The sequence below is a fragment of the Borostomias antarcticus genome, assembly GCF_949987555.1.
Source record: "Borostomias antarcticus genome assembly, chromosome: 4".
Taxonomy (NCBI): domain Eukaryota; kingdom Metazoa; phylum Chordata; class Actinopteri; order Stomiiformes; family Stomiidae; genus Borostomias; species Borostomias antarcticus.
Window position 1 is genome coordinate 36,400,806 of NC_140237.1, and position 126,417 is coordinate 36,527,222.

Genomic DNA, 126,417 nt, shown 5'->3' on the forward strand with positions numbered 1-126,417 from the left:
TGCTTCAATATTGAGTTCCCTTGATCCACAGTAAGGTGGGAACCTATGTCTCGTTCCCATTGTAGTTTGGTGGGAATTGTGCTGTCAGGGAGGGATAGACTTAGTAGTTTATACATGGCTGAGACACTTCCTTGTCTGGTAACAGCTTTCCTAAGTTTTTCATTCAGGTCACTTTTAAAACCTAATTTAATTCTCTTTTTCATCTCAGCTGTAGATATTGTAGACTGCAGAATCATTAAGTCCAAAGTGCTTTTTTAGTTCTTGAAATGGTATAATGTCACCATCTCTTACAACCTGTCCAATCTTTCAAGTTTTGGTCCTCAAGACCTTCTTCAAGAAAACTTGAAGAAAGTCTTGAGGACTGAAACGTCGTTTTTTGCCTATTTGAGCCAATAAAGTTGTGTTTTTTGCCAGCAAGAACAGTGTGCGGGACCCTTCCTTTTTTGTCATCTTACAAAATGCAATAAAAACTTTAAATAAAAAATACATATTTACTGCAATTAAACATTGGGGTATTTTGAGCTCACGGACTGGGAATGTTCTTCCAGAAGTGAGGGTGAGATGAACATAACAGTTAATATAACCTAGTTTCAAGTTCAAATTTGCCTTAACAATAAAAAAGTCTGTTCTTTAATGTCACGTAAACTATCGGTTTAGGCACCAGTAGTTTAAAAAGTATAGTTTTAGCACAGGTATCGGGGAAAAAAACAAAATGATACCCAACCCTAAGTTTTTTGTTTCAGAAAAACTGTTCTCCAGTCCCTACTGCGATCCTAATCGTTGCTAGCTTGACTATAGACAAACAGCCATTGCTTTGTTTGGTGTGACCATGGATATCATGTCAAAATGCCGTCTCTAGACATTGTCCAACTGTTTATGGCAGTATTTTATTAATATGGGCAATATTTTAATGTACTGTCTTCCTTCTATTCTAATCAGCTTTGATGCTCAGAGACGTGGTTGTGGCCAAAGAACTGTGTGATACAGAACAGTTGAGTATGAGCTGCTGAGCAACGCTGATGTCCTGCCCCCCAGAGATGGTCTTCCTGTGCAAGACACACCCGCACTGGTCATGGCCAGGCAGAAGCCTCGCTCTGAGAAGATCAGAGAATTATGTTCTGATGAGGCACAAGACATCACACACCATCAAACTCCACAGTAGCTCAGAACAAGACTTTGTACTTTGTATTCACTGACTTAATCACACCAGCTGCATTGCACATTACTCTTTACCTAAACATTTACAATTGGCTGTATTATATTAATATTCATACAGGCTTTATTTTCCAATGTATTAATGGAGGTACAGTGCAACAACTGCTAAAAAATGAATGACGTTTGTGTCATCAAAGACAGAAGTTGTTTGCCTCCTATTCCTAGGACTCCTACAGTTTAATTGTCAATAATGAGTGTTGTCAGTTGAAAATACATTATGACAGGCTAGCTGTCATTAAGGAAACGCTGCCTTTAGTAAATTATTACATGTTTTACTTTCTTTGACAAGGTAATGATGCTAGCTATAGCTATCTATCTATAATAAACTTTATTTTTTTATAAAGTATCTATGAACCAGACAAGTGTAAAGGAGTGCTCCATCAGTTCAAACTGTACTTGTAGGTCTACTGTCTCCTGCCCATCTGACCCTGTAACTACCCCACTGACAGCCACAGACAATGGCAGATAGTCTAGTGGGGGAGTGGTTGGGTGCGGGGTTAACCAGCCATTGTTACCACCCCCATTACCTCACTCTGGGTTGGGAAAAGCTCAAGATCGTTGAAGGGGGATTTCTCAGATAGTTGATTTTAGTTATACCCCCATTCAAATAAACATTCTTCTTCAGCTATTGTCAGATTTCAAAGTATGCCACATCACTTGAAAGCTTGTAATCTGTTCTTTCACAATCTGTAAAACACTGAAATTTGACCTTGCTTGCACAAAACACCAGCTCCTGTCATAATGGTCGCACTGCAGCAAGCTCTCTCATGCTCTCTCTCTCTCACCAATGGACTTGGATACTTCATTCAGCTTCTCCTGAGAGCGACTGATGAGCACAATAGCAAAACCCCGGCGAGCGAGCTGTGGAAACAGAAAGACATGTCAAGACACACCTTTAAAATAACTTTTTTGTATATGTGCATGTTGTTTATATGTTTAAGTTTGTGAAGTGTCACTGTTTTTCAATGTGTGTGTGTGTGTGTGTAACAGGGAATCCCCCTCATCACCTCCCTACTCTGATCTCTTTGTGCATACCACTGTCCTGGTGACTCACTATGTCCATGCAGGGCCTGAAATGTCTAAAGATCAGGGGCCTCATAATAGTGCATATGATGTCCCATGCCAGTTCCACGCCAGTTTCCATTATAAATCACAACCCTAACTTTGGCGCACGTGATAGCACGTCTTGTTCTCGCGTCTTGTTCTACCATTTATAACGCCTATAATTGCCTATAAATGGTCAATGAACTGCCCCATTCATCCATTCATGAATAATGACTGCATGATGGCAATGACAGTGATATTCAGTGTCAAGTAGAAGCTCTTGCAGCGGAGGTTGAGGCAAGATTGGTGTAACCGAGTGAAACTGGGTTCTCGTGAGTCCTGAGTAGGTAGCAAGCTGTTGGTTGAACTCACTCCCCAGTATAAATACTGTCCACCCGCGCCAATGAAGAGCTAACTTTTCACTGGCGCAGCTGGTTAAAACAGTGTCTGTCACGCGGGAGACGAGGGTTCGATTCCCACCCAAGGCATGCCGAAACGTATGGGTTACACTGGCATGGTGAAGAAATTACAAGGTATCGGCCTCATAAACCTCAAACTCATTTGGCTAGGCTAAATGATTATCCTGTTTGTTCATTATCAGCCAACATAGCTACCCGTAGGTCTACGTGTGTTGGTGCGGTTTTGTAACCTATTCCTAATTAATTATTAGGATTAATTATTCGATAAATGTTCTAAATCTGTGTGATCATTGACTCACAGACAAACAAACTAATTCCTACATATTGTTTATTATACAACGGGTAGTTCTGACCTCGCAATCTGATTGGTTAAGAGCCATTGTATGTTCCCGATATACCACAGGCAAAGCCTCTTTACCGTTCTATGTGAAATATGATTGCGCCAATTATTACTGCCTGTAAAGACGTTAGTTCCATTGCGTAACCATCTCTTGGTTACATTACGGTTTCTCCTTAAGAAAAATTATAACATTCAATGTCAATTTTGGGTTGTTCTATCCGCCCTGTAGCCTACCACTCTGGATTATCATCACCACTTTTGCAACTCACAATTGCACAGCAAATGTAGGCTACACTTGGTTCATGGCTAGCTAGGTTGGTCAGGAGTATTAGTTTTGGTTGCTAGGGCTCATTGTTCATCGCTTTGAAACTGCATAGCAACGTGATATGTTTTAGGAACCACCTTTCTTGGCGGAGTTCACTAAAATTTATATTAAGACACGGAAATAGTAGCTATTTATTCCATAAAGGTTTCCTGATGATGTAACCATTGTATAAAAGCAATAACTCACTCGAGAGTTGTGGTATATGGCCGTCTAGCCCTAGCCCTTACATGTACATGAAGGCTCCCACATGCCTTGTGTGATTTAAGTTTGTTTGACAATATTCCTTTGTAGAGCTTAAGATGTTTTATTAGAAGATCAAGGCCAAACTGCTAGCTTCTCACTTGACTCAACAAGAACATGACCTTCCCTTGGTGTCTATGGTTGTGAGTTCAAGCTCCGCATGATGCAGAATAAACATGGTAATGCGTACTGTTTGGTACGCATTGTACTGTTTGGATTTCAGATAAGATTTTAAAGTTATTTTTTAATTTAAGATGTTTTATATAATTAGGGTCCGGGCAAAGACCCTCATGTATTTGTCATTTGTCTTCTCCTTCCTCTTCCTCCTCAAAACACCCGGCACTGATCCAGTGCTGCGCAGCAGCTAGAATTTCTTTTTTTTTATAAATTCCAAAGGTTCTGTAGAAAGTATTTTGTGCGTAATATGCACATTTATAAATGAAGCCCCGGAATCTTACCTCCTCCACATAGGCTTTCCCGATTCCATCCGTGGCTCCGGTCACAACTAGTGTGGGGACAGAGGAGGGGAGGTTGCATTACAAACGGGAAATGTATGTGATGAATAAAATAGCATTAAAGCTCCTGAAGACACCCTTTCACAGAGCTCAACACCAATGACTGCCTTTGATACAAGTGCAGAGTAAACATGTTGTCCCCCACCCATGATGTATCGCCCCTGCAAGCTCCAGCTCTAAACTCTTGGATTTGGAAAGTAGAAGGGCCCCTGAGTAGAATGGACTATACTTTAACTGAGAAAAATATTGTTTTTTGTGTACAAAGCAATATGTTAAAAATGAACAGTGGCTAGCACTTTTAGTGGTGGGCTCTAGTACATATCATAGGACAGACTAACGAATGGACCAGCAGCGATTTCATCAGTTGGGGGACAATAAATGGACACTGTGTTGAATTTTAATGATGAAAATGTTTGATAGCCTCCACAGGTTGGAAATACATAGTAGATGGACAATCAGTTTTATCGCAAGTCAGGGCAATCTAGTAGGTACTTTACTTTACTAGAGCTGCAGTTACTAGCATTCAAATAATTGTACACAATCCACTTTTTTTTATTTTATCGTCCCATTAAAAAAAATCACAATTAATATAAAAATTGTTTTTTTCCCCCGGTCCCTACTAAGTATGGCGCCATCGTGCTGCAATTGAGCAATTTTAGGGTTCAGTGTCTTGCTCAAGGACACTTCAGCACAATGCCAGGAGCTGGGATCAAACCGGAGACCTTGCGATCCCCAGCAGGCCGCTCTACCTCCCAAGCTAGTTGGCAGGTAAGCCAGGACCCTGGGCAACACAATGTGCAAACAGTCACTGCAGCCAACAGTGACTATAGCTTGCACATTGTGTTGCCCAGGGTCCAAAGGCACAGTTGGGCAATTATTCTCTGTAGCCTACACAATGGCCTATAGGGCCTACTTATTTCAGTGTGACATGTCAAGAAAACTGAGCTGAGGGTATAGACTATGTCCTATGTCAACACCTAATTTATGAAACTAAAGTAAAATCTAGAGGACAAAACGTTATAACAAACATACAACCAACAAACAGATAGCCTAATTTGTTGCAGAAGCACATCCTCAATTGTTTGGCGAAGTGGTTATCGGGTGTGATTGAAGAATTTTTTAAAAGAAAGAAAAAAAATAAAAAATAAAAAAGCAGTCATTTGTAAAGAGACAGAAACTCATTGTCAAAAGTCATGTTAACTAAAATGGCATTAAAATAGTGCTAGCACATTCATTTGGACCGGAGCAGAGAAATTATAGCGTTGCAATATCATGAATAATGTGGATCGGGTGAAAGAACGCGATGAACATTCAACAGACACATAGAGAGAGAGCAATATGAACAACATCATGCTGCCATTGTGCACAGATGGACCTATGCCTTCTAATTAGACAACGAATTGCCCCTCACCTGCCCATTTCCCGAGTTGAGTAGGTGATACCAGCCGTCCGCTCCCCAGCCCCCAGACCCTGACCCCGCAGAGCCCCCGGTACAGGCAGCTCAGCAGCACCCAGGCCACCGTCCAAGCACCCACCCAGAAGAGAGGCGCTTCCACCGTGCGGAGGAAAACCTCCCAGTTTAACGACATACTGTTTGCAATACACTCAACTGCGAAAATATTTCCTGATATCAAATTGGCGAGAGCAAACTAGCCAAGTGTTGCTCTCTATCGAGATATGCACATCGAGCTCCGTAAATCCCAAACTCGTACTTCCGTGTCTGGCCCTGGCGCGTCGGTCCTCATTGATTGGTGGGTTAGGGTTAGGGTTCAGTGATTGGTGGGTTAGGGTTAGGGTTCAGTGATTGGTGGGTTAGGGTTAGGGTTCAGTGATTGGTGGACATTTCAGTCCGTCAAAAGTCTCCATGTTGGTTGGTTCATTATAGATCGTGCCAGTGAGGTTCCACCAATTAGCATCGCATGTTAATTTCCCATAGGCTTTATTATCCTTATATTTCGAGAATTCAGTCATGAACCCAGATAATAATTCATCAGAGGAATCGTGACCAGACGTCCTTATGGTAGAAGCCAAAGGTCCATAATGATATCAACCTTGTTTTAAGAAAATCACGTTTTATTCGCGGGAGCATTGAGAAATACTACACTACCCACAAGCGGTGTTGTTACCATGGAAATGTGTACCCTGTTGAGGGCTGCGCGCGCTACTGAGCGACTGACGTGTTTCATTCATTCTTGATCTAAGAACGTTAAAGGTATAATATGTAATATGTGGATTAATTTTTTTTTTTTTCAAAAAGAATACATCCATAGGGCTTTGCGAAGGCTGCAGAGAAAAAGTATTGCTTTTCCATAAAAAATTATATTTGTCTGAAATTATTACATAATGAAATTTTGACGGCCGACAATGACACTCTGTTGATATCATACCAGCCAATAGTATTACAGCGTTGGTACTGCGCGCTGGGTTGCCAGGTACTATTCTAGCTTCACCACTGTGAGATGAGCAGTAGCCAGCTAAGGGGGCGATCACACCTGGGAAAGACGCTAGAAACGAGACGCTAGTAAAACCATTGATTTCCTATCATACTCTGACTGACTACATAGTCTGACTGGCGTTCCGGCGTCTTTTTCGACGGGCGTCTTTCAAGCGTCTTTTCTTGCAGACGCGTCAGTTTTGACGCGCGTTTGTAGACGCAGAATTAAAAAAAAAGTTTAACTATTTTCAACTTTTGAGCGTCAGACGCGAGAAGCGCCATTTCGTCATTGTCATATTTGGCCCAGGCGTTTCAAGCGTTCAAGCGTCTGTGAAGCGTCTGTGTTTCTGGCGTCTTTTCCAGGTGTGATCACCCCCTAACATTGTACTTCCATGAATTAGCAGCATTATAGATGTTGGTTAGTGTGTGTGCGACTATAAAACGCCAGCTTTTCCGTACACTTCTGCTCACTGTTTTCAGCTAAACATTTGGTAAAATGGCAGAGTTTCGTCGCCCTGCTTCTCCGCCTGAGCCCCGGCGAACCGTGCTATACGAATCTCAAAAGCTCAGTGACCGAAGGAGGAGCAAAAGTTGGATAGATATCGGGCCAGCCTTTGCTCGTTGGACGGAGTTTATGGAGTTTCATGGGATAAAGTCGCATGGTGACATGGCTACTTTTCTACTAGACCGGTAAGCTAGCTAACTAGCTATCCTTATCTTTCTTGGAATCTGCATAGCCAGACCTAATATTATCTCCACACTACAGGATCTAACGTAACTTATTACATGGCACTCTGAAATACTTGATTGTGAGTACTGATTAGTGTAACGTTATGTTCCTCTCGGAGTGAAGATCTTATCACAGTATGACTGAAACAGTGCATTCTCTGGCATTTTGGCAACCAATACGTTGTGTTGTTGCAGTTCTTATCTTTAGACACTAGATGGGGGAAATAATCCACATATTACATATTATATCTTTAACGAGGGTTCTAGCTAATGTTAGCTGCTCCTATGTAGCTCTGGCAACTCACATAATAGCTATTAGGTGTGTGAATGTACCTGCATCACAAATTCATATTAACTAAATGAGTAATGCCTTATCAATGTGATCCACCGCTTCCTTGCTGACACTTTCTCTGGGAATGGGTAGAACCGGTGGCAACGGCGGTCATCCGAGCGGTGAACGCAGTCAGGAACGAAGTCATGGCACCACCATGTTTCTGACGGCTAACGCATTAGCTAGCAAATGTCACACGCAATATACACACAACACAAACTAAAACACGAATATTAACTCTTAACAATGACAAATATTACATTCATCAAGAAGCAAGTTGGGATTCTGAAGCAAGTTTGAAACTGTTTGAGCGAGACGAGTATCATTAGCAAAGGTTTTTGGGATGCATAGTTTTATTCACCTTTACAATAGGCTACTTATGTAGGCCTACACAACCTTTTTTTGTTTTGCCCCCCAAAATTTGCTCCAATATACATGTTTAAAGGTCACGATTCGTCTGATGAATGATTAGCTGGGTTCTTGACTCAATTCATGAAATATAAGGATTAAAAAATCAAGAAAAACGTATATGGGAATTAACAATGCGATGCTAATGTGGTGGAACAGCTCCCCCCCAAACAAACGGGGGATCACTGACACGGTCTGTACCTCCATGGTTGGTTCATATTTTTGTCAATTACTGTTCCAATACTCAAAATGTATGCTGTTCTGGTATGACAGACAACGACTATGTTAAATTTCTTTAGTGAGTTTAAATTATAATCTGTCTCGCGCCAAATTTCAGAACCGCTAGTCTCATCTGCTCTGCATGTGAAACAAGCTTTATAAAAGATGGAACTAACGATATGAGATCTGGTTGGACAGATCTTTGAAGACAAAGGCATTCACACAATTAGCTCAAAGAACATGTAATGCCAAGAGGGGACACTTTGGTTAATTTTTGGCACCCACCTGAAGAGGGCGGTCCATGGATGTATTAATAGAACTGGATAGGGTCACTCCATTCACTGACTGCTCGAAAAAGTGAAGCCCTATAGGACCGCGCCATCTTTGAATATATGTCAATATCTATATATATATATACATATATATATATATATATTGACATGCGCAGTCAAAAGTATCAGTGACGCGTTCTTGTAGTCCACGAACAGATTGCGTTCATGTGAAATGCAAACGTGCGTTCATGGCTCTCCCCGCTCTGAGTTAGCAATGAAAAGCGGCTTGCTTATTAATCTACTTTCGTCAAATACAGTATATCCGTTGGAAAACATATTTTTTTATCCAGGCATCTTAGTTTTAACAGTATAATTGTGACTGAACATGGTTTGTTTGTAGTAGGTGGTATTCATTCTGTTCACAACAACACGATGGGCAGCCAGGCGAAATAGCTCCAGGGGATCTGCTCCCAGGCGAGTTGAACACCTGTCCACCCAGAGGCGGGATCTCTTGTTGCAGCATGAAGTTCGTGGCTAACCCGCCTGGAGCTATGTTTCCTGGCTGCCCATCGCGTTGTTGTGAACAGAATGAAGTGTATTTTTCGAGGTAGTCTTCTTCAACTGTCATACAACTCCGCATAGCGGACAGCGCCCCATCTGGTCGGAAATCCTCGAAACTACCTCGAAAAATAATGACAATGCCACAAAAACCGGCTAAAAAGATCACTTAATGGTAGCGCCGAGCTTTCAAAACCCATTGTTTGTTAGAATAGGCGTTTCTGCTTTGGTGAGTGGCTTTGAAACATTTTTAAAGACACTTTTAAATATGAGCGCCAAGCGTCACCAACTTGCCGACTATTTAAAAGTCAAAATTGCCTATGTTGGTAGAAAGGACTGTGGTAGCAGATGCTACGTCATCAGCGCACTCACAGTTCCTGAGAAGGGCTAGGGGCAGGGCTGCACGTTAACTTTTTTAGCTCATAGCACTGGTGCTACAGAGGTTGATGGTTTCGTAGCACAGGCCAAAAAGTTGTAGCACAATTATAAAATGTCTGTTACCACCTCAACAATAAGTTGTGCATTCCATCACTTGTACACACTGGCAAAGTATCTTTTGGGCAGCAGTGTCTTAATGGTTGCCTAGAGTTTGCATGTTCTCCCCGTGCTTGTGTGCGTTTCCGCCGGGCGCTCCGGTTTCACCCACCACCAAAGACATGCATGTTAGGATATTCCTGTCAGCGACTGGAAGTTGAGGAGTTGCAACCTACAGCCATAAGATTGCATAGTAAATCATAACCAGTTGAGTTGGGCTTGTCTGCAGACAACTTAAATCATTTTAATGCATACGATGCACACAAAATCAAAACCTTGTTTTCAGACAAAAATATTTATTTCCCTGTCATAAATACAGGTAAGTCAGTGTATTTATATATTACTAAATAAATGTGCAGGGACAAAACTATTAAACACATACAAACTGCTTACGAACATATCTCATACATTTTTAACTCCCGTGTGTGTGTGTGTGTGTGTGTGTGTGTGTGTGTGTGTGTGTGTGTGTGTGTGTGTGTGTGTGTGAAGCATATCACATCTCTAGAATGTTTGCTGGCCACTGCTTGGATAGTGGCCTCCTGGCCCTCTCAGAAGAGGAGAACCAATTTTTATTCTTTCAATAAAATTTGTATTACTGTAATGGCAGATTTCCACAGATATCCACAATATTGATGTAGCCTGCTGTAACTGATCCTGCTGAGTAGAGATTAAAGAAGAAAATCAACGTTACTCCTGGAGTCCGTGTGAGGAGCTACATCATAATTGTGGATAACTGTGCTAGCCTTGGACACGAGTCAGAACTTTTCTACTGCCCGCATTGAGTGGCTTAAGAATTGAAACAGAAATCTGCCATTACATTAAGTCAAAAGCTAGCTAAGCTAGAGAAAATATTGCTAATTGATCAAGAAACTTGCTATCGGAAGAGCTAGTTAAGAATCCCCTCGTCAAAGATGAAAGAAAGAAGCCGCGGTAGCCTCACACCATGTCCTAACTACACGCGACGCAAGCGAGCGTCAGCGACAAAATGCGTTCCATTGCTTTGTTTTCTATTGTTATGTCCTAACTGGACGCGAGCAACGCAGCACGAAGCGGCGCAACGTTTTAACTGCCCTTTTGACGCTCGCCCTGTTCCTATTTCCCTCCTGTCGCTCGCGTTAACAGGCGTTCGTTCTTTAAATGTCTTCAGTTGGGAATATAGACAAATGACGTAACAGAACAGGAAATTTAACGGTTTCAGTTAGGACAGCAAGCATGGGATGTTGCGTTCTACATCGTGGAGCTACGCCCCATAGGGGGGCGCTAGCGCTCCTATTGGTAACCCATGTTGGCATGCCAACAACCAATCTGAAGATAAAAATGTACTCCTTATCGTCCTAACCAATCACAGACCCCCAACTACTATAAAGGTGGCTAAACCCCAGCAATCTCCTCTCCCGTTTTCAGACGAGTCATCAAGCACCTGAAGACCTTTCTGAAGTAAAGAAATATGAAGAGAATGCATAAGAGCGAGAAGAACGGCGGCGGTGACCTACCTCTGAGGGACTCCGACGCTGCTGGATCCCCGATGGACGTCCCCGCCCCTCCTCTCCTGGAAGATGCTCCGCGGGTCGAAGACTGCGGCTGTGGTTCCTTGGACCCGGACGACCGCCACGACTGGTGTGTGGCGTGCCTGGGGAAGAGCCACGCTGAAGAGGGAGTCTCTCCCAACCCGCCGTGCTCCCAGTGCGCGCTGCTGCCCTCTGAATTCAGGCGTGCCCGCCTCGACTTCTGGCGCGCACGGAGCACCGTCCCCTGTCCTCTCCCCTCCTGCGAGTCCGAGCCTACCGACGACGACTCTGGGGATGGAAGTGACTCGGAGGACAGTGGGGAGTTGCCCGCCTCCCAGGGGCCCTCCCCACGCACGGGCTCATCCGTGTCTGGTTCCGAGCCCCCCGCCGGCGGCGAGGGCGGCCCCCCAGACGATGAGCCCCGGGATGCCGGTGGGGCCAAGCCGCTCGTATTCCGGAGGGTGTTCCCCGGTATACTGGAGCGCGCGGCGGTCTCCATAGGAATCCCCCTCCTGTCGGAGCCTGAGGCGAGATGCACCAATCTCTGGGGTATTTCTTGCTTTGAGCTCTCGACGCAGAGAATCAAGCGGCCCCTCCCTGTCATGGAACATATCGACAGGTTTGTCGAGAGTACCTGGGTGGCGCCTCTCGAGCAGGCTAAGGCCCCGGTTCGCGCCTGGACTGACGCCACGCGTGTGTCCGGCTACGAGCGCGACATCTCCGGTGGCATCCCGGCGCTCGAGCCCTCCTTTGCCGCCCACTTCGCTCCTGGCGCGGCTGCGTGGAGCAATACCATGAAGCCTCAGCTTCCCGGGGCGCGAGACCGACAAGCGGCTACCCTCTCCGACCGCATGTATTTCCTCGCTGCCCAGGCCACGGCCGCCGTTTCCTCCATCTCCATCCTGGTCACTACCCTGGCATCGGAGTTGAGCAGCGGCGCCTCGCCATCGCCCAAACGGGTTCCCGACCTCCATGCTGTGGCTGGGCGTCTCCTCTGTGAACGACACAGCTCGCACGGCTCTGCTGAACATCCCATCTACCGGTCCGGGCTGTTCGGCCCTGCCGCCGGCGAAACCCTGGAACGCCTCGGCAAAGTCGAGGAGCAGTCCAAGCTGGTGGCCAGGCATCTCGGGGTCAGGAGGACCCAGTCTGCTGCCTCCCGTGCCCCCGTGAAAGGGAGGAAGAGGAAGGCGAGGTCCGCCCCTCTGAGGGCTGCCCCTGGTCCCCCTCCCACGAACCAGCGATCTGCTCAGGCTTCCCTTGCTCCTTCCACCGCTCGCCAAGGTCCTGCTCCGAAGTGGAAGAGAAAGAAGCCCGGCACTACTGCGTGACAATTAACGTCTACTCAGGCTGCTATTGTTCCCTATGGCCCTCCCCTCACGTTATGGATGGTTGTGGTCCCTGTATTAGGGTTTGTACAATAAAGAGCGTGTTCCTGTGTACACCGGTGGTCACTTGTGTCCTTTCCATGCTTGACAGTCTGATGCTATGGTTAATGTGTCTCTGGGTTCTGGTTCTGAGCTGGTTACGCCTGCCCCTCCACTCTCTGCCGAGAGAATTAAGACTGTGGAGGGTAGCGCTGTTCTGCCCCGTTATCGTGTCTCAAGTACACTACGGGCCAGTTCCTCCACTCAGTTAGCTAGCGCTAGTCTGGCTACTCTTCCTACCCCGGCGGGGATATCGAGGAAGGTTGTCGGGCAGCCTTCCCCCTCCACGGGTCAGCTTTCGGAAGCTAAACTTTCCGTTTCCAAGAGAAATGCTCGCCAGAGAGTTAATCCTGTGTCTCGCTTGGTGTGTAATACTGGGAAGGCGTTCTCGGCTACTTCTACGGTGATCGCAGGTATTCGTGTACCGCACCATCGTGAACGGCTGGGAAATGAAGCCCCTGTGTCTCGTTCGACTAAGCTACTCTCGCACACAGCCCGAGAGACGGTTGATGTCGTTAGGACCATTAAGCGAACTTCATTTGAAGTTGAGCGCTTGCTCTGCTATACTTCAAATTTGAATGATCGTACGTCATTGGTTCCCCCCGTTGCGCTGCATCGGTATGGGTCGTCTGCCTCATTTGCATATGGGAGCAAGATTCCCCGACTTTTTGCGGCAAGTTCAAAGGCGTCTGCCTCCACACAGACTGAGTCTATGTCGGCAGCGGCCTCATTTGCATACAATGACTGGGCTCCGCTACTTCAGTCGACTGCCTCATTTGCATATGAGGACGATGCTCCTTTTCCTTGCATTGTGAGCGATACAAGGGCTACCGCTACACAGGCTAAGTCGGTGGCCTCTTCATGTGCTTACACTGACGCGGCCCCACTGTCTGCAGACATGAAAGTTTCTTTTCACAACAGCTCTCGGGCTACTTACGAGCTTACGTCTCCATGCTCAGGAGGACGTTTACACTGTTCTGACATTGATGTTTCCCCCACTTCAAGTAAGTCGGTGTGTGATGACAGTGTCTGCGGTTTGCCTCCCTTTCATATGCAGCCCCCCTTGGACTGCTGCAGCCCCCACGGGTGGGGAGGTGCCAGCGGTGGCGGTCGGGGCCGTTCTAGAATACGATCGCTTTCTGGCGAACGTCCCGCGCACGGCGGCGGGCCCTCTCTCGCGATGCAGAGTGGCGTGGATGCGGCTGCCATGCCTTCCTCGCTGGCTGTTTCGCATCCTGACATCTGGGTATGCGATTCAGTTTATCGCCCACCCGCCGTCCTTCACCGGAGTGGTGGAGACTGTGGTCTCGGGTCCGCGGCAGGAGAGCGCTCTCCAGTCAGAGATAGCGGAGCTCCTATCCAAGGAGGCGATAGCGGTGGTTCCACCGAGCCGCTCGGGGGCGGGATTTTACTCTCGTTACTTCCTCGTCCCGAAGCGGACAGGGGGGATGCGTCCCATCCTCGACCTGCGCCTTCTGAACAAATGCGTAGCCAAACGGCATTTTCGTATGCTCACAGTGAGGCACCTGTTGGACTCCGTTCTCCAGGGAGACTTCTTCACAAGCATAGATCTAAAGGACGCATACTTTCATGTTCCCATCAGAGAGGGTCACAGAAGGTTTCTGCGTTTTGCCGTCCAGGGTGTGGCTTACGAGTACACCAGGCTCCCGTTCGGTTATGCGCTGGCTCCTCTGGTGTTTTCCAAGTGCCTAGAAACGGCAATTCTACTGCTGAGGCGCGAGGGCATCAGAGTGCTCCTCTACCTGGACGACCTTCTGATCCTCGCCTCGTCAGCCGCTCAGGCCAGGACGCACACCTCCCAACTTGTGACTCATCTCACAGGCTTGGGATTCGCCATCAACTGGGAAAAGAGCACACCGCGCCCGTCTCAGTCTGTCATTTATCTGGGTCTCAACTTGGACTCTGTCTCGATGCGCGCGTCGGGGAGGGAGGGTGGCAACGGCTCTGACGGTGATGCGTTTGCTGGGCTTAATGTCATCGGCCCACGCGGTGGTTCCACTGGGCCTCCTGCACATGCGTGGCTTACAACGTTGGTTCGCACGTCTTCGTCTGAATGTCATCAGGGACAAATTCAAGATGGTGACGTTGCCCGGGTCCCTGGCTGCGGACCTGGCTTTCTGGAGGAACCCGCGCATCATCGCGCGTGGTGTCCCTCTAGGCAGGGTGTCGTTCCGCATACCGATTTTCACGGACGCGTCCCTCTCCGGCTGGGGAGGGACGTGCCTGTCCCAAGCCGTGGGGGGCCGTTGGCCTCCTGGCGAGAACAGGCACATCAATCTCCTAGAGCTGGAGACTGTGTTGCTGGTTCTTCAGCACTTTGCACCTGCGCTGAGGGGGTGCCCTGTGCTAGTGCGCTCAGACAACCGTGCCATGGTAGCTTACATCAACCGTCAGGGTGGTGTCCGCTCAGTGGCTCTTCATCGCACGGCGGTGAGGTTGTGGCTGTGGGCGAGCTCCAATCTGAGCTCCCTCCAGGCTCAGCACATTCCGGGCCACTTGAATGTCGGCGCCGACCTCATGTCGAGAGGCGGGCAGCGCCACGACGAGTGGAGGCTGCATCCTCAGATTGTGTCACATCTTTGGGCGCGCTTCGGTCGTGCGAAAGTGGACCTGTTTGCCACAAGGGAGAATGCTCACTGTCCTCTTTGGTTCTCTCTGAGTCGGACGGACAGCCCCCCGCTGGGAGTGGACGCCTTTGCGCACACCCCTTGGCCGGAGGGCCTGCTCTATGCCTTCCCCCCAGTGGTGATCATTCCTATGCTGTTGACCAGAATACGGTCCGAACGTCGGACAGTGATCCAAGTTGCGCCAGACCATCCCAGTGCGCGATGGTTCGCAGAACTGATGGCTCTGGTTCAGGTTCGCCCTTGGCTCATTCCGTACAGGCGGGATGCCCTGTCCCAGGCGGGCGGGACGATACAGGCCCCCCCGGTTCTGGGTCAGCGCTTGGTGGCCTGGTTACTGAACGGCGCAGGTTAGCTCGGAGGGGTCTCCCTGCGGCTGTGATCAGCACTATTCAGAGAATGCGTGCTGGCTCTACTTCTAAGCTGTACGCTGGGAAGTGGGAGTCTTTCGTGCGTTGGTGTGATGAGGAAGATGTAGACCCGGAGACCTGCTCAGTTGAGTCAGTGCTCTCCTACCTACAACATCTGTTGGACCTGGGGCTTGCTGCCTCCACCATTAGGGTGTATGCGGCTGCTATTTCAGCATGCCATTAGGGGTTTGCTAGGACTACGGCCTTTGTTCACCCTCTGGTCAGGCGTTTTTTGACGGGTGTGGTCCGGCTTAGACCACCTGTCAGAGCCTTGGCCCCCCAGTGGGATCTGTCACTGGTTTTGGACGCACTGTGCAAGGTGCCGTTCGAGCCTTTGGAGCAGGTTGATCTCAGATGGATGTCTATCAAAACGGCATTGCTCCTCGCATTATCCTCGGGTAAGCGAGTGAGTGATCTGTGTGCGCTGTCGACGCAGCCGGGCTGCCTCACCATCACTGGGGACGGCAGTAAGGCCGTTCTGAGGCCCAACCCGGTTTTTCTGCCTAAGGTGGTTAGGCACTCTTATAGTGCTAGGCCTCTGGAGCTGCGCGCCTTTTCTCCTCCTCCGCACTGCTCAGTGGAGGGCGCCCAGTTGCATCTCTTGTGCCCGGTCCGTGCGCTCTCTGTTTACATTAGGCGCACGGCCTCGTTCAGGACCACGTCTCAGCTGCTCGTATGCTACGGTGCGGGCAAGCTGGGCTCCCCCCTTTCCAAGCAGCGCCTCTCTCGCTGGCTTTGTGAGGGCATCTCTGCTGCGTATACCGCGGCAGGCCGCCCTTTGCCTGGCCGGGTGCGCGCGCACTCCACGAGAGGAGTTGCCGCTTCGGTTGCGCTCTTTCAGGGGGTGTGTGTGGAGGATATCTGTGCTGCGGCGTCCTGGGCGTCGCCGTCGCCTTTTATCCGCTACTATCTACTGGATGTGCCATCTGGCTCCCTGGCAGACTCTGTCCTGAGTGTCGCTGCTGGGGCCACGCGCTGAGATGGCGTGGCTGTGTTGGTCGGGACTGTGCTTGGTAACTTCCCGACCAATTTTACTTGCATGTTTATGCAGCTTGACCATTGTTCCGCCCCCTGTGCGGGGTGCGCGGCCTTTGGTTTTTAGCACCTGGTGGACACCAGGGGACCCTTGCGTTCCGTTTGCGGTCCTTTGCCTCGTCCGCCCGTCTTATTGCCTGACCGGCCCTCCGTTGGAGTTCGGGTGGAGGGAGTTGCACTTTAATACTGTGTGGTGCTTGTGTACTCCCTTGCCTCCAGTGGGTTGATGTTTTTATGTCGGCCTGGCCCGCGTACATTGTGGGCATCGCTGGAGCTCCGCCTGTCACCAATAGGAGCGCTAGCGCCCCCCTATGGGGCGTAGCTCCACGATGTAGAACGAAGGTTACGTATTGTAACCCCAGTTCTACGAGTGGAGCGGAGCCCCATAGGGTTTTTTTCCGGGCCCTGCCTCTAGCTTTCTAGCTCGTCTGACTTAGTGTGGGAGAGCAGATTGCTGGGGTTTAGCCACCTTTATAGTAGGTGGGGGGTCTGTGATTGGTTAGGACGATAAGGAGTTCATTTTTATCTTCAGATTGGTTGTTGGCATGCCAACATGGGTTACCAATAGGAGCGCTAGCGCCCCCCTATGGGGCTCCGCTCCACTCGTAGAACTGGGGTTACAATACGTAACCTTCGTTCTGTTGCTCGCGTCGCAAGCAGTTAGGACACGGTGTAATTCTAGAGCGCTTCAATACCAGAGCAACGACACTTCCATTGACTCCCATGGTAAGCATCACGCGCCCCCTAGAGGGAAATTATGGGCATTACCTTTGTGACAAGAAAGCCCATTCACTGCCGTTATGTCTAGCACGCACAAGCTTGAAAGTTGATGAAAACGGGCGTGTTTTTACCTTTAGATGTCTTGGTCATATTAAGTTATGCTTATAATTTGTTTATTTCAAAATATAGAGTAACATTATGGTAGACAACTGTTTTTAGAATCTGACAAGTGATTGGACAAACTAGACATTACTATACTGATGTGCTATTATTGGGATCATAATTCATGCACAACAACTTGCCTATTTACCGTCATAAGCAATTAGGAAGTTATTGACATAATGGCCTACTAGTTGTAGATATGATCATGCGAAGTAAATAAGGCATTAAAAAGTGCTTTATAATGGATAATAAACAGCTAATGCACTAATATTCATGTAATAAGCACTGCAGCAGCTAGTTAGTGTTAATAAGTGTAAGTGAAGTGTTACAGTAAGGGCCAACAACATTATATTACACTCAACCTAATATAATAAGGTACATACAGTAGACTACATAATTATACAATATATACAAATATACAATGTTCCATTGTTTTCAAATAACTTGATAGACCATTTAACACATTTCTACTAATACTTTAGAAAATACTGTACAATTATGAAAAAGAGAAGCTTCTGATCTGTGATTGAAATATTTTATTAATGACTGTTTTCAGTTATTGCATTGTCAAAACACTGAGCTCAATTTGTCAAAACACTGAGCTCTTTGACTACAACATGACTAGAATGGACATATCAAATCATTGTGTTAACATGTTAAGCAGGGGACATAAGCGCTCCTTTTTATTTACATTAATTATCCAAAGAGTCGCTGTCTTGAAAAGAACATGCCGAGCAGCACAATGAGGATCAAAGACAGTTTTGATTCCGTTTCACTATGTATTGTTGGCCATAAATTACACTGACACATTTCAAGCCCTTTGTCAAAGCATGTCTTTGGGTGTAGGGTGCGGCCTAATATAGATTAAATAAGTGACAGATGTTATCTATCACAAGGAAGACAACTCAATCACTCAATCAATCACTCATACAATCATTTGGTCACTCCAACAATACTGGCATGCATGCAGACTGCAGTATGAAAAATGTACAGACTCTTTTCACTTAAAAACCTCCTTTGATGAAGACATCGGGAACACATTAGATATGTCTATATAGAGTACAAGTGTTAGAAAGGGGAATACCCCTCTTTACATTGCAATACTATAGGGATCAGTGCATCAGTAGTACAGTTGTACGTTTGTAACCATAGTGACTGACCTCTCATGGCAGACAGGCCTCAACACTGACTACACTGACCTCCTCTCCCCTGCACCTCTGAGCCCTGAACTCACATCCTGTTATTCTCACAACAACAAGCCCATCTCCTGGAGTGACACAGAGGTGGTCGGAGTCTTTGGAACACTCTGCAGGATCTTGACACTCACACACTTGGTGGCTGATTCTGAAATGAAAAATTAGAATTACAGGGTCAAGTCACACACACACACACACAACCACAGACAAGTAAGGTAGTCAAACACAGTGAGGTCTAATATAGGATACTCCACTCGATACATAACTACAGGACACAGGGTCCCATACTGGCCCTCCTTTTGTGCTATACAGTATTGGTTTACCTTGAGCATGTGGGAACCTTTTCTGGGGCCCAGGCCACAGACATACTGGACCAGAATCTGGGTGTAGGGGTGGAATATGGCTTGGTTCACATCCATACCCACCTCATTGACCCGGTTGATGAACTTCAGGCATGTGTTTGACCATTTGAATGTGAAGTACATTTCAGTCATGAAATAAGTTCCCCTTTAAGCCAGAGAAAATGGATGAAATAAAACAGCAATTTTGCGTTACCTAGTTATTTTTTAATGTGCACATGAGCCAGCAGCCAACTTGTAGTTGATATGAGTCGGTATTATTAGCTATGATATTATTATGGTATTAGAATAAAATCAATGACAATATCCCTGGTCACCACATCACTTCATGCAAGTAACATTAACGGTAATGTTACATAAACAATAAATTAATATTGAGATGAAGGGCCAATAATAAAGAAAACGACAGTTTTCGTGGACAGTTTTCAAAACTTCGTGGAACACAGAAGTTTTGAAATAGCTCGCAAACTTGCGTTAGCCATTGAGAGAGTTGTGGACCAACTTGAAAGTATATCATTATTGAAACATCAGGCATTCATGATACAACAATTAATGACGACTATTATGTTAATATTTACCTGTAAACGGGTCACCGATGCTGGTGAAGCTTTGTGGTTCACTTTGTGGTGGCAATAGAATTATTCCTGGTCGGCTCCAATACAACAATACGAACATGAGTGAATGATTTGTCACAAATGCAATGCCCATATCCCGCCACTAGAGGCGCGATACCAACTTTCCGCTTGACCTATACCTCCATGGGACAGACCATACGGTATGTGTGTCGTTACTCTGGTATTGAAGCGCTCTAGCTAATTCATACCATTTTAAAGCTAGCAGCGAATGATTCTTCTGATCATCATCTGTCTGATCATAAGCTGACGCTAGCATTGAAATGTTATTCACATAACTTATAGGCTACAATAGCCTGCGTCCAAACCTTTGAATCCGCCCACTCCAAACACAATTTAGTCCATAAAACTGCGGTCAGTATTTGTGGCGGCTGCTTTTCTGAGCCTCAACCCAAAGTCCCATGCATATTCTCCTGTGCTCCCTTCGCTGTCTTTGCCTTCCCTTCATCACAAGAAGTAACTGCAGCTAATAGGGCCAGTACCACAACGGCATCGCTCACTGTCAGACATGGCTACTGTAGCTAAGTGCCCGTCAACTGATTTACAGTAACTGCTTTTTGCGGAGCAACTCACCAGCGCGACTCTCAAGTAGTTTTGTCAAACTAGCCTTGTAAATCGTGACATCACAGAGCACCCCTGTGACGTCGTCCACGGGCCCGCGCCGCCGCCCTGAGAGTCATTCGCGTTAAACCATGCCACGCAGACGCAGACGCAGTTCAGGTGCTTCCCGCCCCGTCCGCAGGAGACGCAGGGTGCAGAGGAGCCGAATTAGCAGACGCAGACGCGCTGGCAGGAGACGCTAGAGTAGCAAAGCTCAATAAATAGTTGAGTTTAACAGAAAATTCTCTCTTCAGTCTCTCATTCATAGAACTCTAAGTAAACAGTTAGATATATCTAGATTCCCATAGATAGATAGGCTAGATAGTTAGATAGATTACTTAACTGCCAATTCCCTCTACTAGGCCTACTACTATTTGATGCCTCCCAACTGCGTCATCCGGTAAAAATAGACTTGCTGTCTGTTTCTACCATGGAGGTATAGGGTTTCTACCGGAGCAAGTCTTCTCTCTCTCGCTGCCTCGTTCACACAGCTGTCTGCACCTGGCGCTCCACTGACTCTGGCGCTGATTGCGTCATCTCCTCCAGCCGTGGTCGTTCAGGACTTCGGGAGGGCGCTCGCGCTGACCTGCTTGCTTGCCCTAGTTTGCGCGCTCTCGGGTTGAAGACTAAGAAAACCTTCCTGTGAGATGGGAAACCCTGGCAGAACACACACAACGTATCTGTACTGGTCTAAACATTGATGTATTTAGCCTGCAGGGTACTACTGTAAATTGTAAAGTACAATGCAATACAGCATAATTCACTCAATGTTATGCTTACAAGACAGTGTCTAACAGTCTCCAACCTCCTCTACTGCCTTACTCTTGTAAACTGTACAACAAAATCTAAATAGACATACAGCTAGGTCCATAAATATTTAGACATTGACACAATTTTCATAATTTTGTCTCTCGTCTTATTATGTATTTACATCCAAATCAGGGGAACAGTGTATGAATTATAGTATAACACATTGTATATGTGGTACTCCACTTTTTAAGGTACCAACATTAATTGGGCTAACATAATCATAAATCAAATTGTCACTTTTAATATTTGGTTGCAAATCCTCAATGACGGCCTGTCTGTGTCTGGGACCCATAGACATCACCAGGCGCCGGGTTTGGTCCCTGGTGATGCTCTGCCAGGCCTCTACTGCAACCGTCTTCAGATCAGCATGCTCAATTTCATTCAGGTCAGCTGACTTGGCCGTTGCAGAACATTCCACTCTTTTGCTTTGAAAAACTGATTGCTTTCGCAGTATGCTTCAGGTCATTGTCCATCTGCACGGTGAAGCGCCGTCCATGGGTTCTGAAGCATTTGGCTGAATATGAGCAGATATTATTGCCCAAAACACTTCAGAATTCATCCTGCTGCTTTTGTCAGCGTTCACATCATCAATAAATACAAGGGAACCAGTTCCATTGGCAGCCATACATGCCCATTGCCCACGCCATAACACTACCACCATCATGCTTCACTGGTGAGGTGGTGCTTTGGATCATGAGCAGATCCTTCCCTTCTCCATACTCTTCTCTTCCCATCATTCTGGTACAAGTGCATCTTTGTCTCATCTGTCCATAGGATGTTGTTCCAGAACTACACAGGCTTTTTTAGATGTGTTTTGGCAAACTCTAATCTGGTCTTCCTGTTTTTGAGGCTCACTAATGGTTTCCATTTTGTGGTGAACCCTCTGTATTTACTCTGGTGAAGTCTTGATTGTTGACTTTGACACAGATATGCCTTCCTCCTGGGGAGTGTTCTTGATCTGGCCAACTGTTGTGAAGGGGTCTTTCTTCACCAGGGAAATAATTATTCTGTCATCCACCACAGTTGTTTTCTGTGGTTTTCTGGGTCTTTTAGTGTTGCTGAGCTCACCAGTTCTTTCTTTTGAATCAATCAATCAATCAATCAACCAAATACACATACAAACAACATTTAAAAAGGCAATAAGACCAGTGTTTCAACAGGTGACTGGTCCCGCCCAGTACTGAGCCTGGAATTAGACAGCAGTACTGAGACTAGGATTAGACAGCAGTACTGAGACTAGGATTAGACAGCAGCATCATGATGGAATTATGAAAAACATTCAGTCAGCAGATACATATGTAGGAAGTCAGCAGATCTGTAGAAATCAGATTTGTAAACAGAGCATGGAATGTGTTAAGAATGTATCAAACAGTTGATTTGATTGTTTTTGCTGTCTCTCTGATGGGTTTGTTTTGATTTTCAGCCTAATTATGGCTTGCTTCACTGACAGTGACAGCTCTTTGGATTTTATTTTGAGAGTTGACAGAAACAGATTCCAAATGCATGTACCACACCTGAAATGAACTCTAGACCTTTTATCTGCTCCTTGAAAATGAAATAATGAGGGAATAACACACACTTGGCCATGGAACAGCTGAGCAGCCAATTGTCCAACTACTTTTGGTCCCTTAACCAGGCCAGGCCCAGCCTGGCTTATGTGTGTTGGCTGGCTTGTTTCTGTGAGGGACTGGTAGCCTAATGTTGCTGAGATAAATTGGACGAGGTTGCTAATTGAAACGAGCAGGACAAACAAAGAAATGAGTCACTGTGCATGTCAACTGAATAAAGATAACTATCTGGACTTCTTTATTGAAGTGTATGCCTTAACTTCAAACGGAGGAAGAATATAAATCAAAGAGTTAAACTATCACCGTTCTCAAGTGCTTATATTCTCTCTGCTAAACGACAATGGAAGACGAGAAAGACGGTGAGGGTGCAGTTACCGAGACGCAAGAGGGAGCCAACACCCAAGGGTTTAGAGGAAAAGCTGAACGGTCTTATAAATGCAAGAGGCAAATTGAGACAGTTGACTACAAAATCAAACGAAATTGAACTTCTTGTAAATGAATGGCCTGATGTCAATATTGTGCAAAGCCAAATGAAAGCTTATAAGACAATCTATAATGAGTTTATTGAGCATAACTATTCAGTGCTGTTATATCTCAGTGATGAAGAAAGGGAAGCTGATCAAGATTTCTGGTTTCAGCCAAATGCCATCGATTCATCACTAAAATAGAGGAATGGATTCAGGCTGCACGATACAACGATGAGGTGACAGCAAAGGACAGTGTGTCTAACATATCAAAGGCATCTTCTGCATCCTCGGCACACATGAAAGAAGAAGCCAACAGAGCTGCCTTGATAGCCCAGGCAGCAGCCCTGAAAGAAAGACAGGCATTAGAAAGGAAAGAAGTACAACTTAAAGCTGAACGGGAACAATTGGAGATTGAAACAGCTCTAGCAGTAGCAAATGCTAAAATCAAGGTGTATCAGGAATGTGAAGGACACCAGAGCAAAGTGGGCATGGACAAACCTGTGGTGACAAAGCCTCTTCACGCAAAGTCTGAGCCAGGGGGTGGAAATGGGTATGGCGCTCCACCCACCAAGCCGCAAAGAAAGGCAATGTCCACGTTTCCAGTGAAAAGTAGCCAAGGCATGCCACTCGGAGCTATAACCAAGCAAAAGAGTGCACCTCAGCTGAGACCTGAAAAAGAGCAACATAATGATAGTCAACAAGATGATAGTATGCAACTTGATGACAGCGCAAGAGAAATGTATTGGCTCATGCAGAGACAAACAGACATTGCTGAAATGCTCGCGAAGAACCAGGAGCTGTCTCGCTTACCTCAAAGAGATGTGCCAGTGTTCAGTGGAGAACCACTAGAGTTCAGATCGTTTATGAGAGCCTTCAATCATGCTATTGATGCACGAGCTGACAGTAGTGCTGACAAGTTGTACTTCTTAGAGCAGTACACCAGAGGTGAGCCTCAGGACCTCGTGAAGAGCTGCCAACATATGACAGCAGCGCGCGGGTATGCAGAAGCAGTAAGGCTGCTTCACGACAGGTATGGAGACCCGCTGAAGATCGCCACAGCTTTGATGGACAGGGCTTTCAGGTGGCCAGTGATAAAATCAGAGGATGGAAAATCTTTGACCGCTTTCTCAGTGTTTCTAGTGAGCTGTCGCAATGCTATGGAAGATGTCGATTACTTGGAGGAGATGGACAATCCGACAACCATGAGGGCGATCATTGCGAAATTGCCATTCAAGATGAGAGAGAGATGGAGAGTTCATGCATATGACCCTCAGGAACAGAGACGAGCCAGGTTCACAGAGCTGGTGGGCTTCGTCAATCACCAAGCACGTCTGATACTCTCTTCGGAGACCTCGACTCTGCAACAGCTAATAAGAAAGACACAAAGAAGTCTCAGCAAGGAAAGACAGAAAGAAGAGAAGCAAAAAAAGGAAACAGATTCGCTACCAGTGCTGAGCAAGTTGATAATGAACAAGGCGAGTCATCAAAGTCAAAGAGTGATGCTACATCCTTCAACCGAGCCTTTACAAAGCCATGTGCTTTCTGTGAAAGAAATCACACACTGGAAGAATGCCGCAAGCTGAGAGAAAAACAACATAAGGAAAGAGTGGAGTTTCTGAAGAAGAACGGCTTTTGTTTTGGCTGCCTGGTGAAAGGTCACCTAAGCAAGGAGTGTAAAAAGAAAATGACGTGTGAGCACTGCTCCCTGAAGCATCCCAGCGTGCTTCACTCTGCAAGGGAAGACAAAGGTGCAAAAGAGAAGACAACTGAAGTTTCCACAAAATCCATCTCCCAAGGAAACACAGCCAGTGCAGATGCTCCACAACATCAGGAGACAAGTGCTTGCACTGGGGCCGGAGACGACTGCGTGCTCGCTATAGTGCCTGTCAGAGTGAAGAACAAGAAGAGCAACAAAGCTGTGGAGGTTTATGCTTTCATGGACCTAGGCAGCTCTGCAACGTTTTGTACAGAGGCTCTGGCAGAGCGGTTGAATGTTCAAGGCAGAAAGACAGAGCTTATGCTAAGCACCATCAACTCCAAGAAGCAAGTGGAGAGCTGCATCCTTGCTGACATCAGTGGGTTGGAAGACAACAACTTCATTCAATTGTCCAAGGTGTTCACACAGAGAAGCATCCATGTTTCCACAAAGAATGTTCCACTACAAAAGGATGCCGACAAATGGCCATACCTCAGCGAAGTCAGGTTGCCTCACATCAACGCTGAAGTGGAACTTCTCATTGGAACAAGAGAACACAAGCTCTTAGAGCCGTGGAAAGTGATCCATAGCCAAGCCAACGGACCATATGTGGTCAAGACTGCTCTTGGGTGGATTCTGAACAGTCCGCTGGATGAGCCAACTGACACTACAGCAGACGGCAACGAACAGTCAAGTGCTGCAGTCAACAGAATTGCTGTTGAGAGCATGGAACCGCTGCTCATCCAGCAATATAATCATGACTTTCCGGAACGCAACCATGATGACAAGTCAGAGATATCACAAGAGGACCACCGCTTCATGGACTTTGTGTCAAGCTCTACACGTCATGTGGATGGACATTACTACATAAATCTTCCGCTGAAGAAAGCAAGTGTCCAAATGCCAAACAACCGAAGTGCTGCTGTGCAACGAGCACTAAACCTCAAAACCAAGCTGAAGAGGAATCCTGAGTTCCATGCAGAGTACACGAGCTTCATGAGTGACATGGTGAATGCAGGATATGCAGTGAAAGTACCAACAAGACTGTTGAGTTGCCAAGATGGTAAAGTATGGTACCGCCCCCACCATGGAGTCTTCCATCCGCAGAATGAAAAAAAGCTCTGTGTGGTGTTTGACTGTGCTTCCAGCTACCAAGGAGTCTCATTAAACAGTGAGCTTCTACAAGGACCAGACCTAACGAACACCTTGGTCAGGGTGTTGACTCGCTTTAGACAGGAGCTGATCGCCATGATGGCTGATGTTGAGAAGATGTACCGCGAAGTACGGATTCCTGAAGAAGACACAGATCTCTTGCGCTTCCTGTGGTGGCCTAAGGGAGACCTTACCCAGGACATTGCTGAGTACAAGATGGTTGTGCACCTCTTCGGTTCGACCTCCTCAACCAGCTGTGCCACCTTCGTGCTTCAAAGAACAGCACAAGAGAAACGCAGTAAGTCTTCCCCTGAGGCTGTAGATACAGTTCTCAAGAATTTTTACGTTGACGACTTTAAAGTCAGTCGCAAATGAAACTCAAGCCATCGCCCTGCGAGAAGACCTCACGGCTTTGTGTGTTGATGGAGGTTTTCGTCTGACGAAATGGACAAGCAACAGTCGCAGGCTGCTTGCGTCTGTTCCAGACAATGAGAGAGCAATCGAGTTGAGAGACCTGGATCTGACCCATGATGCTCTCCCTGTGGAAAGGGGTCTTAGGAGTGTTGTGGTGCATTGAGTCCGACTCATTCAAATTCAGGATCAATCTGAAAGACAGACCCATCACAAGACGAGGAATCCTCTCAGTTCAAGTTCTATCTACGATCCACTGGGGTTGCTTGCCCCAGCAATCCTTCCTGCGAAGATGCTCATGCAACGGCTGTGCAAAGAAAGGTTTGCGTGGGATGATGAAATTCTGGAACAGTTAGCCCAAAAATGGACCACGTGCCTGCAAGAGCTTCACCAACTGTCAGATGTGAGTGTGAGCAGATGCGTGAGACCAGTGGACTTCGGGCCTGTCGCAGAAGCACAGCTTCATCACTTTTCTGACGCGTCCGAGAACGGATATGGGACAGTCTCCTACCTCAGGCTGACAAGCGAAGATGGACGGGTTCACTGCGCCTTCATGATGGGAAGATCACCTGTTGCCCCAACAAAGCAGACGACCATTCCTCGAATGTAGTTGACAGCAGCGGTAGTGGCCGTGAACACCGACAAGATGTTGAGAAGAGAGCTCCAGATGGATCTGCGTGATTCGACATTCTGGACTGACAGCACAACCGTGTTGAAATATATAGAGAATGAAACACTCCAATTCAAGACATTCGTTGCCAACCGCGTCGCCACCATCAGAGAGGCAACGAAGCCGCACCAATGGAAGTATGTCAACATTTCACTCAATCCATCCGACTGTGCTTCCAGGGGGCTTACACCTACCAAGTTCATGAAGAGCCCTAGCTGGTTTCATGGTCCAGCTTTCCTGCGAGAACCAGAGTGTCAGTGGCCGGACAGACCTGATGAAGAAGGTGGAAGAAGACGACAGTGAGGTGAAACACGTACATCTTACACACGCAGTCGAAGACACAGATGCTGTGAGCAAGTTGATCAACCACTATTCCAGCTGGTACAGGCTGAAAAGAGCTGTCGCCTGGATTCTCAGCTTGAAGGATATGCTGATCATCAGATTCACTCAAAACCAATGGTTTCATGAAGAAATGTCCATGCTGATGAGAGGCAGCAATGTGAAGAAGAGCAGCCATCTAACAAAGCTTGACCCAGTGATCCAAGATGGAGTCCTGAGAGTTGGAGGATGTCTCTGTGCATCTGTGATGCCGGAGCATGTGAAGCATCCAGTCATCATCCCGAAGGACTCGCATGTCACTACACTGATTCTGAGAAACACTCATGAGAAGATTGGTCACTGTGGAAGAAACTATATGCTCTCACGATTGCGTCAGAGATATTGGATCCCCTCAGCGAACTCAATGGTGAGGAAGTTCTTGTCAAGGTGTGCGATCTGTCGGAAGGTCAAAGTCAAGATCCTTGGACAAAAGATGGCTAACCTACCTCAAGACAGGCTAGAACCTGACAAGCCCCCTTTCACAAATGTAGGGGTGGACTACTACTGGTCCATTTGACGTGAAACAGGGCCGCAGCACGGTGAAGAGATACGGTGTCCTGTTTACCTGTCTCACTACCCGAGCAGTGCACATGGAAGTAGCACACTCACTTGACACTGACTCTTGTGTGAATGCAATCCGTCGTTTCCTATGCAGAAGAGGACAAGTAGCAGTTATGCGCTCAGACAATGGAACTAATTTTGTGGTCGCTGAGCACGAGCTGCGAGAGGCTATTCAGCAGTGGAATCAATCAAAGATTCAAGATGCACTAATGCAGAGAGGAATCCAATGGGTTTTTAACCCACCTGCCAGCTCACACTTTGGAGGAGTATGGGAGAGGCAGATCAGATCTGTGAGGAAAGTATTGAGGTCTGTGCTCAAGGAACAAATCCTCAGTGATGAGTGTCTTCAGACATTACAGTGTGAAGTGGAATCCATACTAAATGACAGACCACTCACTACAACAACAGGCAATCCTTCAGATCTCGAAGCATTGACTCCTAACCACTTACTACTGATGAAGAAACAGCCAGTCATGCCGCCTGGGCTGTCCAGCAAGGAGGACTCATATGCACGCAGAAGGTGGAAGCAGACACAATATCTTGCTGACTTATTCTGGAAGCGATGGGTGCGTGAGTACCTTCCTTTGCTACAAGAGCGTCAAAAGTGGACCCAGATCAAGAAGAATCTGTCCACTGGAGACATTGTCATGATCATGGATGAATCAGCACCGCGAAGCTCATGGTTGTTGGGAAGAGTCGCTCAGATCATTCCTGATGCAAAGGGACTTGTGAGGCGTGTGCTGGTCAAGACAAAGACAAATACACTGGAGAGACCTGTAGACAAGCTGTGTCTCATCTGTGAGACAGACAATTAAAAGACTTTGATCTTCTGTACACGTTCAGTACTTCAATATAGAATTTGCTTAGCATTGATATGATAATGCTTTATGTTTGAAATTGTTTTGGCTCTTGTTTGTTTATTGAGTAATTGTCAGTCTGCATGCCTTCCAATTAGGGGCCGGAAATGTGAGAGCCAAATCCTGGAAAGTTATAATTTGAATAGATTTAGTATTTTGTATAATTTAGTATTTTTGCATAATAGAAAAAGAACAGATAATTGAATTTGTGCTGTATGCTGTAGGCTATGTTGATAATTCAATGTAAATGCATTACTGCGCATGTGCTAGATTTTAGAGTTAGACCGCGAATTGTTCAGTTAATCAGTTGAAAGACAATGCATGTGCAGTTTGGAAGCATACAGCTTTTGACCGTTGTCCATCATCGTCCAACATAAGACATTCTACCTAACCCTGTTAGATTAGCCAGTTATAAATTTGAAATATAGAATGGCGTTGCCTGCTGTAACTGATCCTGCTGAGTAGAGATTAAAGAAGAAAATCAACGTTACTCCTGGAGTCTGAGTAGCTACATCATAATTGTGGATAGCTGTGCTAGCCTTGGACACGAGTCAGAACTTTTCTACTGCCCGCATTGAAATCGAAATGGCTTAAGAATTGAAACAAAAATCTTCCATTACAATAACCTACGACATAAGGATTGTTGTCGCTACTCTTTTTCGAAGCTTCCTGACAATATGAACAAAAGAATAGCTGCTTCGTTTCGTCGAAGATTAGCCAAGGTAAGTCTTTTTACCACTCTGCATTATATTTATACCTTTACGTTTTCTCTTTAGTTTTTTCTTTTTCTTTTCTATCTTCCTCATCTGACAGAGTTAGGATGTCGTTGGGTGTTTCTGTTTCTTGCTGGCGAGCTTGTTTGGGGTTATTGTTGAGTGGCTGGAAATATCTCTTCATTTTTGCGAGAGTGGAGTTTGCGAGCTGTCTAATTGCTAGCCTAGCCAGCTGAAATTGAAGCAACTCAAGAGGCAACCGCACAGAGTTGTGGGAATTGGTGTTGGATGTACAGCGCACTAGGTAGTAGGGGAATGATTGTTAACCACAACGGACTACAACTACCAGATAGGACAGTGAGAGAGAGAAAACAAAACGCACAAAAAGCTGTAGCACCCCGCAAATTAATCATCGCACACACTTTTTTTCGCATAGCACATGCGACATGTTGCACTGTACAGCCCTGTTTAGGTGCAGGTTGTACAATGCCCCACAACACTCCGATCTCTTCACTTCATGGTCATAGCATTGTTGTAGTAGTTGCTCTCTCCTCTTTTTCCAATTATTATGGCATCGACATCGTTTTCCTGAGTCAGTGTTTTAGTTGGTCATCTACGGCTAGTTGCTAGCTTCCCTCAGCGCCTCTCTCAGCCGGAAGTAGGGTGACAAAACAAATGCAATGGCATCACACTTGTTGTCGTGGAAAATCATGGATGTATTAATAGAACGTGGAAAATACGGTGAATAAGCATGGAGAATAACAGCCCATTTACTGCCATTCAGTCTATACAATACATTTCCCCATTCATTCTCTATGGTGGCTGTTTCGAAAACCACATGTCTGCTTCTGGGGGGGTATTAGTGAAGGGGACACAGCTGTGTCATTGCAAGAGCACTTTTTAAAGCTAAATCGTATCTACAGTTAGATCAATAGTTGGTGGTTCAACTGTTCAGCTGTGGTGTGTGGAATGAGTTTAACCTATTCAGCTTGTTACACTCACCCCCCCTAAACTCACTCCACACACCACAGCGACCCCAGCTGGTTGAGCAGAGCCCGACTGTGTAGCTGGAGTTTCGATTGCACATGGTCGCTTAGAAACTATTCCCTGTTTACATTTTTACTGTACATTGGGAGGAGAAACCCGCAGTGCCAGGCATCAAGCGAGCTAAAAATAGCATCACTGGCCATCGACGTACTGCTCCATTACCACACTTCAGCAGTCTTTCCAGTGCAGGGAAATTCCTGCAGGCAACACTGCAACCGTTATTGCGACTGCAACCGTTATTGCGACTGATTTAGATTTGCTTTACCTTTCGACATAGTGGGCATATTTGTGTGCGTGCGTGTGTATTCATATGATTGTGATTCAGAGTGTGTGTGTGTGTGTGTGTGTGTGTGTGTGTGTGTGTGTGTGTTTGCGTGCACATGTGGTTTTGTATTGAGCACAACATTATACATATAGGCTAGATATAGTATGCAGATAAATTAGCTTACATTATATACATTATATATAATTTATTATATAAATATAATAATTGTATTATGTGTTGATAGCCTTTCTCTGTGGCAAAATATTGCATCAGCGGAGCAATAGAACAATTAATGGATTGCAGCAGATGGGCTTCAAAGTGGGAGAATCTTAACCTGACGTCATTACCTAGTCACTGACGCAGTCCTCAGATTTATTTTTTTTCGCACACTAGCCTAGGACTAATTTTTGATCTCTAGACTATGCTTTAATGGATTTAGGACATATACAAAATCATAATAAGAGTCCTCTTATTCTCCTCTTTCTCGTGCTCTGTCCTTTTCAGAGCCTCAGCCTCACGCTCAGCCTTGGACAGGAACTTGGGCTGAAAGGGAGAGATGGAGAGAGGAGTGGCTCAGATGCTCAGATGAGAGAGAGAAAGAGAGAGAGATTAAACGCACAGTACATTGACACCATTGCATTCACAATCTACAATGTATCTTAAAGCAATGCGAACTCTGTGTTCCTAAATGTGCCTTTCATCATTCACTTTACTGAAAGAGAACTGGAGTGCTCTTTCATCCACGCGGGAATGGCCAGTTATTCAGTGTCCAGGGTGAATAGAGTGATCGCGCATGTTCAGAGGACCCTCTGTGGCTTTTCTTTTTTTATCACTGCGCGAGCTAAAAATAGTAACGGGTTGGATCGTGATCCTGAAATAGATAGGGGCATCACTCGTATATAAGACATGCCATTCAACTGTATCTACATGTGCACACGGATTCAGAGCAGTAGTATTGTGCATATTTCTGTCATGTATTTCGAATTTATCTCTCTCTCTCTCTCTTTCACAAGGGCTCCACTAAAGGTGAGTGACGGAAACCCAGTGTATACATAGTTGCTGCTTTGTACCTAGTTGTATAGTTCATTGCATCTCTCTTGTGAAGCTTGATGGACATCAGCTGTCTTTCTTTGCATTTTGGGGAACAGCTAAACTGTTCAACGGCACTGTTGAGCTTTTTCACAAAGCTTAATTTCCCTCTCCGCAAGGATTTACAAACGGAAACCCTCACCTAGGACGTGGGGGACTTAGCATACGTAAATCCCATACGCTTAGCATGGGACACAATTAAAATTGTATGCAGAAGCGGTGTCGAAAATGAGTCGGAGTGGGAGGGGGGCGGCTGCAGAGGAAGTAGGTGGAGCTGTCCATTGCTACTGGTGCTGAAATGTTTGGAACTCTGTTAGGGCTTTGTCACTGTAGGCTGCTTTGTGATCATGTTTGGAGCTCCGTAGGGGCTCAGTCACTGTAGGCTGCTTTATGATCATGTTTGGAGCTCCGTAGGGGCTCAGTCACTGTAGGCTGCCTTGTGATAATGTTTGGAACTCTGTTAGGGCTCACTGTAGGCTGCTTTGTGATCATGTTTGGAACTCCGTTAGGGCTCACTGTAGGCTGCTTTGTGATCATGTTTGGAGCTCCGTAGGGGCTCAGTCACTGTAGGCTGCTTTGTGATAATGTTTGGAACTCTGTTAGGGCTCTGTCACTGTAGGCTACTTTATGATAATGTTTGGAACTCTGTTAGGGCTCTGTCACTGTAGGCTGCCTTGTGATAATTCATATTTCACATGGACATGCCATTCATTTTTAAAGAGTAAAGCCAATCAGCTTTAATGCAAGGATTATAAGCATGTCGCGTTTGGATTTGCAGCTGTTCTCGCGTGGATAGCGCGGTCCATACATCAAGGTCGACCTGTTCTGCTCACTCCTTATTTTCTTAACAGAGCTCCTAGATTCTGTGCACGTGTCCAATCTGTGCGAGCATTGTTGATATAGGACGATAAAATCATTAAAGGCAGCCGACTGTATTTCAGAGGTTGTATTTAGGCCTACATTCACATTTTGTGAACTGCTTCTTTTTTTTTTAATTCTCTTTATTTTTTAGATGGGCAATATCACGATAACTGCCTCCTGCCCCTGCAGCTAAAATGTATTCTAGTGTGCTTTTTTTTACGGAAAAAGCACTGCTTTCTGGAGTCGTGACTGCTAAAGTGAGTAGCCTAAAACAAGTGTGCTGCGTCAGAGGCGGCTGGCTCCGTGCGCTGAGTGGATCGTGACCGACTGGAGATGAAAGCCACAAATGAAAGCCTCGGCCAATGAGAGCTGCGTGAGGGTTGGGCAGTAGACCATGGGAACTTTATTAATGATGAATGATTCCATTACACCATCAATCCAACTAATGCCGTATGCAATGTTAAGCCACATGCTCCGAGTGAAATTAAAGCAACCCAACGTAAGATGTGGTATTTTTGCGATTTGGCGCCACCTCCTACAAAACTAACTAAATTCCACAAAATCTCGTCAAAACTTTGTCAGATCGCAAACTCTTACTCAAAGTTACACTAGCAAGCAGACATCAGCCTAACACAAGATGTCACTGTGCATCCCCAGACATTCACAGCAACACAGCCAAACGTCAAGCAATTCTAACAAAAGAGATAGCTAGCCAACTGACGTTATGAGGCCAGCTAGATAGCATCCCCATACATTCACAGCTAACACAGCCAAACATCAAGTAATTCTAACATAAGAGATAGCTAGCCAGCTAACATAAGGCTAGCTTCATTACAAAAGAGGCCAAGTCGGCGTCAGTTTCATAATTTTTAATATTCTAGCCTTTCATTATGCTGTGTTCACACCGGGCGTGGTGAGAAAATTCGCACCGCCCAGTTTGCCCCAATCTCGCCGCGGGATCCAATGGGTTGCTGCGCGAATCCGCCGCAGAAAGTAAAAAAAAATTGAACTTTTGTAAATGTCGCCATGCGGCGAATCCTGGCCGCTGCACCGCCGGGCCGCTGCCTGATTCACGCTGCCCGTGCCGCCTGCCGCCTAGTTCGCACGAATTGTATTGACTTTCTATGTAAACTTGCCGCGTGGCTGGAAAAATTTGCGCCCGGTTTGAACACAGCACATACGTCAGCTCGCTAACTCGCTAGTAATCAGTCTAAAAAGTTACTAGACTACACTACCAGTTAGCAGCTAAGCTAGGGAGCATAGTGCCAAGCTAGCTACATTAGATTCACAGTGAACACAGCCAAACATCAAGCAATTTCAACATAAGACATAGCAAGCCAGCTAATAGGCTAGCTAACACTAGTACAGTACTAGTAAGTTCAACAGCAAAGAGGCCAGGTCTGTGTCAGTCTTTTTTGGAGTTCCCTGTCTGGCAGAGTCTGAGACTGTTTGGTCCACTTTAGCTGAGCTTGCTTGCATCAAACACCATATTTGCACTTAACTGAAGCACATGCTCCAGTGATTACGCATGCAGTATTATTCTTTTGGCGATCATTATTTTTCCAAGACAGAGATAGAAATACAGTATGTGAAGAGGCAATTGCTGGATTCTAAACACTTAGCTGTGTTCAAAACTGTTCCCTATTCCCTATATAGTGCGTCCGCAGGCGATAGACTTCAGGACTTCAGGAAGAACAGGCCTCCCCTACTACCAGTGACCATCAGGGGGGAGGATGTGGAGGTGGTCCAGTCTTACAGGTATCTTGGGGTACACCTGAATGACAAACTTGACTGGTCCACCAACACAGAGGCTCTCTACAAGAAGAGCCAGAGCCGCCTGTTCTTCCTGAGGAGACTGCGGTCCTTTAATGTCTGCAGCAAAATGCTGCAGATGTTTTACAGCTCCGTGGTGGCCGGCGCCCTCTTGTACGGTGTTGTTTGCTGGGGAAGAGCCATCAAGGACAAGGAGGCGGGCCGGCTCACTAAGGTGATCAAAAAAGCCGGCTCGATCCTCGGTCTGCAGTTGGACTCACTGGTGGAGGTGGCTGAGAGGAGGACCCTGAAGAAGGTTCTATAAATCATGGACAACCCACAGCACCCACTACACCAGTCACTGATGGCACACAGGAGCACTCTCACTTTCAGTAACAGACTCACCACCATGCACTGCAGAACAGAACGCTCGAGGAAGTCCTTCCTCCCAACAGCCATTAGACTATTTAACTCCACACAATCTGGGCGTGGCCACAGGGACTGCACTTATTAATAACGCACCATTATGACACTATGGCTTTTAACTGGAGATCACTTGGTGTACAACACATCCATTGTTTTTAACAACGTACATGTCTGAGGTTTTTGGTCTGTCCTTATCTTGTATGTTTCTATATGTGTATTGTTGTCTTGTGTTGTTTTTATGGCTGTTTTATGAGCTACGTGGCATTTTAATTTCCTTCGGGATAAATAAAGTGAATCAAATCAAAATCAATCAAAGATAGCGCTGGTTTTCGGGATGTCCGTATGTCCGTCCGTCCGATGTTTGTAAATGCAATATCTCGGGAACGCATTGACGGAATTTCTTCCCCTTTGGTAGAAATGTTCATTGGCACTCAAGGATGAACTGCTTAGATCGTGGGGGTCAAAGGTCAAAGTTCACAAAATATGTTTTTGGCCTGATGAACACAATATCTCAAGAAAGGCTTAACGAAATTTGTTCATATTTGGGTAAAATGTCCAGTTGGACTCAAGGATTAACTGATTACATTGTGGGGGTCAAAGGTCAAGGGTCACTGACCTCACAAAAGGTGTTTTTGGCCTGATGAACACAATATCTCAAGAACGGCTTGACAGAATTTGTACATATTTGGCCAAAATGTCCAGTTGGACTTAATTAGATTAATTGGATTAGATTTTGGTATTAAGGTCACCATGACATCACAAAAGGCACTTTTGAACGCTAATGCTAATGTTAGCTAGCTAACGCTAATGCTAATGCTAACGCTAGCTAGCTAATGCTAATTCTAACACTAATGCTAGCTTTAGCTAGCTAGCATTAGTGTTAGCGTTAGCATTAGTGTTAGCGTTAGCATTATAGTTAGCATTAGCGCTAGCGCTAGCTAGCATTAGGGTTAGGTTAGGTTAGCAGTTAGTTAGGGTTAGTTAGGTTAACTGCAACTTCCATTGTTGGGCGGAGGCATTTAGCCGCTATGCGGTATTTCTAGTTCATTATAGTCGTCCACTACAAAATACCCACAATTCACATTGATTTCTAGTGAACAGAGATGTACCCTATAATTTCTCCAGTATACCTCAATGCAACGCTGTCATGTTTTACCGAAGATGAAGACTTGAAGAAGATGTCAGCTATCGGTGGCTAAAGCAGTTAGCTAACATTAGGTCTACGATGATTCCTCTAGCTGTTTTGTTGCTAATGCGAGTTTGAGTTCGCCTCCGTTTATTCCCGAGAAACAGAAGTTGAACCAACATCATCAAAATAATTACAGTAATCGTTGTAATGTTAGCTAACTGCTTTAGCCACCGACAGCTAACGTATGTAATGGCGGTGATCGGGGCAACGAGAATGCAGCTTCTAAAAATCTATTTTCTGCCGCGAAACGGTTGTTTTCATCAATCTGTCTTGATGAATCGCTAGTTGTGCTTACATAGAGAGCATAGGCCTGTTGTGGTATTTCCCATGCCTCTGTAATATGATCTTTAGAAACGTCGTTAGACACGAAATAGCTTCCTCACTTGCTCCAGCACGCATGCGCACAGCGTGCTGGAGCAACGATTGCGCGCTGTGCGCATTAGTGCTGGAGCAAGTGAGGAAGCTATTTCGTTTCGAAAGACGTTTCTAAAGATCATGGCATGTGAAAACCACAACAGTTATGCTCTATGTAAGCACAACTAGTGATTCATCAAGACAGATTGATGAAAACAACCGTTTCGCGGCAGAAAATAGATTTTTAGAAGCTGCATTCTCGTTGCCCCGATCACCGCCATTACATGGATATACTGGCTCGCGATTTTACATTTCTTCTACAGGCCTCCGAACTACACCAAAGTGATCTCGGTGAGTCAAACGTCTTATAATATGTCGTAAATAAGGTCCAGGTTGTCAAAAACGAGCATTGTCCTTTAAACAAGTTTAATGTCGCTAATATTAGCTACCTTACGAGTTATCCGAGATAAGTAAATTGTATGTTTTAAATTGACAAACATCATATCTGATGGTCATGGCACAATTGAATTGGGATCAAGAAATTATTTTTCTCACACCGTTCACTACCATTCATATTTTTTCTAATTTAAGGTCCCATGGCAGTTTTTTATTCCTGCTACCGCTTAGGCACTCTATTATTATACTGTAGCAATAGCCAGCGTAAATTGGTGTGTGAAGTAATGCCGTAAAGCGTCACAGATTTTTTTGTGAAAATAGCGTCCAGCTACACCAAACTTATTATTTCAAGAATAAGCATTCTGGGGGAGGGGTGGGAACGAAAGAGGCAACATTCTGCCTACATTACAAGGCAGTGCACCATCAAAATGATTTTGAAGCTGTTATTTTAAGGTAAAAAAAAAAACTTATTTGAGCCGCTTTAACTGTACACAAGAGAAACCTAGGCATACTGTATACATGCTTAGCCTACATGTTGCAAGTGACCCCTGTCCCAGAGCATGGTAGCCCTTTGAGCAAGTAGCACACACAGAAGATTATAGAAATACGTTTGTATTTTAGTGGCCCGCTGCAATAGGCTAAATGTAAGCATTCGCCCTTTTCAGCTTTTGCTGCACAGCAGGCCCATAGGTTTTGCTAATGGGATAAAATAATTCTGGCAATGGTTATACTACTACAGTATACAACTATTACCACAATTGCTTAGATTCAAATAATGACTATACACATTGAGTTGATTTGATGTAGAACCATACTACTTCTTGACTTGGTCTTGTATGACATGGGGAGTGACTGGTAGATGAAAAATGTGGTTCAGAAAAGCCATTCAGAAAAGGCTTTGTCTTAAAGTCTGTCTTCTGTGGCTCAGGAGGTAGAGTTGGTCATCCAATGACCGCAGGGTCGGCATCAGTCAGTGCCGTAAAGCGTTACACATTTTTCTGCTAAAATAGCACCCCGCTACATCAATTTACACAGTGCAAGCACAGGCGTTCAGGGGGAGGGATGGGAACGAAAGAGCACCATTCTCCCTATTACAAGGCAGTGTACCATCAAAATTATTTTCATCATTGGGTCGTCCACAGATGGGCCTCTCATCTTTGTCTCCGGTTATTCCGGTCCTCCATACACCTGGCGATCTCATCGGTCTCCATTTCCGCATCCATCTTAAGTATGTCCACAAATGTTTTGGTAGGACATCCTAGCGACTTGTGTCTGCACCATGGAGATAGCTCACTTAACACCAGCTTGCTGGCCGGAAGCTCATGGTGTCTGTAGCAGTGCCCAGCCAAACTCATTCTCCATGCTGCTATCCTCCCACTCACCCTTGGCCTCTCTCCATACAGATCTTCAATACTGATGTCCGCGTAATGATTTAGGTCCAGTGCTGCACATAGCATTCGTCCAGAAACCTCTGCAGGGAGTGGCTCAGGGTCCAGCACTCACAGCCATACAGGAGAATGGCCTCCACGGTGGCGGCGAAGAAGTTGAGCTTGGTTTCACAGTGGAAGTTGGATTTCCACACGTTGCTCATGCCATTTAGAGCTCTCCACGTGAGAGCCTTCCTCACCTTAAGGTCCTGCTCTGTTGAGTTGACCCAAGAGCCCAGGTATTTGGAGTCCTCAACCTCCTTCAGAGCAGTAGGCCTACCTTCAGCTGTCAGTAAGGGTAGATGTTCCAGAGTGTTATAGGTGATGACTTCAGTTTTCTTGGCACTCAAGTGTGGGTCGATGGCGCTCCGCAGCCTGTTAAAGGAGTAGTAAAGGGAAAAATCATGTTTAGCCCTGTTTTAAGGTTACTTATGATCATATACAATGGTTCAGATCAAAAAGTTGACAAAACTAGCACTTTAGAGAAAGCTGATAATTGCTCTACCACCGTTTAGGTCATACAATGGATGTGGGTGGGCACCTTGAAAAATCATTCAAAAACATGTTAAACTCTCGATTTCAAAGACAAGAAGCTCACCGAGGGGGTGATTGGTGTCCGTTGGTGTTCTGACATCAAATTCACCGCAAAGTATGAATCCTGTAGGGTTTTATTGATCATTTTATGAAATCCATTGATCCATTGTATTGAAGCGACCGTTGTAAATGTGTAGATCAATCCACAGAGGGGATTCAGGAAGCGGAACTACTTACGGTAGCTATTGTTATTGTTTATGCTGCTAGGCTGCCTAGTTTGCGGAAGTTCATGTTCACCTATGTGCTGAGACTAAATAGTTCTCTGCTAAATCATTAAAAAAGCCTTTCCAGATGAACTAGAATCTTACTTTATGGCGAATTATATGTCAGAACGCCAACTAATACCTCAGTGAGTTTCTTGTCTTTGAAATTGAGAGTTGAACATGTTTTTTGAATGATTTTTCAAGGTGCCCACCCACATCCATTGTATGACCAAAACGGTGGTAGAGCAATTATCAGACTTTCTCAAAAGTGCTAGTTTTGTCAACGTTTTGATCTGAACCATTGCATATGATCATAAGTAACCTTAAAACAGGGCTAAACATGATTTTTCCCTTTACTACTCCTTTAAGTATCATGCGGTTGTACATTTTTGCAATTATACAGGTCAGGCTGATGCCGTGGTAGTTGTCCGGCTTTGAGAGATTTTGAAGGCGTTATTTTAGGGTTTACTTACATCAGGTCGCTTTAAGAAATGTGTAGAAGACAGGGGTCTTAGGGTGTTCATTGAAATGAACATCAATGTCTTTAATTTTGCATAGAAATGATCATCCAGCAACTGTCTATAGCACTCATTCTCATAGTCAGATTTGTTGAGCATTAGGACTACACCCCTTTTATCAGCCTCCCTTATAATAACAGAATTATCTTAGATCTTAGACTTCAGATCAAGAAGTGCTCGTTCCTCATTTTTATCAAGATTGTGATGGAATCGATGCTTATCTTTCTCCTGTAAAACAGCCATAATATCTTCCTCAACCAGTATACCATTCTCCATATGAAGACCTTGCATAGTAAGGATAGATCGTGAGCACTGGTTTAATGATTGCTGAACACAAGGATTTAGCCTAGATATGTTTGGAAAACCGAAGATTTCTTCTGTTACAGCAATAGTTTGTGGAGTGAAGTGGATTTTAGACTCACATTGTTTGTCACAAATCTTTTTGCGGTCTGGGCTTGCTGTGCAAGATATAAGTCTGGGAAGCCCTTACCCCAAAAAGCATTTGTGGTGGACTCAGACACCTATCAAATTCATTTTTACAAGATGATTATGTGCCTGTTAGTAGAAGTTGTTATTGTTCACATTATCACATGCCAATTCAATCTTGTAGATTATAAGAGACTTTCTAATACAAAATTACATTTATTTCAGAGTTATGGAAGACTACTGGAAGAGGGAGTAAGCTATTAATCTCTCTCTCTTTCGCACACACACACACACACACACACACACACACACACACACACACACACACACACACACACACACACACACACACAAACCTTTATTAACCAGCTAACTATACAGATGTGGGTCAATTACAGATGCTTGCTTAATTGGCTTCTCCGGTGACGTTTTCAGTCGTGTTCATTCGTTACCTGTACTAAGCAGGATTATGCAAAAACATAAAAAAGGCGGAGAAAAAATGGAGGAGTTTAGCATGGGCCAACTTAGAACCCATTCAATTTTGGAACATATCCAAATCACTGGGAAACAAAAGTGTCAACATTCTACAGTACTTATGTCAGTATCTACGTTAGCAATCACTAACACTAACATCAGGTGTAGTTGCCATGCCAATAAACGGTACCCTGTAAAGCTTATACATTTCTAAATACATTTCTAAATTCAAACAATGTTATTGGTAGGCTATAAGTCAATGTTTAGCTAGTGTGTACAGTGTATGGTGTAACGTTAATAAGCCACATATGAATAACTGTCTCATACGCGTGCTCAATGTGTAATGGTGCAATACGGTTTCCACTGGGCTTCTCTTGCTCTTGTATGAATAAAAAAAAAAAAACGTGATCAGTGTAGTTTGCTAACACCATGTTTATGCTGCGATACATACAGTAGTTGTAACTATTCTTATTATTTACAAGTTATCTTTAGATTCGCACTAAACCTAAGAGCCACAAGGCCATGGGAGACATGGAGTGGATGGAAAGGCTGAGGGCCTGGAGGAAGCAATAGACTAGCCGGTGCAGCAAGGAGGCCTGCATCAGCCTCATTGAGTGGCTGCTGCAGGAACTTGGGGTGGGGGCGGGGGGGGGGGGGACAGTCGTTATGGGGTTGCCACTGCCGCAATGAACCAGGTGCAGAAGGAGCACATCTAGAGTGCGCAGAAATGGCAGGTCAGGTGCATTCAGGACATGCCAGGTGTGCAGCTGTACACATAGACAGGCACCACCACCACAAGCAGCATTGTCCTGACCAGGTACCGCTGTGCCAGAGGCTCCACATCCCTGGAGTGGTTTCACTGCCACCTGAACAGGTTCATTCCAGGTTGGTGTATGATATTTTAAATTATTTGTATGTTGTAGTTTTTTAAAATTCAGATCAGATTCAGATTTTATTATTATTATTTTAGTCATTACTCAGATTGGAGAGGAAGACCTTTCTCATTTGCATATTTTGTACCTCCTGGAAGGCCTGAGCAGGTGGAACCAGGATAGGGAGGCTGGCGGTGACCAGAAAGCTCTCATCTCTCCTCACCTACGCCAGGGATATGACCCACTGTGTCAACACCAACAGTCTGAATGTGTTTGGCCAGGCATGTGTGCCGACTTTCAGGCCACCTTCCAAATACACTGGTATGTTTATTTGATATCTGACTACATAATACTTTTGCTTTGTGGGTTTTCAGTGTTCTAACTTAAGTTCAACAAGCCTTTATTTGTATCAGCTGTAGCTCCGTTGGTAGAGCGGGTCGTTCAATGATCGAAGGGTCAGTGGTTCGAATCCCAGCTCCGACTGTCCACATGTCGAAGTGTCCTTGAGCAAGACACCTAACCCCAAATTGCTCCCAATGAGCAGGTTAGGGGCCATAAAGGGCTCAAAATGGCTGCCGGAGAGCCCTCGCGCACTTGCCGAGTTGACATTGGGACACCCCTAAGCCCTCGCGGACTTCGCGGGAGCGCGCCCTTAAGTCTGCGAGTCTGCAAGGGTGGACATTGGGACTGGGCCACACTGTCCTTCTTGGACTCTTCCACCGAGCACAGAAGATAGGTTAGAAAGATGAATTGGCAATAGCAATGGATTGAGACAGGGGTAAGGCAGTTGACAGATCTAATTGGCTGGGGATACTGTTTTAGGTGAGTTGTGTTTTTAATGCAAGGTTTTTGGACAGGTCATTTAGTAATATCCCTGATGAGGAAGAGGAGGGAGAAGACACAGAGACAAGGAATGAGGAAGGAAGGGAGGAAGCAAGAGAGGCTGAAGGAGAGGGAAAGAGAGAGGCAGCTCCACCAGCTGCAAAGGCTTTTGGAAAGAGAGGAAGAACAGTCAGCAGGATGGGACAGGGGAAAAGATAGGCCCATGAGGTGAAGGTTGACACTGCTTTGTTCCTGCAAAGCCTGTCCCCAGCCACGAGAAGGCCGCCTCAAGAAAAGCAGTCATGGGTTAGGATAAAGATGCAAGAGCTCCTGTATGAGGCAGAATTTAGCGTATATAATTCACAACCCCATACCAGCCAATACACACATTTCACTCACTTGTAATTTCTGTATGATGCATAATTTAGCTCGTATAATTGACAACCCCATGATTGTTGTGTTGAAGTGAATAAATTATTTGAATTACAGTTTTTTAGTTTGTTTTTCATTTTGTGCAGGGGATAACATATCTAACAAATAGGCTATAGGATGGATTCAGCATATGTGGGACACTTTTTACATCCTCAAACATAGCAAGGCATCCTCTTTCACTGGAGTATTCAGGTAATGTGGGACATCATACTGTGGTAAAGTGAAATCAGTTACACTCAAACCAAGGTAGATTAGAATAACAATTTATTGAACATTTCAACAGAAGGAACATGTTTTATAATTTTTCTTATGCGGTCTCAATGCTATCTTATTCAGTCATGTAGGCTAAGACATTTCATTTCATTTTATGAAGTGAAGTGAAGAGTCAATGAGTAGCATTACTACTCCCTCTATGGGCATGCGAGCGGTACTGTGGAATGACGCAGTCTGTGCATTGAGATCGCACAGATAAGATTACTACCCCAAAGGGCTCCCCACTGTAGGCTAATAGGTTAATCATGTTTTCATCTTGGCCTAAATCCTTTTTCCATCTATTATAAAATCATGTTATATTCAATCACATTTCATTTTATGAATTGCATAATGTTAATCAACTTCAATCATGTTTTCATCACATCTAATTTTCATCAAATAACTTTTTTATCTTATAAAATCATGTTATCATATTAATTAGGCTTAAGTGATTTAATTTTATGAAGTGAAATGGTAATCATAGGATATTTAGGAACTTACGCCCATATAATCTTTTGCCGAGACCCTACATCTAATTGTTGATGAGTCCACGGCACACATGGTCATACTGCCAAGGGACTGTCAGGTGACACACAAATATCCCGCAGTGTGTCCCGTACTTGTAGTGCCTCCTCTGATGACCTGTTTCCCCGGAGGTTCCTGAAGGCCCCCAGGGAGCTCCACCCTGAGTCCTTGTTGCTGCCATCAGTCTGGGCTACCTATGCAACCGGTCTCCATAGAGGAGGTCGATGTGGAGGTGGTCAGGTCCTATAAGTACCATGGGATGCTGGATGACAAACGGGACTGGTCAGAGAACCCAGACACTATACAGGAAGGGGCAGAGCTGGCTCTATATTCTGAAGAGGTCTATCATTAAAATTCCCTCTGATGCCTTAATCCAATACTACAATAAATCTATTTTACCTTTGTCAGTTGCAAAGCTATATCTACACAATGGAAAAGGCAATAGAAATGAAAGTAGTCATTGTAAAACATGAGGACAGGGCCACTGGCTGTAAAAAATGGCGGCTGGCTCCAGACTTCCCCTACTCCGTGCTGGCTCCCTCCACTCACAGGCTGTATGATCCCCAGATGACAGCATCTGATTGAAGTGACACACGTTATGTGTAGTCATGGGGTAGCCAACTCTATAAATGGAAGCCACAGTAGACACATTTCTACACTGGAGAAATGTTCATTTTTATTTATGAAGCTCTGAGATTGGGAGGTTCGATCACCGGGTGATCGAACCTCCCAGAGTCATATCAAGTTATGCAAAATATGTGTGTGTGGGGGGGGGGGGGGGCGGGGGAGGGAGATAGGCCTACTCAATCCAATCATGTTACTGCACTGCTGAACCAAAATAATTTTGAAGCCAATTGGCTACCAGAACTGCATTTGGGAGGAGTGACTGTATTTGTAGTTATAGGCCGCTAGATCCATTGTATGCAGGCCCCATATGCCAAATAAGATTATTCAATAATTTACAGAATGTTTGAAATGCACAAATAAGAAATTAGAAAATTGTATTTCCATCTAAATAATATAGGCTACTAGTTTTGCATGCATGCCCCTGACTGTCCTATTCATTTTCATTGCATGTGAGGCTACTTCTTCAATGCAGCAAGATCTGCCCCCTACAGAACAGTGGATGATCCTGGATCACTTCCAGGATTCCAGATGATCTACTCACTGTGTATGAAAAGATTGTACTTCGTGATCCCGACCAGGCGACCACCAACACTGACCATGACAACTGGGAACAACCAGTCTAAGCCAGAGTCAGACATGGAAAGGTCTGGAAGGTGGAAGTGGTTGAAATGCAGAATGGCGATGTGCTGAATGGTATTCTACTGTCAAGACAAAGAAACGTGCATTTTAAAGATATTTGAACAGGATTTGTTATCTCTTTGTATTCCATTACTTCAAATTAAATTATTAACATTTTTACTTATTTGAAATATACTTGTATTTTATTTATTCATATCATTCAGTGTCACTTACCTGCATTTAATCTGTAGCATCAACCACTTTTATTGATGCATAATGCATTACATTTTAAATGAATCAGGAGCAAAAAATGTCAAAATCATTATAAAGGATTTTATCAGGAGGAGGGTGGCAAAGGTCAATGATAAGGTCAGGTGTGTTAGGTTGGGTTCGACGGCAACATTAACCTTAGAGAATTGCCGAAGTTCATGTCGTGATTTTTGACAGTAGAATGTTGATATCTGACAGCAGACGGCCGCAGTGGAGCCAAGCCGTGAGGTGGGTGACCAGCTGGGTGGGGCAGACAGGCAGGAACTAGAAGGTTTAACTGGGGGCAGACAGAGATCACTATTAGTAACAAGGTCACAGATACACAAAATATAGAGTCAAAAGAGCAATTGATGTGAGAGTAAAAAACAGTTGAGGAGTGGTTGGGAAGCCTGGGTTGATGTACTGCATAGTGGTGATGAGATGAGGTGTGTAGCCAGCGCGGGTGTAGTGACAGATGGATCAACTGGAGCCTAGGGATGGACGGACAAAGCCCTGTAAAGCTTTTGGGGCTTCTTCCTGATTGTGAAAAAGGGGCGTAGGGGCATTGAAAACGGAGAGCACAGTGACATCTGGTGGTTTAGAAACGTATTGGTAGCTTAACCCTGTAAGCCCTGAGCTATTTTGTGTGCGGTGTACTTGATGTACTCCCAGCAACAGAAGGAGAGGGAAAGGGAGATGTTGACTCAGGGATTGAGGCTCTCCCTTGACCAGTGCCCCTCCACTCCCACCCCTTTCCGGACGCTGGACCACCCACGCCTGGCCACCCAGCACGGACTGCCCGCTTCAGCACCCATCCTGCCAGCTTGCCAAAACCCCCCATTCTTCCCAGAACCTCTCAGAGCACCCCTCCTGCTCCCTCTGCCCACCCCACCCTGGCTTGTGTGTGTTGAGGACTCTCAGATGTACAGTATATCGGTCTATATCCTGATGAGGGTGCGGAAATATGATCACATCACCCTCATCCTCAAGTCCCTTCACTGGCTCCCCCTCTCGCTCAGAATTGATTTCAAGGTTTCCCTCCTCACCCACTAGTGCATATATGGCCACGCCCCCCCCCCCCCCCCCACCTCAAGGATCTTCTCACCCCCCAGACCACCTCACGCACCCTCCGCTCCTCCACTGCAAACCTCCTCAAACCCCCACAGATCCACCTTAAACCCATGGGCATGCGGGCTTTCTGCTCGGCTGCCCCCCGGCTGTGGAACGCCCTCCCCGACCACCTCAGGGCACCACAGTCTGTATTGTTTCCTTTAAGAAACACATAAAAACACACCTTTTCACGAAAGCGTTCTGATGACTGCTTTCTTAGGTTGCATGTTTTCCATATCATGTTTTTAAAATGCCTGTTTGCTCATTTTATCTTGTCTTTCTTTGTCCCCCCATGTAGTTGGCTCTAACTACTTCGTTGTTTTTAAACACCTGTTTTATAGCACTTTGAGATTTTTTTCTAAATTTTAAGTGCAAAACAAATAAAATGTATTATTATCTATAAGGGATAGTGTTCACCAGCTTTGAAAAGTTCATGTGCGTCCTGTATCCCACACAGGCCAACTTGGCCGATGACAACATTGTATTCTGTTGCTATGATGGGTGAAGAGCAGAGAAAAAATGTAATCGCTGGTCACTTATGTCAATGGCATAAGTGTGTGTGTGTGTGTGCGTGCGCACGTGTGTGCCTCATCAAAAACCCACCATATGACAAATAAAGTTGTTTCTTTTTGTGTGGTTTATAATGTAATGTATCCAACTTCCCACAAAATGATGTTGTTCACAGGATTGATTACAGTTTAAATGTCAGAGATTTGTATATTTTGCTGATTTAAAAAAGGAACGATTAAGGGTCATGACATTTATTTTTGCATTGTTTTATTCCCGTTTATCAGTGTGAAGAATATAAAGGCATGATTACTTTTTGCATAACATTGTACACAGTGCACCTGGACAAGGCACCAACACATGGCTGTGGGTGGCTAAAGAAATATCAAAAGCAAGTCAGTATGTTCCCCATGTTACGCTTTGTGAGTAAAGTGATGAGAAATGCAGTGACATTGTTGTTGTTTTAACAGAATGCTTTATCAAAATAAAAATGCTACATTACTTGCAGGTAAGGACATGCTTATAGTATATCAGGTAATCTTGCAGGAATAGGAACATTAAAGGAGCTTTAATCAGCCTCAGAAATATTAATCAATCAATCAATCAAAGCTTTATTTGTATTGCACATTTCAAACCCAGAGGCAACACACTGCGCTTTACAGAGAACAAGGGAGGTGGGCATACGACCCACTCTCTACATATTCCAGAGGGAAGCAAAAAAACAGTAATCACCCGGGGACCAGATAAGTGAGCTGTAAAAATTCTTCCCTGACCCCTCTCAACAAGGCGATCGAGCAAGCTCCAGGAGTATGTTTGTCTACCGGCTAAGAACATTTATAAAGCAATACAAAACATTAAATTACATTTCAGATGCTAAAAAAGCATCATAGGAGAGAGGACATTCTACGGACATGCTACGACATCCACAGCAGACACGGGGGTATCTATCGGACTCCGGGAGGTCTGCTGAACTACTTTTAACTAGAAGAACAGGTATAGATACTTGAGATCAGTATGTTTTGACAATAATGGTCAAACTTTGAAGTCAGCGATATTTGGACACAAAACAAAATGTCTAAAACACATGGCTACTTAACATACAATTTTTACCTTGATGCCCCTCCCCAAATGATTGACTTCTTCAATGTATGTCACGTCAATCATGTTCATGATGAATTGTAATCCATTATGTCTCATCCCCGATCACAGGATGCAGCCCTGAGGAGAGGGTCCTCCTCGTCAGGCACCCCCAGAGGTGTAAGACCACCTCAAATAGCCCATTTCTGCCCAGGTATAATGTTCTCTTGGAGGGCTTCTGGCTAAGTGAGAAGCTGCCCTTAAATAGGGAGGGGGTGGAATATGGTTACCCCACTGCTTTCTGGGTATTCAACATAATGGAACGTTGTACCTTTTATAAAACAATGAGGAAATGCTGAATAAAAGTTCTAAACCTTTAGTTTGGGATACATTTTTTGGAAGGTGATATTACTTTCTTTTTCACCATGTTTCACCAGGGTTAAGGTCCTACGATGCTCAAATCTGTATCAAGTACCCTAGGCCTTCAAGTCTGTCGGTGCGTTGCTTTGAGCAGTGTAGGAGCTGAATTCAGAGGTTCATGTGGCATGCCCGCAGAACTTCTTAGGGAATACAGGACTGTCAGTCGCGGAACATTTAAAACCTTCAGCCGGTAGCAGCTTGAGAGGTGGATGGCGAGACTCACCACTACCCCTCTGCCGGCACAGAGGTTTAGAGAGGGACCTTTCTCAGGCCCTGGTCAGACGGCTGTGGCAACCTTACGGTGACAACAAGCAGTTTGGCCAGGGGGTAAGTATACGGCTGTTACGCTCCCTAGAGGGCATGGGGTACCAGTGGTAGTGAGGCAACAACAGAAGAGGCAGGAACATTAAACGATCAGAGAATATTATTTTTACATAAACACCTATTCCACAGGGAACAAGGGGACTAAGACCGGTGCCAAAGAAAAGAACACAATAAAACTATACTCCCTAACTACCTAACCAAAACCATCCCTAACTACCAAAACATACAAGGGGTGGCACACGTTCCTAACCTGGTGTATTTAACAGGAGAAACTACGTGATGGGTATGTATACCCATGGGCAGCTTACCTGTCCGCTGCTCCCTGGGTGGGATACGAAAACTAAGGCAAGCGGTTACAAACATAGGATGGTGTGGCTACAAAATGAGACTACTAGAGGCAACTAAGGTAACATAAGACATAACAAACGGCAGCACACACAAACAAGTGGCACAAGGCACAGAACAGACAGACAGGCAGGGTGATATAGGAGGCAGGGAGACAGCCGATTGGAATGAAGATGATGGTTGATTGGACCGGTCTCACCAACAGCACCTGAATGGGATGGAGAGGGGCGGGGCGGAAGGAGGAACACACAACACCACACACAAGACACACCAGACCAAGGGCTGTAACACCCACACCCATAAAGACACAAGCCCCTAGGCTTGTGACTACCACACAGGAATACCAGCCCCGCACTACAACACCCCACCAACCAATACCCCCACATTACTCACAATGAATTCAAAAGTGCATCAGCTAGCACACTCTCAGACCCCATCTTATGTCGGATCTCGATGTTATACTCCTGCAGGATGAAAGCCCAGCACATCAGGTGCTGGCTGTGGTTATACATCCTGATAAGAAACACCAGAGGGTTATGAGCAGTGTATACAACCACCGAGACAGCACTGGAACCTAAATAGACCTCCAAAAACTCCAGGGCCAAAAGGAGTGCAAGAGCCTCCTGCTCAATGATAGAATACCGCATTTGAGCCCTGCTGAATTTCTTGGAGTAATAGCAGACTGGATGGTCCAGACCGGCCGCATCCTCCTAAAGAAGGACCGCACCGGCGCCAACCGTGCACGCGTCCACCTCCAACTTAAAAGGCTTCGAAAAGTCAGGGGCGGCAAGCACAGGCGCGCTGCTCAACGACTCAAAAGCCTGCTGGCAATCAGAAGTCCACACAAAGCAGGCTAATGGACTGACCAGATTTGTGAGGGGAGCAACCAGACGAAAAATTCTTACAGAACCCTTGGTAATAACCGGCCATACCTAGGAATCTCCGCAGCTGACGGCAGGTAGTAGGTCACCGCAGCCACTTTGGCCTCCACTGGATGCACCTGACCACCAGCAACCTGCTTCCCCAGGTAGGTCATAGTGGCCTTCCCAAACTCACATTTTGCTAAATTAAACTAAATTTGCTTAATAGTTCTATGCTAAATATTTTAAAAAGCCTTTACAGATGAACTAGAATCTTACTTTATGGCCAATGATATGTCAGAGAGCCAACTAACACCTCGGTGAGTTTCTTGTCTTTGAAATTGAGAGTTTAACATGTTTTTGGAATGTTTTTTCACGGTGCCCACCCACATCCATTGTATGACCAAAACGGTGGTAGAGCAATCATCAGACTTTCTCAAAAATGCTAGTTTTGTCAACATTTTGATCTGAACCATTGCATATGATCATAAGTAACCTTAAAACAGGGCTTAACATGATTTTTCCCTTTACTACTCCTTTAAGCCCATCAGACTCAAACGTACATGCAAAAGCAATGAAAAAGTTTGCACACGGACGCATTATAATCACTGCATGATACAGATGTATTATTTTACCAATTTTGAAGTTTTATTACATTTTGTTCCTGAAATCCACCCTTCTGCTGGGATTAGGATAATCCTGATTCTTTGGATCATGTATCCCAATCCTACTACAATGTTTTGAACAACACATACTGAAGTTTTGATCCAGATCAAAACCAAGATTGGATTACGTGATCCGATTTCAGAATCCTTTTTTTCTTTTGAACAATCCATTTTCGAGATTTGATCAGATCCAGTACGTAAAATCCGATCAGATTATTTTTTAACTGGACCTTGGGCTACATCGGAGCCAGATGCTTTTGCACAAACTTAACCTCATATTTCCCTAAGTACATCACACACAAGCAAGGAGGACAACACATCTCTTGCATACGCACCTAACACACGCACGTGCACACCCAACTACCTCATTTTAACATTAACTACATGCAGGTCAATTAACAACTTGCATTTAACTTGAAAATGAGACCAGATGAACAGCCTGCAGTGGTCTCTGTGCACTGGATAAATCACACGCTGCGTGTGCCTGGGAGATGGGGGGGAAGGGGGGGGGGGGGGGGGCGTGTACCCTCTGGTGGGGTTGTAGGGAATGTTCATATACATTGGCAGGAAGTGAGACAGGAAGGAGTCAGTCTCATCACCAGGAGGTGGGTGATTCTGGGTCAGAGGAACTAGCTCCATTTAATATAATCAGCAGTCAGTTGGTACAAAGGTCTAAGTTTCCAAAGTAAGCTCTTCCTCTGTCCCAGTCAGAGCAACACAAAGTCACTGTAAAAAAAAATGCAGGTTTAACTTTATTTGATGGCAGACAGGTTGTTAAAAAATAAAAAGACGTTTATCGTAAACAAGTGCATACAAAGGATTAGGTGCCAACATCATCCCACCCCCACAATTCAGGCAAATTGTCAATTTTATATTATTACAATTAGAGTCTATGCTGTTCCTTCTGTTGCAGATTTCTTAAAAAAATCTCTTCTGGTCGATGGCGTATGTCTTCCCTGCTGGCAGTTTCCGGAAGAACAAACTGTTGCCCCGGCTCATGTTGCCCTGGAAACGGGAGGAGAGGTTAGACTAGCGGTCCCCTAGGACTCTAACAGTTTAAGGACAATGTAAACATTTTTATGACAGCTTAAAGTAGACTGACCAGGTGAATCCAGACGAAAGCTGGTGATAGTGGTGGTGAGATGATACTACTGTGTGTGTTTCTGGTAGTGGTGTGTGTACTGTATGTGTGTGTGTCTGTGATGGCATATGTACTGTGTGTGTTTGTGTCTGTAGAGGTGTGTGTACTGTATGTGTGTCTGTGGTGGTGTGTGTACTGTATGTCTGTGGTGGTGTGTGTACTGTAGGTGTGTGTCTGTGGTGGTGTGTGTACTGTATGTGTGTGTCTGTGGTGGTGTGTGTACTGTATGTCTGTGGTGGTGTGTGTACTGTAGGTGTGTGTCTGTGGTGGTGTGTGTACTGTATGTGTGTCTGTGGTGGTGTGTGTACTGTATGTCTGTGGTGGTGTGTGTACTGTATGTGCGTCTGTGGTAGCAGTCTACCTCCAGGCTGAGGTGCCTCCAGCAGTCCACCCAGGTGGGATATACAGAGGCATAAGGAGGCAGGCCTCCAGCCAGCCTGGAGGAGAGAGGTAGGAGGGGAGAAAAAGAGAGTTATCACATTTACATGCGCCACAAAAGCAGCTTCACTCATTAACAAGGCTCTTGTCCCCCCATGACTCTATGCCCTTTGCACCACTGCATTCAACCTCTTATTGTTCCACATATCTCAACGGCACACACATTGCACAAATTATATGATATAAAACATTGCTCATCTATCACACCACACTCTGCAAATACACTGTACATACACTCACCACACTCTATTCTGTATATATTGAGTAATTTGCATTATGCCTTTTTTATTGGTTACATTTTGGCCCTATTGTAATTGGTAGTGTTATTATTAGGGGGCCAAGCACCCTATTGCTATTGGTAGTATTATTATTTATCTGCCAGGGAAGTCTATGGCAGCCCCTATAACTGGTAACTTTTTACAAAACTTTGCACAATGGTAGAGGATTATGTGAAGAGGCCATGGAAAAAGTCTTACATCGATGGGCCAAAAGGGGGCGCTATAGCAACCATTTGAAATGGCAAGCCCCATTGAACCTAAAGTCATGAAACTTTGCACACATATCTCTCCTCACGATGAACAAAGTTTCTGAAAAACGCTTAAAATCTATCTCCTCCTAGAAAGTTTCACCAATCTGCATGAAACTCGGTAGACATAATCTAGGGAACAATATCTAAAGTATGTGTAAACCATGTACATGGCGAATAAACAGATCTTGAATATTGATTAAAGAAGCCTTCATTTAAAACTCCTTGACCTTGACCTTTAAAACTCAGGCATTAGCTGTGATGCTGGTGTAGCAGTGAATCAGCTGCGGTACTCACCCACAGTTATTGACAGCCATGATGTTTGACACCAGGACAAAGGGATATGTGAGCATACTGGCAAAGAACTGGAACATGGGGACGGACGGACGGACACACGGACACACACACACACACAAGTTAGCACACAAGTTAGCATACCGAGTACTGAGTGTCAGAGTACTAAAGTGCTGAAAACTGAGGAAGCTGCCTGGTATCAATCAATCAATCAAAGCTTTATTTATATAGCGCATTTCATACCCAGAGGCAACACAATACGCTTTACAGAGAACAAGGGAGGTGGGCATACGACCCACTCTCTACATATTCCAGAGGGAAGCAAAAAAACAGTATCTCTCCTGGTTCAGAATGACGGGGTGTGTTTGATACGTACCCCAGTCACAGCCTGGGAACAGTTTTTGATCTCTCCTGTGTAACTCATCTGGAGACAGAGAGAGAAAAAAAATGTTTAGTCCATACCTCCTACCACTCTCCTCTCCTTTGTGTGTGTGTGTGTGTGTGTGTATGTGTGTATGTATGTATCGTACCGAGTCATCAATGGCGTATGTGTTGATGAAGTGAGCCAGCATATTGCAGATCCAGAGAGACAATACATCACCTAAGAGACGAGGAATAAGACCCCTGGAGAGGGCGGAGAGAGAGAGAGAGAGAGAGAGAGAGAGAGAGAGAGAGAGAGAGAGAGAAGGCAAGAGATGACATGACAGTCACAATCAGATTATCCTGATGGGCAACAAAGGCTGTTAGGATGAAACTGTACTTGATGTTAGAAGACGACACTGCACTGATACACAACTTGACAGGGATCACAGCTTAACTCCTAGTGTGCAAGGGAACAAGTGGACACTTGTGAATGTGATACGAAGGTGGAAAGATAAAGTGCTGGTCTGCAGACTCATACTTACGCAAAAAATCCCAGGATGCCCTCTTCTTTGTAGACGGTGATGATGGAGTCATACACACCGCTGAGGGTGGGGGGGGGGGGGGGCATGACAGAGAGAGAGAGAGAGAGACAGAGGGTGGGTTCAGGTGGTATTTGACTGGAATACCTATGATAAAGGACATAAAAAATGAACTACGTGTCTGATCAACGACAATAGCCTTGATAGGTTAGCCCAGGGAGAGGGAACATAACTATAACATAACCAAATATTGTTGAGCTCATACCAGATGCCATCAGTGCTCTAGCAGCAGCTATATAAGTGCAGTCCATTTACCATTTACTCACCTGTACTTGGTTTCTCTCCCGATGAACTGCACCATGCACCTCAGGGTGATCACTATGGAAACAACACAAAGTTTTAAATGTAAATGAAATAAACTTTTTTTAGTTGGTGGCACTGGTGCAGCACGTAGCTTGAGAGGTAATTCATAAAAATGTACCCCACTTCCGGTTGGTCATTGAACTGCCATGTGTGGAGCCGATCCAAATCACGGGACGGGCCCACGAGCCATTTCTTGGTTTGTTTGTTAGCAGGATTACGCAAAAACTACCAGGCTGATTTTCATTACACTCGGTGGAGGGGTGTAGCATGTGCCAACTAACAACCCATTAGATTCTGGAGCAGATCCAAATCACAGGGCGGGTCCATGAGCCAGGCAAACACGGCCGAGCCGCCAATTCACCTCCAATCATTTTTTGGACTAGGATTACACAAAAGCTTCCAGACCGCTTTTCATGAAACTTGGTGGAGGGGTGTAGTATGGGCCAATTCAGAACCCATTCAATTTTGGAGTGGATCCAAATCATGGGATGGGTCCACCATTCACCTCTATTCATTTTAAATCGATGGTTCCTTCGTCCCTTTTTGGGGGATACATTTGATTCAAATGCAGACTGGCCATTGGAGACACGGAGAGGCAGCTTTTAGTTTCCATGCCCCCAACCTCTGGAACACCCTACCGGAGTGCCTAAGAAGGGCCGAAACAACGGAGGTCTTCAAGCGAGATCTCAAGACGTACCTTTTCGACCTAGCCTACAATCACTAGCCAGGACCTTGAGACACAGAAAGGCAGCCTCAAACCTACCTGTGAATCCTCTGTATACATTGGTGTATATCCTGCTATGCACTGTATGTATATCAAGTAGTGTACAGAAGCTGGTTACCCTGAAACAGGCTTGTTCTGTTCTGACATCTGTGTTGCTTCAATGGCTCAGCGTGCTACTAACCGTTTTCTGCCTCCCCTAGTGCCTCTCTCTCTCCCTCCTATCTTCTAACCAGGTCCAGTGGATGCCCTACTGTCACCAGCAGACCTCCCTGAGTCCAATAGATACCCCCGTGTCTGCTGTGGATGTCGTAGCATGTCCGTAGGATGTCCTCTCTCCTATGATGCTTTTTTAGCCTCTCTTACTCTGAAATGTAACTTAATGTTTTGTATTGCTTTATAAATGTTCTTAGCCGGTAGACAAACATACTCCTGGAGCTTGCTCGATCGCCTTGTTGAGAGGGGTCAGGGAAGAATTTTTACAGCTCACTTATCTGGCCCACGGGTGATTACTGATTTTTTTCTTCCCTCTGGAATATGTAGAGTGGGTCGTATGCCCTCCTCCCTTGTTCTCTGTAAAGCGCATTGTGTTGCCTCTGGGTATGAAATGCGCTATACAAATAAAGCTTTGATTGATTGATTGATTGGAGTTGAATAGGCCCCATCAACAGTACCACGGGACCACTCTCAATTGGTGTTGGGACATAGGCCCACGCTATTGTTTGTCCGATCATCAGGAATGGGGCAATATCTACTCTATTGAGCAAAGTAAAGTGTGATGAGTACAGTGTATGCCATTTGAACAGGTTATGAGGTGAGATTTGAATAAGCCTAGTGGGTCCAAACTGGCGTGGGGGCATGGAGGCGGGAACAGGACAATTAGGCTACGCTAATGACAATTAGGCTACACTTGACGAAAATTATAATAGAAGTGTTCGGCTGTTATCGGTCATAATCCTCTCAGATAGGCTTCTCTAGAAAGCCCTTGACGCCTGATTGAAGCAGTCATGTCAGTGCTCACTGCTATGAGATTAAAGTCCAGGTTAACCCAGTTCAAATTTTTGTTATGAGCTTCATACACCACAGGAAAACATGTCATTAACCAGCCAGCCAAATCTGAGTGATTAAAAATGTCGCTAAGTATATAAAATAAGGCTTCAAAATCGGTTAAAAATCAGCAGCATTCTCTGGTCTGAGACTGTGGGGGCGTGTCTGCTGAAGGCACCGAAGCCACACCCAATTGCGTGGGGAGGGGGTGTGGACGGAAGAAGCTGTCAAATAGTACCGTTCTCTGATCTGCATATTGTCACACTGGCACGCCGTCTCTTTTGTGGTAGGAAGGCACAGCTTTGTGAAAACAGAGAGGAGTTGAAATTACACTTGTCTAATGAGTCAAACGCACAGATGCTTCCTCCTAACCTACCTCCTGACAAACAACACAGGTAAAACTGTAGCTACTCTATACCAACGCGCCAGTGTTACTGCCCTTAGATGCAAAATACAAAAACAGGCTACGAGGAATGTATGAGTCTGTCCCCATTTTCTCCCTGCCACCTCCGGACCCATTCCTATCCCTCCCAGGCGATCCTGTCGTCCCTTGGGATCAATGGAAAAAGTTGTTTAAAATGTACCTTTTAGTCACTGGCTTGAACAGCGCTGATAGCGCGAAGAAGCGTACACTACCGGAGTTGATAATCGGGACAGACTCATCCACTCTCGTTGGCAATGTTATGTGTGAGAATAACGAGCACTCGGCTTCAACTTTCCCGCAACATCTCCAACAGAACTGGAATGTTCAGCCAGTAGCCGCCGAGCACCGCTTCACTGGGAGAGGAAGCGTCTTTCTCCAGCTGCAGCTGGTCTACCTGGTCTACCTAACCATCCCCCTCGCTCCCGCCTCCCGGTCTCCCGCTGGACAAATATACTGGAACCATTACCGGTCAACCCATACGCACGCAAGATTACATATAATTCATCATAGCTGACATTACCACATAAATGTCAAGACACATATTTTGTATATTATTGTAGCAGTGTATTTTCCTATTGCTTACGTTACCTAGCTAACGTTATAACGTTAATTAGCTATAAGCACACAAGGCAGTGGTGTCGGCACCAAAGGTTGATGCGACAGGAGAATGGAGGCCGTGGAGAGAGATGGTTCACAGGAGGAGAATGGAGGCCGGGGAGGGAGATGGTTGAAAGGAGGAGAATGGAGGCCGGGGAGGGAGATGGTTGACAGGAGGAGAATGGAGGCCGGGGAGGGAGATGGTTGACAGGATGAGAATGGAGGCCGGGGAGGGAGATGGTTGACAGGAGGAGAATGGAGGCCGGGGAGGGAGATGGTTGAAAGGAGGAGAATGGAGGCCGGGGAGGGAGATGGTTGACAGGAGGAGAATGGAGGCCGGGGAGGGAGATGGTTGGCTCCGCCGAATTCACCAGGACCAGTCGTGAGTCCGTGAAACCCAAAAGCCTCATATTATAATTGCAGAAGCTTTCGGGAGTGAAATGTTTGCTGCAGAGGCGGGCGCTAGCGGTGACAGACTCCTCTGTAACACCATGGCTCTTCAAAAATGCTAACCATTCGCTTCTCATTTCAGCTTTACTCGGGAGTGAAAGAAGGAGACCTTATCATCCCATTCTTGCTGGCATCCAGGAAGGATGCATTTTCGTTTAGTTTTATGCATAGGCATTGCTAACTAAGAAAAACTAGCTAATTCTAGACTGCTGGTTAAAACTAGCTAATTCTAGACTCAAGATTGAGCAGGAGAACCGAAGATTCAAATCCGTTCTAGCTTTATATAGTGTTAGGGCGGGGATATGCTAAGAACACCGCTCTACGTCAACAAGTACCATTTTAAGCCCGCCCAGAAAATCCAGAAATCAAAACTGGTCAAAAACACAAAACTGGTCTAACTTCACAATTCAGTACTACACATGGTTCATCCCATTTTTACATGTTATCAGCAATGCATCACTAACACATAGAATGTGTTTTCAAGCAAATCTCTGATTTTGGTTAACTGGGACTTTAATGTAGAATCGATAGCCTAGAATAACTCCATTCAAATAATACATTTTGTTCCAATAACCACTGGCCTAGCGAATCTGTTGGCTCTCTCTTTTTTTGCTCCCCACTTGACATCGTTCGTCTTGCGCATTCGGTAAACAGATAAATTCACATTATCCCATTTGTGTCAAAATGCAGTAGTCCACATCAGCATGGTTGCTTGTAGTCTCTTTCCTATGGATACACTAGGCCTACCTCAGCTCATTCATTCAATTTATCATTCAGCAAATCTGCCCCTGTTTGTGCTTGTCTGGTCTTCTGTATTCCACAAATAGATTTGCAAGTTCACATCACCATAGGCTACTCAATTGTTATGTACATATATTGTACATCGCAAATGTTACATAATTATAGTTTATATATAGGCTAATTATAGTTTTGATTTAATTTCGTTGAATAGGCTACATTCCGGCCTAAAGTTACCAGTCCCTCAATAATCTACAGTTTTGTTGGTACGCTCCACTGCCACTAGTTGCTTCTTGATCAACGATGCCTCCTGGTGGTTAGTGTGCAACGCTGCAGATCGTAGACACTGGATGAGTTTGATGAGTGGGCGCTGATATGCGAAAATTGACTAAATGGTAAAACAACAGCGAGGGCGGAAAACAACAGTGTGGCTTGTTAAAGTAATGACTCAGTGAATACACAGCGTATGCCTGAACACCAAGTAACTCCGGTAACACTGATAACACCGACAACCGTGACAAGCCTAGAGCATATGTGTGTTAGTGTTGCCACAGGGACTCAGACAGCATCCTGCAGCAGGGAGAGGAGAACAGTGGCATGGGACGCGGGGAGCACACGCATGTGCTGGAGGCGTGTAACATGTCCGAGGGGGTCAGAAGGCATGAGGGTGGACTCACGGTGGAAGGGGTGTGTGACGATGGTGGCGCAGGAGCGTGCGATCATCTCCTTGGTCGTCTGACAGGAAACACATAAACAGACGAAGTCAGGGAGGTGTGAACATAGCAAAGCTACATCAATAGAGCGTCAACACAGCCGAGCACTACAAGGAGATTACTTAAAGAGCATATTGCAGGTAGAATTTTTTGAAAATCTGAATTTACATTTTGATCTCATGATTAGGCCAACTTAAAAAATAAAATCTGAAAAAAAATAATAATAATTTACAGACACCAAGGGCAGAAATATAGTGAAAAAAAGTTGGCTTTCTAAGCTGCCTGCCAAAAACGGTCTTTTTTTTCATATTTCAGCGATGGCGTAGCATAGGGGAGTCTCCGACCCTGTAGGCTGTTGCAGCCATGGACGCTTATGGAAAATAATCCAGTAGCATTTTTTCTGCACTTCTCTGCTCGTCTGATATCAGTGCATTTCTATGGGCAGGAGTAACATTAACAGACGATGTGTAAACATGCTTCCTGGCTGTACAATTGATAAATCTGTCTTGGTCTGTCCTGAAATTTGGTCAGATTTGTCACTATAATAGCAGTCATACTGTACCATCGCAGGGATTCCACAGAAAATCAGGCAACTAATAAAATTCAGATTGAAGACGTAGAGAGTGGTGTCCCATTTCTTAGGGAAATATTTCAGCCCCTATCCCTTGTGGCTCCATTCTGAAGGGCCACTACCCAGTCGAGGGAACTAGCTAGGGCTAAAGGGGAGTACTGGGATTGGGCCTTAAAATGTCATAACGTGGAAGCGATTATGGAAAGCATTGGTCTGAAATCGATTGTGACATCAACAGCAAGCAGCCTATTCGCCGTTCGCAATCGTTGAACAGTGAGTCAAGTTGTCTGACGAGGGTATAAAATTACCCAGAAGTGGTTCCGGGGTTTTTAAACATCTCTTATGGGCTACGTTACCATGCATTAGGGGTGGAAGAAATTGCATATTTTCCTTTCCGGTATAACAGCCATATTTCTTCCGGTTAACCGGTTTCCCATTGAGCAATTTGGGTTAATTAATGAGACTAAAATAGGCCTAATGTTACCTGGGTTTTGATACAGGCAACTTTGCAAAAAGCATGAGAGGTGCACTGACACAGAAATTCCTACTATCAATGATAATAATGTAACAAAAACACCACGACGAAGAGAGAAACACGCTTTAATAAACAAGCGCTGCTGTAGCACCAAAGCTCTAGGCTACAAATACAAAAACGGACACGAAGACACAGAGCCTGCATTGTGCATTCAGAAAATTATAGCCCCTATATCAGAAGTTGTCGGCTCGAAAAAATCACAGACACAAGTCTGATTCAATCTCTAAAATAAAACTATTAGGCCAACTCGGTCAAACAATCTGCACTTGATCCCATCTCGCCTATCCTTACGCATAAGAGCTCTGTCAAAACCAACAACGAACTACTCTCGATATGACAAAACAATAAACATTTGTCAGGAATCAGGATCAGATGAATATATTCAGTTTAGTGTAAGATGAAGCTGTAGACTTGTTCACTCGTCCCTATTCCCTAGCGAGCCTTCCTATGAAACAAAAGACAAGATGGAATAAAACAGCATTATTATAACGAACGAAGAAGAACGGCTGAATGCGATCACATCTTCACTTGCATTAGCCTACGTCCATAGAAACGGACTCGACAGATAAATTTAATTTAATAATTATAGAGGCTGGTTAGCGGTATTTTTTTATTATACGTGATTTAAATTGCAAAAAAAGAAGAAAAAAAATACAGGTTAGTGTTTTTATTAACCGGTAAGGCATTTGAAGGCTCTCCAATCCGGTTAACCGGATTACCGGTTAACCCCTCCCACCACTACCGTGCATAAAGCACAGTGTTGGCCAAGGCATTCTCAAAATTATGAGAAATAGGCCTTAAAATAGGCACATAAAAATCATCTGATCTTGCTTTCAGGAACATTAAAAACAATCATAAATCATGCAAAATGTAAGGCCATGTCTTCAGTTAGATCGGCATGCGACACAAAACTGGATATGCTCTGGTCATTAACGCCCCCGCTTGAGAGGGAAGTAGCCTAGGCCTATATCAAAACAGATTTGGTCTGCACAGTATCAATAGTAACATTATCAACAGTATAGAATAAATGGTAAGCATACAAGTGCTTATAGGCTACTTGCAACAACATAGGGGATATGATGACGATAAATTCCAATTTCCATTATCTTCCGATTTGCGACTTGAATTGCATTCCTTCACAAGCGGCAAGTGTGCTTTTCTTCTTCACCACGCAATGTCATACAACTTCAGGCAATGACGGATAGCACCGCATGTCTTTTTCCTCCCACAAGCTCATAAATATAAATTTGGGTTGCACATAGGCCTAAATCTGCAGGGTCGGCTGGCAGTCAGAAACAAACAATTATGAAGGACTGATAGGACTACAAAATGGAACAGTTGGACTGAATTAGATTATTGAATAGAGAATATTATTATTTGTTGTGTCTACTCTTGTTTGGGTTATGATTTTAAGTGTTTTTGTTTTGGAACCTGTAAACATTGTATAGCCTACAGTTCAAGTTCATCCTAGCCTAACATTATCTGCTTTTTCTGTGTGACTCCTGTTATTCTTATTTCCAAACTAACATTAACTATAGTATCCCCAAAGATACCGTTGATTGGAATAGTTCAAACTCGCAAATCAGCTGCTTGATAGTTATAATGTGAACACAGCGTTAGATATCACTAGATAACGCAAAATGAGCCATTGTTTTGATGTTGTTCTACTGTTATTGAACTCCAGACTCCCCTCTGCTACGTCACTTCCGGTTTGGCTATTATTTTAGATGTGGAAGTAACAAAAAGTCACAGTAGTGTATATTTTATATGAAACTAAAATTCCTACATAATTTTTCTACACATTGACTCACTGGGGTCTCCAACCTGCAATATGCTCTTTAATACCATTACAAGCGTTATTTATTAATCACTTTAAAGAGTCTCCATTTAACACTTGCCCCCTTCTCATTTTAGTCTCGCAGTTCTAAGTCCGTTCCATTGACATAAAGAGGGCAAAATAACAATAACACAGGTCTATGTCTGACTTCCTGTTTCCTTGAGCAGTGTCTATACAGACAGCCCCTGACAGACAGACTAGCCCCAGACAAAGATCCCCATGCCCCCCCACAGACAGACAGGCAGGCATACCTCGTTGACAACGTGCTGTAGAGAGCCCTCCTCTGGCTTCTGTCCGCTGCCTGACACCTCATACTTCCCCACCTCCTGACACCTCTGACAGAACAGGGTCAAAGGTCAGAGGTTAGACAGGGTCAGAGGTTAGACAGGGTCAGAGGTTAGACAGGGTCAGAGGTTAGACAGGGTCAGAGGTTAGACAGGGTCAGAGGTTAGACAGGGTCAGAGGTTAGACAGGGTCAGGATGAGAGGTTAGACAGAGATTTAGGCTGTAAATACACCAAGCCGACGGTCCGACGAAAACAATGGTGGTTCTAACCGTCAGGAGACTTGGTGGGGCCAGCCACTTTTATTACCTACAGTACTATCCAGCGCAATTCCAGTGTCTGATCTAAACAATGATTCACACTACACTGAGGCCAGGCTCTTGGTGTATTTCCAGCTTTAGACAGAGTAATTGAGGTTAGACACAGTCAGGGGGTTAATAGTGGAGTCCATGTCTATAGTAACCTGTCAGCACTCACACCTCTAGCTAAAGGCTGTGCTAGAGTCTGAGTATAGAAGTGGGTTAAGGTTAGGTTTAATGGATGTCAATGGTCCCCATCTGCCCAACAAGGACTCTGATCATCTCTGCTTTTACACAAGGGAAAAGTCATACAGACTGGGAAACAACATTAGATCTCTTGAGGTAGGAAGACTGTAGAGTAGGCAGTCAGATCTGAAGCTAGTGTTGGTAATGGTGGGGTAAAGGGGACACCATGACAGAGAGTAAAAGTTACAACAAGATCAGGTTGGGTCTGCGGTTAAAGATTAGAGAGCTACAGCTCCAGTAGCAGTGTTAATGGGAGATGTTTTTGTAAGTCAAACCCAGAGTGACAAGTGAATGCTCAGGATCTTGAACAGGCAATGCTTTCTCTATGGGAGTGTGGTGCCTCTTTTCCATTCATTGACATACAACTGGAGTCTGTGTAGCCTACATGTTTAGCCTGACAACCTACATTGTAGTCACAGTGCCTTGATGTGTCCTCACAAATGTTCTAGGCTGATTGTTATTTAAAAAATAAAAAAACACAAAAAAAACACACAATGAAATCAGATAATGTAGGCTAATATAGTTAGAGACAAGCTAATCCAGCACAGTGCATAGCAAATTCACCAGAGTGCAGGAAATGAAGCTTTTGATGCCCAAAATTTCCAGACTCTGCCGCTTAAGGTACCACCTCCGTCTCATTTTGAGCCAGGAAACACCCTGGAAGCATTACTGCTGAGCGAAGCAGCGACACCAGTATGATCTAGGCTGCTCTGACCTGCAGTACTCTGCTGTGGACGATGGTGCCGATGGTGCCAGCACACAGTCTGGGTGCCAGCCCGTTGAACAGGCCCACCTTCCCGTCAATCTTTGTGATGTGTTTCGCTGGAACACACACACACAGACCAGATCAGATGACACTTGAATATGGCCATAACATACAGTAGGTCCTAGTGCCTGTAGATGTTTTTTACTCGCTTTGCATGATGAAAAACTGTGTTTGGGGCTCAAGTACCAATACCAGCTACCCATCATGGTAAGTGTGTAATTCACTGCTGCCAATCAGGAAGCAGGCAGAGTAGTAGTAGGCTTCAGTCTCACCATAGGCAAACAGGCCAGGCAGCTGGTAGACCTGGCGGCCAAACAGGTTCCTGCCCAGGGAGGGTGGTAGAGGCTCATGTCCAACCTGGAACCACAACACATCGAGGTCAGGTTAGGGTGGGAGGCTAGTTAGCTGGCAGCACACTGATATCAATTACAGGAAACCTCAGCCATGTAGCTAGACACACTTTCACTTTCATTATTATGAAGTTTGGCCAACAAAGCTAGCTAAGGCAAGCAGTGTTGTCTAGCTTGCACTAGCTTGCTAAGTTGCTAGCAAACAAGCAAGCAAAATTGCTAACTTTCCGTTTTCGCTTTGCAGTCTACTGTTACAACTGTACCTTAACAACCTGTACCTTAACAACCTGTACCTTAACAACCTGTACCTTAGCCGATATGCATTTATCTCTGCCACTGATACAGAGAATAGCTCACTGGGTTAAAGGGTTAGGGTTAGTTTAGTACTGTGTTAGTAGGGTCACTGGGTTAAAGGGCACTTACTCAATGCCTTGGCTGCTCTATGTCTAGATAAGCTGTTTAAAAGAAACGTATTCAACGTGCGAGTTTCAATAAACGTTATCAATCACGATCGAAAAACTATATAAATCCTGACATTTGATTACTACCATGTAACCTTATAACCCTACATCCAATGTGGTGCTACCGTTACTGAGCAGTAGGTTTAGTGAGCTGCATTAGTCCCTCTGTGACCTTTCAACACAGCTAGGATCTCTACTCTCTCATAAAGAAACACACGCAATAACCTCACCGAGAGTTTGTTAAACATATTCCCGAAAACACAATTAGACATTTAGGCCATGTTGACAGAAGTCCCATTCTACGTATTAAATTAACTAGACTAATGATCTAAACAACCTAGCTAGCTGGCTAGCCGGAAAGCTAACGTAGCTAGCCTTAGATGTCACTGATAGTGACTGCATGAATTAATCTCTACACATAATTAGCTGTGTTACAAACGTCCCTAGCATGCCCCATACACTCCAAAATCAAGATAATACAATCTTACCTGAACTAGTACTTTGATGTACATCAGCGGGTGGGAAAGGACGGTTAGTCCAGACCCCAGCAGTACTTGTCCACACGTGTCCGCCATTATGGAACAAACTGATAGGGTTCTCCCTTCCCACAAAGAGTATGGAATACTAAGAGGAGACACTCCCATTGAATCTGCTATGGAACCACCCACCCCCTTCATCCATCATTCCAACTGTTGTCATCTGGCAGGAGACTCAAGGTTCCACTGTCCCATGAACATCTGTGGTTTATAGTCTTCACAGTGACTATACTTCTCTATAACCCTTCTACCTATATACCCAGCTATGTAACCTAGTACATTGCCATCATGGTCAATTCTGTTTACAGGAGCTAATATCGGTGGTGTCATTACACTCAGCAGGTCCAACACATGCTGTGGAAGGACACCCTCAGTGGGGTTAACATGATATGGCGGCACAGTATCACTGCTCTGAAAAGAAGAAAATACATACAAATGAAGTAAAAATTCAACATATCACTAGGGCTGCGAGCAGCAGTGAGCGTGCCGTGCCCTTGCACCCCACACATGTCCGGGTGCGGCGCCGTTAAAGGGTGTGCTATTTCGGTGTCCAGTACTGAGAGAAACTTCCTGTCACCAGTAGGTATAGATATATAGATGTGTTCAGGACGCGACCTTCATCAAGCGTGAGCAATTTGGGGTAAATTGGATAATGTATGTAGGAGATATGAGGGCTTCCTGTAAGCAGTAGGTGGCGCTATAAGTATGACTCAATGCTGACGCACAGATGTGTTCAGGATGCGACCTTCATCAACCCTGAGCAATTTGGAGTAAATCAGATAACGTAGGTAGGAGTTATGAGGACTTCCTGTTTCACCAGTAGGTGGCGCTGTAGGTATGACGCAATACTGACTTACAGATGTGTTCAAGATGCGACCTTCATCAAGCATGAGCAATTTGGAGTAAATCGGATAACGTATGTAGGAGTTATGAGTACTTCCTGTTTCACCAGTAGGTGGCGCTGTAAGTGTGAATCAATACCGATGCATAGATGTGTTCAGAATGCGACCTTCATGAAACGTCAGCAATTTGGTGTAAATCGGATAATGTACAGTATGTAGGAGTTTTGAGGACTTCCTGTTTCACCAATAGGTGGCGCTATAAGTATGATGCAATACTGACACATAGATGTGTTCAGGACAGAACCTTCATGAAGCGTGAGATATATCGGACAAATTGGATAAATTATGGAGGAGTTATGAGGACTTCCTGTTTTATGGCGAAATGTCGAAATTTGGCAGGGCGCCACGGCAAGGGTGTTTGTTGAAAACTCAATTTTTTGGATAACTTTTGATCACAAAGATCTTAAGATGAAGCTGAATGAATATGAAGTTGATCGGATGACATCTGATGAAAATGATGGAACTGTCCATTGGCTCTTCTTGATGGGTAATACAGCACATACATAGGGTAATTCATTGTAATGCATATAATGTGTGATGTAAAAAGAAATCTGAGTCTCCACCAAAATTCCTAAAAGTACAGTGGATACCTACAAAGATACCTTACCATGAACGCCCAGGTTGTCAGTATCTGACCGGTCCATTGGCTCCACCACCTGGTCACCAACAGCAACACCGTCAGAGGTCTCCCTAGCAGCTGTGGGAGGGTGGGTAGCCTGGTATTCACACTTAAACTGTACAGAGTCAGGGCTGTCACGGTGATCACCACGACTGAAAAAACATATACAAACATAATAAATATAAACTATTACATTGCATTACTTTACATTAGATGTGCTAGTACATACTGTACCCCTTATGTTTGAAAGAAGAGACTGAGCTGTGTCGCCAGGGACCGTCTTGTCCATCTGTATATTGCTTTGATGTGATGCCTTTCTGTGTACAGGTCAGATAAAAACCACGTCAATCCGAAGCAAGTCTCAGAGCCATTCCTGCTAGTTTACAGTGTTAACTAGCAGGAACTGTAAACTGTATTACAGTGGTTACACTAGCTAACTAGCTAGCACTGACAGGTCCAGATAACTTACATTTCTGCACTTTTGTTTCTTCTTCATCGTTTGGGTTAGTTGGTGCGGTCCTTTCCTCCCAGGCTCGGGGCCGAGGGGCTATCCTTTTACCACCCGAGCCTGGGTGAGGGGCTATCCTTTTACCACCCGAGCCTGGGTGAGGGGGTCAACCGGAACCGGACTATATATCCGGGCACACCTCCAGGAGCCACTTCACTGTTTCATCATCCACGACTGTCAGGCCACGCATTCCGTTGCATGTCTGATATATCAGACAGTCCTGGATGACGTGGTCTGCGGTTTGTCCACACTTGCACGCCGCACAGGATGCCAAGCCCCAGCTATGCATTCATGAGCGGAAGCATCCGATGCCGGTCCGGAGACGGTTAAGCCTCACCCACGCCGGTCTGGTTAAGTCCATCCTGGTAGGGGAAGGACAGGCTGACTGGATGAATTCGGTAGCAGATGACAGTAGCACCCTCTTCAGGCAGGTGCCAACGATTCACCAAAGTGTCTCCTCTTAGTATTCCATACTCTTTGCCTCCACTGGGAGGAAGGGCGCTTTAGTGCTTAGGGGTATGTTCAAGACGAGCCGACAGAACGTCTAGCAATGTTACCAAATCAATCTCCTTAGCCAGCTAGCACATTGATGATTGATGATGATAGCAGTGGATAGCAGCAGCAGATTATTTTTTAAATAAAGGCATGCAGAAATATAATTTACATTTCAGTCATTATGGGGATCGGCAGGCCTTATACAGTACATTAACTATCCTCATTTCAGAATCCACTGACTGAACACACAGAAATCACCCGCATCTTTGGTTTTGTTAAGTTTTGTTATTTTTTACTCCGGAGCACTTTGAGATTTGTGCATCACAAATAAAATGTAGCCTATTATTATTATTATTATTATTATTATCATCATCATCATAATCATTACTGTTAGCATTATTAATATTATTGTTGTTGTTGTTATCATTATGTCGATATGGTGGATGGGGTCCTGCAGTGTGCCGACTGTAAGTAAGTCGCATACATGAAGGTACAATGTTGGCGCCATACAACCGCAAGTTCTGTCTATTCGTCCAATAGGGGGTGGTGCTGTTCCCGGAATGAAGGCATAGACTGCGGTGCAAATCCACAGTAGAGGTCCGTGCGAAGACATTATGCTACAGTAAATAAATGTAGGCAGTTTCCGCTCCTCAGTCCAAGTTTATCAAAACATGTATTTGCCAAATAATTTATTTCAGGTTAACATTTTGATTAGTTGGACAATCACTACTTCCTCATGAGGAAGTTGCTAACTCCTAATCAAAATGTTACTGTTGATTGTTGTCTACCCAGTCGAAGATCTGGACCATGTCCTCCAGGAGGAGCCTCTCCAGCTGGCTGCTCAGTTCCTCAAGGCCCAGGGGCCTCTTAGACAGCTCCACCTCCAGACTGGAGCACACAGTGACACAGTGAACTGGAGCTTCTGAGGGGAAGAAAGCGAGGGAGGGAAGAGGGAGGTATGGTATATAATGGTACCAGGTATCTGGTATATAAGTAGTAGATAGGGGAGGTGAGGAGAGTATGGATTGCTGTTGAGCCATTGGCGTTGTGTCTCCTGGTGTGTTACTGTGACCCCTCCAGTCAGCGGTGTGATGTGTGTGTGGCATGCTTGTATAAAGAGTGTGTGTGCACCTGTCTGACCTGCTCTGAGGTAAAGGTCTGGAGATCCTCTTCCTCAGGCAGGATGTCTCTCCAGCTAAGATTCCCTCCATAGCATGATACCTTCCTTTACAGGAGACCGAAAGGCAGCGGTCACAACACTGACACTGATAGCTCCAAGTTCATCACACATGCACACACACAGACGTATCCATCCCTTCACACCTGTTGTCAAAATCAAAGAAGAGGTAGTTTGTTTACATCTTACATCAGTGTTGAATAGTAGATGATGGGTGTTGTCCAACAGTAACAGTAATATTGTTGTTGTTGGTGTGTTTACCTAAAGTGCCCTCTCATAGAAAAGCCAGGTACACAGGGCAGAGCCGTTCAGCCAGCCAGATGTGGGGAATCTATATGGCCATGTCATCTGTCAGGGTGTCCGCAACCCTGGGGAACACACACACACACACACACACACACACACACACACACACACACACACACACACACACACACACACACACACACAGTCAGACTGTTAGCACGACTAAGAGAGAGAGAGAACACAAATTTATCCTGTCACCGTCAATTGAGAATCTCCATCGAGGCGATTTGTAGTCTAGGCCAGGGACTAGGCTTCATCTGTGTCTGGGAAACTGTTACTATCCTATTCTACAAGGTGAGGGAGTCACACATTGTCATAGGAAATGCATGAAAGTCCAGAATCTGAATGAAGCAGAAAAGTGAGTTACCTGGGTTGCAGGGCACATAGTGTGAGAACATAATTGAATTGTATGGGCGTTCATTTGACACAGACAGTCAAAGATGACATTACCCAAACATCTAATCAACTTTCTGGCCCCACCCGGCCGTCAAAGCCGTTTCGCCCAAACTCCCCTGAAGATTCACAGGCTAAAGAGGCTCTGCACCCCCCCCCTCCTCCCTTCCCTCCCCATGGACTCCTGTTGTTGACTTTTGGTCTTGAGGCTGATCGAGGGCGTCTCCATAGCAACCTGCTGTGTTATCGCTAAGACATTCTGCGGTTTGAGCCAACGAGATTACGTCTCCAAGCCAGAGGCTGCGTCAGGCATACACACACACACACATGGACTGAATTCACGGACTCAGAAACACACACACACAAACACGCACATCACACGAACACCACCCCCTCCCCCGCCCTCCCGCACTCCATCCCCCCGCCTTTCGCACCCCCCCCCCTCCCCTCTCATTACAGTACAGTGCTGTCAGGATATTGGCCGCGCCTGCTTGTATGGCTGCTTGTCGAGGCTGGCTACCTGTATGGTAATTTCCCTCCCCCCTCCCCTCCCCTGGTATTGTATGTCGTAATTGCCTTGTATTTTGTATGTCGTATTGCATTTTGTATGTCGCTCTTTCTTCCTTTTTATGTGTTATTTGTATTGTGAAGCACTTTGTGCATTCGTGTTGTGAAAGGCGCTATATAAATAAAGTTTACTTACTTACTTACTAGTTACTTACATTCAGAACACTGATACTGACCATCATTTAATATTAGGCTACCTAACTAAATGTAAACTACTAACTAATATTGGCATGGCAGCAAGCTACCAGATATATGAATAGCCTACATATGAATACTTGATGCATTTATTTTAAATTAACTATGATTTTTGGTATGCTATGCAGTAGAGTTCGACCGATTATACAAGTCAGTATTGGGGTATAAGAGGAGGAGGAAGACGAGGAGACAATGACAAATACATAAGGGTGTGCAGACCATAATTTAAACCTTTAATTATGACAATGCCTGAGTATGCATTAGGATCCCTCTGAGCTTGAACTCTTGTTGCGCTACCTGCCATGTGAGAAGCCATAGATGGTATCATACTGACAAGCAATCGAAGGGTTGCATGTAAATGTCACATGTGTATGTGGAGGTTTCATCAGTTTTCACAAAATGTTTGTTAAAGGCACCACAAGGGGTAAAAAAACAACAACTAAGGTACACACTCAACAACTCTCACTTTCAGTAACAGACTCACCACCATGCACTGCAGAACAGAACGCTTGAGGAAGTCCTTCCTCCCAACAGCCATTAGACTATTCAACTCTACACAATCTGGGCGTGGCCACAGGGACTGCACTTATTAATAACGCACCATTATGACACTATGGCTTTTAACTGGAGATCACTTGGGGTACAACACATCCATTGTTTTTAACAACGTACATGTCTGATGTTTTTGGTCTGTCCTTATCTTGTATGTTTCTATATGTGTATTGTTGTCTTGTGTTGTTTTTATGGCTGTTTTATGAGCTACGTGGCATTTTAATTTCCTTCGGGATAAATAAAGTGAATCAAATCAAAAATCAAATCAAACAAGTGGAGAACAAAAGACAATGCCTGAGTGGGCATTAGCATGTTTATTCTGCATCACCCGAGGCTTGAACTCACAACCAGACACCAAGGGAAGGACAAGTTCATGTTTGCTTTCTGCTCACTTGGGCCTACGGGTTGGTGGTGGCTGCAAAGTGATAGCAAGTATGGCTGATTTGTAAAGATTTTTTTAAGTTTTAAACTTTAGAGTTGCTGTAACACCACCATCAGGACTATTGGCTCCCAATGCCAGTTGAGGACTTCTGGCATAGGGCTGGACGTATGTGCAGATTCGGGTGATTTTCCATGCATGGGGTGCAAGCTTCATTCATGCATTTCATGCATCAAGTCAGACTTCCTAGGAAGAAGAAGAAGAATATTGGCAAATACAAGAGGACTCCGGCAGCTGAGACTGCCTGTCCCCTAAATATTGAGCTCAGATATTTCATGACATGACATTTGGAACACATACATGACAAAAATAAGATGTGATATTGTATATGCCCTTACGATGTATATTGAGTCCATATTTAACCAGATATGGTGCATATCACTTGCTGGCCACTGTCACAGACATCATGAACTCCCAGCCAGCAAGCTGGTGCTCTGGGAGCCAACACACGGGCACCGATTAAGAGGACGTCCCGCACCAACATACGTGGATGTACTGAGGAGGGATGCAGGAGTGGAGAGTTCTGCGGAACTGGCTGGATGTATGGAAGACCGAGATGATCGGAGATGTCTTAGGACGACCTAATGATGTGCATATCAACAAAACTCTGAATATGCATCAGAAATCTTGAAATAGGCTACAACTATTAAGATAAATGTCTAAATACAAGAAAATTGTACTTGATTAAGATGTTTTGCAGTGTTCTGTATGCTTAATTTTGTATGGGCACTCTTCATTATTACATTATAATAAGCTACACCCTACCATACAGTAGAACATACTATAAGCCTACCATACAGTAGAAAATCTTTTGAGAAGGTGATATCTTTCAACATTTTTTAAGCAAAACTAAGTGACAGGCCATACATAGAGAAGGACAAATCTCATAATGTGAAAAGATTTAGATGTTCACCGTTGGTTCTTGTTGTAAGATGTTTGCTCTTTTGAAAGCAAAAGTATGTTTTTGATTGTCACTGTTTCATAATCATAGATGGGAAAACCTGTGAAATCTCTGCAGTGCATGCCTGTGCATATTATAAGAGGCCAGGCAGTCCTCAGATGCCGGTCCCTCTTGTATTTCCTAATATTCTGAATCTGAATCTTCCTAGGAAGTCTGACTTCCCATGCATGAAAAATCAAATCCATAATTGCATTTAACATAGGAAGTTAGTGTACTACTATTCACCAGAACTCATAAGTGTATCTCCTTTCTAAACAAGTGGCTAAGAGTATTATCTAATGATTAAGGTAAAGTGCAAAAGTAAATAACTAAAATAACAATAGGTGCTTAAGAAGGACAATCCTGGTAGTACTTCTTGAAGAGGTGAGTTTTGAGCCTATGGCAAAATATGAGCAGTCCTGATGTCGGTGGGAAGTTCACTGTGTGGTCAGGACAGACAAGAACTGTGAGTATGTCACAACCTCAAACCTTGTTCCACCTCCTAACTGTAGCAGTCAACAGGAAAACATGCCTGCACCAGTTTGTATATGTGTACACCTAGACCCTCATATATTTGTAATTTGTCTCCTCTTTCTTCCTCTTCCTCGCCTGGCCACAACCCAGTGCTACGCAGCAGCTATTATGTCTTTATTATTTAACCTTTATTTAACCAGAGAAGCCCTGTTGAGATTGAAATCTATTTTTCAAAGGAGGCCTGCCCAAGACAGCCGCAGTAAGTAAATATGTTTAAACTCATCCACTCTCACTATGGTGATTCATAGTTCTGTTTCTTGTATAGATCAATAGCTTGATAACAACAGCATCATGAATCGGTGTGATGCTTAAAATCTCCTAACCAGATTGCATGTCGTCGCAACAGTATTTCCAAAACCACAAATGTGCAGACATTTGGCAAGAGTATCACACATCAGATGACCACAACAACCATCAGACTTTTCATCATCTGGTTCAAAGCATTTCCACTTCTCAAATGCCTGCAGAAGAGCTGCTCTGTCAACACACAAATGCTCTGTTTGAAAATATTTTACATTTTAAGGATAGATCCTACAGCTTCAACATGAGTGTATCAAAAACTGATGACCAACAATAGAAAATAGTTGACAGGAGCATAGTGACAGCACACAAAGAGGAGGCCTGGGGTCCCAACATGAGTCAAACCCCAACTTGAACACAGACCTCTGGGTACAAGCAGTCGCAGTGCCCAGGCAAGTACCAAGAAATAATGTCCTTTAATGATTTATATAGGCAGGTCTGATGATGGTTGTCTATATTATTTCAGTAAAGAGCATGAGTCTACAAATAATATCCTGACAATCTCATTGTTACGGAACCCAGAGAATGGTGACCTTCCTCAGTCTGACTACATTGTGCCAAGTGGAAAGTTTGGTGGAGGTGGGATTATGGTGTTGGGTTGTTTTTCAGGAGCTGGGCTTGGCCCCTTAGTTCCAGTGAAAGGAACTCTGAATGCTTCAGCATACCAAGTGATTCTGGACAATACCATGCTCTCAACTTTGTGGGAACAGTTTGGGTATGGCCCCTTCCTGTTCCAACATGACTGTGCACCAGTGCACAAAGCAAGGTCCATAAAGACAAAGGCGAGTTTGATGTGGAAGACCTTGACTGGCCTGCACAGACCTCAACCCGATAGAAAAATCCCCGTAAACACACTCCTAAACCTTGTGGAAAGCCTTCCCAGAAGAGTTGAAGCTGTTATAGCTGCAAAGGATGGGCCGGCGTCTTATTAAATCCTATGGATTAAGAATGGGATGTCACTTATAAACTCATATGCGTGTGAGAGGGGTGCAGGCTAGCAGGGAAAAGGAACAAGCGGTACTGTTCTGTGCAAGAATATGAGGAAATATTTTGTGTAGCTCTGGTGTGCAAGAGATTTCTTAACATTATCTTTTGAAAGCTTTGGTTCTGCTTTTACATACAAAGCAGATTTTAAAACGAACCAATCTCAGATTACAGAGAGATTTAAAGGAGTAGTAAAGAGAAAATGCATGTTAGCCCTGTTTTAAGGTTACTTATGATCATATACATTGGTTCAGATCAAAACGTTGACAAAACTAGCACTTTTGAGAAAGTCTGATAATTGCTCTACCGCCATTTTGGTCATACAAATGTTACCTTAAACAGGGCTAAACATGCATTTTCTCATTACTACTCCTTTAATTTACTATCTTCTCAATATACTTCATACATATTCAGCATGCATGTCAAATTCTCAAAGCAGGACTCAAAGCAGTCCCAGAGTTTGTTCCTAATTCACCTACGTCTTGATAATAATAAAATAATAATAAACACCATCGGAGATTACACTTTATTGGTTGCAGGACACCACCCCCTCCTCTGCACCAATACGGCACCACCAGTTGCAGTTGCATTGCTCTTGGCTTTGTTTAGATCTCTGCTTAACCAGAATAACCGCACCGGATCAGATGTAGTAAGTGTCTGAAACATTTGGGCTGAATTTGCCAATGCCCTCTGCTCTTTAGCAACGTGCTGCTGGTCAGCTGTTGGTGAGGAAGCATATATAAACATGTCAACTGATCTCTCATCCAGGTTAGGATCTCATCCATCATGTCAACTCTCTGTGTGTTTGCCATCCTCTCTGCTCTGCTCTGCTCCGCTCAGAGCGTCTCCATCCAGGTAGAGCTTCATCTGCTGTATATCTCCATCAGCTTCATCAAACTTTTATGTAACTTTTATGATTTAGTACATCTTACTTTAAATACTGTACATACAGCATTATACTTTAAATGTGTACTAGACTATATCATAGTTCAATTCTAATGATTTGATTAAATATTGAACTCTACTTGAGCGAAACTGAACTGTGTGTGATCTCTCCTTCAGGCTTCACTTGAACGGAGTTCAGGGGAGATCGGTAAATCCACTGTTCTCTTTCTACTGCATGTTTGGTAGCTGACAGCCGGTTTTCTATCCATTCATCACGACTCATCTGTGTTGTCACCTCTGTCCCTGTCTCTGTCCAGACAATAGCATAGACGCGGATGAGTTTTCAGTCTCAACCCTGCTGGAGAGAGCCAATAGATATGCTGGTGAGGTTAACAGCTGTACATCCTACACCCCCGCACTGCTATAACGTGAGACTGTAAAGGCCAAATACCAACACTCCTCTTCTCTCCTCCCTTCTCTCCCCTCCTCTCCTCCAGGCCAGGGGCCGGGAGAGCCTTTGGTCATGTTTGGAGACATTGCAGTGATGACGGGCCTGCAGAACGCTGACCCCTGCACAGCTCGTGGCTGCAAGTGGCGCAAGTCCGCCAGTGGCAATGTCTTCGTGCCCTATGTCATCTCCAATGTGTACTGTGAGTCTGGGAACTCTCTGGAACCTGCTAGACCAGGACTGGGAGTCTAGAACCTTTTAGTCTAGGACTGGGAGTCTAGAAGCTGATGGTGTTACAATGGGTAGATTGCTTCAGAACTTAGACAAACTAGACAGAATTTACTTTGAATCTTTGCACTGGTTATGAGATTGATAGTGTACAGTTGCTGCCTGGCTAGCTATTTGTAAAGCATGAGATTCTTAATATCAGGGTCCTAGGTTCGAGCCCCATGCTGAGCATAGCTAAGCATTCCATTGTACAGTCACCATATAATGTATACAGTAAACAGCATACTGTATATGCAAGATGTTATTTACATTTTATTTAGTAGCCTCCCCGGTAGAGCTGGTGTGAGACTGATAATATCTCGGCGGTGTCTCTTCGGTGTGCAGCTGCCCGGGAGAGGTCTATCATCGTGGACGCTTTGAACTCCTTCGCTGCCACCACCTGCATCCGCTTCATACCCAGACAGAGGCAGAGGGACTTCGTGGACATCCAGTCTCTCTCAGGGTGAACACATCTGTAGTTTACACACATCCGCCAAATAGCATATTTTTTCCACTACTTCATCACATACAGTATCTATATCTTATCTGAGTTTGTAAATCTCCTTTCTCTCCATCCTTGGCTTTTAGATGTTTCTCGTTTGTGGGTCGTCGTGGGAATGGTCAGACTCTGTCCCTGCAGAGAAGGGGGTGTGTCTTCGAGGGAACTATCCAGCACGAGCTGCTACACGCTCTGGGCTTCAACCATGAGCAGACACGCTCTGACCGTGACCAGAACGTCCGCATCCTCCTCCAGAACGTTATTCGTGGTGGGAGATTTTGTTTGTTCCCTTATTTATTAATAAATTAATTAATGTATTTATTTATTTAACCTACAGTATTCAACCAGCAAAATTAGCATCTAAACAATAGGCAATGTATGTGGGCACTCCATCACAGAAAGATGGTTACTGATTTTTATTTTTTTTACGTCATATATTCTCTCCCAGGAACAGAGAATAACTTCAGGAAGATCAACACCATCAATCTGGGAACTCCCTATGACTACAACTCTGTCATGCACTACTCTAGGTCAGCCTCAAGGCCTTCAGCACAACAACAAAAACATAAAACACAAACAACACAGCCCAAACGAAGGAGATTTTTGGCAGTCTGTCATAGTTCTAAGGGGATTCATATATATCATTTTATATCAACCTCCCTGTTCCTGATGAGTTCTGTCCTGTTTGTTTGTTGGTGTGTGTGTGTGTGTCTTGTGTGGACGTTGCAGGTTTGCGTTCTCCAGAAACAGACAGCCCACAATTGTGCCCATCCCAGACAGCAACGTGGCCATTGGCAGAGCCACTCGGATGAGCCCTGTAGACATACTCCGCGTCAACCGGCTCTACACCTGCAGTAAGAAACACACAGCTGAGTCCAGCCTCCGCTAACACTCTTATTCCTCCACTTACACTCTTATCACTCCGCTAACACTCTTTCACTCCACTAACACATCTTTGATGAAAATTGAAAGATTAATTTGTGTCTATTCTGATTAATAACAACCCTCTCTTTCTTTCTGCCCTGTCGGTTTCTCTCTCTCTCTCTCTGTCTCTCAGATCGGACCATGTACGAACAATAAGGGATTGCATCCTCTAAAGATTTGATCAACTTCATAAATGTTATCAATTGCTTTTTGCCTCAAATCTCAATCTTAAGAAATTGCTGTATAATATGATATGGACCATATAGGCTATCATTCTTTTCTGAAATCTCTCAATCACAATAAACATTTTGATTTGTTGAGCATAGCCAACTGTATAGTTTCATTTCTTTTCCATGTCACCTTCCTGAAGCTTCTCTTCTCTCTCTTCCTGAAGCTCTCTCTTATCACAAGAATTGTTGAGAAAAGCATGACATTTTTACCGTAGTTAGTTTATACCATAAGGTTTATTTTCAGATGTGGAGGGAAGTCAGATTTGACCCCTGAGGCCCGGGAGAGGTCAAATTCAAGATGGCTGCCAGTCCACCATGTATAATGTTCAAACATGCTTAATTTTGGAAGTTTGGGAAGGAGCGCTTCCTGGGCTCAAAAAACATCTGTCAGAGATGCTCTTTGGTTAGGAAAACATGTAGAGATATCAAAAAAGGCTCAAAGGCACTCTCTTAAAATATAAAATATCTTTATTGAGGTGGTATGGTCATGATGGACCTAAACAAAACTCTGATGCAGAGAGTATCCAAGTTCTCTCCAAAGGATTGTCTTTCGCCCATACCTACTCGGGCAAAGGAATTTGATACAAAGATTGACCTGTTCCGCTTCTACAGGAATTTATTTTTAAGAGCATGGTACAAGCAAGATCCTATAGCTTCTACAAGCTCTATGGACTCAGGTCAGTCTGCCTATCCTAACCCTGGATCACAGTTTAAACCTAAATCCACCTTTTGTGCCTTGATTCAAAATGCGGCATTAAATACATTTGCAAACAAAGTGAATTTTGATGTTGAAAACTTATTCAAGAACAAAAGGGCACCAAAACATTGTAACCTTTCACGTGAAGAAAAAAGTGCCCTGGAAGCATCATGTCTGTCATATGTCTATGTCAAAGAGGCTCATCGTCAACTAAATAACACTGAGTTTTACCAACCTCTGACATATAACCCAGTCCCTGAGTCTCTCAAACTAGAACTTAAAGAGGTGCTCACAGAGGCAACAGAATGACGTGCGACCTGAGGGAGTTGATAGTAAATCTGGCTTCTTCACTGAAAAATTTAAATTGAAATGAAATTGATATTTAACTCACATTTTAACCATATGCATGTTAATTATAAGATAATTAAACAGAACAGGAGCTGACATGGATGATGGAGCTCTCCAGCTGTGAGGGAAGATGATACTGGATTTATGTACAGAAGTGGTCTGAGCCACAGTCTCATAGTGAGCATGTCCTCTTGCTCTAAGTAGGTGGTTCGATCCCTGTCAGGTAAATAAACCAGTATGGTGGCGATGTCTGCCTCTGATCTCCTTCTGTAACAACAATCACACACATTTTAACAATGGATTTACTGTATGTCCACATATAGAATATTACATAAAGGGACACAAATACTGATGGTGCAGTTAATATAGGACAAGGTCATGGACCATCTTTTTCCCACATTCTTCAAGGGTACAAATGGCGGCGTCTCTGCCGTATATGGCGGCTGCCAATGACAGCAGAGACAGACTTAGCAAGGCGTTTAGCCCACTTTTTGGGAATCCCCAGTTATTGGAACCCTCTTACGACCAGCCTGTGTATGTCCTGGGCTGGCAAATGTGAACACAAGTATCTGTACCCTATCTCTGAGATGGTATTGAGGAGAGGTTGGTACTTAATGACCTTGGTCATGAAGGCTTCCTCTAGGCTAGGGTCAGATGTGCAGGCTACCTCCAGAACAAACACCTCACAGTTAGGTTTGTATATTTTCACTGAGGTTGGAAAATGGTCAGATATGTCCTTTACTATCAAGTCCACTATTCTCTCATGATGTGCTATGTACATTCTTCTGTATAAGCGTAACAGCCATTCAAGGTGTCACACACACACACACACACACACACACACACACACACACACACACACACACACACACACACACACACACAGTTATCCTACAGTATATCAACCACAGGATGACATTTGTCTTATTATTCTCATTCTTGTTTCATCTCTGCACTATTTCTTACTCGTCGTCTATGAGGGCAAACTCAGTGTCCTTCGAGTTTAAATAAAGGTTATTGAATTGAATTGAATTGAATTGACAGATTTGAGTGAGAGTTACTGTCATAGCAGTACTAGCAGAGTAACCATGTTGCAGTAAAGCTAGCAGAGTAACGGTATTGTAGTAAAGCTAGCAGAGTAACTGTTGTAGTAAAGCTAGCAGAGTAACTGCTGTAGCAGCAGAGTAACTGTGTTGTAGTAAAGTTAGCAGAGTAACTGTTGTATTAAAGTTAGCAGAGTAGCTGTTTTGTAGTAAAGCTAGCAGAGTAACTGTGTTGTAGTAAAGTTAGCAGAGTAACTGTTTTGTAGTAAAGTTAGCAGAGTAACTGTGTTGTAGTAAAGCTAGAAGAGTAACTGTTGTAGTAAAGTTAGCAGAGTAACTGTTTTGTAGTAAAGTTAGCAGAGTAACTGTGTTGTAGTAAAGTTAGCAGAGTAACTGTGTTGCAGTAAAGCTAGCAGAGTAATTGTGTTGTACTGTAGTAAACCTGGCAGAGTAACTGCTGTAGCAGCAGATTAACTCAGTTGTAGCAGTGCTACGCTTAAGATAAACTCACAGCATTTGTAGAGTGTGGTGAGCCTGGCAATGTCGTTCTTGCTCATCTCTTTGGCCTGGCCAAAAGACACATTGCTGTTGGGGATGGGCACCATGGTAGGCTGGTTGTTCTTGGAGAACGCAAACCTGGAGACACAGAGGCAGAGGCAGAGTGTTACCTGGGGTGGGGGTGAGCGGTAGTCCTCCTAACAGAGAGTATGCCTGGTCCTAGGAAGAGGACTTTCAGTGACAGAATCGTTTCGTAAACAGTCTAAAAGTTTAGTGCGCCACCTGTCTTTCTCAAACAGACTGAGGTCTAGGCTAGTGTACTACCTGTGATTGTGTACTACCTGTGATAGACAAATGAAGGAGTGGTACTACTGACCTGTGGTATTGCATGACAGAGTTGTAGTCGTAGGGAGTGCCCTGATTCAGGGTGCTTTTCTTCCTGAAGTTGTGTTCCATCCCTAACAGATAGAGGAGAAGAGGTGACCAATACAGTGGATCATGCTACATTATTAATCTTTTATTTATACATTGTAGTTTATTGAGACCTGGGTCTCATTTCCTGTGAAAACAAGCAACCGAATATGAAAACAAGCAACAGTATACAGTTTATACAGTAGTAGAGACATACAATAAAAACCGCCATGAAACAATATACATTTTTAACACCATAAAAAAAATAAAGCAAAAAACAAAGCATGACATGGGAGATAAACACAGCTACATTTTACACACTGTATTAGCCAGTGAACTTCCACAGGTTTGCTAAAAGGGTTGCTCAATGTGTAATGGTGGACATTTGGAGCCAGACATTTATGATGAGGTAATTCTACATGAACCTGAATGTTGCCCCTCAGACCACCATACAAATATATTTTTGGTCTAGTGATAGAGACTGTGGTTTGACCCCCTTGGGGCACTCACCAGACTGAACATTCTGCAGCATCACCTTGATGTGGTTGTCTCTGTCGGAGCGGGTCTGTTCATGGTTGAAGCCCAGGGCATGCAGCAGCTCGTGCTGGACCGTGCCATGGTACAGCCACGGCGGGCCAAGGACAATACCTGCTTACGTCCACGACGGCCAATAGATGAGAAGCACCTGCAGCACATGGATGGAGTGAGATAGAGGGAGAAGAGAGAGAGAGAGAGAGAGAGAGAGAGAGAGAGAGTGTGTGTGTGTATGTGTGTGTGTGTGAGAGAGAGAGAGAGAGAGAGGTGAAATGGATTTGTAAATGTTTTTATAGTTTACTGTGAGAAATGAATGCTTAGGCTTGAAGTGAGTTGAGACATGCAGGAGACCAAGGCTCTGACAGTGTCAAGTTTCTTGAGTCTGTATGGGTTCGGCCATCTATAACGCCTTGCTGCTCGCAATGTTGTTGTTTTATCTGTTCTGTGTCGTTTTAATCTTGTCTCGTGTTGTATTGCCATTTTAATTTATTACTGTAAAGCACTCTGTGCATCCGTGCTGTGAAGAGTGCTATATAAATAAAGCTTACTTACTTACTTACTTTATTTTAGCAGGCTACGTCTTAGGAGAAGAGCGTGTACCCGTCCTTGGACTCAATGCTTATGTAGTCCCTGTCACCGCTGCGTTTGGGTCTGAAGCGGATGCAGGAGAAGGAGGAGAAGGAGTCCAGACCACGCTGGATGATGGACTTCTCTCTGGAGGCTGAGGGATGAGCAGGGAGGTGGAGGAAGGGGGAATGTGGGACAAAGGAGGAGAAGTGAGGAGCATGGACGAAACAGTAAGAGGAGGAACCTCACATATCTCGCCAAGAAATAGGAGAAAGGGAACAGGACATAAAGGCTAGAGACTAGGGCTAGCTACCCTGTCCCCTAGCCCCTACACTGAGAGTACACTTGGCAGTGTACTTACAGAAGTGACTGGCAATGGAGATGGGAACATAGACCTTTCCGTCGGTCGATTTTTTCCACATGCAGCCACGGGAAGTACAGGGGTCAGCATTCCTCTCAGCCTCAGAGTCCACAACGATGTCACCTTCCACTAGGATAGGGTCATCAAGGTCAAAGGCTAGAGGGGAGGACATCAAGAGTTGAGGGGATAATAAAGAGGCATTTTCACATTACTCGTCAGTCCACATCTTTAAATAGTTTTCATTTAAATTTAATGTAAACCTCTGAGTGTTGTATTTTGAGTGTTTTGTGAGTAGACACAATTCTTATCTTGTGTCGCAAACATGTTGGAAACACAAGTTTTGAGTTAGTTTTCTTTGTTGTTCTCCACCTTGGGAGGGGGGTTTATTAAAACTGTCTATGTCCATCCGTTCATGCGTCCGTCACACAAGATGTATCAGAGCCCACCACTAGGGGTGCTAGGCTAGCCACAGTTAATTTTTCCCATTGCAAAAGCTGCTTTGTATATAAAAAGCTATATTTTCTGTCTCAGTAAAAGTACAGCCATTGTACTCAGGTACTTGAGACAAATGCAGTACTAGAATCTTTGAGAAGCTAACTGATTAGGTTTCAAAAAGCTATTTACTTACTTAGACGCAGTTATACAGTATGTGGTAGTTAAGTCCCAGTTAACCAAAATCAGAGATTTGCTTGAAAACACATTCTATGTGTTAGTGATGCATTGCTGATAACATGTAAAAATGGGATGAACCATGTGTAGTACTGAATTGTGAAGTTAGACCAGTTTTGTGTTTTTGACCAGTTTTGATTTCTGGATTTTCTGGGCGGGCTTAAAATGGTACTTGTTGACGTAGAGCGGGGTTCTTAGCATATCCCCGCCCTAACACTATATAAAGCTAGAACGGATTTGAATCTTCGGTTCTCCTGCTCAATCTTGAGTCTAGAATTAGCTAGTTTTAACCAGCAGTCTAGAATTAGCTAGTTTTTCTTAGTTAGCAATGCCTATGCATAAAACTAAACGAAAATGCATCCTTCCTGGATGCCAGCAGGAATGGGATGATAAGGTCTCCTTCTTTCACTCCCGAGTAAAGCTGAAATGAGAAGCGAATGGTTAGCATTTTTGAAGAGCCATGGTGTTACAGAGTCTGTCACCGCTAGCGTCCGCCTCTGCAGCAAACATTTCACTCCCGAAAGCTTCTGCAATTATAATATGAGGCTTTTGGGTTTCACGGACTCACGACTGGTCCTGGTGAATTCGGCGGAGCCAACCATCTCCCTCCCCGGCCTCCATTCTCCTCCTGTCAACCATCTCCCTCCCCGGCCTCCATTCTCCTCCTGTCAACCATTTCCCTCCCCGGCCTCCATTCTCCTCCTGTCAACCATCTCCCTCCCCGGCCTCCATTCTCCTCCTGTCAACCATCTCCCTCCCCGGCCTCCATTCTCCTCCTGTCAACCATCTCCCTCCCCGGCCTCCATTCTCCTCCTGTCAACCATCTCCCTCCCCGGCCTCCATTCTCCTCCTGTCGCATCAACCTTTGGTGCCGACACCGCTGCCTTGTGTGCTTATAGCTAATTAACGTTATAACGATAGCTAGGTAACGTAAGCAATAGGAAAATACACTGCTACGTTAATATACAAAATCTGTGTCTTGACATTTATGTGGTAATGTCAGCTATGATGAATTATATGTAATCTTAGGAGGAATTATAGCTAACATTAGCTATGTATTTTGTTGCAGATGGGAGTGTGTATATAACCTTAGTCTAGCTAACATAGCTAGCAGCACCGACCAGGCGACCACCCACCAAATAACGTTACGGATGATATATTATGACTATAAGCGTTAACTATACAGAAACTGCCTGCCATATTTGTGGCACCTGATGTGCGTATGGGTTCACCGGTAATGGTTACAGACAGTATATTTCTCCAGCGGGAGACCGGGAGGCGGGAGCGAGGGGGATGGTTAGGTAGACCAGCTGCAGCTGGAGAAAGACGCACCCTCTCCCAGTGAAGCGGTGCTCGGCGGCTACTGGCTGAACATTCCAGTTCTGTTGGATATGAGAGGGAAAGTTGAAGCCGAGTGCTCGTTATTCTCACACATAACATTGCCAACGAGAGTCTGTCCCGATTATCAACTCCGGTAGTGTACGCTTCTTCGCGCTATCAGCGCTGTTCAAGCCAGTGACTAAAAGGTACATTTTAAACAACTTTTTCCATTGATCCCAAGGGACGACAGGATCGCCTGGGAGGGATAGGAATGGGTCCGGAGGTGGCAGGGAGAAAATAGGGACAGACTCATACATTCCTCGTTGCCTGTTTTTGCATCTAAGGGCAGTAACACTGGCGCGTTGGTATAGAGTAGCTACAGTTTTATCTGTGTTGTTTGTCAGGAGGTAGGTTAGGAGGAAGCATCTGTGCGTTTGACTCATTAGACAAGTGTAATTTCAACTCCTCTCTGTTTTCACAAAGCTGTGCCTTCCTACCACAAAAGAGACGGCGTGCCAGTGTGACAATATGCAGATCAGAGAACGGTTCTATTTGACAGGTTCTTCCCTCCACACCCCCTCCCCACGCAATTGGGTGTGGCTTCGGTGCCTTCAGCAGACACGCCCCCACAGTCTCAGACCAGAGAATGCTGCTGATTTTTAACCGATTTTGAAGCCTTATTTTATATACTTAGCGACATTTTTAATAACTTAGATTTGACTGGCTGGTTAATGACATGTTTTCCTGTGGTGTATGAAGCTCATAACAAAAATTTGAACTGGGTTAACCTGGACTTTAAGTTTCACATTCTTTAATTTAAATGCTCTGTTGTAAAGCACTTTGAGCTGAATTTATCTGTATGAAAGGTGTTATATAAATAACGTCTAATTGTTATTATAACCTTGTTCTCAAACACATGTTTTCTCCATCTGGATGTAATTTAATTATTACGAACACCTATATCTAGGCCTACAGTAGCCTATCTATCTCAGTAACTGACGTTGGGTCAAGACGTGGTGGCTGTTAGGTCAAATGCGCAAAATAACAGTATTGTAAATATATTTGTTAGTAAAGATGTGGTGAACGTGGGGGTTTTGCGTTTTGTTTCTGGAACGCATTCAACTGGTAGGCTACTCGTAAACCCCGGAAGTAAATTTGAAGACGGGGCACCAGCTAATGTAGCCAAGTCTGAGCGCAGTAGGCTATGGCTTCAGCACGATACAAAGAAAAAATAAGCTTGATCGACTTGTGGATCCATACAAAATTGACATAGTCGCCATGAGTAAAGATCACTCATTGCCAATCATATCCGGACATTAACTATCTTGTGCATAGATAGCGGCAGGTTAGACAGTGAGTGCGTTCACATGCACAATATACACCATATTTTGTTATTTGAATGATCTTGAATATATTTATATTCAAGATCATTCAAATAAGAAAATATCGTGTATGTTTTTATTTATTTATACCGGCCGCTAGCCGTTCCATGAACGGCTATAGGGAATGCGCAGTTTCGCGCTGGCTACAGCCTATTATATGCACAGTTTCGCGCTACGTAGGCTATTATAAATAAGTATTATTCATTGGGGGAGCTTGGACTCGCTGGGGACTGGTGGAGAGACACAGAGCCTCCCCAGACACGACATCCTCCAGTTGGCTGAAGAGCTGCGCGCTCTCAACCACCACATCAGACCAGTCTGCCTGACAGCAGCGGGCACCACCTACCACCTATCTACCAGGCTAGCACAGGTAAACCTAGCACCTACCTACCAGGCTAGCACGGGTAAACCTACCACCTACCTACCAGGCTGGCACAGGTAAACCTAGCACCTACCTACCAGGCTAGCACAGGTAAACCTACCACCTACCTACCAGGCTAGCACAGGTAAACCTAGCACCTACCTGGCAGGCTAGCACAGGTAAACCTACCACCTACCTACCAGGCTAGCACAGGTAAACCTAGCACCTACCTACCAGGCTGACACAGGTAAACCTACCACCTACCTACCAGTCTAGCACAGGTAAACCTACCACCTACCTACCAGGCTAGCACAGGTAAACCTAGCACCTACCTACCAGGCTGACACAGGTAAACCTACCACCTACCTACCAGTCTAGCACAGGTAAACCTAGCACCTACCTACCAGTCTAGCACAGGTAAACCTAGCACCTACCTACCAGGCTAGCACAGGTAAACCTAGCACCTACCTACCAGGCTAGCACAGGTAAACCTAGCACCTACCTACCAGGCTGACACAGGTAAACCTACCACCTACCTACCAGGCTAGCACAGGTAAACCTACCACCTATCTACCAGGCTAGCACAGTTAAACCAAGCACCTACCTTCCAGGCTAGCACAGGTAAACCTAGCACCTACCTACCAGGCTGGCACAGGTAAACATATCACCTACCTACCAGGTTTGGACAGGTAAGGTTCTGCTCACTGATTGGCTAACATCTTCAGACATGAACTATGATGGTCCTTATGCTGATATTGATCAATTATCAACACAATCATAGCCTTTTATACCCACTAACCCCAGATTACTTGGGTATTGGAGGGTTTTGCAGGGAATCACACATCCAGGAAAAAGCACACGAGTCACAAGAGACAAAAAAGCCCTCTACCTCCCTCTTGTGACTATAGTTGTAAATAACCTTCTGTTTCATAATATTTCCAACAAGTCACTACGTTATCTTCCTACTGTGACATCTCTTCATCTCTGTTGAATATATATTACCATAACACACCTCTACTGGCTCATGAGTCTGCCCATCACACCAGTTATACAACTACCTACTCAGTCTGGCTCAGCTTCTGTGATGTAACTATTTTACCAAGCTGAAGGTAAATTCTCATTAAAATATGACTTACAAAAATTACTCTGCTTCACAGCAGAACTGTAGTTTAACAACTTACAAATAATTGCTTCCTTCTCTGATCCCAAGGTTGATGAAAGGAACAACTGCTGATCACCTGGAATAGTGGATGACATGTTAGAGATCATTAGTGGTCAGTGGTCGAGGAGCCTATCCTGGCAGAGGTACTTCCATCCTCAGCCATCAGCCTTGAGGTTGAGTACATATGTGTCACTGAGTAGACAGCTGGACTTGTCAGGTACAGTATGATCATTGGCAGTAATATAAAAACATGTAAATGCATAATGATTAATAAGCCACACGTGTATGATGGTTTGGTTTCTTTCAGATACATTAACTAAGAGGGGCAGGTGGATAAGCAGTAACAAAAAGGTGTATAACCAGTTCTTGGACATGGTTCCAATGAGTGATGGGAAGGATGACACTGTTGCTACTGCTATCAGAGATGTCATTTACAGGAAACAGTTAGGATTAGAAACTCTATTGACTTTAAACAGACGGAGCAGCAGTGTAATTCCCTCAGGTTTAGTGAATTAGATTAGTGGCTCCTTTCTGGTACTCTTATTTTGACAATGAAGGGCCTTTTAACTTTGTACCAGTTTTACATGCACTTTGACAGGAAGTCTGCCATCTTAGTTCTTCAGCCGCGTGTGAATGTTTACACAGAAACAATCTGCTGCAATATTTCTTCTGTTTATTCCTTTGACAGCATCATCTGTGAGTATTTGTTTTGAGCATAACTTTGAAATATTTGATCTGTATTTTTGGATATTAGCTAATTGTTAGCATATTTGTATTCCTTGTTAACTATAGCCTTCCTGAAATTATATGGGCTGTAAGGAGTTTCTACAGTATGTTAATATTTATTTTACAGTACTCATTGTTAATTTTGTTAGTTTCACTCTGATTCATATTGTCTATGAGAGTGTGGTCCAATAAAACACCGGTATTAATTTTAATGGAGTTTAGCTTGCTGCTGAATCTTATACCTACGTGCAGCACAAGAAGAGCAGTACAAGCACTAATGCAGGTAGGATGATTTTACTCTCCATGTGAGTGTGTTTCTGAGCAAGAAATATATAATATATGAATTTCCTGTTTGACATTTATTTTCTAATTTAAACAGAATGTAATGGTGTTGCCAAGCAATTATCAGACAGTACTTCAGGATTGGGCAAATTAGACTTAAGTCAGCAGCTGCCACCTTGCATGTCTGTGATTTGAAAATAAAGGTACGATGTACAGTTGCCTGATAGATAATACCTTACAGTTGGTATTTCCTGTCTATTCATTATTAAATAATGAGTCTATTGTAACATTTAAAGGAAGTAAAGGACACAAGGTGGCTGTCACAGCATGGAGCCACTGAAGCCCTGCAGAAGAACCTGACTCACAGCATGGAGCCATTGAAGCCCTGCAGAAGAACCTGACTCACAGCATGGAACCATTGAAGCCCTGCAGAAGAACCTGACTCACAGCATGGAACCATTGAAGCCCTACAGAAGAACCTGACTCACAGCATGGAGCCATTGAAGCCCTGCAGTCTTGCCAACATTGACTGAGGTGAAAAGATGCCCACTGGACAAATGGCTATACACATTCTGTGGGAAATACTGGACAGATTTGTAGCAACTGTTTATCTACAAGCTGACTTATTTCTGCATCTTGCTTGCCTGTCCTGAATGTTTCAGAGGGCAGATGATAACATTTTTCTAATCAAGGAGCAGCTGTTCATAGCTCTGTCTGCATCACTACACTGAGGTGACATTTTGGTTGTACTGTCTGATCACAACACTGAGTTCTAATTTTTAACTCATCCATCCATCCTTCCTTCCTTCCATCCCATTCATTCCATTCATTGTCTGCACCTGTATAATTATTGTATCTGAGGCTTCACATGTTTGGTGATGGGACCTCAGTGGGTGAGAACAGACATGCTGAATAGACATAAAGATTTAGGCATGGGCAGCATCTTTCCAGGCTAGCACAGGTAAACCTAGCACCTACCTACCAGGCTAGCACAGGTAAACCTAGCACCTACCTACCAGGCTAGCACAGGTAAACCTAGCACCTACCTACCAGGCTAGCACAGGTAAACCTACCACCTACCTACCAGGCTAGCACAGGTAAACCTAGCACCTACCTACCAGGCTAGCACAGGTAAACCTAGCACCTAGCTACCAGGCTAGCACAGGTAAACCTACCACCTACCTACCAGGCTAGCACAGGTAAACCTACCACCTACCTACCAGGTTTGGACAGGTAAGGTTCTGCTCACTGATTGGCTTACATCTTCAGACATGAACTATGATGGTCCTTATGCTGATATTGATCAATTATCAACACAATTATAGCCTTTTATACCCACTAACCCCAGATCACTTGGGTATTGGAGGGGTTTGCAGGGAATCCCGGAAAATCCAGGAACACATCCAGGAAAAAGCACAAGAGTCACAAGAGACAAAAAAGCCCTCTACCTCCCTCTTGTGGTTATAGCTGTAAATAACCTTCTGTTTAATAATTATATTTCCAACAAGTCACTACGTTATCTTCCTACTGTGACATCTCTTCATCTCTGTTGAATATATATTACCATAACACACCTCTACTGGCTCATGAGTCTGCCCATCACACCAGTTATCCCAACTACCTACTTAGTCTGGCTCAGCTTCTAGGATGTGACTATTTTACCAAGCTGAAGGTAAATTCTCATTAAAATATGACTTACACACATAACTCTGCTTCACAGCAGAACTGTAGTTTAACAACTTACAAATAATTGCTTCCGTCTCTGATTCCAAGGTTGATGAAAGGAACAACTGCTGATCACCTGGAATAGTGAATGACATGTTAGAGATCATTAGTGGTCAGTGGTCGAGGAGCCTATCCTGGCAGAGGTACTTCCATCCTCAGCCATCAGCCTTGAGGTTGAGTACATATGTGTCACTGAGTAGACAGCTGGACCATGGTAAATCATGGTCATTGGCAGTAATATAAAAACAAGTAAATGCATAATGATTAATAAGCCACACGTGTATGATGGTTTGGTTTCTTTCAGATACATTAACTAAGAGGGGCAGGTGGATAAGCAGTAACAAAAAGCTGTATAACCAGTTCTTGGACATGGTTCCAGTGAGTGATGGGAAGGATGACACTGTTGCTACTGCTATCAGAGATGTCATTCACAGGAAACATTTAGGATTAGAATCTCTATTGACTTTAAACAGACGGAGCAGCAGTGTAATTCCCTCAGGTTTAGTGAATTAGATTAGTGGCTCCTTTCTGGTACTCTTATTTTGACAATGAAGGGCCTCTTAATTTTGTACCAGTTTTACATGTACTTTGACAGGAAGTCCGCCATCTTAGTTCTTCAGCCACATGTGTGATTGTTTACACAGAAACAATATGCTGCAATATTTCTTCTGTTTATTCCTTTGACAGCATCATCTGTGAGTATTTGTTTTGAGCATAACTTTGAACTATTTGATCTGTATTTTTGGATATTAGCTAATTGTTAGCATATTTGTATTCCTTGTTAACTATAGCCTTCCTGAAACTATATGGGCAGTAAGGAGTTTCTACAGTATGTTAATATTTATTTTACAGTACTCTTTGTTCATTTTGTTAGTTTCACTCTGATTCATATTGTCTATGAGAGTGTGGTCCAATAAAACACCAATATTAATTTGAATGGAGTTTAGCTTGCTGCTGAATTGTATACCTACGTGCATGCACAAGAAGAGCAGTACAAGCAGCAATGCAGGTAGGATGATTTTACTCTCCATGTGAGTGTGCTTCTAACCAAGAAATATATCATATATGAATTTCCTGTTTGACATTTATTTTCTCATTTAAACAGAATGTTTAAATGGTGTTGCCAAGCAATTATCAGACAGTACTTCAGGAATAGGGCAAATTAGACTTAAATCAGCAGCTGCCACCTTGCATGTCTGTGATTTGAAAATAAAGGTACGATGTACAGTAACCTGATACATAATACCTTACAGTTGGTATTTCCTGTATATTCATTATTAAATAATGAGTCTATTGTAACATTTAAAGGAAGTAAAGGACACAAGGTGGCTGTCACAGCATGGAGCCATTGAAGCCCTGCAGAAGAACCTGACTCACAGCATGGATCCATTGAAGCCCTGCAGAAGAACCTGACTCACAGCATGGAGCCATTGAAGCCCTGCAGAAGAACCTGACTCACAGCATGGAACCATTGAAGCCCTGCAGAAGAACCTGACTCACAGCATGGAACCATTGAAGCCCTGCAGAAGAACCTGGCTGTCACAGCATGGAGCCATTGAAGCCCTACAGTCTTGCCAACATTGACCATTGAACATTGGCCTCTCCTGGCAGAGGTACTTCCTGGAACCCATAGACATCACCAGATGCCTGGTTTTGTCCCTGGTGATGCTCTGGCAGGCCTGTACTGCAACTGTCTTCAGGTACTGCTTGTTATTTGGGCAGTTTCCCTTCAGTTTTGTGTTCAGCAAGTGCAACGCATGCTCAATAGTATTCAGGTCAGGTGATTGACTTGGCCATTGCAGAACATTCCATGTCTTTGCCTTGAAAAACTATTTGGTTGCTTTCACAGTATGCTTCAGGTCATTGTCCATCTGCACTGTGAAGCGCCGTCCAATGAGCTCAAGCTTTTGGATGAATATGAGCAGATACTCTTGCCCACAACACTTCATGCTGTAACCAGGTAACTGGAAATTGTATTGACTTCACCTTTTGAAGTGTGTCTGTGTATTAGGGAGACTCACAGAGGACATCCCTGCTAACATCCATGTTCTCTCCACAGTGGAGGAGTGATGATGTAATTTGACAGGATAGAGGTGGTCAACAAGCTGGTCCCTACAGCAGGTAAGACCCTCTGAACTACACTACTCATGACCTCTCTCTCCCAGAAGTAATGGACAATAATGTTCTATGCAGCAGGTGATGATATTCCAACCTTAACTTCTGTCTCTCTTCTCAGTTGTGGACATAGTGAAGAACTACTTAGCAGATTATGATGCAGTGTGCACACTCTACGGGAGGTCTACATGAGCTATTGGGTTATAATACACACTGTGTGATGCTGAGGCATTGCTAGGAAAGGCAAGGCAAGTTTATTTGTCTAGCACATTTCAGCAACAAGGCAATTCAAAGTGCTTTACATGAGACATTAAAAGCATCAAGACAAAGTGCAACACATAAAAGGTCATATAAAACAAAATGCAAAAAAGGAAACTCTTTTCTTTATCACATACAGAAACCTCTCTGTGCTGTGCTATTCTTCATCATCATCGGGTCGTCCACAGATGGGCCTCCTATCTTTGTCTCCAGTTATCCCGGTCCTGTTAGGTGCCAACAATGTATCCTTTCCCACTTTTATGTAGCCAGTCCATGTGTCTCTCCTGTCTCTCTACCTCAGCTGATCAGCTTCCTCAGGTCCTCAGGGTGCCACTCAACAAAGACGTAAGGGTGACACTCTTTCTTTCTTTCTTTCTTTCTTTCTTTCTTTCTTTCTTTCTTTCTTTCTTTCTTTCTTTCTTTCTTTCTTTCTTTCTTTCTTCCTTCCTTCCTTCCTTTCTTTCTTTCTTTCTTTCTTTCTTTCTTTCTTTCTTTCTTTCTCATTCTAACTTTGTGTGTGTGTGTGTGTGTGTGTGTGTGTGTGTGTCTGTCTGCCTGCCTGCCTGCCTGCCTGCCTGCACAGGTGGTCTGACTGTTTGGATGGTGAAGCAGAGACAGTGATGCAGTTACAGTACGCAGCGAGCTCAGTGAGAAGGAGATGAAGCTGACAGACATCCTGATAGGCGCTCAGCTCTGCCCACCAGCTGGACCAGCATCACACACACCCCCACCCCCAGCCCCGGACGGTCCCAGCCCACCCCTGGCTCCGGACTGTTCCATCCCAGCCCTGCCCCCGGCCCGTCCCAGAACACCCCTGGCCCCGGACTGTACCAGCACAGCCCCGCCCCCGGCCCCGGACTGTTCCATCACAGCCTCAATGCCAGAGGTCTATTTCTGACACACTGCATGGACAGGTTAGAGCACACATACACACACTTTGACATCCTGTCTGCAATAATGATCTTCTGCCACCCAGCTCTCTCTCCCCCCTGCTCCCAGGCTATAGCTCCCGCTGTGGTGATTATCTGCGACCCTAACCCCTGCTATGGATGGGAACAGCACCCACTGCCAGGATATAGATCAGGTACCAGTTATGGTCCCTCATCCCCGGATAATAGTTATTGATTAGGGTGATAACCTGTCTATCTATACATCATTCCTTCTTCCTCATTTTGCTTTGCTGTATGCTATGATTTCTATCACATTTTTCTCTTTATTTTTGTACGTGATCTCACCTCATTTCAAGTGAACGTTGACTGTAGATTCTTATAAAGGGGAAAATTATACAAAAAGGTTGAATTAACTCTCCCTTTGTTTCTTTCCCTCTTTCAATCTCTCTGCCTCTGTCAGTGTGCTCTGGTCTGGATGTGTTTCCATCTTGCAGGGTCTGTGAACACAGCCAAGGGGTTCAGCTGTGAGTCATGTCCAACTGAATACTGTGTCATTTATTTAATGTCAATGTAATTTTCTTTATATAGCACCATTCATACAAATTAAAGTAGCACATAGTGTTTTCCATAAAAAATACTCACAATACTCACAACTTTCCCTCAGTGGTGTGGGAGTGGACCAGACTCCAGAACCTGACTTCTAACTGGCTCCAACGCTCTGTTTCAGGACAACTATAGCACATGAGACCAGTGGGCTGTGGGGAACACTGTTATGAACACACGCCAAATTCTCCCATACATAGGAGTTGTATTTCACTGGCAACGTGGCCAGTGATGTCACAAACTAGTTTATTTTGAAGACATTGTGATTCTTTATCACATATGTGGTGTCTTCAAGGATTTTGTTGGACATGTCTTCAAACGGGTACTTTTGAAAGTTTCACCTTCAGTAATCGCACACACACATTATACCTTGGAAGTGCTGTTTATCTCAAGGAGGAGCTGCCTGAACCTGCCATCACAAAGACACCTCCAACTCTACCTTATGTGATGAGAGATGGCCTTGTCTGAGCAAAGTGTATAGGAGTTGTGGGGGATTTGTTTTTGAGTGGAGAAAGGGGGTGGGGGTTATGAATTAAGGTAAAGGGTAATGATTGTGAAAAATTATATTTGGTGCCTTGTTTTATATCAATGGCTGTAGTACATTTTTGACTATGATGGTCAAATATTAGTAATTGGATTAGATTAACTATTTCTATTATTTATTTGTCAGTATTGCAAAGTGAATGAAATGTGTTCTGGTCTGGAGCACAAGAAAAGCTAAAATAATGGGGGACTTAGGCAGAAAAAAACATTTCCACAATGTAAAAAAAAAAGCACATTTCATGTAGCCTTACATTAAATTATATATGGATGTCTCCACAACTATTAACTAAGGAATATAAGTCAAATCCATGCTTGACAAACATGACAATTCTTTATGACAACTATTTTCCACCGCTAATGCTGTCCGTCGCTGATGAAGACGGACATGAGCACTTTATCGGTCCCCATGGTGCGTCCCCTGCATGCTGCCTACTGTCTGCTCTTGGCTGCCCTTAGAGGAAGGATGGCAGAATGGGTGAAGAGCAGAGAACTTCATCAGTGGACACGCCTGTCTCTCTGTGTGTGTTTCAACATTGATGCGCCATCACTGGGTGCTGTGTGCAACAACTGTCTGACAATAAAAGTTTTGTTTTTTTGGTGTTTTTTTTAATTTCCCTTTTATCAGTGTGAAGAATACCCTACTAACACAATCAGGTTGCAGCAATGTTGCAGAAACGTGCAATTTAGACTTTTGTATGGTCCACTCAATGTCAAGTTAAACGTGCATGCAACGCAAACGCGGTATCTGCACACAAGTTGCTGCAACGTGCAGGTCCAACGTGTCTGCAACGTGCCTGCAATGTGTACACAACGTTGTGATTTCCGCGATGATTTCGATGTATATTGCTGCAACGGTGTATACACGTTTATATATTACTTTGCTACGTTGCTGCAACGTGGTCTACACTTCCGTTGGCTACATTTATAATTTGCATTACAAAACAAATCAGCTCCTTGCACAAGCTCCACTACTTCCTGAAACTCTACAGGCATATTTCTTTACCGTCCTATACTATTGGATAGCAATAGCGATGAATCCGGTGTGCAGCACACCTGATCAATCACTTCCATCCACTAGTATAGGACAGGAAAGAAATACGCCTGTAGAGTGTCAGGAAGTAGTGGAGCTTGTGCAAGGAGCCTATTAATGTCATAGTCAATGCAGCAAGCAAAATTATGGTACAAAAGTTATGACACAACACCATTCAGTCAAGAACAATTTATTTTATTAAAAAAGTACACAATGTCTGGCCTGCAACATGATAAACAAGTTTAAAAACAAAAAGGATTTAAAAAAAAAAAAATACAAAAAGTTATTTACAAAAAAAAAGGCAGGCTGTGCTCAGATAGGCTGGGGGGGGGGGGGGGGGGGGGCTGTGCTCAGATGGGCTGCGGGTGGGCGTCAGATGGGCTGGGGGGCAGCTAGGAAGGGAAGTCTTCCTCATCAGAATGCTGGGCTGTGCTCAGATGGACTGTTCTTGGATGGGCTGTGCTCAGGCGGACTTCTGCAGATACCTAAAGACACAATGAAATGGCCGTAAATACACAACGCACATACATGCACAAAAAAGTGGTACACAATCTTTGGAACCATGCAGTGTCACTGGGTAGGAGAAACCAAAAAAAAAGACATCACTTACCCTTCTGCATTTAGTAGGGGCATGTTTCAATGTCTCCTGCAGCTGGGCGGCCACCTACGCCATCATAGCCTTTGGCATGGAGACCATCACTGCACCTTTAAGTTATCAAGAAAGGTAATGGTTTCAATTCACATCGGTCATGGAACAAAGACGATGTATTAAAAAATATTCAAAATATGAACCATTTCTTACGTGTTAGAACATTGAAGAGTGTCATACTCTTCAGTGGCTTCTTCCCCTTCTTCCCGTGCACACTGTAGGCGCTCCACACCGCATGTGTGGCTACAGCTGACAGCACCCGCCGGACTGTGTCCGCCAAGTCTCTGCCACCAATGGCACCTAGGTATTGTGTCTGCAAAACAAAGACAGTCATTTACTGTACCCTTACCTGCACTGCAAAAATAAGACAAAGTTCCGCCCTGCAGACACTCACCATCTTCCTCTGATGTTCCCGGTCCTTCAACCTGGCCTCACAGACTTGCAGCTCCTCGTCCGTTTGGGCAGGGTTCAGTACATCCAGCACTTCTCCCTGGGCTCCAGACTCCACAGGCCGCGTGCTCTGGGCCAGTTCCCTCACAGTCCGTGCAAGCTCACGGAGTTGCTCCTGCATCTCTGAGAACTGCTGATGTACAGACCTCTGGAAATCTAGATAAACACAGATGTGGCTATAAGTACATTGACATAAAACTAAATGAAACTCAAAATATATCCCTGCATGCAACATGAAGTAGTCCCATACCAGCATCTGCAGAGCAGCATCGATTAGGTAGAGGGGTACATGGAGTCAATGGTGCTGGAGCCGTTTTATTGGGCGACGGCATCACAGACCTAACTGAAAAACAAAAGGGATAAAGGAAAGGGATTAGCAGGAAACTGTATGGTGTTGGCAGCATGCTTTGGCTTCTGGCATTTGAAGGAAAATAAATTAAGACATTAACAGGTAGACATCAAAACACCACAGCAGTACATGCCACTCTTACCTGGTCTGGCTGGGGTGCTATACATGAAGCCTGGGCTCGCATGGTTTTCGCTCACAGGGGATGAGCTCGGAAAATCTGCAAGATGAGTAAATGGTATTCAATCTAAAAAAGCCAATCACAGAGCTAACTGAAAACCTAAAGGGATTAGCAGGAAACTTTATGGTGTTGGCTTTGGCTTCTGGCATTTGGAGGGAAACTAAATAAAGACAAGACAGGTAGACACCACAGCAGTACATGCCACTCTTACCTGGTCTGGCTGGGGTGCTGTATGATCTGGCTGGGGTGCTATACATGGGGCCTGGGCCCCGCTCGCCAACATGGGACAAGCTTGGAAAATCTGCAAGATAAATAAAATGGTATTCAAAATAAATAAAAAATAGTCCAACTATCAGTGTGCAGTAGGCATAGACATTTCATTTCAACACAAACATGCATACCTGGATTGTACAGCACACGTGGATTGTACTGGACCGCTGGCAGAGGCCTTTAAACTCCGGCACCTGGCACCTGTATCTAGTGGAATATCAGTAAATTAGCTCAGATTACTCGATTTCAAAAGTACTACTCTTTTGGGACTGTTGAATGCACTTTAGTATATTACCTTCGTCACTGGAGTGATAGCGTGTGTTGCGCCGTCTCTTTCGAACGTCTTGGCACTCGTCCATTGACGACTGCTGCTCAAAGACTTTTGCCATGAGCCTGGCACCTTCGTAATGATCTGTGTGCATAAAGTACCATAATCAATACATTTCAGCCATCCTTTTTTCCTCAGAATAATGAGTCATGATCTTCCCCCCACCCCCATCAGTATTTTTTAATAGCTTAAAATGCAAACAGTACCAGTTGTGGACTTTGGGAAAACCCGGACTCTGTGGAGCGCCCAGCCAGGGTTAGGTTCCACACAGCTCTTTATCCGTTGGCTGACTCATTCATTGGCCAGGAACACATCTGCAACTTTGAGTGAAACCATTAGTAGCCGCTTCCCTGTACAATTGAAAAGTAGCACACCAAACACACAAACATGTTCTTACCCCATCCTTTTTGGAGAGCCAGGATACTGGGACAACCGACAGTGTCCTCCCCCAGAAACTCCACACTGCAATAGTCTGCCCAATAAACAAAAAAATATTAAGTTTATAAACACACAAGGACCCTATGGGAAAGTAGGCAGAGGGGAAGAAGCGACTAAAACAACAATTCAACAAGTCATTACAGCCGATAAGTAATTAGTGACACGCCACTATTCTATTCTTTTTTTTTGATTCTCTGCCGGCCCAGGACAGATGCGGTCAATGGCGGTCAATCATCAATCAATCGTGTGGGAAACATGAAGCTAGTTTAGGCATTAGCCACTGCAGTGCACAGAATAAATGTATAAGGCCTGTGAATCACGCGTTACTACTCGCAGTTTTAACAGGAACGCCTGTTTTTGACTCGAACTCCAACAATACACACCGATACTACTAATGTGGCAAACAAAGCTGCCTCCATCTTTGTTTCGAGCTAACGTTATTGTCCATGGTAACCCGCTTACCTCGTGGGTGGCATTGTTCTCAGTCTCTCACTTTCCAGACAAATGGAAAATATATAAAGCATTATCTTGGCTTCGCCTTCACTGTTGCCTATGTAAAATTAGCCTAAGATTCGTGATGGCCTTAGAAAGCCTGACACGAGCGAGCTCCCAATGTGACTCTCAAATTCAGCAGAGTCAAACAAACACATATTCACATTTCCCTCAGTCCAGCGGCCATTTTAGATTGCGTGGTAGGGTGGTAGCGTGCTAGCTAGCATTAGCTAACGTTAGCTAGCTATCATTAGGCTTCCAATTCCTGAACTTAGTTTAGCGTGCAGGTTATGAGTTACTTCTGTTTACTTAAATTATTACCGGTAAGTAAACAAATAAATTGCTAAACCAACAGTCAAATCAATGTAATTTGATGAGGAAAAAAACCCTGAGGTAACTGGTATAACTTACCAGAGATGAAGTGCGCACCACACTGTGGTGTTGGTCCCCAATCTGTTCTCTTTATGGCTTTAAACCACAGCTTTCGGCGGTTCCTCTGAAAAGGGGGACATCTCGAGGGGATGCTGAAGAATCTGAGGCCATCATCTTGTCCTTTTCTGTTTGTACAGTTCACAGCAGCTTTGAGGCATAATTAGCTACATGAAACGAGTAGCTAGCGAGTTCGTTCCTCGTTCGCTCGTTCCTTTTTACCGAGAGGCTGCGTGCTCGCTCTGCTGTGACGTAGGCGGCGAACCCATCTATAGAGAGGGAAAGTGATCTCATCGCCCCCTAGTGGAAGTGTTCCTAATGCCGAGAGAATGAATGGGATTTCTCATAGACACGTCTTTTGAAAAATGATATCTTGGTCGACACCGAAAAGTTAGACTTTTTTTTAATTAATGAACAAGCATTCAATTTATAACAAACAGGGAAATATACAATCAATAACATTTCTAAGATGCGTTATTAACCTCAACATACAGTACAATATGAAGGATATAAGCGAAAATTAAAAAAAAATAAAAAAGACAGGAGCAGTTTGGCAAAGAATCCTGCCTACTTTAACTGTGAACCAGCAAGCAGTGACGTCACGGGATAGCCCGATAGCAATCCTAATGCTAGCCTAATAGGACTTTAATCCAACGTCACTGCAACGTTTATTTAATGACGTTGCAGGGACCCATATTGCAAATGTTTCTGCAACGTTGCAGAAAAGTCTAATTAGACTTAGGAGGGTAAAGTTATTTTCGACCTTAGATGGACGTTGTCACAACATCTCCTGATGGTAACGTTGCAACTTACCTAAGTACAACTTATGTGCAACGTTGCTGCAACCCACTGTGTTAGTAGGGTATAAAGGCATGACAACTTTTTGAATAACATTGTGCAGTCCATACTGCATATGGGCAAGGCACCTTGACATTACAACTAACACTAACCCATGGCTGTTTGGCTAAAACAATATCAAAAGCAAGTCAGTATGTTTCTCATGTTATGCTTTATGAGTAAAGTGATCAGAAATACAGTGACATATTGTTTAAACAATGCTTTATCAAAATAAAAATGCTACATCTCTTGCAGGGAAGGACATGTGCTTATAGTATTTGCAATATCTTTGCAGACATATGAACATTAAATTAACTTTAATCAGTCTAAAAAATATCTAGTTCAGTATCTTCTGATAATAATGGTCAATAAACTGACTGAAATCATGATATTTTGACCAAAAAATGAAAAACACATGGCTACTTAACATACAATTTTACCTCAGAGCTTTTCCTCAATCATGTTCATGATAAATTGCACTCCAGTATGTCTCACCCTGATCACTGGAGATGGCCCCCAGAGTCAGTCCTCCTCCTCAGGCATTCCCAGAGGTGTGAGACCACCACAAACAGCTCACTTCTGCTCAGGTCCAATGTTTTCTTGGAGCTCTTCTTGCTAAATGAGTAACTGTCAGGTGAACAAGACCTTCTCAGACCAGTTACTCCACATCGCTTTGGCCTGGGTGCAATGATAACACCAACTCTAGCAAGAGGATGAAAAGAAGCACTCCTGTACCTGTAGCAGGGATAGTCATCTTCTTCCCTCTCATCTCCAGTCACGGTTGCACTCCCAGAATTCCCTTTTTGGCATAAACCCCGCCCACTAACCCTAACCCTAACCCACTTAGGGAGGAGTTTGAATATGATAATATAATACCGCACTGCTTTCTGGGTATTCACCATAATCAAAATTTGTACCTTTATAAAACAATGAGGAAATGAGATGGAAGGCTGAAACCAATGCCAAATGAACATTTAGTTTGGGATACATATTTTTGGAAGATAATATTACATTTTTTAATTTTTTCACCATGGGTGTGTTTGCTGTTCAGTTTAATTGGGTCCCCTAGTGGTTTACAGCAGAGTCAAGGCCCGACGATGCTCGAATCCGTATTGAGTATCCTAGGGCCTTCACGTCTGTCGGTGAGTTTCTTTGAACAGTGTAGGAGCCGAATTCAGGGGTTTATGTGGCATGCCCGCAAAACTTCTCAGGGAATACCGCACTGTCTTAGACTCTCATACGGGACTTAACCTTCAGCCGGTAGAAGCTTGTGGGGTGGATGGTGAGACTCACCACCACCCCTCCGCCGGATGTGGAGGTTTAGGGTTCAGAGACTTATAGATAGAGGAACCTCTCTTGAGTCTTCGGCCGGTAGAAGCTTGAGGGGTGGATGGTGAGACTCACCACTACCCCTCCGCCGGCAAGGAGGCACAGAGAGGAACCTTTCTCAGGCTCTGGTCGGACGGCTGTGGCAACCTTACGGTGACAACAAGCAGTTTGTTTGGCCAGGGGGTAAGTATGCGGCCCTCCAGGGTTCCACTTGGAACAGCACGCTGGATGTGGTGGTCCAGGGCATCAGGACCTTGATCGTTGCCCAGTCTTCTTTGGGGGTTAGCCCTACCCATGCACAGTACATTTGCACCACACTCTTCGACGAGGGAGCCCCCCGGCCTGGGGGCGGTAAGTCCTGAAGTCTGGACCCAGTTAGCCATCAACTTAATGGCAGGGTTACCCTTAACCCTAACCCTTACCCTTTGAAGATGAGGGAATTTATGTAGGATTGGTAGTTGTCCAATCACCCAACCCTAATCAGCTCAGGAATAGAGTACAGGTTTAGGGTGTTTCATGAGCCCAAGTCCATACTCCCTTTCAGAAAGGTTGTCAGTTCATTCTCTGCTACATTGGTTTTGGAAGTGGGATGGTGGCAGTGGGGCCATCGGAGAGGCGCATGAGGACGTGAGGGACTTGGTATAGTGTAATGGTCCTCTATGGCCTGTTAACAGCTGTGCTAAGATAAATGGCTCTCGGTGTTGTGGTTAGTGAGCCGGGTTTGGAAGTGAGAGGTCAATGGTTTGATTCCTGCTTGGGGCGACTTCTTTCAAACAAACATAATTACATGAGGCAGCATGCCGTCTTCCTTTTTCCTCCCCAAAGCTCTTCTGAGTTTGAGCCCACTCCACTTTACCCTTGCTGATTGCTCATTCAGCTCAGGTGTGCAGGATCAGCTAGGTGCAAGCACTCAGCTCCTCAAACTACAGACTGAAGGGTCCTAGTAGTAGCCTTTATTTAAACTAAAGGGGCCACATTAAGGTTTTCACCTCATTTTCAAGTGTGTTGAGTTGACAAAACATATACTAAGCAATAAACAGCTCTTGGGAGCTGTAATTGTAGGGCGGCTGCAATTTTGCCATCTGTAGGCTTCCCCTGGTGGCCATATCAGGGATTGACGGCCCCAGCTTGCCACTGGTCTAACGCTCCTTTTTTCATTTGACCCTAACCATCTATGGCCTGCTAACAGCTGTGCTAAGATAAATGGCTCTCGGTGTTGTGGTTAGTGAGCCGGGTTTGGAAGTGAGAGGTCATTGGTTCGATTCCTGCTTGGGGAGACTTCTTTCGAACATAATTACATGAGGCAGCATGCTGTCTTCCTTTTGAGTCCACTCTGCTTTGCCCTGGCTGATTGCTCATTCAGCTCAGGTGTGCAGGATCAGCTAGGTGCAAGCACTCAGCTCCTCAAACTACAGCCTGAAGTGTCCTAGTAGTAGCCTTTATTTAAACTAAAGGGGCCACATTAAGGTTTTCACCTCATTTTCAAGTGTGTTGAGTTGACAAACATATACTAAGCAATTAACAGCTCCTGGGAGCTGTAATTGTAGGGTGGCTGCAATTTTGCCATCTGTAGGCTTCCCCTGGTGGCCATATCAGGGATTGACAGCCCCAGCTTGCCACTGGTCTAACACTCCTTTTTTTAATTTGACCCAAACTGGTCTTTGCAAACCTTCATAGGCCCCCTAACTGTATGACCAAAGATCAATTCAGCCAGAACTATAAAAACCATGTAGCGGCTAAATGCCTCCACCCAAAAATGCAAGTTGCAGTTAACATTCAGTTGGTCTTGAGCGAGGGATGCACATGGATACATGCAACCAGAGATGGGTAGAGGCAAAGGAAGTGAGGGAGGCAAAACTTGAGTAATTGTTTTTATTAAATGTCACAAGTCCCTTTTGAATGCTAATGCTAGCTAGCTACCGTGAATGCTAATGCTAACACTAGCTAGCTAATGCCTTCGCTAGCTAAGGCTAATGCTAACTAGCTAATGCTAATGCTAACACTAATGCCAATGCTAGCTAGCTAAAGCTAGCATTAGTGTTAGAATTAGTATTAGCTAGCTAGCATTAGCATTACCGCTAGCTAGCGAAGGCATTAGCTAGCTAGTGTTAGAATTAGCATTCACGGTAGCTAGCTAGCATTAGCATTCAAAAGGGCCTTGTGACGTTTAATAAAAACAATTACTCAATTACTCACTTCCTTTGCCTCTACCCATCTCTGGTTGCATGTATCAATGTGCATCCCTCATTTAAGACCAACTGAATGTTAACTGCAACTTGCATTTGCATTCGGTGACATTTGAATACCAAAATCTAATTAAGTCCAACTGGACATCTTGGCCAAATATGTACAAATTCTGTCAAGCCATTTGTGTTCAGCAGGCCAAAAATACCTTTTGTGAGGTCAGTTACCCTTGACCTTTGACCCCCACAATGTGATCAGTTAATCCTTGAGTCCAATTGGCCATTTTACCCAAATATGAACACATTCCATTAAGCCTTTCTTGAGATTGTGTTCATCAGGCCAAAAACACATTTTGTGAGGCCAGTGACCTTGAACTTTGACCTTTGACCACCAAAACTTTAATCAGTTTATCATTCAGTCCAACTGGCCATTTCGGCCATTTCATTCTAGATCATCTAACATATATCCTGACCATAGCTCTGTACTCTTCCTTGTCCTCACTGATGGCGCCCATGATGGGAGTTATGAGACCCATCTGGAGGTGGCACGTTCCAGAGTTGTGGCTGAAAGTGTAGGGTGAACGGGAAGCGTGACAGTACAGCCACATCTGACGGGTAGCCCTGTAGTCTGGCTTACTGTGGCCTGCCTGCCTTGGAGCTTCTCTGTAAGCCAGAGAGGCAAGATGGTGTTCAATGGACTTGAAGTCAAAATGTGACTCGCTGTGCTTCCCGGCCTCCGGGTGCAAGTAAACTCTATGAAACAGGGAAATCATTCTACGTTGATTCAGGCATGGTATGTGAGCTGCAGGGGGTCCAGGCAGACGCTCACTAGGGGCCTAATGTGCTGCAGTACCAATCTATCAGACCTTAATGATGTGATATCTGTGCCACTGGTCTGTAGTTGACACTGGGACATTCTCCTTTTGGGCACCAGAACGATGCACAGCTGTGGCACTTAAGGGCTAGAGACTGCCGCATGATTAGGCCGAGTAGCACGAAACACTAGCTTTACTGTCTTTACACTCTTGAGGACAAACACTTTGTATAAGTAAACTCCTTATCTGCCATCAGATGCCTGGAACAATGTTAATTTAGCTATACCATAGGTCCAAGTGAGGAGTTAAACTCTCACCGCACTAAACTGTAAGAAGTAGTGCGGTCAACACCTCTTGGCCTTTTCCTGTGTTTACTTTGCAGCAAAAGAGGCCACACACCCTTTGGCACTGTAAAGAAGCTGCAACCTGGTCAAAAGCATTACATTGACTCCACCTGCCTCCCTAAATAGAGGTACTTGGCTAATATGCTTGCTTCAAATGCCTTTGGAACACATTGGGCGGCTGTGGCTCAGTGGTAGTGGGCTGTCCAGGTCGGCAGCTCGAATCCCTACTTCTGTCCACATGTCGAAGTGTCCTTAGGCAAGATACTGAGCCACACATTGCTCCCAATGAACAGGCTGGCACCATGCATGGCAGCTGCGCACATTGGCCTTATGCATCCATTCACACACCATTGTAAAGCGCTTTGGATAAAAGCGCTATAAGTGCAGTCCATTTACCATTTAAGCTATTCACACTTTTGAATTATTTTCTCCAAGCTTCGGACTGTGGCCTTATTTTTATTCTAACAGCCTTGTCAGCCTGTATATCCATCTGATGAATCTGTCAGCTGAACTTGCCTTACCTTTTCTTCAGTCTTCAACTGGCTAAGGCCTCCAACATGCTCTGGACTACTACTAGGTTGTCCTCAGATGAGCCCTCCATCAGAGCTTCTTGTCATCCCAATCCTCCATACATCTGGCTAGCTAGCCAGTACTTTCCACTCCTGCATTTTGAGTAAATGCATTTTGAGTAAATCCATGTATGTTGGCATGGGATGGTCTCTCACACGTCTCCGAGCCTCACAACTAAATACGACATCAGTGGCAAACTAAACCCAGTAGCTGCCTTTTTATATCCAAACACAACATTACTTTTCTGTATTAAGTGTTAAAGTAAAATCCTGATACATGCACCACTTACAGAGTATTAGCTTTGTGCTTTTATAGACAAAACACTTCTGAGGCCGTCTCTCCAAGAAAAGGCAACATGAGAAACCTTCCGACCCCTCCCCTCACACACAATGGTTTATCTAATGTGTCACTGATCTCTGGCCAGGAAAAAGTATCTACAGACTCTGGCTGTAGCTTGCTTGGATTGATAAGCATTACCTTGCCAACTTACTGAGCTTGGAAAAGTTGGTTTGATACCTTCCACTATTTAAGTGGGTCTGGTCTGTCAGGGGACAAGAACGTTGGCAGTTCTGATTTTGTCTTCCTCAGAGGTCTGGGACTCAGAGGGACCAGCCACTGACTTCTTGAACCTCTGACACAGGTTCAGCATCTTGGGGCATCCCACAAACTTAAAGATCCTCTTGATGTGCAGTTACAGGCACAGCTGTGCCTGACTCAGGAGGGCACTTGTCAGACACAGACACTCTGTAATAGCTCTCTTTAGTGTCCACATTGTCATGTTCTACCAGTCATTTAGAACCGATGGTCTACAGTGACTCCATGTCTAGGAGATGACGGTCCTGGAAAAGGTTACATCTTGTGCATTGGTGCCAAGTCAAGCATATTCACTTAAAACATCTGAATGAAACTCGAAATGAATAAACATGGTGTGCACCTTGAAAATGCATCATAATGGGGTACGAATGTCATAATGAATATCTAATAGAAAATATCCAATAACAAAGATGACATTAAAGGGGGGAAACGACCAAAGAAAAACAGTGAAGTTAAACCCAATAAAGGGGCTGATTAAGTCTCAAATCATATAAGGTTGGATGCTGAAATCCTCATTGAGACCGTTGGGTGCTAGAGTTCAGTTCATAGATCCATGCCAGCTCACGACAGTAAGAGCCCTCATGTTGCCTCCTCTCCACGGTGAGCCGACTTGCTCAATGCCCATGAACCTGAGTGATGACACGTTGTGGTTGAATAGTCTGAAATGCATGTCCACAGGGCTTTTTTCATCGCCATGTCTTATGGAGCTCCGATGCTCTAAAATCCTGTATTTTAGAGCTCTGTCTTGCCAACATACACCAAGAACATGGACACCGTAATAAATAAATAACGTAACAAGTTGATCTTCAAAAGACCCCCCAACTTGCGACATGTCATGTTAGTACACAGACCTCCCTCCCATCCCCAGAACCACCGTTTTAGATATTAGACCATGTAACAGACCCTGTGGCAAATGCACCCAGTGCAAAAGATGCAGAGTTAATACATCCACGAGCATGTCTTTCATATCAGATAAAACAACACAACTTGCTCTTCCAAGAACGTTATTTATTTATTACGTATTATGTTAGTGTATGTTGGCAAGACAGAGCTCTAAAGTCCAGTATTTCGGAGCTCCATAAGACATGGCGATGGAAAAAAGCCCTGTGGACATGCATTTCAGACTATTCAACCACAACGTGTCATCACTCAGGTTTATGGGCATTGAGCAAGTCGGCTCACCGTGGAGAGGAGGCAACATGAGGGCTCTTACTGTCGTGAGCTGGTATGGATCTATGAACTGAACTCTCTAGCACCTAACGGTCTCAATGAGGATTTCAGCATCCAACCTCATCTATGATTTGAGACTTACATCAGCCCCTTTATTGGGTTTAACTTCATACTGTTTTTCTTTGGTTGTTTCCCCCCTTAAGGTCATCTTTGTTATTGGATCTTTTTGTTTAGATATTCATTTAGACATTTGTACCCCATTATGATGCATTTTCAATGGCGCACACCATGTTTATTAATTTCGAGTTTCATTCTGATGTTTTAAGTTAAGATGTTTGCCTCTGTACCAATGTACAACATGTAACCTTTTCCAGGACCGACATGGTTACTGCAGTAGTCTTTCACCACCAGATGGTGGCAGAGGACTGGTTACCCAGCTGTCATCGATCAGAACTGATTGCCTGATTGCATTGACCCTGTATAACTGACCATGTGTATAAGTGTACACTGTTAGAGTAGGCTACTTACTTATTGACCAAGGTGATTGCTTATGTTAAGTCCCTACCTACATATGTTATACATGGCTCATGAATCTAATGGTATTGCTTAAACTACCATCACATCACATGAGTCGATCAGTCACAGCCTCTCTTAAAATGCTTCTCCCAAGTGTGTGTGTGTGCTCCAATGCGCTCTGTCAGAGCGGTGCCACTTGATTTAGACCTGTTTGTGCTCACAGCTCAAAGTTCAACTCAGTGTCAACTCACACATGCATTCCTCTTCAACCTCCCCCTCCGGAGGAAAGGCCCAGGTTAGACCCTCTTTAGTCGACCTGGGTGGACGGACCTAATCACCCACTCCTCTGTTGATGGAAAGAAGTGCCTCTCTCTCCTTGCAAGCTGTTTTTTGAACCCCCTTCCAGGAGGGCAGGGTATTGATGTCACGTCTCTTTGGGTGAACACAGTCCTTCTCTCCTCCCTGGCAGATTTACAATCCCTGCATTCAACATCTCTCACTCAAAGCAAGACATCACGGAATAAATGTCTAACATCTTATTAAATATCCTACTTTAAGCATTACCTATATACTCACAGTTGATACATGGATACATTCTCCAATCATTATTGTCATTACTGTCTCACACGTGTACGAGGTTACATAGTCAAGATCAACTAAGAACAGATACATGACTTATAAATGTCTACTTCTACTTACTTCTACTTTAAGTGATTACATTTCCAATAAATGATTCACTCAACAGTGTTACTTGATTACTCCTTCTCCTTTTAACATCTATTTGCAACCTCATACAAGAAAGTTGTTTGTCTTCAGGCAGTTCATCCAACACTATCCCTTTGTTCCTTCTGATAAGTGCCAGACCCTCGCTAGAGAGGCGGGGGGGTTCCTTAACCTCAGAGCTAGCCGGGCCCTTGTCAGTTCCGTGTGGACCATTCATTATTCATCCATCCATCCGTTTTTTTTAGAGGGATCCACTTATAATATTTTATTACCATTCCGGCCTGTCCCAGGTGCTTGGGCCGGATCTGCCACCGTAGGCCTCGTCTCATGTCTGACTCTTTGGCCTAATGTGCCAGCCCTTGGTACACTTGGCAGTCCACCTCTTGTGTGTTTGACTTGACCAAGACCTGAGGGTCGAAACGTTGGAATAAACACTACTCTTTTGCACTCACGATTGCCTTGGTCTGTGTGCGGGTTCTATTCTACTTTTTCATGAATACCTGTCAACCCAGCACACAACAAACGATGTGCATACGACTACCATATTTTCAACCCTTATTCTTCTGAAATAAAAATATAGAGCCTATTTCAACACTGTTCAGAAGCCTCTTTCAACACTGTTCTGAAGACCCAGTGAGTTAAATTAACTGAATGACAATTGAGTTTATTTTTTATTAAACACAATGAGAACTGGCTCTTGAACATTGGATCAACCAGTAAAGAGAAGAAAGTGGTCTGAGTAAAATAATTCCACAAAGTTAGAAAGTCTCATTTTCCCCTCAATCATGAGTCTCAGATGTACACGACTTATGTGGATCAGGTTTCTTACTTGTCCAATTCAGTGATATGGCATTCAATGACTTAAGGGTGGACTCCTCTAGTAGGACTTTACTCCGGATCTTCTTGCTTTCCCAATTAACGTCTACTAAAGGGCAGTTTGCATCACGGTCCTCCTTGGTGAAGTTCTCTTTGAACTTTGTGTTCTCTGCAGATTGCAGATGTCTTTGTGATCTTGCAAACTCGTCCTGATATCGACGCATAGAGAATTGCATGATCATCTGTCACTGTCTACTCCTCTTTCCTCCCGATCCGAAGTCCACTACATCCTCCAACTTTGGTGACGGTGGGGGAGCGATCTTGCTAAGGAGACAGAACGTCCTAACTCGGATTTGTCTTCCTTTCATTCCATTAACCCACAAGTTCAATCTTCTCTCAAGCTCTGACTTTGGTCTTCACCTCCTCATTGTCTCTCAGGAGTGATGACACTTGTTTTTTGAGGTGAAAAATTTCTCTGCAAACTAATCTCATCATTAAACTCTACTTGCTCACCCTATTTATCGGGATGGGTTCTCTTATTGCAACATGAATGTCTACGAGTTGTCAGAGTTCCATCCTGTTTGTCAAACCTTTCTCTGCAAACTAATCTCAGCATTAAACTCTACTTGCTCACCCTATTTATCGGGATGGGTTCTCTTATTGCAACATGAATGTCTACGAGTTATGTCAGAGTTCCATCCTGTTTGTCAAACCTTTCTCTGCAAACTAATCTCATCATTAAACTCTACTTGCTCACCTTATTTATCGGGATGGGTTCTCTTATTGCAACATGAATGTCTACGAGTTCTGTCAGAGTTCCATCCTGTTTGTCAAACCTTTCTCTGCAAACTAATCTCAGCATTAAACTCTACTTGCTCACCCTATTTATCGGGATGGGTTCTCTTATTGCAACATGAATGTCTACGAGTTCCATCCTGTTTGTCAAACCTTTCTCTGCAAACTAATCTCAGCATTAAACTCTACTTGCTCACCCTATTTATCGGGATGGGTTCTCTTATTGCAACATGAATGTCTACGAGTTATGTCAGAGTTCCATCCTGTTTGTCAAACCTTTCTCTGCAAACTAATCTCATCATTAAACTCTACTTGCTCACCTTATTTATCGGGATGGGTTCTCTTATTGCAACATGAATGTCTACGAGTTCTGTCAGAGTTCCATCCTGTTTGTCAAACCTTTCTCTGCAAACTAATCTCAGCATTAAACTCTACTTGCTCACCCTATTTATCGGGATGGGTTCTCTTATTGCAACATGAATGTCTACGAGTTCTGTCAGAGTTCCATCCTGTTTGTCAAACCTTTCTCTGCAAACTAATCTCAGCATTAAACTCTACTTGCTCACCCTATTTATCGGGATGGGTTCTCTTATTGCAACATGAATGTCTATGAGTTCTGTCAGAGTTCCATCCTGTTTGTCAAACCTTTCTCTGCAAACTAATCTCATCATTAAACTCTACTTGCTCACCCTATTTATCGGGATGGGTTCTCTTATTGCAACATGAATGTCTACGAGTTCTGTCAGAGTTCCATCCTGTTTGTCAAACCTTTCTCTGCAAACTAATCTCAGCATTAAACTCTACTTGCTCACCCTATTTATCGGGATGGGTTCTCTTATTGCAACATGAATGTCTACGAGTTCTGTCAGAGTTCAATCCTGTTTGTCAAACCTTTCTCTGCAAACTAATCTCAGCATTAAACTCTACTTGCTCACCCTATTTATCGGGATGGGTTCTCTTATTGCAACATGAATGTCTACGAGTTCTGTCAGAGTTCCATCCTGTTTGTCAAACCTTTCTCTGCAAACTAATCTCAGCATTAAACTAATCTCAGCATTAAACTCTACTTGCTCACCCTATTTATCGGGATGGGTTCTCTTATTGCAACATGAATGTCTACGAGTTCTGTCAGAGTTCCATCCTGTTTGTCAAACCTTTCTCTGCAAACTAATCTCATCATTAAACTCTACTTGCTCACCTTATTTATCGGGATGGGTTCTCTTATTGCAACATGAATGTCTACGAGTTCTGTCAGAGTTCCATCCTGTTTGTCAAACCTTTCTCTGCAAACTAATCTCATCATTAAACTCTACTTGCTCACCCTATTTATCGGGATGGGTTCTCTTATTGCAACATGGATGTCTACGAGTTCTGTCAGAGTTCCATCCTGTTTGTCAAACCTTTCTCTGCAAACTAATCTCAGCATTAAACTCTACTTGCTCACCCTATTTATCGGGATGGGTTCTCTTATTGCAACATGAATGTCTACGAGTTCTGTCAGAGTTCCATCCTGTTTGTCAAACCTTTCTCTGCAAACTAATCTCAGCATTAAACTCTACTTGCTCACCCTATTTATCGGGATGGGTTCTCTTATTGCAACATGAATGTCTACGAGTTCTGTCAGAGTTCCATCCTGTTTGTCAAACCTTTCTCTGCAAACTAATCTCATCATTAAACTCTACTTGCTCACCCTATTTATCGGGATGGGTTTTCTTATTGCAACATGAATGTCTACGAGTTCTGTCAGAGTTCCATCCTGTTTGTCAAACCTTTCTGAGCTTGATCCCTTCAAGTGAAGTTGGGTTGGAGACCTAGACATTATGGTATGTCATTTTCTCCATCTTTCATTCTCTTGGCATTACGGTCTTTGATAGGAGTAGGCTGTGATGAATCTCTCTGACAGATCTAAAAGTAGACGGATCATAGTCCTGGTCAAGTGCATGGCACTTTCTTTCGCACATTGGCTTTAAGTGACGCAGCTAGCGAGCTATGAGTGAACATTTTCCAGTTGACGTTGCATTCAGCAGTACTGAACTAACCCTAACAAGCTCAGTGACCGCATGTGCTTAGTTTTGTCATCTTCCCAGAATTCCAACTACCAAATTTGTAACTAGTTAATTTCATTTGTTTAACTGAACCCTAACTTAAAGGAACAAGCCAAAATGTTGGTACATTCAATTATTTGCCATCTTCTCCAGAGTCAGACAAAGACACCCTTCTCTTCTCTGTGCACACAATGGGAAGTATCGAGGCCTGTGCTATTAGCCCATCTAAGGCTAAAGGCAAAGGTGTTGATGTTTCCTATTGTATGCATAGAGAAGAGAAGGGTGTGTCTTTGTCTGTCTCTGGGGAATATGGCAAATAAGCGAATGTACCAATTTTTGGCTTGTTCCTTTACCCTAGGGCCAGGTGGAGTCCCCCAGGGCCAGGTTTATGGACAAGATACTCCCAGCTGTTCCCTAGGGTTAGGGTTAGGGTTAAGATACTCCCAGCTGTTCCCTAGGGTTAGGGTTAGGGTTAAGATACTCCCAGCTGTTCCCTAGGGTTAGGGTTAGGGTTAAGATACTCCCAGCTGTTCCCTAGGGTTAGGGTTAGGGTTAAGATACTCCCAGCTGTTCCCTAGGGTTAGGGTTAGGGTTAAGATACTCCCAGCTGTTCCCTAGGGTTAGGGTTAGGGTTAAGATACTCCCAGCTGTTCCCTAGGGTTAGGGTTAGGGTTAAGATACTCCCAGCTGTTCCCTAGGGTTAGGGTTAGGGTTAAGATACTCCCAGCTGTTCCCTAGGGTTAGGGTTAGGGTTAAGATACTCCCAGCTGTTCCCTAGGGTTAGGGTTAGGGTTAAGATACTCCCAGCTGTTCCCTAGGGTTAGGGTTAGGGTTAAGATACTCCCAGCTGTTCCCTAGGGTTAGGGTTAGGGTTAAGATACTCCCAGCTGTTCCCTAGGGTTAGGGTTAGGGTTAAGATACTCCCAGCTGTTCCCTAGGGTTAGGGTTAGGGTTAAGATACTCCCAGCTGTTCCCTAGGGTTAGGGTTAGGGTTAAGATACTCCCAGCTGTTCCCTAGGGTTAGGGTTAGGGTTAAGATACTCCCAGCTGTTCCCTAGGGTTAGGGTTAGGGTTAAGATACTCCCAGCTGTTCCCTAGGGTTAGGGTTAGGGTTAAGATACTCCCAGCTGTTCCCTAGGGTTAGGGTTAGGGTTAAGATACTCCCAGCTGTTCCCTAGGGTTAGGGTTAGGGTTAAGATACTCCCAGCTGTTCCCTAGGGTTAGGGTTAGGGTTAAGATACTCCCAGCTGTTCCCTAGGGTTAGGGTTAGGGTTAAGATACTCCCAGCTGTTCCCTAGGGTTAGGGTTAGGGTTAAGATACTCCCAGCTGTTCCCTAGGGTTAGGGTTAGGGTTAAGATACTCCCAGCTGTTCCCTAGGGTTAGGGTTAGGGTTAAGATACTCCCAGCTGTTCCCTAGGGTTAGGGTTAGGGTTAAGATACTCCCAGCTGTTCCCTAGGGTTAGGGTTAGGGTTAAGATACTCCCAGCTGTTCCCTAGGGTTAGGGTTAGGGTTAAGATACTCCCAGCTGTTCCCTAGGGTTAGGGTTAGGGTTAAGATACTCCCAGCTGTTCCCTAGGGTTAGGGTTAGGGTTAAGATACTCCCAGCTGTTCCCTAGGGTTAGGGTTAGGGTTAAGATACTCCCAGCTGTTCCCTAGGGTTAGGGTTAGGGTTAAGATACTCCCAGCTGTTCCCTAGGGTTAGGGTTAGGGTTAAGATACTCCCAGCTGTTCCCTAGGGTTAGGGTTAGGGTTAAGATACTCCCAGCTGTTCCCTAGGGTTAGGGTTAGGGTTAAGATACTCCCAGCTGTTCCCTAGGGTTAGGGTTAGGGTTAAGATACTCCCAGCTGTTCCCTAGGGTTAGGGTTAGGGTTAAGATACTCCCAGCTGTTCCCTAGGGTTAGGGTTAGGGTTAAGATACTCCCAGCTGTTCCCTAGGGTTAGGGTTAGGGTTAAGATACTCCCAGCTGTTCCCTAGGGTTAGGGTTAGGGTTAAGATACTCCCAGCTGTTCCCTAGGGTTAGGGTTAGGGTTAAGATACTCCCAGCTGTTCCCTAGGGTTAGGGTTAGGGTTAAGATACTCCCAGCTGTTCCCTAGGGTTAGGGTTAGGGTTAAGATACTCCCAGCTGTTCCCTAGGGTTAGGGTTAGGGTTAAGATACTCCCAGCTGTTCCCTAGGGTTAGGGTTAGGGTTAAGATACTCCCAGCTGTTCCCTAGGGTTAGGGTTAGGGTTAAGATACTCCCAGCTGTTCCCTAGGGTTAGGGTTAGGGTTAAGATACTCCCAGCTGTTCCCTAGGGTTAGGGTTAGGGTTAAGATACTCCCAGCTGTTCCCTAGGGTTAGGGTTAGGGTTAAGATACTCCCAGCTGTTCCCTAGGGTTAGGGTTAGGGTTAAGATACTCCCAGCTGTTCCCTAGGGTTAGGGTTAGGGTTAAGATACTCCCAGCTGTTCCCTAGGGTTAGGGTTAGGGTTAAGATACTCCCAGCTGTTCCCTAGGGTTAGGGTTAGGGTTAAGATACTCCCAGCTGTTCCCTAGGGTTAGGGTTAGGGTTAAGATACTCCCAGCTGTTCCCTAGGGTTAGGGTTAGGGTTAAGATACTCCCAGCTGTTCCCTAGGGTTAGGGTTAGGGTTAAGATACTCCCAGCTGTTCCCTAGGGTTAGGGTTAGGGTTAAGATACTCCCAGCTGTTCCCTAGGGTTAGGGTTAGGGTTAAGATACTCCCAGCTGTTCCCTAGGGTTAGGGTTAGGGTTAAGATACTCCCAGCTGTTCCCTAGGGTTAGGGTTAGGGTTAAGATACTCCCAGCTGTTCCCTAGGGTTAGGGTTAGGGTTAAGATACTCCCAGCTGTTCCCTAGGGTTAGGGTTAGGGTTAAGATACTCCCAGCTGTTCCCTAGGGTTAGGGTTAGGGTTAAGATACTCCCAGCTGTTCCCTAGGGTTAGGGTTAGGGTTAAGATACTCCCAGCTGTTCCCTAGGGTTAGGGTTAGGGTTAAGATACTCCCAGCTGTTCCCTAGGGTTAGGGTTAGGGTTAAGATACTCCCAGCTGTTCCCTAGGGTTAGGGTTAGGGTTAAGATACTCCCAGCTGTTCCCTAGGGTTAGGGTTAGGGTTAAGATACTCCCAGCTGTTCCCTAGGGTTAGGGTTAGGGTTAAGATACTCCCAGCTGTTCCCTAGGGTTAGGGTTAGGGTTAAGATACTCCCAGCTGTTCCCTAGGGTTAGGGTTAGGGTTAAGATACTCCCAGCTGTTCCCTAGGGTTAGGGTTAGGGTTAAGATACTCCCAGCTGTTCCCTAGGGTTAGGGTTAGGGTTAAGATACTCCCAGCTGTTCCCTAGGGTTAGGGTTAGGGTTAAGATACTCCCAGCTGTTCCCTAGGGTTAGGGTTAGGGTTAAGATACTCCCAGCTGTTCCCTAGGGTTAGGGTTAGGGTTAAGATACTCCCAGCTGTTCCCTAGGGTTAGGGTTAGGGTTAAGATACTCCCAGCTGTTCCCTAGGGTTAGGGTTAGGGTTAAGATACTCCCAGCTGTTCCCTAGGGTTAGGGTTAGGGTTAAGATACTCCCAGCTGTTCCCTAGGGTTAGGGTTAGGGTTAAGATACTCCCAGCTGTTCCCTAGGGTTAGGGTTAGGGTTAAGATACTCCCAGCTGTTCCCTAGGGTTAGGGTTAGGGTTAAGATACTCCCAGCTGTTCCCTAGGGTTAGGGTTAGGGTTAAGATACTCCCAGCTGTTCCCTAGGGTTAGGGTTAGGGTTAAGATACTCCCAGCTGTTCCCTAGGGTTAGGGTTAGGGTTAAGATACTCCCAGCTGTTCCCTAGGGTTAGGGTTAGGGTTAAGATACTCCCAGCTGTTCCCTAGGGTTAGGGTTAGGGTTAAGATACTCCCAGCTGTTCCCTAGGGTTAGGGTTAGGGTTAAGATACTCCCAGCTGTTCCCTAGGGTTAGGGTTAGGGTTAAGATACTCCCAGCTGTTCCCTAGGGTTAGGGTTAGGGTTAAGATACTCCCAGCTGTTCCCTAGGGTTAGGGTTAGGGTTAAGATACTCCCAGCTGTTCCCTAGGGTTAGGGTTAGGGTTAAGATACTCCCAGCTGTTCCCTAGGGTTAGGGTTAGGGTTAAGATACTCCCAGCTGTTCCCTAGGGTTAGGGTTAGGGTTAAGATACTCCCAGCTGTTCCCTAGGGTTAGGGTTAGGGTTAAGATACTCCCAGCTGTTCCCTAGGGTTAGGGTTAGGGTTAAGATACTCCCAGCTGTTCCCTAGGGTTAGGGTTAGGGTTAAGATACTCCCAGCTGTTCCCTAGGGTTAGGGTTAGGGTTAAGATACTCCCAGCTGTTCCCTAGGGTTAGGGTTAGGGTTAAGATACTCCCAGCTGTTCCCTAGGGTTAGGGTTAGGGTTAAGATACTCCCAGCTGTTCCCTAGGGTTAGGGTTAGGGTTAAGATACTCCCAGCTGTTCCCTAGGGTTAGGGTTAGGGTTAAGATACTCCCAGCTGTTCCCTAGGGTTAGGGTTAGGGTTAAGATACTCCCAGCTGGGTTAGGGTTAGGGTTAGGGTTAAGATACTCCCAGCTGGGTTAGGGTTAGGGTTAGGGTTAAGATACTCCCAGCTGGGTTAGGGTTAGGGTTAGGGTTAAGATACTCCCAGCTGGGTTAGGGTTAGGGTTAGGGTTAGGGTTAAGATACTCCCAGCAGGGTTAGGGTTAGGGGTTAGGGTTAGGGTTAAGATACTCCCAGCAGGGTTAGGGTTAGGGGTTAGGGTTAGGGTTAGGGTTAGGGTTAGGGTTAGGGTTAGGGTTAGGGTTAGGTGGTTCGGGGTCCCACTAGTTTCCCTGCGTGTCTAGTGACACCACAGTTTGGCATAGAAACTAACGGCAATGCACAGGCCGACGCATGCTATTAAAGGAACTCTCTGCAGTATGCGATTGACCCAATAATTATAAATGCATGAGAAAGAGAGAGAGAGAGAGAGAGAGAGAGAGAGTTGAGACTGAGTGAAAGGGGTGCAGTGACTACCGCTGGGACCAAAGGCCCCGCCACCTTCCTTGCCCGACTAGGCATACTCAGGATCTCTACTCCCTCCCCTCCCCTCCAAGAGGAGGGAGAGAGAGAGAGGGTTAGGGTTAGGGTTAGGGTTAGGGTTAGGGTTAGGGTTAGGGTTAGGGTTAGGGTTAGGATAGGGGATGAAAGCTACTCATTCTTGTGTCTTTTTTGAATAACTTTTGAACGGAAGGTCGGATCGACCTGAAACCTTTTTGTGCCCCCCCCAAATCGGCTTCTAGGATTCGAACGCGACCGGCCCCGAGGCTCTACGGCAAGCGGAAGGGGTCGAAATAGCAAAAAAGCAAAAAGACACAAGACGTTTTTGGCCAATAACTCCCGAACGGAAGGTCGTAGGTCAAATCTTTTTTTTTCCGCCTGCCCATTTTCGCATACGGCCTTTCCAACGGTACCAGGCTCGACCCTGTACGACCTTCCGTTCAAAAGTTACAGCCGTTTCAAAATTTCCAAATTGCGTTTGAACAAGTTCCCGACATCGGATCGACTCGTGGATGGTCGCGTTGGAGTCCCCGTATGTGATTTAGTGTGTGTAGACGTTGGTTGTGAGTCGCTGCGACCTTCCGTTAATTTCTCCCATTGACATGCATGTAAGTGAAATTCTGAAACTTTTACCAAGTCCAGACCCCAAAATACTTCCCCTGGAAAGTGTCTAGGAGTGCATTTCAGGTCATTTGGAGTAGATTGGAATAGGTTTCACGTGAACTTTTTTGGGTTACTAGATTTACGGAACGGAATAAGAGTTACGGAACGGAATAAGAGTTAGCGAAGGGTTAGGGTTAGGGTTAGGATAGGGGATGAAAGCTACTTTAGGGTTAGGTTTGTTAAGTTTTACGAGGAACACACCCCGTGGGACGCCATCGCGACCCTTGGTTATGGTGCGGACACCGGGTTGCACTTTCCATTGAAACCAAACCAGACACAAAACCCTCCTGTGACCAACTGGTATAGAAGTAGAGGTAAAGGTGGCAAGAAGGAGAGAGTTAATTTCGTTCCCATATATGTATTTTAATATTAAGGTTAAAAATAAGGTTTTAAGTTTAGGGTTAGGGTTAGGGTTAGGGTTAGGGGTTAGGGTTAGGGTTAGGGTTAGGATAGGGGATGAAAGCTACTCATTAGGGTTAGGGTTAGGGTTAGGGTTAGGGTTAGGGTTAGGGTTAGGGTTAGGGTTAGGGTTAGGGGTTAGGGTTAGGGTTAGGGTTAGGGTTAGGGTTAGGGTTAGGGTTAGGGTTAGTGTGGGTTGGGTTAGGGTTAGGGTTAGGGTTAGGGTTAGGGTTAGGGTTAGGGTTAGGGTTAGGGTTAGGATAGGGGATGAAAGCTACTCATTCTTGTGTCTTTTTTGAATAACTTTTGAACGGAAGGTCGGATCGACCTGAAACCTTTTTGTGCGGGTTAGGGTTAGGGTTAGGGTTAGGGTTAGGGTTAGGGTTAGGGTTAGGGTTAGGGTTAGGGTTAGGGTTAGGGTTAGGGTTAGGGTTAGGGTTAGGGTTAGGGTTAGGGTTAGGGTTAGGGTTAGGGTTAGGGTTAGGGTTAGGGTTAGGGTTAGGGTTAGGGTTAGGGTTAGGGTTAGGGTTAGGGTTAGGGTTAGGGTTAGGGTTAGGGTTAGGGTTAGGGTTAGGGTTAGGGTTAGGGTTAGGGTTAGGGTTAGGGTTAGGGTTAGGGTTAGGGTTAGGGTTAGGGTTAGGGTTAGGGTTAGGGTTAGGGTTAGGGTTAGGGTTAGGGTTAGGGTTAGGGTTAGGGTTAGGGTTAGGGTTAGGGTTAGGGTTAGGGTTAGGGTTAGGGTTAGGGTTAGGGTTAGGGTTAGGGTTAGGGTTAGGGTTAGGGTTAGGGTTAGGGTTAGGGTTAGGGTTAGGGTTAGGGTTAGGGTTAGGGTTAGGGTTAGGGTTAGGGTTAGGGTTAGGGTTAGGGTTAGGGTTAGGGTTAGGGTTAGGGTTAGGGTTAGGGTTAGGGTTAGGGTTAGGGTTAGGGTTAGGGTTAGGGTTAGGGTTAGGGTTAGGGTTAGGGTTAGGGTTAGGGTTAGGGTTAGGGTTAGGGTTAGGGTTAGGGTTAGGGTTAGGGTTAGGGTTAGGGTTAGGGTTAGGGTTAGGGTTAGGGTTAGGGTTAGGGTTAGGGTTAGGGTTAGGGTTAGGGTTAGGGTTAGGGTTAGGGTTAGGGTTAGGGTTAGGGTTAGGGTTAGGGTTAGGGTTAGGGTTAGGGTTAGGGTTAGGGTTAGGGTTAGGGTTAGGGTTAGGGTTAGGGTTAGGGTTAGGGTTAGGGTTAGGGTTAGGGTTAGGGTTAGGGTTAGGGTTAGGGTTAGGGTTAGGGTTAGGGTTAGGGTTAGGGTTAGGGTTAGGGTTAGGGTTAGGGTTAGGGTTAGGGTTAGGGTTAGGGTTAGGGTTAGGGTTAGGGTTAGGGTTAGGGTTAGGGTTAGGGTTAGGGTTAGGGTTAGGGTTAGGGTTAGGGTTAGGGTTAGGGTTAGGGTTAGGGTTAGGGTTAGGGTTAGGGTTAGGGTTAGGGTTAGGGTTAGGGTTAGGGTTAGGGTTAGGGTTAGGGTTAGGGTTAGGGTTAGGGTTAGGGTTAGGGTTAGGGTTAGGGTTAGGGTTAGGGTTAGGGTTAGGGTTAGGGTTAGGGTTAGGGTTAGGGTTAGGGTTAGGGTTAGGGTTAGGGTTAGGGTTAGGGTTAGGGTTAGGGTTAGGGTTAGGGTTAGGGTTAGGGTTAGGGTTAGGGTTAGGGTTAGGGTTAGGGTTAGGGTTAGGGTTAGGGTTAGGGTTAGGGTTAGGGTTAGGGTTAGGGTTAGGGTTAGGGTTAGGGTTAGGGTTAGGGTTAGGGTTAGGGTTAGGGTTAGGGTTAGGGTTAGGGTTAGGGTTAGGGTTAGGGTTAGGGTTAGGGTTAGGGTTAGGGTTAGGGTTAGGGTTAGGGTTAGGGTTAGGGTTAGGGTTAGGGTTAGGGTTAGGGTTAGGGTTAGGGTTAGGGTTAGGGTTAGGGTTAGGGTTAGGGTTAGGGTTAGGGTTAGGGTTAGGGTTAGGGTTAGGGTTAGGGTTAGGGTTAGGGTTAGGGTTAGGGTTAGGGTTAGGGTTAGGGTTAGGGTTAGGGTTAGGGTTAGGGTTAGGGTTAGGGTTAGGGTTAGGGTTAGGGTTAGGGTTAGGGTTAGGGTTAGGGTTAGGGTTAGGGTTAGGGTTAGGGTTAGGGTTAGGGTTAGGGTTAGGGTTAGGGTTAGGGTTAGGGTTAGGGTTAGGGTTAGGGTTAGGGTTAGGGTTAGGGTTAGGGTTAGGGTTAGGGTTAGGGTTAGGGTTAGGGTTAGGGTTAGGGTTAGGGTTAGGGTTAGGGTTAGGGTTAGGGTTAGGGTTAGGGTTAGGGTTAGGGTTAGGGTTAGGGTTAGGGTTAGGGTTAGGGTTAGGGTTAGGGTTAGGGTTAGGGTTAGGGTTAGGGTTAGGGTTAGGGTTAGGGTTAGGGTTAGGGTTAGGGTTAGGGTTAGGGTTAGGGTTAGGGTTAGGGTTAGGGTTAGGGTTAGGGTTAGGGTTAGGGTTAGGGTTAGGGTTAGGGTTAGGGTTAGGGTTAGGGTTAGGGTTAGGGTTAGGGTTAGGGTTAGGGTTAGGGTTAGGGTTAGGGTTAGGGTTAGGGTTAGGGTTAGGGTTAGGGTTAGGGTTAGGGTTAGGGTTAGGGTTAGGGTTAGGGTTAGGGTTAGGGTTAGGGTTAGGGTTAGGGTTAGGGTTAGGGTTAGGGTTAGGGTTAGGGTTAGGGTTAGGGTTAGGGTTAGGGTTAGGGTTAGGGTTAGGGTTAGGGTTAGGGTTAGGGTTAGGGTTAGGGTTAGGGTTAGGGTTAGGGTTAGGGTTAGGGTTAGGGTTAGGGTTAGGGTTAGGGTTAGGGTTAGGGTTAGGGTTAGGGTTAGGGTTAGGGTTAGGGTTAGGGTTAGGGTTAGGGTTAGGGTTAGGGTTAGGGTTAGGGTTAGGGTTAGGGTTAGGGTTAGGGTTAGGGTTAGGGTTAGGGTTAGGGTTAGGGTTAGGGTTAGGGTTAGGGTTAGGGTTAGGGTTAGGGTTAGGGTTAGGGTTAGGGTTAGGGTTAGGGTTAGGGTTAGGGTTAGGGTTAGGGTTAGGGTTAGGGTTAGGGTTAGGGTTAGGGTTAGGGTTAGGGTTAGGGTTAGGGTTAGGGTTAGGGTTAGGGTTAGGGTTAGGGTTAGGGTTAGGGTTAGGGTTAGGGTTAGGGTTAGGGTTAGGGTTAGGGTTAGGGTTAGGGTTAGGGTTAGGGTTAGGGTTAGGGTTAGGGTTAGGGTTAGGGTTAGGGTTAGGGTTAGGGTTAGGGTTAGGGTTAGGGTTAGGGTTAGGGTTAGGGTTAGGGTTAGGGTTAGGGTTAGGGTTAGGGTTAGGGTTAGGGTTAGGGTTAGGGTTAGGGTTAGGGTTAGGGTTAGGGTTAGGGTTAGGGTTAGGGTTAGGGTTAGGGTTAGGGTTAGGGTTAGGGTTAGGGTTAGGGTTAGGGTTAGGGTTAGGGTTAGGGTTAGGGTTAGGGTTAGGGTTAGGGTTAGGGTTAGGGTTAGGGTTAGGGTTAGGGTTAGGGTTAGGGTTAGGGTTAGGGTTAGGGTTAGGGTTAGGGTTAGGGTTAGGGTTAGGGTTAGGGTTAGGGTTAGGGTTAGGGTTAGGGTTAGGGTTAGGGTTAGGGTTAGGGTTAGGGTTAGGGTTAGGGTTAGGGTTAGGGTTAGGGTTAGGGTTAGGGTTAGGGTTAGGGTTAGGGTTAGGGTTAGGGTTAGGGTTAGGGTTAGGGTTAGGGTTAGGGTTAGGGTTAGGGTTAGGGTTAGGGTTAGGGTTAGGGTTAGGGTTAGGGTTAGGGTTAGGGTTAGGGTTAGGGTTAGGGTTAGGGTTAGGGTTAGGGTTAGGGTTAGGGTTAGGGTTAGGGTTAGGGTTAGGGTTAGGGTTAGGGTTAGGGTTAGGGTTAGGGTTAGGGTTAGGGTTAGGGTTAGGGTTAGGGTTAGGGTTAGGGTTAGGGTTAGGGTTAGGGTTAGGGTTAGGGTTAGGGTTAGGGTTAGGGTTAGGGTTAGGGTTAGGGTTAGGGTTAGGGTTAGGGTTAGGGTTAGGGTTAGGGTTAGGGTTAGGGTTAGGGTTAGGGTTAGGGTTAGGGTTAGGGTTAGGGTTAGGGTTAGGGTTAGGGTTAGGGTTAGGGTTAGGGTTAGGGTTAGGGTTAGGGTTAGGGTTAGGGTTAGGGTTAGGGTTAGGGTTAGGGTTAGGGTTAGGGTTAGGGTTAGGGTTAGGGTTAGGGTTAGGGTTAGGGTTAGGGTTAGGGTTAGGGTTAGGGTTAGGGTTAGGGTTAGGGTTAGGGTTAGGGTTAGGGTTAGGGTTAGGGTTAGGGTTAGGGTTAGGGTTAGGGTTAGGGTTAGGGTTAGGGTTAGGGTTAGGGTTAGGGTTAGGGTTAGGGTTAGGGTTAGGGTTAGGGTTAGGGTTAGGGTTAGGGTTAGGGTTAGGGTTAGGGTTAGGGTTAGGGTTAGGGTTAGGGTTAGGGTTAGGGTTAGGGTTAGGGTTAGGGTTAGGGTTAGGGTTAGGGTTAGGGTTAGGGTTAGGGTTAGGGTTAGGGTTAGGGTTAGGGTTAGGGTTAGGGTTAGGGTTAGGGTTAGGGTTAGGGTTAGGGTTAGGGTTAGGGTTAGGGTTAGGGTTAGGGTTAGGGTTAGGGTTAGGGTTAGGGTTAGGGTTAGGGTTAGGGTTAGGGTTAGGGTTAGGGTTAGGGTTAGGGTTAGGGTTAGGGTTAGGGTTAGGGTTAGGGTTAGGGTTAGGGTTAGGGTTAGGGTTAGGGTTAGGGTTAGGGTTAGGGTTAGGGTTAGGGTTAGGGTTAGGGTTAGGGTTAGGGTTAGGGTTAGGGTTAGGGTTAGGGTTAGGGTTAGGGTTAGGGTTAGGGTTAGGGTTAGGGTTAGGGTTAGGGTTAGGGTTAGGGTTAGGGTTAGGGTTAGGGTTAGGGTTAGGGTTAGGGTTAGGGTTAGGGTTAGGGTTAGGGTTAGGGTTAGGGTTAGGGTTAGGGTTAGGGTTAGGGTTAGGGTTAGGGTTAGGGTTAGGGTTAGGGTTAGGGTTAGGGTTAGGGTTAGGGTTAGGGTTAGGGTTAGGGTTAGGGTTAGGGTTAGGGTTAGGGTTAGGGTTAGGGTTAGGGTTAGGGTTAGGGTTAGGGTTAGGGTTAGGGTTAGGGTTAGGGTTAGGGTTAGGGTTAGGGTTAGGGTTAGGGTTAGGGTTAGGGTTAGGGTTAGGGTTAGGGTTAGGGTTAGGGTTAGGGTTAGGGTTAGGGTTAGGGTTAGGGTTAGGGTTAGGGTTAGGGTTAGGGTTAGGGTTAGGGTTAGGGTTAGGGTTAGGGTTAGGGTTAGGGTTAGGGTTAGGGTTAGGGTTAGGGTTAGGGTTAGGGTTAGGGTTAGGGTTAGGGTTAGGGTTAGGGTTAGGGTTAGGGTTAGGGTTAGGGTTAGGGTTAGGGTTAGGGTTAGGGTTAGGGTTAGGGTTAGGGTTAGGGTTAGGGTTAGGGTTAGGGTTAGGGTTAGGGTTAGGGTTAGGGTTAGGGTTAGGGTTAGGGTTAGGGTTAGGGTTAGGGTTAGGGTTAGGGTTAGGGTTAGGGTTAGGGTTAGGGTTAGGGTTAGGGTTAGGGTTAGGGTTAGGGTTAGGGTTAGGGTTAGGGTTAGGGTTAGGGTTAGGGTTAGGGTTAGGGTTAGGGTTAGGGTTAGGGTTAGGGTTAGGGTTAGGGTTAGGGTTAGGGTTAGGGTTAGGGTTAGGGTTAGGGTTAGGGTTAGGGTTAGGGTTAGGGTTAGGGTTAGGGTTAGGGTTAGGGTTAGGGTTAGGGTTAGGGTTAGGGTTAGGGTTAGGGTTAGGGTTAGGGTTAGGGTTAGGGTTAGGGTTAGGGTTAGGGTTAGGGTTAGGGTTAGGGTTAGGGTTAGGGTTAGGGTTAGGGTTAGGGTTAGGGTTAGGGTTAGGGTTAGGGTTAGGGTTAGGGTTAGGGTTAGGGTTAGGGTTAGGGTTAGGGTTAGGGTTAGGGTTAGGGTTAGGGTTAGGGTTAGGGTTAGGGTTAGGGTTAGGGTTAGGGTTAGGGTTAGGGTTAGGGTTAGGGTTAGGGTTAGGGTTAGGGTTAGGGTTAGGGTTAGGGTTAGGGTTAGGGTTAGGGTTAGGGTTAGGGTTAGGGTTAGGGTTAGGGTTAGGGTTAGGGTTAGGGTTAGGGTTAGGGTTAGGGTTAGGGTTAGGGTTAGGGTTAGGGTTAGGGTTAGGGTTAGGGTTAGGGTTAGGGTTAGGGTTAGGGTTAGGGTTAGGGTTAGGGTTAGGGTTAGGGTTAGGGTTAGGGTTAGGGTTAGGGTTAGGGTTAGGGTTAGGGTTAGGGTTAGGGTTAGGGTTAGGGTTAGGGTTAGGGTTAGGGTTAGGGTTAGGGTTAGGGTTAGGGTTAGGGTTAGGGTTAGGGTTAGGGTTAGGGTTAGGGTTAGGGTTAGGGTTAGGGTTAGGGTTAGGGTTAGGGTTAGGGTTAGGGTTAGGGTTAGGGTTAGGGTTAGGGTTAGGGTTAGGGTTAGGGTTAGGGTTAGGGTTAGGGTTAGGGTTAGGGTTAGGGTTAGGGTTAGGGTTAGGGTTAGGGTTAGGGTTAGGGTTAGGGTTAGGGTTAGGGTTAGGGTTAGGGTTAGGGTTAGGGTTAGGGTTAGGGTTAGGGTTAGGGTTAGGGTTAGGGTTAGGGTTAGGGTTAGGGTTAGGGTTAGGGTTAGGGTTAGGGTTAGGGTTAGGGTTAGGGTTAGGGTTAGGGTTAGGGTTAGGGTTAGGGTTAGGGTTAGGGTTAGGGTTAGGGTTAGGGTTAGGGTTAGGGTTAGGGTTAGGGTTAGGGTTAGGGTTAGGGTTAGGGTTAGGGTTAGGGTTAGGGTTAGGGTTAGGGTTAGGGTTAGGGTTAGGGTTAGGGTTAGGGTTAGGGTTAGGGTTAGGGTTAGGGTTAGGGTTAGGGTTAGGGTTAGGGTTAGGGTTAGGGTTAGGGTTAGGGTTAGGGTTAGGGTTAGGGTTAGGGTTAGGGTTAGGGTTAGGGTTAGGGTTAGGGTTAGGGTTAGGGTTAGGGTTAGGGTTAGGGTTAGGGTTAGGGTTAGGGTTAGGGTTAGGGTTAGGGTTAGGGTTAGGGTTAGGGTTAGGGTTAGGGTTAGGGTTAGGGTTAGGGTTAGGGTTAGGGTTAGGGTTAGGGTTAGGGTTAGGGTTAGGGTTAGGGTTAGGGTTAGGGTTAGGGTTAGGGTTAGGGTTAGGGTTAGGGTTAGGGTTAGGGTTAGGGTTAGGGTTAGGGTTAGGGTTAGGGTTAGGGTTAGGGTTAGGGTTAGGGTTAGGGTTAGGGTTAGGGTTAGGGTTAGGGTTAGGGTTAGGGTTAGGGTTAGGGTTAGGGTTAGGGTTAGGGTTAGGGTTAGGGTTAGGGTTAGGGTTAGGGTTAGGGTTAGGGTTAGGGTTAGGGTTAGGGTTAGGGTTAGGGTTAGGGTTAGGGTTAGGGTTAGGGTTAGGGTTAGGGTTAGGGTTAGGGTTAGGGTTAGGGTTAGGGTTAGGGTTAGGGTTAGGGTTAGGGTTAGGGTTAGGGTTAGGGTTAGGGTTAGGGTTAGGGTTAGGGTTAGGGTTAGGGTTAGGGTTAGGGTTAGGGTTAGGGTTAGGGTTAGGGTTAGGGTTAGGGTTAGGGTTAGGGTTAGGGTTAGGGTTAGGGTTAGGGTTAGGGTTAGGGTTAGGGTTAGGGTTAGGGTTAGGGTTAGGGTTAGGGTTAGGGTTAGGGTTAGGGTTAGGGTTAGGGTTAGGGTTAGGGTTAGGGTTAGGGTTAGGGTTAGGGTTAGGGTTAGGGTTAGGGTTAGGGTTAGGGTTAGGGTTAGGGTTAGGGTTAGGGTTAGGGTTAGGGTTAGGGTTAGGGTTAGGGTTAGGGTTAGGGTTAGGGTTAGGGTTAGGGTTAGGGTTAGGGTTAGGGTTAGGGTTAGGGTTAGGGTTAGGGTTAGGGTTAGGGTTAGGGTTAGGGTTAGGGTTAGGGTTAGGGTTAGGGTTAGGGTTAGGGTTAGGGTTAGGGTTAGGGTTAGGGTTAGGGTTAGGGTTAGGGTTAGGGTTAGGGTTAGGGTTAGGGTTAGGGTTAGGGTTAGGGTTAGGGTTAGGGTTAGGGTTAGGGTTAGGGTTAGGGTTAGGGTTAGGGTTAGGGTTAGGGTTAGGGTTAGGGTTAGGGTTAGGGTTAGGGTTAGGGTTAGGGTTAGGGTTAGGGTTAGGGTTAGGGTTAGGGTTAGGGTTAGGGTTAGGGTTAGGGTTAGGGTTAGGGTTAGGGTTAGGGTTAGGGTTAGGGTTAGGGTTAGGGTTAGGGTTAGGGTTAGGGTTAGGGTTAGGGTTAGGGTTAGGGTTAGGGTTAGGGTTAGGGTTAGGGTTAGGGTTAGGGTTAGGGTTAGGGTTAGGGTTAGGGTTAGGGTTAGGGTTAGGGTTAGGGTTAGGGTTAGGGTTAGGGTTAGGGTTAGGGTTAGGGTTAGGGTTAGGGTTAGGGTTAGGGTTAGGGTTAGGGTTAGGGTTAGGGTTAGGGTTAGGGTTAGGGTTAGGGTTAGGGTTAGGGTTAGGGTTAGGGTTAGGGTTAGGGTTAGGGTTAGGGTTAGGGTTAGGGTTAGGGTTAGGGTTAGGGTTAGGGTTAGGGTTAGGGTTAGGGTTAGGGTTAGGGTTAGGGTTAGGGTTAGGGTTAGGGTTAGGGTTAGGGTTAGGGTTAGGGTTAGGGTTAGGGTTAGGGTTAGGGTTAGGGTTAGGGTTAGGGTTAGGGTTAGGGTTAGGGTTAGGGTTAGGGTTAGGGTTAGGGTTAGGGTTAGGGTTAGGGTTAGGGTTAGGGTTAGGGTTAGGGTTAGGGTTAGGGTTAGGGTTAGGGTTAGGGTTAGGGTTAGGGTTAGGGTTAGGGTTAGGGTTAGGGTTAGGGTTAGGGTTAGGGTTAGGGTTAGGGTTAGGGTTAGGGTTAGGGTTAGGGTTAGGGTTAGGGTTAGGGTTAGGGTTAGGGTTAGGGTTAGGGTTAGGGTTAGGGTTAGGGTTAGGGTTAGGGTTAGGGTTAGGGTTAGGGTTAGGGTTAGGGTTAGGGTTAGGGTTAGGGTTAGGGTTAGGGTTAGGGTTAGGGTTAGGGTTAGGGTTAGGGTTAGGGTTAGGGTTAGGGTTAGGGTTAGGGTTAGGGTTAGGGTTAGGGTTAGGGTTAGGGTTAGGGTTAGGGTTAGGGTTAGGGTTAGGGTTAGGGTTAGGGTTAGGGTTAGGGTTAGGGTTAGGGTTAGGGTTAGGGTTAGGGTTAGGGTTAGGGTTAGGGTTAGGGTTAGGGTTAGGGTTAGGGTTAGGGTTAGGGTTAGGGTTAGGGTTAGGGTTAGGGTTAGGGTTAGGGTTAGGGTTAGGGTTAGGGTTAGGGTTAGGGTTAGGGTTAGGGTTAGGGTTAGGGTTAGGGTTAGGGTTAGGGTTAGGGTTAGGGTTAGGGTTAGGGTTAGGGTTAGGGTTAGGGTTAGGGTTAGGGTTAGGGTTAGGGTTAGGGTTAGGGTTAGGGTTAGGGTTAGGGTTAGGGTTAGGGTTAGGGTTAGGGTTAGGGTTAGGGTTAGGGTTAGGGTTAGGGTTAGGGTTAGGGTTAGGGTTAGGGTTAGGGTTAGGGTTAGGGTTAGGGTTAGGGTTAGGGTTAGGGTTAGGGTTAGGGTTAGGGTTAGGGTTAGGGTTAGGGTTAGGGTTAGGGTTAGGGTTAGGGTTAGGGTTAGGGTTAGGGTTAGGGTTAGGGTTAGGGTTAGGGTTAGGGTTAGGGTTAGGGTTAGGTTAGGGTTAGGGTTAGGGTTAGGGTTAGGGTTAGGGTTAGGGTTAGGGTTAGGGTTAGGGTTAGGGTTAGGGTTAGGGTTAGGGTTAGGGTTAGGGTTAGGGTTAGGGTTAGGGTTAGGGGTTAGGGTTA

General features: G+C 45.0%; 3 protein-coding genes and 1 pseudogene across 4 annotated transcripts in view; 1 reads left to right on the forward strand and 3 right to left on the reverse strand.

Moving 5' to 3' along the window:
* Positions 1-5,820, reverse strand: part of hsd17b12b (hydroxysteroid (17-beta) dehydrogenase 12b) — an 18,338-nt gene extending 12,518 nt beyond the window's left edge. Inside the window, exons 1-3 of the mRNA XM_084436767.1 lie at positions 5,510-5,820; positions 4,042-4,088; positions 2,001-2,076 (exon numbers count right to left, since the gene is read on the reverse strand). Coding sequence (XP_084292893.1) covers positions 2,001-2,076; positions 4,042-4,088; positions 5,510-5,687 — 301 coding nt within the window. The 5' untranslated portion in view covers positions 5,688-5,820. The remainder of the gene's footprint in view (positions 1-2,000; positions 2,077-4,041; positions 4,089-5,509) is intronic.
* Positions 5,821-51,015: 45,195 nt separating this feature from the next.
* mtch2 (mitochondrial carrier homolog 2) lies at positions 51,016-64,584 on the reverse strand. The gene is made up of 12 exons (XM_084436737.1): positions 64,477-64,584; positions 63,450-63,534; positions 63,127-63,233; positions 61,835-61,918; positions 58,605-58,662; positions 53,914-53,965; positions 53,591-53,650; positions 53,216-53,309; positions 53,062-53,109; positions 52,689-52,756; positions 51,789-51,864; positions 51,016-51,291 (listed from the first exon to the last, which is right to left on the reverse strand). The coding sequence occupies exons 1-12, from the start codon at positions 64,561-64,563 to the stop codon at positions 51,205-51,207; spliced, it is 906 nt and encodes a 301-aa protein (XP_084292863.1). The 5' UTR covers positions 64,564-64,584; the 3' UTR covers positions 51,016-51,204.
* Positions 64,585-74,221: 9,637 nt separating this feature from the next.
* On the forward strand, positions 74,222-76,717 carry LOC311308532 (hatching enzyme 1.2-like; the record flags this gene model as incomplete). Its single annotated transcript, XM_084437494.1, has 9 exons — positions 74,222-74,290; positions 74,498-74,528; positions 74,638-74,703; positions 74,818-74,970; positions 75,381-75,498; positions 75,624-75,802; positions 75,983-76,064; positions 76,264-76,388; positions 76,592-76,717. The coding sequence occupies 9 exons, from the start codon at positions 74,222-74,224 to the stop codon at positions 76,612-76,614; spliced, it is 846 nt and encodes a 281-aa protein (XP_084293620.1). The 3' UTR covers positions 76,615-76,717.
* A 1,376-nt stretch (positions 76,718-78,093) lies between these two features.
* On the reverse strand, positions 78,094-99,402 carry LOC311308534 (hatching enzyme 1.2-like; annotated as a pseudogene). The gene is made up of 7 exons: positions 99,369-99,402; positions 81,148-81,303; positions 80,820-80,940; positions 80,196-80,370; positions 79,651-79,732; positions 79,288-79,412; positions 78,094-78,176 (listed from the first exon to the last, which is right to left on the reverse strand). The product of its transcript is annotated as a hatching enzyme 1.2-like (transcript).
* Between the last annotated feature and the right edge of the window lie 27,015 nt (positions 99,403-126,417).

Excerpts from the sequence above, each read along its gene's own strand:
- mtch2 (XM_084436737.1), bottom strand. The coding sequence starts at position 64,563 with ATGGCGGACACGTGTGGACAAGTACTGCTGGGGTCTGGACTAACCGTC. Across the intron at positions 53,651-53,913 it reads GGGAGAGAAACCAAGTACAG|CGGTGTGTATGACTCCATCA; the intron begins GTGAGTAAATGG and ends CCCCACCCTCAG. Across the intron at positions 51,292-51,788 it reads GGAGGCACCTCAGCCTGGAG|GGCAACATGAGCCGGGGCAA; the intron begins GTAGACTGCTAC and ends TCCCGTTTCCAG.